We start from the raw sequence: 142,235 nt of genomic DNA on the forward strand, positions 1-142,235 counted from the left end.
GTGCCCTCTCTTACTTGATTTGCCTCCTGCTCACTATTAGAATCAGGTGTGCAGATTACATGAGCATCTCCCAACCATCTCCCCGAGTTCCTGGTTTAAAGCTCTTTTAATCACTTGTGCCAACCTCCATCCCAGAAGTCTATTTCCCTCCCTACTCAGGGGGAGTCCATCCCCAGGGAACAGTTCTCTGTCGTGAATGCCTCCCTGTAGTCAAACATCCCAAAACCCTCCTGATAGCACCACTGCCTGAGCCATCTGTTGATCATCACAATCTTGTCTTGCCTTCATTAGCCTCCTCCAGGGACAGGTAAAATCCTACTGACGATCACCTGAGCCTCCATTTCTTTAAGCATCTTCCCCAGCCTGGCACAGTCTCCCTTGATGCCTTCCAGCGAGAATCTAGCCGTATCGTTTGTTCCCACGTGAAGGACAATCCGTGGATTCTTTCTGGTTCCCATTAGGATTCTCTTCAGCCTCAGGTTCACATCCCATATCTTAGCTCTTGTCAGACAGCACAGTCCTCTGTTCTCCGGATCAGCTCTGGTGACAGGCCTGTCCATTCTTCTTAGGAGAGAGTCCTCAGTCACATAGACCTGCCTCTTCCTGGTGGTGGTGCAATTCTCCAGCCTTCCTCCTGTTGTTCTGGCTGCAAGTCTTCTTGTCCTTTGTTCTCCCTTGCCATCTTCTGTGAGTCATCCTCTATTCTCATGGGGCTCCGAACTGTGGCTATCTCCATTGACTCTTCCCCTCTTCTTACAGGACTAGCCACTCTTCTCTTCTTCTTGGCCCTCACACCTTCAGTTACAGCCTGCTATGCCTTTTCCTCATTCTCCAAATCAGCAAACCTGTTCCTGAGCTCTATTTCTCCTTCACTCACAGGTCTTGTCCTCTGCCTGGTTCTCGTAGTCACATGCTTCCGCTGGCCACTTTCTTCGCCCAGCAATCTACCTCACAGTTCTCCAGTCCAGCTTGTAACTACAAGTCTTGACTTTTCCCTTCTGCCTCCTCTCACCTTCTCTCCATCATCCGCTCAAATCCCCTTTGAAATTCAACCTAATTTCTATCTGCATCTCCAACCTCGGAACTTCTGTTCCATCAGCTCTAGCAGGTGGCACTTCATACAAACGAAGCTCTTTTCGGGTACCCACCCTAGGATCATGTACATCTCGTAGCTTCCACATCTGGTCATCTTCCTTGTCTTTTCCATTCCTTGGGTCACTACCACTGCTGCCTCTGTATCTGTCATAACCTTCCCACCTAAGCTCCTGTCAGGAAAAACACAGGCTCACACAAAACAAAAACAGAACACCACACCCTTTCCTCCATGGTGGTCATTAGACTTCAGAGTTAACAAGCCATCAAGTTGAATGGGGGTTGTCAATCAGTCTCAGAGAGAGACTGTCCCCTCTAGCTCTCCGGATAGTGAAGTCCTCAGTGGGAGTTGCGACAAAGATGTACCTGTGACTGGATTTACGGTAAGACCAGCACTTCTCTGAAATGAATGGGAGTCTTTCCATTGGCTTCAATGGGTTTTAGATCAGGTCCTATTGACGTCAATGGATAGAATCCCATTTGTTTCACTGAGCCCAGGATCAGTCCCTTTGTTTCTGATGGGTGAATAACTTACAGCGAGATGGTGTATTTATAGCAGCCAACCCATGAGTTTTTAATTAAAATTCCATTTTCTTGTGCTCCAGATGTCATGAATAATGCTGCTCTCGGTGTTCTGTTTGCTTTTTAAAGAAGCACTAAATGTTCTGGGTGATTTTTTTTTTCCCTGCACAACAGGTCGACTCTCTTTATGTGAGTGAGGCATGCGGTGAGTTTTGTTTGGAAAGGAAGAACCCGGAATGTGGCTCTGTTCATTACTGACCCCTGGCCCCGTTGAGACAACAGCGTGTTCTCACAGGTGTCGGTCATCCAATCCGAAGAGGAGGAGCACGACGATTTCAGAGCAGGAAATCAGATCAGGAAACCATGCCATTTCCCAGAGCTAAATCGAGTTGGCTGGAGAGGGCATTGAATTACAGGGCCCGATGGTGGCCAAAAATAACCAACAGCGGCTGCCGCCTGCATGCTGAGTTGGGACATGGGTTGAAGTTTGCACAGAGCCTAGGGAATGCTGGGATTGTGGGGGTGGCAGGAAAGAGGAATTCTGAGATGGTGGGGGTCACTCACTACTTTATTTATTCCTACTGCTATCCCTTGCTTTAGCCTTCTGCTTTGCTCTGTCCAGCTCAGTGGCTCTCAACCTTTCCCAAAACCATGGACCTGGGATCTCGCCAGCACCTCCCTCCAATTTAGCAATAGACAGGAACATGGGCATTGCCCCAAAGTCCAGCTAGTCCAGTGTCCTGTCTCCGATGCTGGCCAGAAGCTAGTGTTTAGTTATAACCTCACTGGATACTCCTGTCTTCCCACCCAGCCAGTTCCACTCAGGTACATCCAGACTACCTCGAACGCGCTCCCATCGACTCCGGAACTCCACCGGAGTGAGCGGCGGTAGGGGAGTCGATGGGGGAGCCGCGGCCGTCGATCCCGCACCATGAGGACGGGAGGTAAGTCGAAATAAGATACGTTGACTTCAGCTACGCTATTCCCATAGCTGAAGTTGCGTATCTTACATCGACACCCCGCCCCCCCGCAGTGTAGCCCAGCCCTCAGTCCCACTCATCATTAGCGTTCGCTTGGGATCCGTCAGCCCGCTTGCTGACAAGCCAATTTGAATGCATCTTTCCCGGGGGGGTTCCAAGATGCTTCCTCTAACACTTCTCTGAAATCCAGATCAGCTGCTATCCCTTCATCCACGAACGGCGCAGAATCTCTGCCGGGAAATGATCAGGCTTGCCTGGCAGGCTTTGTTCATTATAAACTCAGCCCCTGGGACCATTCCCCGCTGGAAGGGCTCTTTCGGGTTGATCCCCGCTTTGCAACCAGCCCCTGAGGCCTCGCCCATGCTCACGTCGGTTTAGCTAACGCTGTTGTAAAACGGATTTAGCTAAACTCGGAGGTACAGGGTGTGGGAGGTAATACCTGTTATTGGACCAGCTTCTGTGGGTGAAAGAGACGAGCCTTGGCGCTTACACAGAGCTCTTCTTCCGGGCTGTGTGGCCCAAAGACTTGTCTATTTCACCCCAAGAAGCTGGTCCAATACCTGACCCACCTTGTCTCTGTAATATCCTGGGACCAGCACAGCTACAACGATGGGTCACTTACTGGAGGATTCTCTGCACCTTGAGGTCTTTAAACCACGATCTGAGGACTTCAGTAACTCAGACGTAGGTCAGGGGTTTGTTACAGGAGTGGGTGGGGGAGATTCTGTGGCCTGCGTTGTGCAGGAGGTCAGACTAGACGATCATAATGGTCCCTTCTGACCTTACAGTCTATGAGTCTATGATTCGATGAACAACACTTCAAACATCAATTAGTTAAACTCATGCAGGTCTGTGCTGGATGTTTAGTCCCCTGGTATCTCAGCCCAGACGGACAGTATCTGAGGACCAGGACATGGGGGTTACTTCTTTTGCAGAATGTGCTACAGGAACATCCCTTTGGATCGTCTCTGAATGACTCTGCTGTGTAACTCTTGCCAAGCAATGCCTCACTGGGGCAGCGTTAAGGACCAGTCCTCATTGGCGGACTTCGTCGATGATCTGCTAACAGAGAAGCAAGAGCGCTACCGACCCAGTCAAAGGAACTCATGGATGGCTTCGAGATTACACCTGAGGCCGTGATGGATAATTCAGCCCTGTGGTTACGGCACCAGACTGGGACTCAGAAAATCTCTTTTTCGCTTTCTCTTAGGGCTTTAGACTGCTGCCCATCCCCATAGCATCTGGGCAACGTCCATGTAAAATGACTAGCAACAGCAAAGTCCTGAGTGGACTTTGTGGGGTCTCTGGCTCATCTGCCCCGCCCCAACTGTCCCTTTAAGGAAAGAGGAACTGGGCTGGATGGGGTCCCAGTTATTCCCTTCCAAGTTGCCCCAACCATACAAAAACTCTGGGATAGCAGGGGCAGATTCAGAGAGAGAAGAAGTGGTCCTGGGTTAGAAATGAGTCTCAGCAAGAAGAGGTGACCGTTGCTTTAAGACCCCCGGGGCAAGGAACTTTCTAGTGAAGTGTGTGGGGGGTGGGCAGGGGCTCCCCTCCAGTCAATCCCCCACCCAGTCAGACCAAACCCCTGGAGGACGACCAGCATATGTAAGCCCCCCTACTCTCACTGAGATGGAAAGGGACGAGTTGGGTTCTCCTGTCCAGGCTGGGAGGCGGAGTCAGAGGCCACCCCACCCAGGAGGAACACGGGACGGCGGAAGGACCTTTGATATTCACATAAGAATATAACATAAGAACATAAGAATGGCCATATTGGGTCAGACCAAAGGTCCATTCAACCCAGTATCCTGTCTACCGACAGTGGCCAATACCAAGTGACCCAGAGGGAATGAACCTAACAGGTAATGATCAAGTGATCTCTCTCCTGCCATCCATCTCCACCCTCAGACAGGCTAGGGACACCATTCCTTACCCATCCTGGCTAATAGCCATTAATGGACTTAACCACCATGAATTTATCTAGTTCTCTTTTAAACCCTGTTATAGTCCTAGCCTTCACAACCTCCTCAGGCAAGGAGTTCCACAGGTTGGCTGTGAACTGTGTGAAGAAGAACTTCCTTTTATTTGTTTTAAACTTGCTGCCCATTCATTTCATTTGGTGGCCTCTAGTTTTTATATTATGGAAACAAGTAAATAACTTTTCCTTATTCACTTTCTCCACACCACTCACAATTTTATATGCCTCTATCATATCCCCCCTTAGTCTCCTCTTTTCCAAGCTGAAGAGTCCTAGCCTCTTTAATCTCTCCTCATATGGGACCCGTTCCAAACCCCTAATCATTTTAGTTGCCCTTCTCTGAACCTTTTCTAGTGCCAGTATATCTTTTTTGAGATGAGGAGACCACATCTGTACACAGGATTCAAGATGTGGGCGTACCATGGATTTATAGAAGGGCAATAAGATATTCTCCGTCTTATTCTTTATCCCTTTTTTAATGATTCCTAACATCCTGTTTGCTTTTCTGACTGCCACTGCACAGTGTGTAGAGGTCTTCAGAGAACTATCCACGATGACTCCAAGATCTCTTTCCTGATTAGTTGTAGCTAAATTAGCCCCCATCATATTGTATGTATACTTGGGGTAATTTTTTCCAATATTCTAGGTTTGAGTTTCAAGTCATTTTTGATCTGGAAAGGCTGGCAGCCAAGACAGGTGGAGCTGGGGCCAGGAAATTGAAAGGGCCCACCAGGAAATAGAGTGGGTCCGGGCGGTAAGCCCATCATCGGGGCCAAAACTCTGCAGGGGGTAGGGCGGTGGGTTAGGAGTATTTTAGATTCCACCCATTTTCTTATGGTCTTGGTTGGGATTTTTGAGGAGAAGGGGGGTGCTCAAGCTTGGGAGGGTCCCAGGGGGAAGGCTTGTCAAAGAGAGAGGAGTTTTGCAGGGTTTCCTAAGTATGGCCGCACTTGGGATGTGCCCTATTTCTGGAAGTCCATTCCACAGCCTGAACCCCTCGACGGAGGACGCTTTGTCCCCAGCTGTCCCGTGCTTCGTCCTAGACTCTGTGGCCTGCAGAGTCCCAGAGGAGTGCAGCTGTCACAGTGCTTCATCGAGCAACTTTTGGGGGGGTTTAGCCATTAGTTGCTTTGAAGATTAGGACCAAAGAATTTAACATGCATTGGAAGCTAGGAGCTAAGGGAGGGACTTGAGCACAGGCCTAACATGCTCTCAGCAGCCTGAGGCAGGAAGAAGGCGGTCAGCCATGTACTGGCTGGACCCTTTGCATCTTCTTCACATTCAGCGTCAGAGCCAGTGAATTACAATGGTCCAGCCTGGATGGGACACATGCATGGATTGCTGTGGCCAGGACCTTCTCCAGAAGGAAGGGACAAAGTTTCCTAGAGATCTGGAGGTGAAAGGAGGCATTTTGGAGACTGACATTCCCTGGTCATCCAAGGATAGTGAGGAGTCAAATAGGAACCCAAAGATTTGCATGACAGTGGCCTAAGCACCTCTTTATGCCAACAGGCAAGGGGGTGCTGGGATCTCCTGAGTCTGACGTGTACATTCTGGTGCACCAAGGAATGCCATGTGACACCTCTAATGAAAGCCGGTGTCACACTGGTCATCGATACTATTTTGAAATATATGCACAGATGCTATGTAAGGAGTTGAGGACGTATATCGAAAATATTATTGAAGTCTGCATCAAAGTCACCAGCAAAGGTGACAAACAGGTTTTCTGTCACATGGGAGATGTCCATCCATCTACCTGTTTGCATGTAAATGGACTATTGTCTGGTTCGCCATGGGGCCCCTTATCACCAGCTTGAACTGACTGCAAATGAAAGAGCGTGAGGACTTCAGAAAGAAATTAACCGGATGGGAAAAGCAGATAGGGGGGAAGCCCTACGTGGAGAGTAATCAACGGTTTGCTCGAGTATATTTGGGGGAACGAAAGGGAGACCCAGGCAGCCTTCACCGAGGAAGTAAAAGGGCAGTGATTTTGCTTAATGAAAAAGGGCTCTCAGCCAGGAGAACTTTGGGTGAGATAAGCTTCTTTAGACCAGAGTGTGACTTGTTAGTTAAGTCTGGTGTCTAGAAAGCATGGTCGGATTTTGTTTCACATGTAGCCATTTGTTTCCAATATCCTTATTCACTATCCCTCGGATCTCCAGTCTTTAAAAATAAACCTGTTCTTCTTTCCACTATCAATCTATCTCAGTGCTGTGGTGTGAGGCAAAGTGCTGACTTGGATCTTAGAAGCTGGTGAGTCCTGGTCTGTGGGGATCAGCAGGCCTGGCAGTTCCGTGAGTGTCCAGTGGAGAAGGACTTGGGGCCTGGTGGGTGCCTGTTGCTACCCATACAGAGGACAAGGCCTGGAGGGCAGTGCTTATGCTGCCAGAGGCTCTGGTTTCAGGGAGATGGTCCACACACAGCAGGCACAGACAAGCCTGCTTCATGTTAAGGGAGGTGACCCCTGGGGAGTGTCACAACCACTTTAACCAATGGGGACTGTGTGCCTTCAGTAGAAGGTGGAGCCAGCTCTGCCCAGCTTTTCCCCTCTCCAACCAGCATCACTTCGGTCTTGCCTGGCTGCTGCTTGAGCAATCTGCACTTCAGCCACGAGCCAATCTCCCCTAGGCAGTCTGACATTTGAGGAGCGGCAGAAAATGAGCCGTCGAGTTGAGTGCCATCAGCATCCTGTTGGCAGGTAAGCCCTTGGCCTCTCAGGATCCAATCTCATAGACGTTGAAGAGAAGCAGGATAGCATGGAGCCATGTGGGGCCTGGAGGAGCAGATACCCATCGTCACGCATTGAGTTCTGCTAGAGGGGCACGATTGGAGCCCCCGTAACGCTGGCCCACCTACTCCTGCTGTGCCATGTAGGTGGGTTAGCTGGGCCTTGTCATGTACTGTCAATGGCTGCAGAGAGGCCCAGCAGTGGTATCATGGAGATCTCACCTGTGTCCCTGGCTGTAAGGAGTTCAGGTTTTAGTGCCACTAGGGTGGTCTCTGTGCTGTGCCCTGGTCTGGACCCTGGTTGTGAGGCAGGATGTTGGCTGTTGTCACATGTTATTGGCACTTAGTGGTTGCTACTTTCTCAATTATTTTGCACAGGAGTAAGAGGTTTGGGATGGGCCAGTAGTCGGAGACGGCTTCGGGGAGACCTGGGTTTGATTCCTGGCTCTGCCACAGACTTCCCGGGTGACCTTGGGCGAGTCACTTAATCTCTCTGGGCCTCAATTCCCGGTCTGTAATACAGTGATAATGCTTCCCTACCTCCCAGCAGTGGTGCGAGTTGCTCAGATACTAAGGGGACTGGGGCCATGCAGGTACCTAGAGAGGAGGCCCGAGCTGGGAGAGAAAACACTTTCTCTATCTTGCCACTCAGATTTCTCTCCAGGGGTCTTGCCACTCAGTTACTGCTGATGGTGCCAGCTGTGCCCAGGTAGAACCGTGCCACTCTGGAGCCAGCTGTGCCACAGAGATTGCACCTGCTCAGATGCTGACAGCACCAGATCACACACGCTGGGCTGCCCGTTGCACCAGGGACAACCGCATACGCTGGGCGTGCTGTGCTGCCACAGGTGCTGGGTGCCCGCAGACAGAAAACCCCAGGGCTGCGGCCAGCATATCCCCATTAACACCCCATCGGTTCCAGCCCCTTCATCTTCCGACCCATGGGGAATGCAAAGCCCATGGTTGCGCTGCTGACCTGGTGCAGACACAGAACTCCGCCTCCGTAATTCCGGGACGAAAGGTCCGTTCTGAGCACTATTCCGCCTAAACGCCACCACGGCCGCCCCCTTTCCAAAGTGGCCTTGTTCTCTTTGCTGGGCCCGCCTCCCGTTTGCAGAGAAACACACGCCTGGCCTGGTGATCCTTGCAGCTTGCTGGCAGGCGCTCTGTGCTCAGCTGTTCCCGGAAAAGACAGCGATGTAAATAGCCCATCCAGGGAGTGTGCCAACTACCTGGGCATAAAATAACCACCTGCTCTTTTGATTTTCCCTGCTCTAGCCAATGCTCATAAGCTAAGCAGGGTCGAGCTGGTTCAGAACATGGATGGGAGACCTCTTGGGGCTGCTGGAAAAGGGGGAGCCGGCCCTCCAAGGGAATGCCCCAGTGTGGAGTTAGGGGGTGCGGTGCTATAGGAGGGAAGTCTTTCAAATGCGACCACCTCTGGTCATTAAGGTCCAGATCCTTATGGGTACCTAACTCCTGTTGGAGTCACTGGGTGTTAGGTGCACAGTGGTTCTTAACCTTTACTGCAGCCTGCACCCCTTTGGGTCTCAAAAAATACGTTCTCGCAGCCCTTGTCAAAAATGGTTGACGTAGGTCAGTTCTTTAAACCTAGCTATATCATAACTATAGAATGGAAGAGAGAGATTTATATATTTATTTTAATTTCGCAGTTAAAATGTAACGCCGTGATCATTAAAACATGTATAATGTTAATAAATACATAGGTTTGATGAAACAAAGCAGTTGTACTTACGTGCCTGTGCTTAATTTGTGTTTTCGATGATTTAGCATCTAAAAAAATCTGGCATTTCTCGCACCCCCAGAAAGGGCATCTCGCACCCCCAAGGAGGGCGTGATTCCCAGGTTAAGAACCACCTCCTTAGAAGATTTGGGCCTATGCCCTTTTAATTGGGATAGGGGTGTTAAATGTGGGGTGCTGGCCACGTTCCAGCTCAGAGAATGACATTCTGCCGCTTTCCATACCCCCTGCCGTTTTAACTCCACACCTCCTGTCCGGCGGCGTTGCTGTGCGCCGTGCGACAGCCGCTGTGTCCCACCCCAGCCGCGGTGGCTGCATCTCGGAGGCGGCTGAGCCGACCGGGCCGGGTAGTTTGTTGAGCTCGTCTGGCGTTGTGAGGTCCTGTGGGCTGAGAAGCACAGGATTGCCCATCTGCAACATGGCTATAATGGGGAGATCGTCCTGGTTCACCCCCAATTCAGGCCCCTCTGGATTTCCCAGCCCACTCTCTGGCTCTAGCATGAGTGTCGGGTCCTCAGGGCTGGGCTGCTTTGAACTGTGTTTCCTTGGCGTCTCGCTCGACTCCCCTCCTGCACCTGCCATCATCACATGGGAGACTCCCCGACCTGCTCTCCCCTGCAGACCCCTCTCCCTCTGGCCTGACCCCCCACCTGGCCTGTCTCCCTGCCGTCTCTGCCAGCCTGGCCCACACTGAACTCCTCCACTTCCCTTCCTGGCTGGGCACTCTGGGGGGGAGGGATAGCTCAGTGGTTTGAGCATTGGCCTGCTGAACTCAGGGTTGTGAGTTCAATCCTTGAGGGGGCCATTTAGTGATCTGGGGCAAAAATCTGTTGGGGGATTAGTCCTTCTTTGAGCAGGGGGTTGGACTAGATACCTTCTAACCCTGATATTCTATAATATCTCTTTAAAAAAAAATCCTTGCCTCCACCCTCTTGTGTGCCCCCCCCAAACCAGACCAAATGCTGCCCTGTCTTCCTTTGTGACGATGCTACGATCTGCTCTGTTCCATACCCATTGTTATCCCATCCTCATCAATGTGGTGTCTTGGTGCCTTCCTGAGTGACATGATGACACTTGTCCTGGGTGGTCCTCTATTGCCCCCCCTCCATCCCCAAGCTGCTGAGAAACAGGGCAGAACCACCCCAAAACTGGTGGGTATTCTTCTATAAGATATACCCAACCAGCAACAAAAGTAAACGTCTGTCCCCGCACTGGCTAACGAGAAGTCAGAAATGCAGCCTCCTTAGGTATTCCAGTCCTGAATTCAGCACCCAGCCACTAGACTTGATGATGAGCAGTTATTGAAACCAATTTCATCAACCAAAGGGTTCTTCTGATCCCAAAGGCCCAGCCACAAAGCCAGGTCAATATATAACTCAGATCTTACCCAATAATCACGCTGTTGCCAATCCCTTAGTATCTAATAGCTAAAGGTTTATTTATAAAAAGAAAGAAAGAAAGGTTAGAGTTTAAATTGGTTAAAAGAATCAAATACACACAATTACTTGCAAAGTTCTTGGATCAGGCTTGAAGCAGTGATGAAATAAACTACTGGCTTGTTAAGTCTCTGGTTGCTTCCAAATGATCTGGAAGATCTTCAGGCCCTTGGTTAGATGCTCCCATTAGTAAAAATCCATAATCCAGAGATCAGAGCAGGAAAGGGGCAAAATGGACATTTTTCCAGGGCCTTTTACATCATCTACCCTATGGAGGGAAACCCATTGTTCTAGCTTGTGGAAAATTACAGGTAACAAGATGGAGTTGGGGGTCACATGGACTAGTCACATGCCCTTGCATGCTTCGCTGGGTCATAGCCATATTCTAGCTAGAATGTCCACAGCTCATCAGGTGTGGATAGGCGTCTTCCGTGGCCCATTGTGAGTGATGTGTTCTTTGATGGGCCAAGCAGCTTGACTAATCCCTTCACAACATGCTGGCTAAATACCTCGCGGGTGTTACCCAGAAGCAAACACATTTGAAATACAGGTATAGAGCCAATCTCCATAACTTTAGATAAAAATGATGCACGCATACCAATAGGATAATCATATTCAGCAAATCATAACTTTCCCATTGACACCTTACTTGACACACGTTGAACAAGACTTGGTGCGAGGGTATAACCGTGGTAGCAACAAAGATCCGCATGGTCATATTTTAACCATATAAAGTCACAGGGGGTTCTTTGGAACTCTTGCATTTTGTCTTGTTTTTCCGGCTGCTGCGCTCTGTGCGATGGACGGCGCCTGGGGCTCGGAGCGGAAGGTGGGGAGGTCAGGATGGTCCTTCATTCCTGGGGAAGTTCGTTCCACAGGCTCGGACCAGCCCCCGAGGAAGTTGTGCCCAAATGAACTTTCCCGAGTCGGCAGAAAGCTCCCTGAGGCCTGAGAAGTGGAACTGTTGCCCACAGCCGCCTCTGGACGCTCCGGTCTCTTTTCGGTACCCTGAGCATCATCAGAGCCGTCTGCACTCTTATCCCTAACCGCGCTGCCCACCATGTCTGCTCCTCCCTCCGCGCTGCCCCTGGGGCACGGAGCACCACGCCTGTCCTTCGGCCAGTCCCTTGAGGTGATGGCTGCCTTGCAATCGCTGCTCAGCAAAGGCTTGGAAAAGGGGCGTGCATCAAAGAGGTGACGTTGCCCAGTGGCCGGGGCCCTGGACTGGGGTTCAGGAGCACTGGGTTCTGTTCCTGCCCCTGCCATGATCTCTTACGTGACCTCGGGCAGTCGCCTCCCCTCTCAGTGCCCGTTTTCCCTCCCGCCCTTTCTCTGTGTCGACCGTGAGTTCCCCAGGACAGCGAGTGTCTCTCAGGATGCGTTTGGGCAGCACCCAGAACAATGGGGGCCCACGACTGGACTACACATAACAATAAAAGGGGCCCAACCTGAGACACCTGGGGTTTGATTTTTCCCAGGTGCCCAGAGCCAGCGATTTCAAACCAAGTCAGTGGGCGTTACGGATGCTCAGAAATCCCAAGGCGAGTACTGAGAGGTCCAAAATCCACAGAGCCTTTAAAAGCACCAGGGCTCCGATCCTCTACAAGATATCGACACCGAACTCCCTTTGAACAATGTGCCTTAGCGCCCTGTGTCTGAAGTGTGATTTGGATGACACGAGATGGATTCATTGTGGCCAGTCCTTTTAGACTTCCATGTTCCTGCAGCTGCCTGGTAACATGTACCAACTCCCTCTCTTGAGCAAAATCTAGGGTACCTAGGGGGCCATCTGATATAGTCCAAGAGTCATGGGCTACTTTACTTCTGCCAACTTGCTTAAGCCCATGTCTTGCAGGATACAGGCCTGCAGGTTCCTTCTGTTACTGCTAAGAACAATAAAAGGTGAAGCTAGTTCTATGGGCTACAAGTCACCCCTCTACCCATCCCCCCACTCCTTGGCCTAGAAATCGCACGAGCAGCTCACAACTGGAGTCCGTGTGGGTGTGTTAAAAATGGCACCAACTAACCCGGGCATTCCCGCTGTACGCTCTGCTTGCATTTCTGCACACGTCCTGGTGCCTCAGGGACTGTTACTCTAAACACCTGCTCCCCACTTGCGAGGTGTAAGGCCGAGATCTTCACCACTTGTGCTCATTAAAAACCTCATGCCCCATTTCCTCAGAGCAGTGGTGCGTTAACCCCAGTGTCTTGGCTTAATTCCACTGTGACCAATTGCATTCTGCCGCCCTACGCTGCACCAGCAGTTTCAGCTGGACCCAGGAGCCTTCTTCACTTCCATTCCTGAACTGTTCCTGCGTGCCGTGAAACAGCTGCCGTGTTTCTCCCCAGAGGTGGCTGCATTTCCAGGGGCGGGCAAACTGATTTCTGCCTGTCTGTGGCGAAAAGCGCTTTGGCATCTGTCGGGAAGCAACGGAAGCGGATAAGCATCATTAATGAGTCTTGCACGTTGCAAATCAGCGTGGCCCTCAGTCATGAGAATGGCATTGCCTATTCGTGTCCAGTGTGAATTGTGATTCATGGATTGAAACTGCCTTACGCTGGCGCAGCTCACCTGGGATAAAGAGCTTGAAGAAGCAGTGCAGTAGAGTGGGAGGAAGAGGAACATTTTTGGGGGAATAAGTGGCCTTGCTTGAGTGCAAATACATTGGTGGCTTTCAAGCTGCAGCCGTACCTGGATCGGGATTGGGAGCACCGTGCTGGCTGGCACCGCATTCGGAGGGCTCCCACACATCAGTCACGCACGTCTGGGCTGGGACAGGCATGCGTTCTGAGCAGGAATGACGGGACGGGGAGACGCTGCAAAGCGATAAGAGCTGTGTAAAATACTGGGGGGGAACGATGTTTGCAATCATAGCAGATCAAACGCACTTTGTTCCATGGGGGTGGGGCAGGCAGACTAGGGACTGGGAGAGGAGCTGGTGGCTGGGATGGGGGGTGGACGTAGGCGATGGAGGGGGGAAGCTTTCTGAGCAGATCCCTCGCTTGCATCCTTCCGCCTGAGTGAACCCCTCCAACCCTGAGCCTGCATGAGCACCTCAGTGGCTGAACGAGCCCCCATCTCTTCTCTCCCACCCGTTTGGAGCAGCAGCAGATCAGGGAACAGCACCTGGCGCAAACGCCGGCAGGAGATTTTGCTGAGTCAATGCCCCTGCTCCTTGCTCCCCCTTAACCCAAAATGCTGACGCACCGGAGCTCCATGCCCTGCTCTCTGATGACGGGCCCATGGACACGGACGGGCATTTTGCCCGAGCAAGGACTGAGCGGGGAGCTATAGCGAGGCCCCGGGAGGTAGGTTTTAGAGCTGGGTAAACTGAGGCCCAAGATGGTTGAGCCACACAGCGACTCAGTGGCAGAGTCGGACTGGTGCAGCCCCTGGCTCGACCCCATGCAGGTGTCTGGCGGAGAGGCACGTGCTGGAATTCCTGTCTCCGTTCCCTTCGAGGGCTGCCGGGGGGTCGGCGTTTCCCCCTTGCTCTGCCCTGGACTGCAGCCTCCTCTTAGACAGCAACAGGAGCAGGGACCCTCCAGCCCTGCAAGGAGTAAACCAGATCAGCTGCCACCCACCCCGTTACTGCTCCAATCTCTCCACAGCTGGGCCCCCTGATTGCACTGAGTCCTAAGGCCTCAGCCAGTCCCACCAGGCAGGAAAGGGGAGGCGTTGGCAGAGCTGTAGGGGGTGGGGGAAGCCCAGGACTGGGAGAGCAGGGGGCTGTGGGTCGGGATTGGGGGGCATCGGCAGAGCTGTAGGGGGCAGTGGAAGCCCAGGACTGGGATAGCAGGGGGCTGTGGGTCGGGATTGGGGGGCATCGGCAGAGCTGTAGGGGGTGGGGGAAGCCCAGGACTGGGAGAGCAGGGGACTGTGGGTCGGCATTGGGGGGCATCGGCAGAGCTGTAGGGGGCAGCGGAAGCCCAGGACTGGGATAGCAGGGGGCTGTGGGTCGGGATTGAGGGGCATCGGCAGAGCTGTGGGGTGGGGGAAGCCCAGGACTGGGATAACAGGGGGCTGTGGGTCGGGATTGGGGGGCATCGGCAGAGCTGTAGGGGGCAGCGGAAGCCCAGGACTGGGAGAGCAGGGGGCTGTGGGTCGGGATTGGGGGGCATCGGCAGAGCTGTAGGGGGCAGCGGAAGCCCAGGACTGGGAGAGCAGGGGGCTGTGGGTCGGGATTGGGGGGCATCGGCAGAGCTGTAGGGGGCAGCGGAAGCCCAGGACTGGGAGAGCAGGGGGCTGTGGGTCGGGATTGGGGGGCATCGGCAGAGCTGTAGGGGGTGGGGGAAGCCCAGGACTGGGAGAGCAGGGGGCTGTGGGTCGGGATTGGGGGGCATCGGCAGAGCTGTAGGGGGTGGGGGAAGCCCAGGACTGGGAGAGCAGGGGGCTGTGGGTCGGGATTGGGGGGCATCGGCAGAGCTGTAGGGGGCGGGGGAAGCCCAGGACTGGGAGAGCAGGGGGCTGTGGGTTGGGATTGGGGGGCATCGGCAGAGCTGTAGGGGGTGGGGGAAGCCCAGGACTGGGAGAGCAGGGGGCTGTGGGTCGGGATTGGGGGGCATCGGCAGAGCTGTAGGAGGCAGCGGAAGCCCAGGACTGGGAGAGCAGGGGGCTGTGGGTCGGGATTGGGGGGCATCGGCAGAGCTGTAGGGGGTGGGGGAAGCCCAGGACTGGGAGAGCAGGGGGCTGTGGGTCAGGATTGGGGGGCATCGGCAGAGCTGTAGGGGGTGGGGGAAGCCCAGGACTGGGAGAGCAGGGGGCTGTGGGTCGGGATTGGGGGGCATCGGCAGAGCTGTAGGGGGTGGGGGAAGCCCAGGACTGGGAGAGCAGGGGGCTGTGGGTCGGGATTGGGGGGCATCGGCAGAGCTGTGGGGGGGGGGAAGCCCAGGACTGGGAGAGCAGGGGGCTGTGGGTCGGGATTGGGGGGCATCGGCAGAGCTGTAGGAGGCAGCGGAAGCCCAGGACTGGGAGAGCAGGGGGCTGTGGGTCGGGATTGGGGGGCATCGGCAGAGCTGTAGGGGGTGGGGGAAGCCCAGGACTGGGAGAGCAGGGGGCTGTGGGTCAGGATTGGGGGGCATCGGCAGAGCTGTAGGGGGTGGGGGAAGCCCAGGACTGGGAGAGCAGGGGGCTGTGGGTCGGCATTGGGGGGCATCGGCAGAGCTGTAGGGGGCAGCGGAAGCCCAGGACTGGGAGAGCAGGGGGCTGTGGGTCGGGATTGGGGGGCATCGGCAGAGCTGTAGGGGGTGGGGGAAGCCCAGGACTGGGAGAGCAGGGGGCTGTGGGTCAGGATTGGGGGGCATCGGCAGAGCTGTAGGGGGTGGGGGAAGCCCAGGACTGGGAGAGCAGGGGGCTGTGGGTCGGGATTGGGGGGCATCGGCAGAGCTGTAGGGGGCAGCGGAAGCCCAGGACTGGGATAGCAGGGGGCTGTGGGTCGGGATTGGGGGGCATCGGCAGAGCTGTAGGGGGTGGGAGAAGCCCAGGACTGGGAGAGCAGGGGGCTGTGGGTCGGGATTGGGGGCATCGGCAGAGCTGTGGGGGAAGGGGGGGGGGGGAGGGGGGGGGAAGCCCAGGACTGGGAGAGCAGGGGGCTGTGGGTCGGGATTGGGGGGCATCGGCAGAGCTGTAGGGGGCAGCGGAAGCCCAGGACTGGGAGAGCAGGGGGCTGTGGGTCGGGATTGGGGGGCATCGGCAGAGCTGTGGGGGGGGAAGCCCAGGACTGGGAGAGCAGGGGGCTGTGGGTCGGGATTGGGGGGCCTCGGCAGAGCTGTAGAGGGTGGGGAAAGCCCAGGACTGGGATAGCAGGGGGCTGCAGGTTAGATCTGAGTTGTGTCATCATGCAGAAGCCTGGCTTGGTGGCGTCAAAGCCCCATCAGGTTTTGATTTAGCTTATGAAGAGACTATTTGCCACAAACACACGAAGCTGGACTTCCTCAGCTCACTGGGCTGAGACTTCCCAGCCGGGGCCTTGTACGGGCCATTCATTACATGGGTGCCGGAGTAACAGAACACAGCAGAGCCTGAGGTCGGCCTGCCCAGCACCATAACTCTGCCGGTGGGGTTGCGCTGCCTTGTGCCGGATGGAGCAGGATCCTAAACACCTGCACCCTTACCCACCTTGACGCTGGGCCCTCTGTCGGAGGAAGCATCGGAAGAAACATACCTAGATGGAGAGAGAAATCGATTAAATGCAGGCAGTGTCTGTTCAAAATATCAGACCTGGTTCTGACCTTTGGGATAGTTCATTTCCGTGTTTCATGGCAGCAGCTACATCTACGAAATTATTTCAGTCTGAGAGCGCGAGACCAAGGCAGCAGGTATTTAGGTGACTAACTCGTAGCATCTACATACTTTTGAGAACCTGGGCCAGACTGGCTCCTGGTGATAATGCTTAGCTTCTAATCAGAACTGCACCACAGCTGACAATAAGCATCTCTCCAAGATCTAGCCGTCTATACAATCAGATACAGAACAGTGTCTGTAACAGCATTGCCTTGTGACTCCCAGTAATGTTACATCACTGTGCTCAGAAGATAAGAAATTACCATCAGCTCCAGCTGTTCACTCAGTGTTAGCGCCCTGCGATAAGAATAGGAGCTTACATGCTTATGTTTATGAGTACCGTCTATCCCAAAGGAACTCCAGACGTGGACTCAGGAGACCTGGGTTCTATCCCTGACTCAGCCACTGGCCTGCTGGGTGAGCTCAGGCAAGTCATGTCGCCACTCTGTGCCTCAGTTTCCCCATCTGCAAAATGGGGATAATGATTCTGACCTCCTTTGTAGAGTGCTTTGAGCTCTATGGATGTACAGTGCTAGATGTTATTCATGTAGCTCAAACTCAAATGAGCAGTCTTAGCTGCTAGATTAACCCTGTGGAGAAGTGGGAATTTTGGGTAATAGTTTTATGAGGCCTATGTGTGCCTCAGTTTCCCCTATATGCTGCATTGTTACCCAGTGGGGTGGGAAAGGACTGTTTGCTTTCAGGGCAGGCTAAGACAGATGTGAATGGCACGTAGCTGTCGGGGACTAAGTGGGTCATTGGAAAAGGACAGTTGAGGACGGCCCCATAGCAATGGAGAATCCATGAAGATGAGGGCAAATCCAATCACCTAGCAACCAATGGCCATAGATTGCTCCACCTCTCTGCAGGAAGCTGAGCAGCGTGTCCCCAGCTGGAGAACAAAGGACTGGGAAGGCGGGAGGTGGGGGAGAAGCGTTGGCTGCTGGAAGGAGTCAGGGCTCCCACCTGGCATGTGGTCAGGAGGTCAGACGGACGGAGAGATGGAGCTCGAACCAAGGGGTTCCCTGCAGCTTGGCTGGGTTTTGGGTCACTAGAACAGACAAGATTTTAGCCGTCAGTTCTCTGACTACCCAAAGCACTGCCTGGGCTGTGTGCCAGTTAACGAACAGTCCCTGAGGAGCAGACATGGCTCCATCAGGTCTCTGCATCAGTGGGACATGTACAGTGGAGCTCACGGGGGAAACAGGGGTGCTGAAGGCCCAGAGGTCCCATCTCAGGAGGCAGTGAAGCCGTGTGGCTTAGCCTGGAGGAAGAAAGAGCCCCTGGAGTCTGGCAGGCTGGAGACGTTCCTCCTCTGAGCCTTCAGCTCCCCTGCGTCCCCGCGTGGGTTCCACTCGGCGGGTCCAACTGAGACAGACCCTGATGGAGACTTGGCCGCTCTGCAGGGACTAATGCACCTCGCCCAGCATTTGCAGTGACCCTCACACAGCATTGTCAAAGCAGCCAGATTTATTCGTTACGGGGAACAGCCGCTTGGCTTCCTGCAGAGAGGTGGCTGGGGCGTGCCAGGGAGCTGGGGAGTGGGTTTGGGCAGCCTGATCGCTGGGTGCGGAGGCGGCAAGCGGAGGTGGCCTTAGCTGTTGGTTTCCTTGGCCCAGTTCTGCTCTCACTTGCCGCGGTGTAAATCAGTCGCGATTCCCTCCAAGGCGGTGGCTAACTCCAGATGCACCGTGCTGTGGCTCGGAGCCGAATCTGGCCTCTTGGGTTTTCGTGACTGTGCTGGTGACATTGAGCGGCTGAGGCTGGGGCCTTTACCTCACTGCCGTAACACCCATTGTGAGCCCCAAAGTCCTCACCTGTTTCCTGCTTTGGCAAAACCATCACGGCGTGAATGAAGTTTTGCCCAGGTGAGGACTGAGTGAAAGCCGTGGCGGGAGAGGGAGTGGTGTGCCAGGCCGAGAGTGGGCCCCGGGTCTGGGAGAATAACCAATTGCTCCCCGGGTCAGGGTGTGGGGATGATCTCGGGCCGGGAGGCTGGGTCCCCAGCAAGGTGGTTAAGCGTCTCATTGCTGTTCACTCAGGAGCTCGGCTCAGAGCAGGTTTTGGCCCCACGCAGCTCTGTTTTTGCTTACCACAAACACCTTGCTGTTTGCCAGACGGTGCCGGGCAGTGTTTCAGAACAGAATGCATCACCATCTGTCCCTGCCAGCTTCCACCGCCCCCGGTGCCGCGGCTCTGGGGCTGGTTTAGGAACAAGCAGCCAGGAGCCCAAGCCGCAGCCTGGGGTCCTCTGCTCAGCAGAACGCTCATTGAGTTCAGCGGGAGTCTCTGCTAGGGAAATACGTGGCCTGACACGCCGTTACCCTGCTCCTATGCTGGCAACAGGGGCAGGCTGGGTGGAGGCTTTAAGCCATCTGGAGGCAATGTGGCCTAGTGGATAGTGGATTATCTACAAATCTAGGGGGAAAATCCAGGGACAGAGGAAACCGTTTCCCCCATAGAGTTGTAAATAATAAAGCCAGAAGGGACCACTTTGATCATTTAGTCTGAACCAGGGCCATAGGGCTGCCCTGGAATTAATTCCAGTTTGAACCAGAGCAGATCTTGTAGAAAAAACATCCCGTCTTTATTTGAAAAGTTTCGGGGATGGAGGATCCACCATGTCTCTTGGTAAATTGCTCCAATGGTTAATGATCCTCCCTGTTAAATATTTGCCCCTTATTTTAAGAGCGGCCAGACTGGGTCAGATCAAGGGTGCATCTACCCCAGGATCCTGTCTTCCAACAGTGGCTGGTGTCAGGTGCTTCAGAGGGAATGAACAGAACAGGGAATGATCAAGTGACCCGTCCCCTGTCGCTTATTCCCAGCTTGGTGTCTAGGTCTTTCCCCGGCTTCTGGGTTGCGGCTCGAACCAGCGTGCTTGCAACATTTAAGGGGATCCCCTAGAGATTTGAACCCCACCCTTGCTGCTGCCAACTGCACTGGGCAGAAGGGCTAAGTGCATATAGACCTGGGGGCCACCTCCCAGCTCCTGCGGGCTAAGGCAGAGGACCCTGTGCCAGGCCGGGGTTAGGGGCACGTGGGGGGACACACTTCCCGGCCAGCTGAGCCTGCCAGGGAGAGAGGGATCAGGCCGCTCCCGTGCGATCGTCATCGGCCCTGTAACAGCATTAAACCCACTCCCGGCCCGGCCTTAAGCTCCTCGCTGCCCATCTGTCACGGCCCCTCCAGGAGCAGGCTGTCTGTCTGCGCAGAGCAGAGCGGGCTGGGGTGGTGCCAATGGCAGAGACACCTGGCCAGGAGCGCGGCCTGTCCCAGGGAGCCGATGGAGGGGCTGGTAGTGGCTCCATAGCAACAGGTGCCCTCGAAGCACCTCCAAAAATCCCGGTTTCTCGCTTTAAGGATTGAATTTCCCCTCCCCACACCCTGCTGGGTCCAGCAAGTCGGGGACAGGGGCTTTGAGCCGCCTCAGTGCGCTTCTGCCGGCAGCCTGGGACCGATACTGCCACATGGTGCAAATCAGGGTCGCCTGCAGGTGGCTCTGCCTTGTGCCAAGCTGCCCGAGGGGAGGCTGGGAGGAGCCGGGCAGGGCATGACGGGGAATGGGGGTTCGTGGCCACTTGCATTTTCTGCCATGTGTTTTTCCCCTCCCTAGCTGTGTCAGAGAAACCATTGAAAGAGGAGACCCTGGGCAGCCAGTGTGGGGACTGGGCAGTGGGGAGAGGGGGTCTGTGTGGGGTCACTGGGAACAGATACACAGACACAGACAGTCCTTTTCCCAACGCATTCACCATCCGGCTAGAAGAGGCCCAGAAACTCACCTGAGGTTAGTGCTGGAGCCGGGATTCGAACCCACTGGTTCAATGGGCCGCCCTTGATAACAAAAGCAACTTGCCCAGAGCGGTACATTTACATGGGCTTGTTCAGGTGCGGGGCTCAGGCTCACATTCATCCACTTGGCCATCGGCTCGACCGGCTAGATCCTTAGCTTGTCGCGCTTGCAGAGCTCCTAGTGTGACTCAGAGCAGCCCCAAGGCCCATCCCGTTCCCGTTCCCCAGCCCCCGGAGCTGGGTTCAGGGCCGACAAGGAGGGGGGGAAGTCGGTACAAATTACTGGGGCCCGGCAGTCCGGAAGGGGGCCCGGCTTCATCAGCCCTGTTTAGCCGATCTGCCCTTGATGGGGGGCCCGAAAAAAAATTTTCACCAGGGCCCGAACCCGCTCTCGGCGGCCCTGGCTGGGTTTGTATCACTGCAGTGTGACGTGAGGAGTCACAGCCGAAGGACCAGATTCAGAGGGGAGGCTAAATTGGGGGCAACATACATCTGCTTCCTCAGCCAGCAACCTCCAGCCCCACGGCGCCTCAGACCCCTTATGCAGGCTCTAGCTCTCCCCCTTCCACGGCCCAACCCATTTTGGCCCACTGACTCTGAGCCGGTGTGACTCACTCGTGTGAATGGAGGGGGGCGGAGGAAAGGTCCTAACCGGAGGGCGTGGGAAGGCGAGCGTTAAATCTGGGCATGCCCCGCGGGAGCCTGCCCCGGCTCACACACCCGCCTCTTGCCCTTGGCGCGTGAGTTATGCCCACAAACGTCCTCAGATGGACAGTGCTGCCCGCCCCAGGCCGGCCTGGCGACCCACGGGGCAGCGCTCTGAGGTGCCAGCAGGGGGGGCTGTCTTTGCTGTTTGATGGGAGCGTGGCAATGATGGGATCACCCGGCGCCGTTGCTAAGCAGGGTGGGAAGAGGTGGAGTGGATGCAGGGTATCACCTCCCAAAAGGCACAGATGCCCTGACTGGGCCTCAGATATGTCAGTTCAGAGGTTCCCAGCCTTGGCCAGGGCTGCATACCCCTCAAGCCAGCCCTGGCCATCATCTAGGACTAGCCTAGGAGAATGCTGTCTTCTGCCCTGCCTGAGACTTGGAAGCCCAGGGATACCGAGGGTCCCAGCAGGCATGCGGAGGGCAGGACAAGGTGCCCCCCAGCTGGCAGGGCTGGGAGCAAAGCATGGGACCTGCTAGGGAGAGCAGGCAACCCCCAACCAGCCATTTCCCCTGCTGCAAAGCACCTTCGTTCCTCTGATCCTGCTGATCGAGGTGCTCGCTGCATGGTTAGGGGAAGGGGCGCAGCCCCACCGTCTCCCTGGGGACACAATGGGCTGCGCCCCGACAAATCCGTTTGGAGCATTTGAGCAGACAGAGGCCAGCGGTTTGCTGTGAGCTGCCCTTCATCCATTCTGCCTCGCGCTGCTTGTAACCACTTTGCAAACAGCCGGCTGCCCCGGCAGGGGGCAAGTATCTTGCAGGGGCGCAGATCAGGTTAGAATGGGGCCCCCCAGTCACTGGTTTCTGCAGGCAGGAACATTCAACGTCATGTTATTGCAGCCGGTCGGCTGTTGTCCTGGGGTGTAACTAACCCCTTGCTCACCGGAGCTCCGTGTGCATCACACAGGCCCAGACTGAGTCCTCAAAATAGGGTGGTCAACGGACTTAGGCTCTCACTGCAGTTTAGCTCATTGGGCTTGGAGCCTGGCCATGAAACCCGGCGAAGGGGGAGGGTCTCGGACCCCGAATGTCGACACTGCCAGTTTAGCCCTGCGGCATGAGCAGTGAGTCGACCCGGGCTCTGAGACTCACTGCCATGGGGGGCTTGTTTGCTGTGTAGATGTGCCCTTTGTTAAGCTAGCAGGGGTCGGCAACCTTTCAGAAGTGGTGTGCCGAGTCTTCATTTATTCACTCGGATTTAAGGTTTCGCGTGCCAGTCATACATTTTAACCTTTTTAGAAGGTCTCTTTCTATAAGTCGATAATATAGAACTAAACTATTGTTGTATGTAAAGGAAATAAGGTTTTTAAAATGTTTAAGAAGCTTCATTTCAAATTAAATTAAAATGCAGAGACCCCCCGGACCGGTGGCCGGGACCCGGGCAGTGTGAGTGCCACTGAAAATCAGCTCGCGTGCCGCCTTTGGCACCCGTACCATAGGTTGCCGACCCCTCAGCTAAAGATTCAGCTCCTTGAGTCTGTCACGACCAGGCAGGTTTCTAATCATTCTCCTGGCTCTTCTCTGGCCCCTCTCCAATTTATCGACATCCTTCTTGAACGGTGGGCACCAGCACTGGTCACCGGATTCCAGCAGCGGTCGCACCAGTGCCAAATAGCGAGGTCAAATAGCCTCTCTGCTCCTACTCCAGATTCCCCTGTTTATACATCCCAGGGTCCCATTAGCCCACGGGGAGCTCATCTTCAGCTGATTATCCACAGTCCCGGCTGCCCAGGATCCAGCCCCCCACCCTGTAAGTGCGGCCTGCAGTCTTTGTTCCCAGGTGCACACGTTTACATTTAGCCATATTGAAATGTCTGATGCTTTGGGCTCGTGACGAACCCTCTCTACAGGGGCAAATTTCAACTCGGCTAGACACAGCGCAGCCAGGCACCTCTAGTGCAGCCCTGATAGTAACAGGCCTCTTCTGCTGCCCCCCAGAGTCAGCAGCTGGATGGCCAGGGAGCTCACTGAGATAGCTAGAAGCTGGGGAGTGGCCGAGAAGAGAATCCCTTTCTGTTACATTCCGATTTATTCCATTTATTAAGTATTAATAGTCAATTATTGCTGCATTTCACAGTTTCAATACGTCCCTCAGGTACATCTGCAGCTCACTTCCTAGAGTATGCATAGCCCTCATTAGTGCTAACGAAGGCTGGCTTCCTTGATCCATTGATGTTAGGAGTCTGGCAGCCATGCAGAAGTGCCATAATTGCTCACCTGTGTGTCATAGCTCCTGTACTGGCAGCAGCCTAGGGGAGAGTCTCCTGTCGGGCAAGCGGGTGGCAGCAGCGTGCGCTTTTGGAGCAAGAGGACCTGGATCCTATCCCCGCTGGCGACGGGGAAGCCCTGAGCGATTGCAGTGTGTAGCGTGGCGACGGCTCAGAACTCCTGGGTCCCTGCAGTAATGTGTTCCCTTGGCGTTTCCGTAGCAAGAGCAGGCTATTGATAATCCTCGGTGGCTGGCAGCCACAGCCAGATGAATGAAGGTGGGGAATAAGGTGCGAATGTTTAACTATGAGGGCGATTAACCTTTGGAACAGCTCAGTATTTGGGGGCGGTGGTGGGGGTGGGGGTACATTCTCCATCACTGGCCCTGTCAGCTCACAGTTGAAGGGCGTGCTAAAAGAAATGCTCTAGATTGCAGTGGGATGGCGTGGAAGCAAACCAGGGTGGCGTGTCGGTCCAGGACTCCAGATGTCTGGGGATGGATCTGGCTTCCTCCGGACATGGGAGGAGTTTGGTAAGTCTCCAGCCTGGATTTCTGTCCATCTCAGAACGCGGTGACCCTGAGGCAGCGCTGAGGGTGACGCTGCCTACGGGGCATTAGCAGAGCGGCCGTCCTGTGCAGCGCTGGCCCATGCTGTGTGCCAGTCACCCCCCTGGCACCGAGTGGGGGCAAATCCCACCCATGGGGCATTCGCCTTGGTCCATGCTGGGCATCTCTGCATGCCCCTGTGCCAGGCTGCTCAGCTGTGCGCTGTTGAGACAGGCAGGCTCAGCGGAGGTGCCATGGCTGACAGCCCCTAGACATCAGTACCAGGAGGCTCAGGGGCCCCTCAGCTAGGCTCTGATCTCACTCACGTGGGGGTCAGTGACATTGCGCCATATTTACACCAGCGTCCATGAGATCAGGATCAGGCCCTAGGGGGCAGCGAGGTGGCTGGCAGCCGGGGAGCTCTGCGGCTGTTTCAGGGTGGGGAATCCATTTGGGTTCATTTGGTTCCGGTGCCGCCTAACACGTTTCATTCTTTACCCGAGGCCAGATCCCCAACTGGGGTAAATCAGCAGCGCTCCGTCGGCACCCAGTGCTGCTACGCCGCTCTGTGCCGGCTGGGGAGCCGGCCAGGCGTGCCTGCATCATGTCAGACGCGTGGATTTCACATGTCCAAAAAGAAATATATTTTTAAAAGTGAGATGTAAAAGCCAATTGTTCCTTCTGCGGGCCAGGGAAGCTCCCCGAGGAGGGACAGCTCCCGGTTAATTTACTGTGACCGGGTAGCCTACCCGTTGGTGCCCTGTTGTGGTCCAGGAGCGAGTGTGGCATTAAATCGTTCTCCTGCTTTCCCATCCCCATGAGCCCTGGTCGCATCTGTTCAGGAGCATTCACGCTCGGCATTATTTGCATTCAAACCATGTTCAAGCAATGTTTAAATGTGGTTTAAAAGGGAGCTGCTTGTCTGGCTGTGGAGTTGTCTGGTGAGTGGAGCAGAACCTTAAGAGCCAGGACGCCTGGGTTCTATTCCCAATATTTCCACACTCTGGGGGTGATAATGCTAGTCTGAGTTATGTATGTTCAGGTATTTAAAGTATTGCTATATACGTGCTGTACAATTGTCATTAATTTCTGGTGTTAGCAGCTGATTGCCTATGTGCTTAGGCCCAATATTTATAATTTATCCTTTTCTTTGTTCACGATGTTTGGCTGTTAATAAAATTCCTTCCAGTTTGAACAATGAATGTTTTAATTTCCGATCATGCGATGTTGTCGAGAATACCAATCCGCTCGTCTGTATTATGATGAAGAGACACCGACACCGTAGCTGTCTTAGACCTGGCTATTTATATATAGAAATGACACACAAAAACCCCAACAGTAAGAGAACGTTCAGGTTGCAAAGTCAAGCACTCAAAAGTTGGGAAAGGCCAGAATTAAGGTCATCGTCCCCTCACTGATCTGATCTCAGTTTCCTTCACTACCAACTGATTCCTGGTCCCCTCCCCAGCTTCCAGTCTTAGCCTCCATCCCTAACCCCAGTCTCCTTGCCCTACGAGTTCCAGTCTCCACCCCAAACCCTGGCTCACTGGCCCAGTTTACCTTTTCCTTCCCCCATTCCACTCTCACCAGGCCCCTGGTCCCAATCTATTCTTTTCCCTCCCACCCCTAGGCCGGCTCTTTTCCTCTCTGTATTCAGCTCAGGTGACTTCCGCCTCCACACTGCCTGGACACCGAGGAGTGGAGCGGGGCGGGGACCTGGGAGCACTGGAGAGAGCGCTCCTGGCCTGGATCACGCTCAGCCACCCTACGAGGATGGCACATGCACAGTGTCCTCAACACTAGGGCTGGGAGAGGATGGAGCTCCGTGAAAACAGAATCGTCAGAGATGTTAGCGGTGAAATTCTAAGAAGTCTCTGCCGAGCAGGTGTGAACTTGCGATTTTTGGAAGGCTTCTATTGCTCTGATTGTAATGGATTTTCACAGGGATGGCAAAAGGCACGTTCCTGACACAAAGGCCAAATGTCAAGTCCCTGCTCCAAAGGAGGAGGGTGCTACAGCATGTTAAAGACAAGGTGGCCAGGACATTTTTTGAAAAGGCACAAAGGCATGTTGTGTTGCTGCCCTTGTTCTCAAAAGCAACTGATCTATTTTGGCTGAAAAATTCCAGAAAAATTCAGCCCAAGGCAGGCACCCAGCCTGGCAAATTTCAGCCCAGCGAAAGTTTGGCAAAATTACAGTATAAGCAACACAAGGTGTTAAGCTGGGAAGAGTTGAACAACCGTAACTATAGGTAGTGCTACCAGATCCTCCTCTAATAACCAGAGTTTTTTCAGCCTAGCTCTGGAGCTACATTGGTTTACACCACCGGGGAATTAGGGTCAGATCTGTTAGTGTAATCCCAACAATGTCTATTTTTTTCTTCAGAGAAGGCTGTCCTATACCAATAACTCAGATCGCACTCTGGGAGATTTCAGCTCCTGATCTGGTTCTGGACTTTGCAAGATGTGCCCATTTCCAGTCTAAACAGGCCTAAATGATTGTGGTTTGCTTGCCAGTGACAATGGGTGTGATGCTGTACACGGAACAGCTCTGAAAGACAAGTAGAGTCCCAAAGAATGTACCATCCGTAGCCTGGTCTGTGCTAGGAGAATGATGCACTGCCGAGGACGGGGGCTGACTGCAAGAGGAGAGAGCCAGACTGATCTGCACCAGTTCAGGACCTGTGTGCAACATGAGGGAGTGTGAAAAGAGCCCAGCCCAGCAGCCCTCGCTCTTACACAAATCCCATTTAAGTCAGTGGGAGCTGAGCGTGAGAGAGGACTGGGGACCGGCTTTTGCTCTCACGTAAGCTGCTGTAAAACGATATGATTCCAGTTTTCTATCCATGTAGGTGCTTGCCTGGCCCCTTACCGCAGTATCTGAGCCCCCTACTGTCTTTAATGTATGTATCCTGACAACACCCCTGCAAGGCAGGGCACCACTGTTATCACCATTCTACAGATGGGAAACTGAGGCACTCTCTGTGGCTGAGCCAGAAACAGAGCCCAGATCCCCAAGCCAGTGCCCTGGGCGCTAGCCCCTTCCTCCCACCCCTGCTGCTTTGGTGAATCTGACCCAAAGCTTCCCGGCCAGAGCCCAGGAACCAAACTGCTTCCAAACCAAATCTGTGCTGGCAGCCAGTCTTCCAAAGCGCCAGCTCCTCCTGCCGGGCTCCCTGCCAGGCCCCTCCCCGGAGCAGCTCCCGCTGCCCTCACCCGCTTCTCTGCCCTGCCCGCTTTCCGCCCCCAGCCTGCTGGCTGCGCTGGGACTGGAGTCACACTCCCCTGGGGGGCTCTGCACCCAGTGACAGCCAGGGCCCCACACCGCACCCAGGCCAGAGGCAGTGTGTGTGTGTGTGTGGGGGGGGGTGTTAGATGCATGTAATAGACACTTAACTCCCATGGCATCCCCCTCTACCCCCCACTCCCGTGTGTGTGTCCTTGTGTGCGATCTCCCCATCTCTGTGTGTGTCTTTGTGTGTGTGATTGCCCCCTCATGTGTGATCTCCCCCCTGGTGTGTGTCCTTGTGTGTGTGTGATCTCCCCCCCACGTGTGATCTCCCCCTCCCTGTGTGTGTGATCTCCCCCTCCCTGTGTGTGTGTGATCTCCCCCCTCTGTGTGTGTGTGTCTGTGTGTCTGTGTGTGTGTGATCTCCATGCTCTGTGTGTGCATCTGTGTGTGTCTCTGTGTGTGTGTGTCTCCCCACTCTGTATGTGTCTGTGTGTGATCTCCCTGCTGTGTGTGTGTGTCTCCCAGTGTGTGTTCACTCCCCACTCTTTGAGTGTGATCTGCCTGCTCTGTGTGTGTGTGTGTGTGTATGTTCTCTCCTCACTCTGTATGTGTGTATCTCTCCCCACTCCCTCTGTGTGTGTCTCTCCCTGCTCTGTGTGTGTGTCTGTATGTGTGTCTCTCTCCGCTTCTGTGTGTGTGTGTTCTTGCCTCTCTCTCTGTGTCTCTCCCTGCTCAGTGTGTATGTGTGTGTGTGTGTATGTGCCTCTCCCCGCTCTCTCTGTGTGTCTGTGTGTGTGTCTCTCCCCATTGTGTGTGCGTGTGTCTGTGTGTGTGTTCTCTCCCTGCTCTGTCTGTGTGTGTTCTCTCCCCGCTCTGTGTGTGTGTGTCTGTGTGTCTGTGTGTCTGTGTGTGTGTCTCTCCCCACTCAGTGTGTGTGTGTGACTCTCCCTGCTTGGTGTGTGTGTGTGTCTCTCCCCGCTCGGTGTGTGTGTGTGTGTGTCCCCGCTCGGTGTGTGTGTGTGTGTGTGTGTGTCTCCCTGCTCGGTGTGTGTGTGTGACTCTCCCTGCTCGGTGTGTGTGTGGCTGTATGTGTGTGTGTGTGTCTCCCCGCTCGGCGTGTCTGTGTGTGTGTGTCTCCCCGCTTGGTGTGTGTGTGTATCCCGGCTCGGTGTGTGTGTGTGTGTGTGTGTGTGTCTCTCCCCGCTCGCTGTGTGTGTGTCTCCCCACTCGGTGTGTGTGTGTCTGTGTGTGTGTGTGTCTCCCCACTTGGTGTGTGTGTGTGTGTCTCCCTGCTTGGTGTGTGTGTGTCTCTCCCTGCTCGGTGTGTGTGTGTCTCCCCGCTTGCTGAGTGTGTGTGTGTGTGTGTCTCCTCACTCGGTGTGTGTGTGTCTCCCAGCTCGGTGTGTCTGTGTGTGTGTGTATGTCTCTCCCCGCTCGCTGTGTCTGTGTGTGTGTGTCTCCCCACTCGGTGTGTGTGTGTCTGTGTGTGTGTTTCTTCCCGCTCTGTGTGTGTGTGTCTGTGTGTCTCTCCCCGCCCGCTGTGTCTGTGTGTCTCTCCCCGCTCACTGTGTGTGTCCCCGCTCGCTGTGTGTGTCCCCGCTCGCTGTGTGTGTGTGCCTCCCCGCTCGGTGTGTGTGTCTGTGTGTGTCTCCCTGCTCGCTGTGTGTGTGTCTCCCTGCTCGCTGTGTGTGTGTGTGTGTCTCTGTGTGTGTGTGTCTCCCCGCTCGCTGTGTGTGTGTGTGTCTCTCTCCTCGCTCACTGTGTGTGTGTCTGTGTGTGTGTGTCTCTCCCCGCTCGCTGTGTGTGTGTGTCTGTGTGTGTGTGTGTCTCCCTGCTTGGTGTGTGTGTGTCTCCCCGCTCGGTGTGTGTGTATGTCTGTGTGTGTGTCTCTCCCCGCTCGCTGTGTGTGTGTGTCTCCCCGATCGGTGTGTGTGTGTGGGTCTGTGTGTGTGTGTGTGTGTCCTTGCTCGCTGCGTGTGTCCTCGCTCACTGTGTGTGTGTCTGTGTGTGTGTCTCTCCCCGCTCGGTGTGTGTGTGTGTCTGTGTGTGTGTGTCTCTCTCTCCCCGCTCGCTGCGTGTGTCCTCGCTCGCTGTGTGTCTCCCCGCGTGGCCCTGCCCTTATATGGCCGGCCGGGGAGCCGCGGCGGGCTCCCCCGGGGGTGGTGCTGAAGGAACAGCTCCCCGCGGCTCCCGCCCACCCCGCGCCAGTCGGCGGCGAGCTCAGCCCGGGCCCCCAGCGCCGCGGCTCGGGGGGGGTCTCGGCGCAGCCATGACCCAGGCCAGCTCCGCTCCAGCCGCCGCCGCCGCCGGATCGCGCTGCGCCCGGGGACCCCCGCCGGCCGCCCGCCGCGCCCCCGCCGCACCATGAAGCGGCAAAACGTGCGGACCTTGGCCCTCATCATCTGCACCTTCACCTACCTGCTGGTGGGCGCCGCCGTCTTCGACGCGCTGGAGTCGGAGGAGGAGACCTCGGAGCGGCGGCGGCTGGAGGAGAAGCGGCTGGAGCTGAAGAGCAAATACAACCTGAGCAGCGCCAGCTACAAGGAGCTGGAGTGGGTGGTGCTCAAGCTGAAGCCCCACAAGGCCGGCGTGCAGTGGAAATTCGCCGGCTCCTTCTACTTCGCCATCACCGTCATCACCACCATCGGTAAGGCCGCCGCGCCCATCCCCGTGGCGGCCGGGCGGCGGGCGGGCGCGGGTCCCCCCCTCCCCGGCTTTTATGGAGTGGGGGGTGAGGGCATTCGCTGGAGAAAGGAGGCTGCTACCGCTCCTTCGTGGTGGGACCCCCTGTGACACCCCGCTCCCCATCCCCTTTTAAATTCGCTTGGCACCGGGGGGTGGGGAATGATGGGACCACTCCGGAGTCAGTCCCAATCCTGGGCTACTTCCGAATGCCCGGGCGTCTGCCCCACACGCCCCCTTGGCTGGCCCGGAGCAGGAGTGAAAGCGAGTTGATTGCAGGGAAGGCGCCGCGGGGTTTGGTTGATCTGGGTAATGAAAGGGGGTCGGGGGTGCTTAGCGGGGAAGAATTGGGGAGCCGGACTGTCCGCTGGTGGGGTGTGCTGAGGGCATGGGGCAGGCGCTGGCTGGAGCGCCCGAGCCAGACTTGGAGGGTAACGGAATTGTCCTCCCCAAGAAGCGGTCGGGGCTCGGGGACCCCCTGGGAAACTCCACGCTGTGTTTTGCCCTGGGGCTGTTTGTTCTGCACCGTGACAACACACACACACACACATATATACACATATACACACACGCACATACACACACACGCAGATACACACACACACACGCTGATACACACACGCACATACACACACACGCACATACACACACACACACGCACACACACGCAGATACACACACACACACACGCTCATACACACACACATACACACACACACATACACACAGACACGCACTTGCGAATCATTGTTCGTGCAATTTGCAAGCGTGCAAAAAAAAGGGGGGGGGCGGATTGTTTGCAAATCGGGCACTTGTTTTGCAATTCACCAAGGCATGAAAACAAAGCGGGGGGGTCCCACTCCCCGGGGCTTTGCTTTTGTTGTTGTTGCTGGGGCTGCGGAGGGTTCCTCCCTCGTGGGTATTTTTAAAAGGTGTCATGTGGAAGCAGAAGCGATTCCCAAAGTGAGCCCTCGCGCCCTCCCCCACCCGGGCATGGCTCTTTCCAGCCGGCGAAGTTAGCAGGCAAGACCCCCAAGCCCGCTCAGCACTAATTTGACCCCGTTGCTGCCGGACGGGTTTGAATCTGATCTCACGCCTGTTTTAGGCGTCTGTAGCGCCTTTTGACTCCGGTGCAGTTGCTCCTGATGTACCGCAGCATCAGTCAGAACAGAATCAGGTGCAGGACCGCTTCTGAACCAGATGCAAATGGGTGCAGTTTGATGCAGCGAGGAAGGGCCAATTTCAGCGTCCTGATTCATTTCCGACCCCCATTTTTACACCGGCGTGACTCCAGTCGAGCCACTCCTGATTTACACCGCTGCAAAAACTGGAGTAGAATCAGGTGCAAGGTGCCTGGGGTGTTAGTGAGCAAACCGGATTCAGAGCAGTTAGCAAGTCCGGCTCTGGATTCCAAATTCGGTTGCTGCATCCCCTGGCTAGTGTAGTGTAAACAGCTCCATTGACAGCTCTTTGTGATTTCCTGTGTGGAAGCAAATCTCCCTGTTGCGGGGCTTAGGACATTCCTATGGCCGAGGACGCTTTGTCTGCCCCGGGAGTCTTGGTCGCAGAACCTCATTAAGCACCATCTGAAAATGACCTCACATTTTCTGCATTTGCCTTGTTCCGCCGTGGGGGTAATATCTGCAAACGGCTCCAAGGAGTTTGAATAACGCCACCTTGGCTGTCACTCGCACAATGGTCTTGTTTCACTACCCAGCCCCGTAAAAAAAAAACAACAACAACCCACTTCTGATGTTTTCCCTCCTACTGAGGTGGCCTTTGATCTTCCTTTGGTCCCAGGAAAGGGAGGGATTCGTGGCAGACACAGTGGCCCCGTCCGCACTAGGGAAGTTGCCTGAGCGTTCCCCACTTTGGCTACCCCCACCGAACTCCACCAGCATTAGCAGCCCCTGGTGTAGACAGGAGGCTGGTGTTTCCAAGCCTCTGTCATGGAATCCGGCTCAGAGCAGGATTCATGGGTGTGGTGTTAAACCCCCCGGAGGTGGCTGGTGGCTCCTAGCTCTGCTGACACCCGAGGAGGGGGGCTGGCAGGAAGCCACAGTGCAGACAGGGACAGTGAGGTCAGACGGGGGCAGGCCTCAATCAGGAGCTGGAATAGCACCTGCTCTGGCTTGAAAACAACCCTTAGCTGCAGCGCCCCCTGCTGGCCCAGTGCCAGCCCTCTGCGCCAATGCCCTGCAGTCCTGACCCGCAGCCCCCCACTGTTCCAGTCCTGTACCCCTCCAGGCACATGCCCTGCCGATGCCTCTTAGCCCTGCCAAAGCCTGCTTAGCGGGCAGCCAGTTGTCCCGAATCCGGCTAAGCTCTGTGGCGTTCTCCTCTGGAGCGTGAGCAGATGGGGATGGGCTCACACCAATTACCAGCCCCGCGTCTGGACTCCACGCTGCGGCTGCCTGAGCTGGTTCTTACCTTCTCCCACTCCCCCCTTTCCCCCTGCCAGCCCCTTCCCTGCCCTCTGCTTCCCTCTCCTCATTCACCCCTCTCCACTAACACACATGCCCTCTGGGGGGCCTTTCGGTCCTGGCTGTGCAGGGCTGGGGGCGGGGGGGGCAGGGCAGGTGGAGAGCCAGGCTGGCTGATCTGTGGCTCAGCAGATAGACTGGCCCCACCACGCTGAAGTGCAGCAGCCGTGGGGCGGCTGGTGGCTTAGGGTGCCAGAGTGGCTGTGTTCCGATCCAGGCGGTGGGGGCAGGATCCCTCCTGTAGCAAGCCTGGCTATTCAGGGCTGGGTTCCATGTCTACGCTACAAAAACAATAAAGAGTCTGGTGGCACCTTAAAGACTAACAGATTTATTTGGGCATAAGCTTTCGTGAGTAAAAACCTCACTTCTTCGGATGCATCCGAAGAAGTGAGGTTTTTACTCACGAAAGCTTATGCCCAAATAAATCTGTTAGTCTTTAAGGTGCCACCAGACTCTTTATTGTTTTTGTAGATACAGACTAACACGGCTACCCCCTGATACATGTCTACGCTAGACACCTTTCCCCCTAGCGGTTTCCATCGTTACAGTATCTGGGGCACCCCAAGTCAAGGACTTCAATGCACAGACCCCGCAGGGCCATGACTTCCATCCATGCACTTGCTCCTGCCCTCCGGAGGGCAACGGGAACCAGGGCACCAGCATTGTGCAGGGAGCACTGGCCGCTTGCAGCAAGGGGCCTGTCATTTGCATTAAACAGAGCAGGTGGCCTCCTCTTGGATACGTAGGTGCAGGCCGCAGCATGCACAGCGTCGCCTGGATCCAAGTGGCCAGGCACGTCTCGGCTCCCGCTGGAGCATTGCGTGCTGGGAACCGTAGTCCTCGCCGGCTGCACATCTGTGTTGTTCATCTGTGTGGTTAACACCCAGGGGCTGTGTTTAGCTGCCCGTTGGCCTCCTCCTCTCCAGCCCAACCTGGAGATCTGGTGTCCTGCCATCCTCTCCCCGCACCCTCGGGACAGTGTCTACACTGAGGTTTGACAAACCTGCCCATCTTCCCCCCACGACAGTCCTCGACTGTTTCCGCTTTCCTCTTTGGCCAGCTGGGAATACGCTCCAGCAGCCTTTGACTGTTAGCAGGAGTCATCCGTGCAGCTGGGCGCTGTATACGTTTCCCTCCTCCTCTAATTACCCTTTTCAATTGCTTATGTTTATTACCGTTACTGATCTTGCAATCCGTTTCTCCCTACCAGGGACACTTTCCATAAACCCTCTGCTGACAGCGTCTGTTCCTTCCTATAGCAGATTTCTTTTGCCTGACACATTTCTCTCCGGACCAGCATTTCGTGTCCCTTGAAAATCAGCTTCCTGAAAGACTCAGCAGTAACTTGTGCGGCTTTGATAGGAACCGTCAGAAGGGAGCAGATCCCAGGTCCCTCAGCAATGGGTTGTTGGGGAGTAACCACTGGGAAAGTTTCTTCCTGACACACAATAGTGAGAGGTCCCAGCTTATGCCCTGAAGCAGGGAGGTTGATAACTAACCCTTCCAAATTCTTGGTTGTGTCTGAATTCTTCTTCTAACTCTAGATGTTCTCAGTACCTCTATAAATGCCCAATCCCTTGTTTAAATCCTGCTCCGCATTTGGCCTTAATGCTCTCCTGTGGCAGTGGGTTCCACAGGCCAGCTCAGTGTTGTGCAGAAGTGTTTCCTTTGTTCTCTGTTGAATGTGCCACATTTTGGTTACTTTGAGAGGCCCTTGTTTTTGTGTTATGAGCCAAGGCACCTGGCAGTATTCATTCACTTCTCCTGTCCCATTCATTATTTGGTATATATCATGTCTCCTCTTGTTCATCTCGGGTAAGATTTATGCTCACCCGCCACTGAAATGCAGCCACCTCTGGGGTGGGGCGCAGCAGCTGTTCAACAGTCACACAGCTGTGCTGCACAGAGATCACTTGCCACCACTGAAATGCAGTCACCTCAGGTGGAGCACAGCCGTTTTTTTAAAGGGCTAAAACCGTTCATGTGGCCCAGTGGGTCTGACACCAGACTGGGAGTCTGGAGAACAGAGCGTTGCTTGGCTCTGCCACTGACTCACGGTGTGTCCTTCAGCAAGTCACGTTCCCCTTTCCGTGCCTCAGTTTCCCCTCTTGTAACATGGGGGTAGTGACACTGAATAGAGCTTGTTGGAGGACAGGCGTTCTGCCATTTTGAAATTTGTTTTCTTTCCAAATTGGAACAAAACCAAAACATTTCAAAATTTCCCACAAAATGGAATTTTCAGAAAAAGAATTCATGTCGGGATAACTGACACATTCTGTTCTGTAAAAATCAAACAGCTTTGGTCTGATTACGACATTTAAAAATTGTATTATAATGTATAAACTAAAATCAAGTTTTAAATAAAAACCAGGGGCGAAGTTCCATTCTGATCAGCTTGAAACAGCACTGAAACATGCTTTTTCCATTTTTTTTTTTTTTTCAAAATGAAACTGACCCATTCCCCTGGAAACTTTTGGCTGTGACGAAATGGCATTTCCTGATGGAAAAACTTCAGCTCCAACACTTACCCTTCTTTGAAAAACACTTTGAGATCGAGGGATGAAAACTGTGCAGACGCTAAGTTCTAGCCAAGTGCCGTCCATTTACAATGTCCTCAAAGAGTTAAGTGTTGCATACTGGGACTTGTAGTCTCAGACCTTTAAGACTCATCATCGCCGTCAATGACCTTTGCAGCGGAAAATTCTCATGAAGTTTGGAACTAGCCAGCTGGTGCTTTTGAGTTACGTCCTTTTTCAGAATGAGGAGTTTTCAGTTGTTGAGGGATCTCGTTGCCACGTGTTTTGTGCTGTGCTGATTACAGAACAAATTCTGACCTTCTTTAGTACGTGTTCTTTCGGTCCTGCAGGGAAAGAATGTTTGGCCTTGATTAACGAAATCTGGCTTTCAAAGAACACATTTTTTTTTAAATACCTCATATGCTGCTCATGCCTAGGCTGAGATGATTTAACATGGCTCGGTGGTGCGATGCTTATACTGGACCACATGGGGTGTCCTATGCTTCAGGATTGGCTCTGGTTTTTGCCAGTGTAGCTATCTGACTGTAACCTCTGGAGATGGATGAAACATGGCAGCGTTCCAGTCCTAGAGATCTGGATTTGTCTTACCACCCAATTCTAGCCCCTTTAAGGAACCGGTGCCTGTTCGAAGAGAGCACTACCCAACACCCCTTCTCCGGAAGCAATACCCCTCCTTGCCTTGTCTTTTGCCCTGTAGCATTGGAAAACGGAAGATCTAGCAAAATCTAGCAGAAGGGGAATCATTCCCTCCTGGGGCAGACCGAATACCACCTTCCTAGTAGGTTGCAATTGACGAAGCAGTCGGTAGATAAGTATCAGTGACCGTGAAAAAGATTTGGGGGACGTGGTGGATAATCAACTGAACCTCGGCTCCCCGTGTGATGCTGTGGCCAAAAATGTGAATGTGATCAGGGGATGCCTAAGCCGGGGAGTCTCAAGTAGGAGCAGAGAGGTTATTTGACCTCTGTATTTGGCACTGGTGCGACCGCGGCTGGAATCCGGTGTCCAGTGCTGGGGCCCACAATTCAAGAAGGATGTTGAGAAATTGGAGACAGTTCAGAGAAGAGCCATAAGAATGATTAAAAGATTAGCAAACATACCGGATAGTGACAGACTCAAGGAGCTCATTCTATTTAGCTTAACAAGGAGAAGGTGAAGGGGTGACCTGATCACAGTTTTTAGGTATCTACATGGGGAACAAATATTTAATCATGGGCTCTTCAGTCTAGCAGAGAAAGGTCTAACAGGATCCAATGGCTAGAAGTTGAAGCTAGACAGATTCAGGAAATAAGGCGTCCACTTTTAACAGTGAGAGCAATTACCCATTGGAACAATTCACCAAGGGCCGTGGTGGATTCTCCGGCACTGACGATGTTTAACTCAGGACTGGCTGTTTATCTGAAAGCTCTGCTCTAGGAATTGCTGTGTGGGAGGTCGCTGGCCTGTGTTCTACAGCAGGTCAGACTAGATGATCACCATGGTCCCTTCCAGCCTTGGAGTCTATTAACCTATTGCAAACTACTGCGCTAGTTCCTCATGCCTCTGCTGTTTTAAAACAACGCCATGCTGAGCCAGGTCAGCATTTGGTTGGAAGACTCCAATGGTAAAGGAATAATTAGGATCAGTCCTTTGTGCATCGGGCTCTTACAGACAAAGCTGGCATCTCCTGGGGCAGGCGAGGGTCGGCTGCTGGTGTTGGATAGTGAGGGCTCTCGTTCAATGAATGCTTTGTTGAGATGATGGAATTGGGACCCCCATCACGTTGACGCTTTGGGCTTTGCAGCTTGTGCAATACTCCACTCCTGCCAACAGAGGTGGCTGGGACAACACTTGTATTTTCAGTGGGTTATGGTTTGTAGTTGTCTCAAACCATTGCTCACTGGGGTGAGTTTTAGCCGTTTGGTCTACAGAGGTGCCATTTTCCTGGTGGCTTTCATTCAAGAATATGGAGGGGAGGCAAAATGTAAATGAAACACAAGAGGTTATGAAGACTTAGAACATAAAAACATAGGAATGGCCGTACTGGGTCAGACCCATGGTCCACCTAGCCCAGCATCCTGTCTACCGACGGTGGCCAATGCCAGGTGCCCCAGAGGAAGTGAACAAAACAGGGCAATTTATCAAGTGATCCAACCCCTGTCCTCCACTCCCAGGCTCTGGCAATAAGAGGTTTAGGGACACCAAGAGGGTGAGGTTGCATCCCTGCCCATCCTGGCTAATAGCCATTGATGGACCCGTCCTCCATGAACGGCTCTAGTTTGTTTTTGAATCCAGTTATACTTTCACAACATCCCTTGGCAACAAGTTTCATGGGTTGACTGTGCGTTGTGTGAAGAAATAATCCCTTCTGTTTGTTTTCAACCTGCTGTCTATTCATTTCCCTGTGTGACCCCTGGTGCTTGTGTTCTGTGAAGGGGTAATAGCATTTCCTTATTCCCTTTCTCCCCACCAGTCATGATTTTACAGACCTCTATCCTATCCCCTCTTCGTCGTCTCTTTTCCAAGCAGAATCATAGAATCATAGAATCATAGATTATAGGACTGGAAGGGACCTCGAGAGGTCATCGAGTCCAGTCCCCTGCCCGCATGGCAGGACCAAATACTGTCTAGACCATCCCTGATAGACATTTATCTAACCTACTCTTAAATATCTCCAGAGACGGAGATTCCACAACCTCCCTAGGCAATTTATTCCAGTGTTTAACCACCCTGACAGTTAGGAACTTTTTCCTAATGTCCAACCTAGACCTCCCTTGCTGCAGTTTAAACCCATTGTTTCTGGTTCTATCCTTAGAGGCTAAGGTGAACAAGTTCTCTCCCTCCTCCTCATGACACCCTTTTAGATACCTGTAAACTGCTATCATGTCCCCTCTCAGTCTTCTCTTCTCCAAACTAAACAAACCCAGTTCTTTCAGCCTTCCTTCATAGGTCATGTTCTCAAGACCTTTAATCATTCTTGTTGCTCTTCTTTGGACCCTTTCCAATTTCTCCACATCTTTTTTAAAATGCAGCGCCCAGAACTGGACACAATACTCCAGCTGAGGCCTAACCAGAGCAGAATAGAGCGGAAGAATGACTTCTCGTGTCTTGCTCACAACACACCTGTTAATGCATCCCAGAATCATGTTTGCTTTTTTTGCAACAGCATCACACTGTTGACTCATATTTAGCTTGTGGTCCACTATAACCCCTAGATCCCTTTCTGCCGTACTCCTTCCTAGACAGTCTTTTCCCATTCTGTATGTGTGAAATTGATTTTTCCTTCCTAAGTGGAGCACTTTGCATTTGTCTTTGTTAAACTTCATCCTGTTTAACTCAGACCATTTCTCCAATTTGTCCAGATCATTTTGAATTATGACCCTGTCCTCCAAAGTAGTTGCAATCCCTCCCAGTTTGGTATCATCCGCAAACTTAATAAGCGTACTTTCTATGCCAATATCTAAGTCGTTGATGAAGATATTGAACAGAGCCGGTCCCAAAACAGACCCCTGCGGAACCCCACTCGTTACGCCTTTCCAGCAGGATTGGGAACCATTAATAACAACTCTCTGAGTACGGTTATCCAGCCAGTTATGCACCCACCTTATAGTAGCCCCATCTAATTTGTATTTGCCTAGTTTATCGATAAGAATATCATGCGAGACCGTATCAAATGCCTTACTAAAGTCTAGGTATACCACATCCACCGCTTCACCCTTATCCACAAGGCTCGTTATTCTATCAAAGAAAGCTATCAGATTGGTTTGACATGATTTGTTCTTCACAAATCCATGCTGGCTGTTCCCTATCACCTTACCACCTTCCAAGTGTTTGCAGATGATTTCCTTAATTACTTGCTCCATTATCTTCCCTGGCACAGAAGTTAAACTAACTGGTCTGTAGTTACCTGGGTTGTTTTTATTTCCCTTTTTATAGATGGGCACTATATTTGCCCTTTTCCAGTCTTCTGGAATCTCTCCCGTCTCCCATGACTTTCCAAAGATAATAGCTAGAGGCTCAGATACCTCCTCTATTAGCTCCTTGAGTATTCTAGGATGCATTTCATCAGGCCCGGGTGACTTGCAGGCATCTAACTTTTCTAAGTGATTTTTAACTTGTTCTTTTTTTATTTTATCCGCTAAACCTACCCCCTTCCCATTAGCATTCACTATGTTAGGCATTGCTTCAGACTTCTCGGTGAAGACCGAAACAAAGAAGTCATTAAGCATCTCTGCCATTTCCAAGTTTCCTGTTACTGTTTCTCCCTCTTCACTAAGCAGTGGGCCTACCCTGTCTTTGGTCTTCCTCTTGGTTCTAATGTATTGATAAAAAGTCTTCTTGTTTCCTTTTATTCCCGTTGCTAGTTTGAGCTCATTTTGGGCCTTTGCCTTTCTAATCTTGCCCCTGCATTCCTGTGTTGTTTGCCTATATTCCTCCTTTGTAATCTGTCCTAGTTTCCATTTTTTATATGACTCCTTTTTATTTTTTAGATCGTGCAAGATCTCATGGTTAAGCCAAGGTGGTCTTTTGCCACATTTTCTATCTTTCCTAACCAGCGGAATAGCTTGCTTTTGGGCCCTTAATAGTGTCCCTTTGAAAAACTGCCAACTCTCCTCAGTTGTTTTTCCCCTCAGTCTTGATTCCCATGGGACCTTACCTATCAGCTCTCTGAGCTTCCCAAAATCTGCCTTCCTGAAATCCATTGTCTCTATTTTGCTGTTCTCCCTTCTACCCTTCGTTAGAATTGCAAACTCTATGATTTCATGATCACTTTCACCCAGGCTGCCTTCTACTTTCACATTCTCAACGAGTTCCTCCCTATTTGTTAAAATCAAGTCTAGAACAGCTTCCCCCCTAGTAGCTTTTTCAACCTTCTGAAATAAAAAGTGGTCTCCAATGCAGTCCAGGAATTTGTTGGATAGTCTGTGCCCCGCTGTGTTATTTTCCCAACATATATCCGGATAGTTGAAGTCCCCCATCACCACCAAATCTTGGGCTTTGGATGATTTTGTTAGTTGCTTGAAAAAAGCCTCATCCACCTCTTCCCCCTGGTTAGGTGGCCTGTAGTAGACTCCTAGCATGACATCTCCCTTGTTTTTTGCCCCTTTAAGCCTAACCCAGAGACTCTCAACACTTCCGTCTCCTATGTCCATCTCTACCTCAGTCCAAGTGTGTACATTTTTAATATATAAGGCAACACCTCCTCCCTTTTTCCCCTGTCTATCCTTCCTGAGCAAGCTGTACCCATCCACACCAACATTCCAATCATGTGTATTATCCCACCAAGTTTCAGTGATGCCAACAATGTCATAGTTGTATTTATTTATTAGCACTTCCAGTTCTTCCTGCTTATTCCCCATACTTCTCGCATTTGTATATAGGCATCTAAGATACTGGTTTGATCTTTCCTCCCAGTTTTGTCCTGACTCTCCTTTCTCTCTGCCAGTATAGCCCACACTCCCTCTCGTTTCTGACCCATCTCCCCGGTCTCCATATTCCCCACTTCCCTGTGGGCTTTGCTCACCTGTCCCCGTCGAACCTAGTTTAAAGCCCTCCTCACTAGGTTAGCCAGTCTGTGGCCGAATAGGGTCTTTCCTCTCCTCGAAAGGTGAATGCCATCTCTGCCTAGCAGTCCTTCCTCAAATAGCATCCCGTGGTCTAGGAAGCCAAAGCCCTCCTGGCGACACCATCTTCGCAGCCAGGCATAGTCCCAGTCTTCTTAACCTCTCCTCATACGGAAGCCGTTCCATGCCCTGATCATTTTCGTTGCCCTTTTCTGAACCTTTTCCAATTCCAATATATCTTTTTAGAGACATGGCAACAAGAACTGCACGCAGTATTCAAGATGTGGGCGTACCATGGATTTACATAGAGACAATATGATATTTTCTGTCTTATTATCTATCCCTTTCCTAATGATTCCCAACATTTTGTTTGCTTTTTGGACTGCCGCTGCACATTGAGTGGATGTTTGCAAAGAACTGTCCACAATGACTCCAAGATCTCTCTCTTGAGTGGTAACAGCTAATTTAGACCCCATCATTTTATATGTATAGTTGGGATTATGTTTTCCAATGTTCATTCCTTTGCATTTGTCAACACTGAATTTCATCTGCCATTTTGTTGCCCAGTCACCCAGTTTTGTGAGATCCCTTTGTAACTCTTCGCAGTCTGCTTTGGACCTAACTAACTTGAGTAATTCTTTACCATCTGCAAACCTGTTTACCCCTTTTTCCAGATCATTTATGAATCTGTTGTACATTACTGGGCCCAGTACAGATCCCTGGGAAACTCCACTGTGAAAACTGATCATTTATTCCTATTCTGCGTTTCCTGTCTTTTCACCAGTAACTGATCCATGAGAGGACCTTCCCTCTTGTCCCAGGATGAGAGTTGAGAGGGGATCAGGTGGGTTGCATAAATGGGATGAACCGCAGTAAACCCGGATTGGGCCAGCCAGCATGGAAAAAGCTTTCACATTGATCTGACAACCTGGACTCTAAAGTCCCTGATCATCCTGCCATTAGCACAGCCAATCCGGGAGGCAGAAAAAATTGCGAAAGAAGGGTTAAAAACATACCTTGTCTTAGAAAGGAAGTGAAAGCAGCTATAAATATATATAACAAATGGAAAGAAGAAGAAGTTGGTAGCAGTTGTCCCGGACTGACAGGACACGCGCTCTCTTCTGGCTCTGTACGGTCCCTGGGAGGAACCCCCTTCAGTGCGACAGCCCTTCTTGGGGATCCACTCTGTCTCGGGGGTTAAGCCGTAGGCCCCTCCGCCTCTCTGAGCCTTCAGCACGCCTGTCTCTAGCCGTGGGCCCTCGCTCTGAACCCCCGGGGCCTCCACGCCCAGAGGGAATAATGCAACCCTGATCTCTAGCCTGGAGCAACTCTCATCCAGCGTACACAGGAGGTTTATTGAGCGTCTGAACCCAGCACAGGAAACTCTCAGGGCCTCAGGCCTGGCCTCCCTCAGCCCAGCCCATCTAAGTCTCCCCAGCCTCCAGGCAGGCTCTGGCTGCTCCCCCCACCAGCCCAGAACTCCCTCCTTCTAGCTGGGCATCTGATATCACTGTCCCCCAAGCCCCGCCTCTGTCCTTTGTCTTCTGTCCCAGGTAAACAGGCCACCTGGGCCTCCACTCCTCTGTTTTCTCTCTGGCTAGAATGGGCTGGTCAGGTCATGGGGTCCTCTCTCCACAGCCCATTGTCCTCCCACTGGCCAGAACCATCTGTGACTCCCGAGCTGGGCCTCCCAGTCACCAGAGCACCAGTCGCTGGGGTATCCATTCTCCAGGCCATTCGCTGGCCCTCTGTAACAACAAACTCCCTCTCCCACCACCTCGTTAAACCAGTAACACACAGGGAAACTGAGTCCCACGCCCTCTGCATGCAAACGGTTGAAAACAACAAGAAAGCCCCCTGCTTCGTCACAGCAATGAATACGCATTAGAAGCTAGGAACTGCAGAAAATTGATCAGGGAAGCAAAAAGACACAATGAGAAATTAATGGCCACCAGAGTCAAGGACGACAAGGAGTTTTTTAAAGTATATTAGGAATAAAAGAAATCCCAACAATGGTATTAGTTCATTACTAGAAGGAAATGGTAGAATTGTCGCTAATAATGCAGAAGAGGCAGAAGTGTTCACTAAATATTTTTGTCTGTATTTGGGGAAAAAGGACGGTGTATTCAGAACAAATGATGATGAAATATTTTCCATTACAACAGTAATTCAGGAGGGTGTTAAAAAGCAGCTATTACAGTTCGACATTTTTTAATCATCAGCTCCAGACAACTTATACTGGAGAGTTTTAAAAGAGCTGGAGATCTCTGGGCAGTTAATGTTGATTTTCAATCAGTCTTGGAGCACCGGGGAAGTTTCAGAAGACTGGAAGAAATCTAATGTCGTGCTAATGTTTTAAAAGAGTATATGGGATGGCCCAGGTAATTATAGGCTTGTCAGCTTGATGTCAATCCTGGGCAAAACACTGATACAGGACTCAATAAAGAATTAAAATAGGGGACTATAGTGAATGCCAATCAACACGGGTTTATAGAAAATAGATCTTGTCAAGCTAACTTGATATCTCTTGGATGAGATGACAAGTTTGGTTGCTAAAGTTAGTAGTGCTGGTGTAATACACTTAGACTTCTGTAAGGCATTTGACTTGGTACCACCCGACATTTTGATTAAGAAGCTAGAACAATGCACAGTCAACATGGTACATATTAAATGGATTAAAAGGTGCCTGACCGACAGGTCTCAAAATATAACTGTAAACTGGGAATCATCGTCGAATGGGTGTGTTTCTAGTGCGGTCCCGCGTGGGTCAGTTCTTGGCCTTAGGCTATTTAACATTTTTATCAAAAATCATCACTGATAAAGTTTGCAGATGACCCAAAGGGTTGGGGGATGGTAAATAATGACGAGGACAGGTCACGGATACAGAGCAATCTGGGGGCAAGCAAACCACATGTGTTTGAAGATGGCCAAATGTAGAGTCCTGCAGCTCGGAACAAAGCCCGGAGCTGTGCTCACAGGATGGGGGACTATCATGAGCTCCCCACTGCGACGCTGCAGTCAAGGGGGTTAATGCCATCCTGGGATGAACAGAAGAATATTGAGCGGGAGTAGAGAGGTTATCGTAACAGGGCAGCCTGCCCCTTTAATTCTCCATTGGCCCTCTCGATCACTACCGAATTTAAAACCAATAGCACGGCTCTTCTGAGAGCATTGCCTGGGGCCTGGGGCTGCCCGCGTACTGCCAGCTCCATCCCGAGTGTCACCACGCTGGCTTCAGCGGAGTTGCACCGCAAGTTCACTCGGCCACAGACGCCATCGCTCTACCTGTCGCACTCATCTCAAGTGCTGTGAGCTCTGAGCCCGAATGGCGAAATACCTGGTCCAATGTCTTTGCTCTTTCGCTGCTGGGCCTTTTAGCAGAACCTTTTGGCTGCCCTGGGATGGCAGCTGGAGCTGGGTAAAATATCACTGCTCCGTCCTTTCCCGGATCCAGCCACTGCTCCAAACTCTGCTCAGATGGGGGCTTAAGTTAACTGTATGGGGCCAGATCCCCAGCTGGTGCTAGGTGACTTCCCTTCAGTGATGTTGATTTAGGCCAGCTGAGGATCTGGCCGGTAAAGTCCAAGAAAGTTGAACAGAGCAGAAGTGCTCGAACGTCATCTCCCAAGCGCTGGCTGGTCTGCTGATTCTCTCTCTCTCCTGCGCGCACTTGGAGGCGGGATTGGCTTCACGCTCTGTTTTCTCTGTCTACACGACATGGGCCTGATGCTGCTCTCAGGCTGGTTTTAGGCAGGTGGTACTGCACTCACGTGCATTGACGCCCGCGCTGAGTCCGCCCCAGGGGGTTTGGGGCATGGATCTGGGTTACCGTCACTTGTTCACACACCTCTGCGCCTTTGCCCAGCACCAGTCGCATCTGTGGCCCTGCACGTCAGGGGGCTTGGTGAAGCCAAGCTGCACTAGCAGCTATTTGTCTGACCGCGCTGCGGGGCCGGGGGGGAAGGTTTGCACAGCATTGGGTGCGTCCGCACTGCCAGGTGCTGAGTCTCTGGTGCGTTGCAGGTCCATACAGCTTCAGTGCCCTGTACAGAATGTACGGCATTCCCGGTATCCCTGCGCCTGGCATTAGCAGAGCAGCTCTTCTCACTGCTGGCAATTACCCCGATCAAAGTCCTGGCTTTCCCGCAGGGCCACTCTTATCTCTGGAACCGCTTCCTAATCTACTTCTCCGGTGGCCCTGGAGATCTCTGTAATAGCTTCTAATGGGCACCTTATTACCCGGCTCGTGTTTGCTCCGAGCCCTGTCTGAACTGCCAGCGAACACGGAGATGTTTATTTTCGAAGCAGGAGGCATCGGTCCTGTGACAATGGCTCTGTCCCAAGGACTTTGTTTCCTGTCCCACCACAGGGCTCCTGGAAATTCAGCCATCCGACCTGGTGGCTTCATGCCCCCGCTCAAGTGACAGGATCTCGGATTTCCTCATTTGGATTGGTGCAGAGCGCAGTCTTGCTGGGTGTTGTCCTGCCAATCAGAGGAAGGCTGTTGATCTTAAAGGCAGTGTTACCTAGTGATCAGAACGGGGGTGGGGGGGCGGGGATTCAGGACTCCTGGATTCTGTGCTGACTTTTCTGTGCCTCGGTTTCCCCATTTATAAAACAGGGATAATAACGGAGGAATTACCATTATTACTGGGCCAGCGGGGCTTAGGGAGAGCAAAGGGCTCCACTTGGAAAGCTCTTTGAATGGGGAAAAGGGCTAAAAACAATGGAAGACGAGGCCCTTTGCTGCATTTTAAAAGGCCCCCCCCCAGGGGATTATTCGGACATTCCCAATCTGCTGGTGAATAGCCGTCCAGTTGTGCCTCTCCCCACCGTGAAACCGATTCTTTGCCCACGATCACCGGCGCTCTTCCAAATCAGCGTAACGTGACGCTTCTCAGGTGAGTCGGTTGTGGGATGAGCCGCAGCGTCCCCGCCTGCGATGAATTTTAAAACCGAGATTCAATCTAGTTTCTCCCGAGTCCTGCATCTGAACATGGGTCTGCCGGAATGGCCTTGAATTTGGGCATGACTTTCTCTGCTGGCAACAAGCCCTGGGTGCAAAATGGCTTCGTTTGGGCGGTTCACAGACGGGCTTATAATGAAAATCAAGGGCCTGAGCCGTTACTGCATCACTGCACCTGAATACCAGGGCAACGGTGCTGAAATCAGTGGAAGGACCCCAGCGTACGACTGGTCTGATGCAGGGATGAATCCAGGCCCAGTTCTTGACCTTCCCCAGCAGATGGGGCTTGCGGAATGTTCCCATGATTGCCAAGCCCAGGTATTCAAAAATCACGAGTCAGACCCTCCCCCCGCCCCCCCCCCCCAAAACCCCCCGGTGAGATCGGCTTTAAAAAATCATCCTGTTAAAAATAACACACCACAGGTTCGGCGTATTGATCTTCCGGCCTGGTACAACTCAGGAGTCAGATACTCAAACTGAGATTTTCACATACTCCGGAGCTGGGACTTTAAGGAAAACGGCGAAGAGCATGAGCTGTGCGATAACACAGAGAGATCTGGCAGCGCTGAGCCGCGTCACAGCCTGGCCACCACCAATGGTGTCCGTGTAGCTGGCAGTCAGTAGAACAGGGAGTTTTGGAAGAGGGAATCTCTTCCTTCAGCCGCTTATTATTCAAGTGCTTTCGCAGCCAGGCTTCTTGCTGTCCAGATAACGGTTTGTTTTCAATGTATTTATTACATTGAACTTTGCTCCGTTATTAAGGGGCATGTGACCGCCGCCCTTGTTCCAGCTGGGCAGGAAATCAGACGTGTGCACGGTGTATCCAGTGGAAGGGGATTTGATTCACGGGCTGGCTGTTTGAAATGCTTGCAGTGGGTTTTCCTGGGCTCTGCAAGGACTGACTTCCAGTTGGAATGGGGAGAGGGGGGTAAATGAGCAGCAGAGAGGGGCGATGGGGCTGACATATATTTAGTATTCCCCCCCCCCCCCCCCCCCCGTGCTGCGCACGCTCACGGGCAAAGAGATTTGCAAGGTGCGCCTGGACAGTTTTCGCTGCCATTGCACCTGGTGAAAGCGGGACTGGGTTACCCGTTCAGGTGTAGTTCACATTGAACCGGATTCTGGTCTCATTTAATCTGGTGTCAGCCCAGAGCAAGCTTGTGAAAGTCCACGGAGCTGGGCAAGCCACTTGTGGCTGCCGCTGAGCGTCCCTGCATGGAAAAGGAAGAATGGCCAAGTGGTTAGAGCGCTAGGCTGGGCGAAGGGAGACCTGGGCTCAGCTCCCAGCTCTGCCTCAGACTGATGCTGGGCAAGTCACTTAGCCTCTCCGTGCCTCAGTTTCCCCTCCTGTGCAATGGGGCTGGCAGCCAGGATAAATACAGTAAAGCCTGCGAGGTGCTCAGGCGCGACGGCAGTGGGGACAGGTGATGCAGAAGGGTCCCCGAGCAGCCTTGGGAGGGAGGGCTGACCCCTCGCTCTGCGAAGTCTAAGATAGAACCGAGGCTGGTTATTGCCCCGCAGCTTGCAGTGGTGGAGAGGGGCTTTGCCTGCTAATAGCTCTGGGCTCCAGCCCTGAGAGAAGGGGAGCTTCTTGCCTCTGCCACCTTCCCCCCACAACTGCACCCTCCCCCCTGCCCATCTTCTCTGCTGCACAGAGGCAGAATCGACCCTTGTCCCAGCTCTGGTTCTCCACAGGGCCTAGCGTGCTACAGAGCTGGGATCCTCCCCGCTCCTGGACCAGATCTACGGGGTCCACGTCCCCTCTTCCCCTGAATGCACAGAGGCAGCAGAGCCCCTAGCCCTTGGAGGCAGGGAGCCACCAGTGGCTGTCTGCCAGGTGCTGGGTGCCCCGTGGAGCTGGAGCAGCCGGAAGGCACGGGCTGAATCAGACAGACGGGGCAGGGCTGAGCGCTTAGGGAGAAATTGGCTTGGCGGGAGACTGTCCCAAGAACCCCCGAGTGGGGGGAAATCCTCACCCACCCCTAGCCAGGAGGGGCGAGGGAGGCAGCTCCGCCATGGGCAGGTTATTCATGAATTACTGAGAGGCTGTCGCACCTTGTGCCTCTGAAGCAGCTGATGACGGGCCACTGGGCTGCACAGGCCCCTGCTCCCATCCCGCCTGGCAGCCCCCTGTGAGCTCAGGCTTGGGCTCGCGGTGCTGCAAACCGCTCCCAGCGTCTGACAGTCTCACTGCCGTGCTCTTCTTTGGGGCAGGCGGCGGGTGGCTCCCGGCCTGTGGCAGGAGCAGGCAGTGGGTACTAACGGCAGCGTCACCTTCCCCAGCCAGTGGGTTCCTTACTGCCCTGGGTATTGCTTGCAAGGGGCCCGGGCTGCCTCTTCCACCAATCCTGGGCCACGGGGCTGCGTTCTGAGCAAAGGAATTAACTCCCTGTGTTCCAGGCTGTGGGAGGGATAGCTCAGTGGTTTGAGCGCTGGCCTGCTAAACCCAGGGTTGTGAGTTCAATCCTTGAGGGGGCCATTTAGGGATCTGGGGCAAAAAAAAATTGGATGATTTAGTTGGGTATTGGTCAGCCCTGCTTTGAGCAGGGGGTTGCCCTGATATTCTATGCTGTCTTGTGGTTTGATCTGGGTCATGGCTAAGAGAAGGTGTTTTCTGAGACCTCTATGGGCCAGACCCCAATGGGTAATGGCCCTGCTATGTGGCACGGCTGCCCCTTTGCTAATTACAAAGCTCTGCCTCAGGCCCCTGCGTCTCCAGGAGGTGTGCATGCATGGCGGGGGCATGTGCATATACAGAGGGGTTGCGTGCACTCGAGGGCGCCATCTCCCTGCATGTGCATGCGTGTGAGTTTATAGGTGCACATGCCAGGGCATGAATGCACGACAAGTGTGTGCAAAGCAGACGTGCCTGGGGCATGACAGCATGGCAGGGTCTGAACCCGGCACTGACTGCATGGCCACGTCCCACGTCTGTGCAGCCCCCTGTGAAGGGGGCGTGAGGTGTGATGGTGCTGCTCCAGGAGAGTGCCTGCGTTTCCTGCTGGGGGCGCGCGCCCGGGGGCACAGCCTTAGTGAGCACAGCACCCGCCCACCATGGACTCCCTGTGGCTGGCTCCGGGCACGCGGGGTGACAAGCCTGTTCTCGGGCTGGCAGCCCCTCATGCTGCTGCAGCTGGAAGATGATGGGTGGGGTGGGGTGGGGGGGAAGAGCAGGGAATCCAGCTGCAGACAGAACAACCACAAAGGGCATGAGATCCTCTTCTGTGGGTGGATCCCTCCCAGCCCCTGCAGTGCATGTTCCCCTCCCGGGAGGCTCCTTCACACAGGAGATCCCTTTGCCTCTGGGCACTTCGTGTGACGTGCCCCCACCCCATCCATACTCTGCCCCCTCTTGCCACACCTCCAAAATGGCCCACCCCAGCTCCATCCTCCCCCACTCCAGGTGGCTCTCCTGCTGCACCCCCTTCTCCTGCGTAGCTCACTCAGAGATGAGGGGGGTCTCCTGGCTCCGCGCACTGTTTGGGAGTGGCCAGGTCCCTGCCCCAAGGCGCTTGCAGTTGGACCCGTTGGTGCCCGGGGGGGAGATGCAGAGACCTGGGAATCGGCCGTTGTGTGGGTGGGAGGCCGCCCGGGACCCAGCCGTGGGTCGCTCACTGCCCTGGCTGGCCATCGGCCCATCGGGGGAAGCCGGGCCCGGCTCTTTCTCTCTGCCTGGTTCTCCGCAGACATTCTGGAGCCGGGAGGATGCGGGCCCCGGGTGCAAACCTGGCTTGTGGGGATCTGGCCCGGAAGAGCCAGGCTGGACGGAAGCCGAGTCCCTGCGAGACGGCCCTGCCGAGTAACCTCTGCTGAAGGGGATTTGGGAGCAGCTGTCCTCTCTGCAGCACGCCAGTGTTTATCATTCCAGGCCTGCTATTTGAGCTGGGCCACATGCCTGGATCTCGCTGGCCGAGCGTCATCAGTCCTTAATATCCCCAGCCTTGGGTCGTCTCCGGCCAGAGCCACGTGTTCCTCTTTCTCGATTGCTTCTGAGCCCTGAGGGGCCAGCAGCTCCCTGGCATCTCCCCTGGGTCACCCGCCCCCTTGTCTACCTCTCGGGGCAGCTCCTCAGCCAGCAGCTACCCTGGTTTACACCCGCTGGGGATCCGGCCCCTTATCCGACCCGCAAAGCCTGCAGCGAGATCGCAACTCTTGGGAGGCTGCAGAGCTGAGGTGTCGGTTCCAGCCCGTCGTTAATGGCTTCGCTTGCAAAGCACACGGCACGACACCCGTAGCACCCGAAGGATAGCACCTGGTTGGGGTGAGGCCCTGGGGCGCCGGCCCTGCCCCAGCTGAGCAGCTCCGGCTCCGGCCCCAGGGCACCGGCCCCGTTTCCAGCCGAGCACCCCGGCCCGGCCCCGCGACCCCAGCCCAAGCACGCCCGGCCCGAGCGGCTCTGGCTCCGGCCCGGCTCCGGCCCCGGGGCACTGGCCCCAGTTCCGCCCAAGCACCCCTGGCCCAGCCCCTGGCTCCGGCCCCAGCTGGAGCACCTCCGGCCCTGACTCCGGCGGCTCTGGCTCAGGCCCTGGGGCGCCATCCCAGTCCCCGGCCGAGCGACTCCGGCCGAGCACCCCCAGACCTGACCCCAGTGGCTCCGGCCCGCACCCAAACCCCACGACCCCGGCCGGAGCATGGCCTGATTGGCAAGTCCCGCCCCCAGGAATCAGGCCCCACTCGCTAAGGCCAGCCCTGCCTACAGATTGGAGATGGAAAGCAGCCATGGTTCATCTCCATGGCCATGCCCCTCCCCAGGCATCTGGGCAGCACTGTTCCCTACCTACTGTTCCCCAAGGATGTGGCCAATCCGTGGAGCTGTAAGGGAGAGGGGTCAGGTGAGGGCCGCATGGCGCAGGGAGATCACTGGATGGCGTGTGTCTAGAGTCTCTTCGCCTGAGCGGGGGGTCAAGGGGGAAGGGTGTGGAGGAGTCTCCGTCTCACGTCCAGAGCATCTGTCATGTTGTGTAGTGTTGTGTAAAACCAGCGCCCCTGCGGCTCTGAGCGCCGTCTGCCCCCCAGAGGGACTTGCTGGCTGAGGGGAGCCTCCCACACTCAGCTGGCAGTCCGAACGCCCCTCTCCTCTGCTTCGCCGAATTTCCCTTTGCCAGGTTTGCTCCTGGCTTGACAGGCTTGTCACTCAAACTGGGCTTCCACCAGCCCGCCCACCCCCGCCCCCCAGCTCCAGTCCAGCCCCCTAGTCGCATTCCCTGCTCCACGGGGCAAAGTAATGACACCACAAGCAAAGGATTTATCGTCCTAGTGCAATGGCATGCACACATGTGCACTGCACTATTTGTGTTTGTTTCCTGCATGGCTCTGCTGTGTTTCATAGTCTCTATACTGAGCAAAGCTGATGGGGATTCTCCTTTCACTCAGCTGGCAGGAGCCTGTGCTGTTTGCAACAGGAGGAGTTAAATTCCATCCCTGCTGCAGTATAACGGCAGCTGCAATGTCCTAGGTAATAATATCGTTCTGGCACTGTTCATGTGGGACCCATCACGGTGGTATCTGGTCACGCTTCATACAGATCAGAGCAGTGCCAAGCAATGGGAGTTGTGACTTCATGTCCCTAAGGGGCAAAGGCCAAAAAGGGGGGGAGAGATCTAGAGCAGTCTGGGGAAGGGGGTGTTAGCGACTCTGCCACTGACTCGCCGTGTGGCTTTGGACAAGTCCCTTCTCTGGATACTTCTCGCACAGGGACACTGGCGGTTGCTGAACAGTAAAGCACTTGGCCAGCCTTCGAGGCGAGGAGCTAGCAGAGGGCAGCGTTTCACTGGGGCATCCAAGGGTCGGGAAATAAAAACGTGCAAAGGCGTTTTCTGCCTGTGATCTGTTGCATGGGGGAAGAGTCACCCAGGTGTAGGGTGGGAACCCCACCACTTGGGACTGGCCATCCCCCTGGAGAAGGCAGCGTAGGGAAGAGTGCTGCCCTGATGCCCGGCTGAGGGGCTTGGGCAAGGAGATGAACAATAGCTCCTTTCCATCTCTAGGCATCTAAGAACATCAGACCCAACCGGCTGCCCTGAGACACACACCCCCCCCCTCCAGGGGCTCCTGCTTCTTTCACCAGCCTCTTCCCTCTCTCAGTATCCCGGGTCCCAGAGCGAGAGGGAGGATGTTGCAGTGGGTAAGGCCAAGGCTCAGTGTGGCTGCAGCTGACTTGCTGTATGACCTCGGGGCACGGCTGTCCCACCTGGGTGCCTCCAGACAGGCCCCTACATTCACATTCAGGCTCCTAAACAAAGGACCTGATGTCCAGAGGTGCTGCTGGCTCCCCCAGTGTGACCTTGGGTGAGTGCCTGTGCCTCAGTTTCCCCATCTGTGGGAAGGGGCTCACAGTGCTCCCTAGGAGCCGTGAGGCTGAATTCCCGACTGTCTCTAACAGGCTTTGAACGTGGTGGGTGGTAGGGTCTAGGTTAGTTGCTAATTATGGAGGGCAGGGGGATCCAAGCGGGTCTAACTGGGGGCCAGGAGATTGGAGCTGAGAAGTGTGAGGCCGTGGAACTGTGTCCCAAGGGACCAGGCTAAAACCCTATCGCCTGGGCCGGTTTAAAGCCGCCTGGGCTAACAGACTGGAGGGAATGATCCCGCACTGGCCCCGGGGGCTGGACGAGATGGGACCCGGCAGAACTTTCTGGTTATTCTGATGCTCCCGGCCGGTTGGGCCGAGGTTCATGTTCAAGGCTGCGTCCCACATAGGCAGCAGTGAGGCTGAGAAATCCAACACAGCCAGAGAGCCCAGCCAAACACAGGTCTCCGTCCTGATTCCTGGCTGGCGCTCAGTGATTGAGCCTTAGCAAGCAGCCGAGAGGCAGCCGAGCTGTGCAAGGAAAGGCGGCTGTTATGGGTTTTGGCTCGTCTCCACCAGGCGGGGCAGGAACGGCCTTGCCTTGCCGAGGGAGAGAAGGGGCTGAACCGACCCCCGGCCCAGCCTGGGTAACAATCCCCCGACCTCAGTGCAGGTTCTAAACCTGGAGCCGCACTTCCCAGCCGGTACCTGCCCCACTTGGAGAGCTCCCTGAGCAGCGATCGTCAGGACCTTTGAAATCAAGCCCTCGGCATGAGCAGGGGCCTTCCTCTTCGCAGCTGGGAGGGGCTGTAAGGGAGGCAGGTTGTACCCCACCCCAAGAGACAGCAATGGCAGAACCAGCGCCGTTCAGATGTGCCTTCTGCCAGCTGTGCACATTCACACACAGAGCCATTCACACGCATCCCACGTGTGCACACACACATTCACCCAGCTGTGATCGTACCCCCATATATACCTGGGCTGCACGTGTCCCCTTCCCTCCATACCCATGTGCCCTGCGGCAAACTGACCCTAACTCCAGCTACTCCCCAGTGCAACAGAGCAGGAATTCTGGGACAGACTCAGGTAATTGGAAAAGCTGGAGGGGTTTTTATTAAGTTAAATAAAATGAATAATACACTCGGCACAGCTCTCCTTGCACGATTCATTTGACCCCTCAATTTCATTTATTTTACCCCTGCTCCTGCATTTTTCATCTGCCACTGACTTTTGTGTGGACCGCACAGAGCTGCATTGTAGCAGCTGTCAGGGGAGCAAGCCGGTGCATTCTGGTAGCTTTGTTAAGGGGCAATGGGGCCAAGCAGCCTCAGATGGTGAGATAAAAGTGGAGGCTGGCTGCTTCCGCTAAAATGTTCAGCGGTGAAAGAGTGAACACTGGTTCCATTTAGCAGGACATCATTAGGTTTCAGAGTCAACGCCCTCCTGAGATGAACATGGCAATTCGGACCTTTCCGGGCGACTGTTCCAGCCTGGCTGCAGACTCAGTAATTTACATTTGGTGCGTGGCTTTTAGGAGATTCTTCCTGCCCTTAGGGGCTGAAAACAGCCTTTATATTTGTGAAATTAAAGCTTGGATGCTGGAGCTAATTCTGTGGCCAAGGCCCCAGAAACAGACTTGTGGTATGCACCGCGTCCTGGGCCGTTAGGTGTGGGAGCAGCCCTCTGAGTCTGTTATAGGCTAAGCAGGGACTGTGTGAGGTCAGCCCTTGGATGGGAGACCTTGGCTGGCGCTTCAGGAATTGGTAGAAATGACTCCCTAGGTTGTGCTCTCCTTGGGAAGTCAGGCCTGAACCAGTGTCAGAGGAGCTGTTTTCCACTCGGCTGTGAGACCGGAGGTCTGATTTCCTGGCGTCACTGAAATCCTGTTGCACGAAGAGGGTTCAGGTCACGTCTGACTGGTGGTAATTGCCTTGTGCCTCCCCACAATTCCCCTTGCCAGAGGGCCTTTCACTTCCAGTGGCTGGCCATTGCTGTGCACTGTTCAGCAGCTGCCATGCTCACCCCAGAGGTGGCTGCATTTCAGAGGCAGGTCAGACGACCCTTACGTTTCCCTGTGTGCTTTGGGCTCCTTCGCGAGGAACGGAACCATGGAAAAGTACAGCGTTATTATTTACACAGCAATGCCTAGCGGCCTCGCCGGAGATCGGGGCCCCATTGTGCTAGGCGCTGTCCCTGCAAGCTAAAGAGACAAAGGAAGCCCCATTATGCCCACGTTCCAGAGGGGGGCCTGAGGCACCGAGAGATTAAGTGGTTTGCCCCGTGGTTACGCTGTGAGTCTGTGACGGGACAGGGACCAGCGCGCAGTGGTCCTGTGGCCCGGCCCAGCCCGCGATCCGCCAGGCCAGCCTCCCGGCTTGGTGCTGCTAAGCCGGGTATTAAACAAGAGCACTTTCGGCTGCCATAGGATCCCAAGCAGTGCAATGCCCCACTGGCCGCCTCTCTGCCTGCAGCTCTGCGCAGACGCACACGGATGCAGACTGGACCACGCACACACATGCCATAACGCACACGGATGCAGACTGAACCATGCACACACATGTTGGAATGCACATGGATGCAGACTGGACCACACACACACATGCCGGAACGTACATGGATGCAGACTGGACAGCACACACATGCCGTAACGCACACGGATGCAGACTGAACCATGCACACGCATGCCGGAACGCACACGGATGCAGACTGGACCATGCACACACATGCTGGAACGCACACGGATGCAGCCTGAACCATGCACACACATGTTGGAATGCACACGCATGTAGACTGGATCATGCACACACATGCCGGAACACACACAGATGCTCCCTCACTGCCTCTACCCGCTGCTGCAAACAGCTTGTCCCGCCCCCCTTAGCCATGCCAGACAGCTGGCGCTCTTAATCCCCCCAGCCCCAAGTGCTGATCTCCCGCCATGGTGGCAGCGTCTCCTGGCGAGCACAGCTCCTGGCCTTGCCCCAGCACTATTCCAGGTGTCCAGCAGCAGCCTCCGGTGAGGGGAAGACTCCTGCCCTCCCTCCCCAGGGCGGACGGTGTGGCAGGTCCCCGTCCCGTGCCATCCCCAGCGGGCACATTCCCTGGCCTCGGGGTACATCTGCACCCGTCAGCCAGAACCAGGGCTGGAATCGCAGGGATCGGGTCTCTCGCTCCCCCGCTGTCCAGGCGTGGGACGTTTTCTCTCCAGGCTCTTGAACAGTTTTTTTTTCTCCAGCTCACGTCAAGCCCTTGGGGGGCTGCCCAGGGCAGGAGAAAGGTGGCCCACAAATCTGAGGATGGCCCAGGAAAGCTGCGGGGGAGGAGGGGTGTCATCCCTGAGATATCCCATCACAAGCCTCTCCTGCAGAGCCGGGCTCTGGGAAACACTCCGAGGGCAGCCTGGCCCTGATCCACGCCCTAGCAGGGGAGAAACTGGCCTGTGTCACAGGCCCCTGGAGACGGGACTTCAGGGGAGCGGGTACCAGTGGAGGCTGCAGAGGGAGTGGGCAGGGACATAGAGGAGATGGGCACAGACGTGCAGGCCTGGATTGCGGGCAGGGAGCTCTACCTGGACAAACCTTTGCTTTGTTCGGGGCTTAGCTCCCAGCTGCAGGGCTCGCAATCCCTCTGAATTTGGGGCAACGGGGTTTCAGATCTGCCTTTGGCGTGAAGCTGTGATGGTGCTGCCCGTGGGAGCCCACTGAGGTCACTCAATCGGGGTGAACTGCAAATAGAACGGGGCAAACAAACCCCAAACACTGGTGGTTATTCCAATACTTAGATTTACCAACCAGCCCAAAACAGCCTCTGTATTACCTCCCTGGTTACTCAGAAGTCCAAACAACGCAGTTCCCTTAAAGTGCCCAGCCTCAGACCTCCGTCCAGACACACACGTCAGATATGATGATATTACTGAAAATCTGATCTCATCACATAAAAGAAAAGGTTCTTCCAACCCCAAAGGATCAGCCACACACCCAGGTCCAATTATAACTTAGATCTTACCCAAATACACACTTATAGCCAATTCTTATTAACTAAACTAAAATGTATTAAAAAAGAAAAGAGAGAGTGTTGGTTAAAAGATCAATCTACAGACAGACTTGAATTCAATTCTTGAGGTTCAGGTACAGAGCAGAGATGAGCATGTAGTTGCCAAAAGTCCTTTTAGAAATAGTCCATAGGTTATAGTCCAATGTCCATATTCAGGGTGGCTCCAGTCAGTGACTGGGGATCTCAATCCTTATGGCTTAAGGTTTCCCCCTCTTGAAACCCAAAGCAGATCTGAGATGCAGCAGGATCGTGTCCCAGGGTTCTTATACATTTCCAGCAGCCTTTCGGCCTGAGAAAACAATAGACTTAACTCTCCTTCTCCCAAACATCCTGGCAATTAGCACAGGGTCATTTATCCATTAAACAGTTCAGATCCAGGTTACCATAACCTTCAAAGAGACCTAGAGACAATAATACTATTTCCCTCAAGTGTCTTCCTAAATGTTAATATTCCTTTTTTGATCTTTGAATCAAAGTCATAGCAATAGACAAGACTTGTTTGCCTACATCACAAGACCTGAGCAAACAGCTCCCCTTCTACCTCTAACAATGCAGACTTGCATTTCAAAGCTCTGTTCATTTACAGATCTTCCTAACCCATTTCTAAAGTTCGGCCATGGGTCAGGTCAGTCCGGGAGTTAATTAACTCTTTCTGGCCCTGTCACTTTTCAATGAGATCTTATATTACACTCATAACGTCACAGAAGCCTGCACTCCCCTTCCCCCCCCCACATGCCCCCTTGTGCCATGATCCTGGCTATTGCTGGCCTGCAGGCTGGGGAAGTCATTTTTGTCTCAAGGAGGTGAAGGAGAAAGCCTGTCTGTGGCCGGGCTCCCTGCACCAGGCTGGGCCCTGGATCCACGCTCCAATGCAGCCCCACCCCCATACAGCCAGTGTGGATGCACCCCTGGGGTGCATGCGCGGGGGACAGGCAATGGGGACCGAAGACAGAAAAGGGGAGAGGGAGAGACATGAGGGGAACGAAGGCAAATGCCAGAGACGGACGATGAAACCTAGAGAGAAACGGTCTCGAGACACTATGGAGGAGGTTGATGGCGAGGAAAGACAGTCCAGTGGTTAGAGGCTTCGGAGTCAGGTCCCTGCTCCGCTATAGACTCCATGTGAATAACTCACACCCCTGAGAGATGTTGTGAGCCCCACTATAGACAGTGCTGGGTCTTTTTCACACCCCGGAGCGACATAGCTGCAACAAGTTTAGACCATACCTCAGACAGCCGGCTCACCCCGCTAGCCTGGTCTAGATCACGGCCCCCTTGGTGACAAGGATGTTAACAGGAACTTCCCCACACCCCAAATGTTCCACTCTTTGGTTCTGGAGCATTTCCCGGGCGAACGGCTTTGCCTGGTGTTCAGTTTTCTCGCTGTAACCTGCCAAACCTGGCCTGCGTTAAAAGGACCTTCTGGGAGCTGGTGTTTTGTTGCAAAGGTTTAGCTAGAAACAAGGATCCTGTTTGTGCAACCCTGCCAGATTTTACAGGTTGGGTCACCAGAGTTTGGCGAAATCAAAACGAAAGGTGCGAAACCCAGCTGGCGAGAGAGTCCCGTGTCCCTGATCTCCTGCAGTGAGATGTGCAAAACACGGGCCAGGCCCTCCGTTAGCACCGCATTGCAGATCACAGTCTGCAAATGGGAAGTGGGAAACATGAGGCCCCATTGGAAGCCGAAATAGGAACGGCGCCAATTAATGAGAGGCAGTGTTGGCCTAATGGATAGAGAGCTGGCGTGAGACTCAGGAGAACTGGTGTCTATTCCTGGATCGGCCACTAACCTGGTGGGTGACTTTGGGCAAGTCAATGCTGCGTGCCTCAGTTTCCCCCTCCCGACTTTGTCTAAACTCTTTGGGACAGGGACTGTGTCTATCAGCACTGAGAGGCCCCGACTGAGCTCAAGGCCCTGCTGTGTTAGGTGCTGTACAAACCCCACCCAGCTACTGATGTAATCCAGCCTGTCCGGCCTGCCACCAGATCAGAAATAGACCGTGATGGAGAGATGCGCTGCATCAGAGCCCGTTACTCTGCAGAAAGGCGTGTGAAGGTTGGGCTCCCTTGCCGTTCCTCTGAAGTTAGTGAAGCTGCATGTCTGGGGGGTGGAGGGGGAGGCGGCAGGGCATGCAACGCTCTCACCACCTCTGTCAACGGCAGCCTCTGCAGGGCAAAGGAGACCCGGAAAGTTTCAGGGGCACGATTCGGGCAGTTTTTGTTTGGCCGAGGGAGCTGGGGATCTGTGACCCTGGCCAGCAGGGAGGAATTACTAATGGTAAAAAACTGACAGGATCAGAGCGAGCTGCCCCCTGCATTAAGTGACAGGGCCGTGTCCCATCCTCCAGGGAACCCAGCTATACTTTTGCCTTCACAACATCCCCCGGCAACCTGTTCCACAGGTTGACTGTGTGTTGTGTGAAAAAATACTTCCTTATGCTTGTTTGAAACCAGCTGCCTATTCATTTCATTAGGTGGCCCCTAGTTCTTGTGTTAGGAGGAGTAAATAACACTTCCTTCTTCACTTTCTCCACACCAGTCATGATTTTACAGATCTCTGTCACATCCTTCCTTAGTCGTCTCTTTTCCAAGCTAAACAGTCCCAGACTTTTTAATCTCTCCTCATATGGAAGCCGTTCCGTGCCCCCGATCATTTTTGATGCCCTTCTCTGTACCTTTGCCAATTCCAATATATCTTGTTTGAGATGTGGCGACCAGATCAGCACGCAGTATTCGAGATGTGGGCGTGTGACGAACTGGGACTGTTCTTAATGTGGTCTTTGAATGCTGAGTGGGGAGTGTTGGCCTGGGAAGGCAGGGGAGTGTGGCTAGGATGGTCTGCGTTGGCGATGGTAGACTGGCCTTGAGAGAGAATACCTGAGCATGTAACGTGAAAACCCAGGAAGGGGTTAGAGGTCAGGTGACACCTTTGCTCGGGAAACTGAACAAAGGCTGGGGGAGGAGACACTGGGGGAGAGAGTTTTTCAGGAGCTGGCTGGTAATGGAGGGAGCCCAGACGGGGCTCTGCCCTCCCTCCCCCCATGGGGCTGTGGTGCCCATGGGACCCCAAGATGGACCTACCTGGGGGGGGGGTCCTGTTGTCTGTACCTGCAAGACCTGTCTTGGACTGTGTTCCTGTCCTCTAAATAAACCTTCTGCTTTACTGGCTGGCTGAGAGTCATGGTGAATCGCAGGAAGCCGGGGGTGCAGGGCCTTGCGTCCCCCCCACACTCCGTGGCAGGGCATACCATGGATTTATATAGAGGCAACATGATATTTTCTGATCTATTATCTATCACTTTCCTAATGGCCCCTAATATTCTGTTTGCTTTTTGGACTGCCGCTGCACATTGAGTGGATGTGTTCAGAGAACTATCCACAATGACGCCAAGTTCTGTTTCTTGAGTGGGAACAGCTAGTTTAAACGCCATCATTGGGTATGTATAGTTAGATTCTGTTTTCCAATGTGCATCACCTTGCATTTGTCCACATTGAATTTCATCTGCCGTTTCACCTTCCCTAAAAGGATGAAGCTCCTGGTGTCTATCGCTGTAATGCAGGTTTTCGAATCCTTTAATCATTCTCGTGGCTCTTCTCTGAACTCCATCTATGACGCTGGCAGACCAGATGCCCACTCATGCCAAGGCCCCTCGGCTTCACTGAACTCTGACAAATGCAGAGCTGGAAACCAGTCTGGCTCGCTGGTGTGTTAGCATTGTTAAAACAGCTGTTAAGTTGGTCAGAATGGGTTGCTGAAATGCTTGTATGGTGCTGCATGTATTGATCTCACTTCTAATATCGGTAGCCCGTGGTATAAAGTTATAATGAGGGTTTGCATTGGAAACCTCTGTAATTGTGTAGCTCACCAAAAAGGAAAGAAGCGGTAATTCATGGACAGTGCTTGGCCTGCCCCAAGAACTGCAGGGCCCCTGCACAGCGACCTGGCTATTGGGGTGTTTTTATTAGGTTAAAAGCAACAGAGGGTCCTGTGGCACCTTTGAGACTAACAGAAGTATTGGGAGCATAAGCTTTCGTGGGTAAGAACCTCACTTCTTCAGATGCAAGAGAGGTTGTGAGGTTCAAGAGAAGTGAGGTTCTTACCCATGAAAGCTTATGCTCCCAATACTTCTGTTAGTGTTAAAGGTGCCACAGGACCCTCTGTTGCTTTTTACAGATTCAGACTAACACGGCTACCCCTCTGATACTTTATTAGGTTAAATAACCAGGGTAGCGGGGAAAACAAGCAGGAAAAGGAGATAATGGCTCAAGACAAGCCCCTGTGTGGTGATTACTTAAGGGCCATTACGGACAATGGCAGAGTCACTGGCTCAGGAGTCTGGCTCGATCGCCTGTGGAGCCGGCCGAATTGGTCTGGACTAGCAGGGCTGGAGCCTGGGAACAGACAGGGACAAAGGCCCTTTGGCTGGATGGAGAGACCCTCTCTCTCCAGAGGGGAGGGGTCAGGAGTGAGGACGTCCCGCTGCACCTGGCCAGTCTTTGGGCAGCCGGTGAGCTCAGCAGGGCTGCCCGAGGGACTGGGCGGGTGTCAGCCAGCGTGATCGGGAGCCCATCGATAGCAACTGAGCTCTGGCTGCTCACGGTTCACACCCACAGCTGGGCTTGGTCCTGGGCCTGTCCTGCTCAGACCCTCCTCCAGCTCCGTCCCTACCCTGCTCCTGCCTTTCTCCAGCCCTGCTCGCTACCCTGCTCCACCCCTGCTCCTGCCTTTCTCCAGACTGACAGGCGGTGACCGTCCTCTGCCCTGGTGCAGCGTCTTCAGCCCAAAGCTCCCAAAGCAGTTTAGAAACATTCAAGCCTCATAAACCTCCTGAGAGGGTCAGGCTACAGATGGGGAAACTGAGGCATGGGGGATGCAAAGTGACTTGCCCAAGGTCATCCACCAGGTCAGTGTCAGAGCTGGGAAGTCTCGTGATGCCTCCAACCACTAAGCCATGCTACCGCCGTATTGTTCCAAGCGGATGGCTTGTAGATCTCACTAACGAAAGGGAGGGGGAGGGGCTAACGGGGGTCCCCAGGAGCAAAGGCAGCCTCCATGCCAGGGGAGCAGAGGAGGGGTTGGCGCGGCTCATGAATAATGAAAAGAGCGCGGCTATACAGGAGGAAGACCAGGAGCACAGTGTGTGTGCGTGTGTCTGGCTCTGTCTGGGGGTCTAGATCTCGGTGTGTACGTAATCCCTCCAGGGATCTGTCTGAGTCTCCCAGAGCTTCTGTGCGCCTCCGCCCTGCAGTATCGGGGAGCCTGCCTCTCTCCTTCTAGCCGATCCCTCTCTCCTCCGTGCGGGCCTTTATCCCATTCTCCCCACCACGGTGTTTGCGCCCCCTACAGAAATAGGCAGACGCTCCCAGTAGCCTCATAGCAGCTGATACGTGCGCCTTCAATCCTCCTGCAGGTTGCATCACTCCGGGAGCTCGATGGGGGCTTCTTGTCACTTCTGCTCCCGGGGTCCCATGAACTTCATGCCCCCCACAGCCAGAGCCCCGACCAGCTGGTGAGCCGCACCCACCCCACAGCAGAGGTGTTCAGGGTCTGAAGGGTTTGCCGTGGGCCCTGCCTGCTCCCCCTGGTGGCGACTTCCAGCCCACACCTCAGCTGGTGACTTCCACCAGCACCCACAGCCCCGGAAAGGACGCGTTGCTGGGCCGTGACTGGTCACGCAGCTCACCCAAGGCTACCCCACCCCCTTGCCCTCTCTCAGTGCCTGGCGTGCGCCTCGTTAGCGGCTCCGTCAGGGTGACTGGTTCCGAGCAGGCCCAGGGCTGTTTGCTAGCCCTGTGCTATGCAGGAGATCAGATTAGATGATCACATTGGTCCCTTCCTCCGGAGCATCTTTGCCACATCTCTGTGCCTCCTCTAGCTCCAAACCTCCTCTCGTGACACAGCCCTGGCTGGGATCCGCGTTGCAGGAAAAACCCTTCCCGAAACAAAAGCCTCTAGGATTCGCTTTGAAACCTATCAGCGTTCCGGGCTTGTCCTGCCTGGGCTATAAAATTTCTCCTCCTCTGTGTCCCAAAGAGATAACACCCATTAATAACAACAGAGACTCCAGCCTCCCACCCGCCTTGGCTTTCCATGCCTTTGCCTCATTAAACTCGCCAGGGAAAGACGGACTAAGTGCAACACATAAACAGCACATGCCCAGGGAACAGAAACGCCGAGGGGGTGTGATTTATTCGCTGATGTCAACTAAAAAAACAAGGGTCACTACGGATTCAGAGGGCTCTCGCGGCCAGGGCTGGCAGTGGAAACGCCCGGCACATTCCGGCGTGGCGATCGCTCCCCACTCCTCCCGCGCCCTGATTTATGCGGACGATTAAATATTTATCAAGCGCCTTTCATGCTGAGGTGACGGCAGCTCACTGGATTTATAGCGGGCGCTGGCTCCGCGAATAAATCCCTGTGCGCCTCATGGGAAGTTTAATGGCACAAACGGCAGATGAGAGCGTTCATTTTGTTTCCTGGGTTTGAATAAAAATTGGGCTTGGAGCGGGGGGAGGAGAGGAGTCTGTCGTGAAGGAAAAAAAGAAGAACACGGCCCATCTTGCTGACCAATATTGTTTCCTTGTCCTTGCCCCCCTGTCTGTCGCTATCCGTCGTTTCTTGTCTTATGCTTCAGTTCTCAGCTCTTCGGTGTCTTTTTGCGCTGTGTTTGTACAGCACCTAGCATGCCGGAGGCCTGATCCAGCCCTGGGCCTCTGGGGGCCGCAGTGATACAAAGCACAACAACAATAATGATAGACAAAGACACAATTGCCACCAAAGTATTCGTAACCACTGAGATCAGAGTGTGTTTGTGTTAGGTACTGTGGAGAAGGCAAATCCTAAGAGACGGTCCATACCCTTGACAACTCAGCATCTACATAGATAGCACAAGCCCAGGGTGGGAGAAAGAAAGGGTTATTATTCCCATTTCACAGATGGTGAAACTGAGGCAATCAAAAAAAATGTAAGGGGCAGATTCACAAAGGCACCCATGGGAGCGACCCCCTTTGAAAATCTCTGCCCTGTGTCCCTGGCCCATGGCGCAGCCAAGAACTGATTCCCAGTTCTCCTGCGTCCCAGCCTTCCTAAAAGAGACCGACAAAGGGAGAGGTGTGAGCAGGGCTGCCGATCCTAGACCTGGGAGATGGAACGCCTGCGTTCGCTCCCTGGCTTTGCTGTGGGACCTCAGGCAGGTCATTTCCACTCTGTGCCTAAGGCTACGTCCGCGCTGGAAACAGAGCAGCACTATAGTGCTTACTGGAGACCCGTGCTCTGATTTGGGGATCATGATAACCACCATCTATAAAGTGCCTTGGGCCCTATTGGACCATGGTAGCCTCTGTGTAAGTCCCAGAAAATATTCTCCGTTTATTTAGCAGCAGTAAAATACAGGTTGGCAAGAGTCACTTACCCGGCTCTCGGGGAATAAATTAATTAATGAGGGATGTAAAACAATTAGAAACGCTGCGGATTGTTATTTTCTCTTCCCTTCTGTAACAGGAGTGATCATTCAGACCTGGTTGACCTACGTGTCTTGTACAGTGACTTACAGAGTTCAATCTATTTATCTATCAAAGAGAAGGTTGGGGCGGGGGGGGGGGGGCAATTTGCTCTGGGTTTATAAGTACCCACGTGGAGGAGAGGGCTCTTCAGTCCAGCAGACAAAGGCGGAGCAAGAGCCAATGGCTGGAAAATGAAATGAGACAATTTCAGACTGGAAATAAGGTGCCATTTGTTATCAGGGTAATTAACCGTTGGCACAGCTCAGCGTGAAGTCTTTAAATCAAGACTGGCTGCCTTACTAAAAGGTGCCCGCTAGTTCAGCCAGCTGTTACTGGGATAGGTATAGGAATAAATGAAATTTCATGCCCAGTGTTATGCTGGAGGTCACACTAGATGATTGTAAAGGTCCCTCTCTCTGGCCTTAAGCCCTAGGGATAATATATGACAGGGGATGTTTGAAGTTCTTAATCTGAGGGCTGTGGCAGGCTTGTGCTCCTGGGATACAAACCGGAAATTAAAAAGTAACCAATTCATAAATGATAAATGAGATTCATGTAGTACGTTAACCTGTGGAACTCATTGCTACATGATATAACTTAGCAATATTTTCTTAAAGGGTTGGGTCATTTGGCTGAATGAGAGCAGACTCTCCCGAGGATCAAACTGCAAAGGCTGGAAATCCTTATTCTTCAGGGCACAAACAGGTCACCAACTGGGGTCAGGAAGTAAATTGATCTTATTGGTGCTGCATGATGGGGGTGTCACACTTCCCTCTGATGCAGCTGACATGGGTGACTCTTGGGGATAAGCTTTGAGACTACGGGTTTGTTCTGGAACTGGAAGGGTGATTGTCCGGTCTTCAGTTATTATTTCAGTTGCAGTAGCACGCAGAACTCCCAACCAGAGCTGGGTGCATAACGGATTGTTCCATTCTCTGGCAATGCCAAAAAAATGGGGAGGGGGGTGGGAATCATTTCAGGTTGAACCAAAACCAAAATGTTCCAAAATGTTCCATGAATTGAAATGTAATATATATATACATATTGGGTTGGACAAAACATTTTGTTCAGCGCAAAATGAAACATTTCCTTTTGATTTTGAGCATTGTTGAGCGATTTTTAAAAATCAAACTGAAATGGAAATTTGTTCTGAACCGAAAAATCCAACCGTTTTGACTTTACGCTCAATCGAGACCAGTGTGCTCGCTGCTGTACGAACACATCCATCCAGCCCTACAGTCTAACTAGAGAAGATAGACACGGAGCAGAAGGGGAAACAGTGTCACAGAGCAAAGCGATGACTTCACTGAGGTCGTACAGCAGAGCCAGCAAGAGAACTCAGGTGTCCTGAATCCCGGGGGAGTGTCCTTGGCACCAGACTACGCTACCTGCCTGGAAAGGCAATGAAATAACCAGCCCGCTGATAGAGTCTGTGTCATTGTATCAGCGGGGCCATATGCTCCCCTGGCATGGCTGTTCTCCCCTGAAACGCCCAGGTCTCCATCACTGGCTGGAAGTCCGTAATGGGCTTGTAAAAGGCAAGTGCTAATCACTGTGGCTTTATTACCATTCTAGCCTGGCTTCAGAGCAGGAGAGAGAGCTGCGCAGAGCAGACAATAAATGTGTCAATCCGCGCTCCGGGAATGTAAACAGACACCCAGCTCCGGGGGAGCGTGGGGTGAGAAGGGCCAGGAACGTAATGGGGGCAGGGAGGGGAGCACAGAGCAGAGGAGACTGATCAGAGACCCAACCTGTGCGGTTACGTAACATCCCTCTCCTTGCCCTGAATCCGCCATCAATTAAAGCTCTCCAGCCGTCTGGAGGTTCTTCTCGGGGCTTCCGAGACTCCTGGGATGACAGTTAATAGACCAGCACCTTCCATCCCTGCAGCCTGGCGCTGGGGGAACAATCGAAAAACGGGATTTCTGCCCTGCGGGAGTTTCCCATATTTCGACCTGAAATCTTGAAACCTCTTGCGGAACGAAAACATCTGAAAAATTGTGATCGTTTCGCTTTGACGTGAATCTCTGAATCCCGCTGAGCCTCCGTGGTGCCTCATGGGAGTTGTATTTCTGGGTTCCTCATGACCCCATTCTCTTCTAGGGGCTCAGTTCCCTGGCCGGACTACATCTTCCAGGAGGCACCGTGGTTTCTCCCTGCCCCGGGATGTCCAGCCCTGACTAATGCAGATGCAGAAATTCATGTCAACCTGAAACGGAATGCTTTGCATCACTTGTCCGGCGGAATGTTTCGTTTTTGACCAAATCTTGGGGAAACGTTTCATTCAGAGTGTTTCTACTGGTCCTAGAGAAATCAGAAGTGAACTCACTCTAAATATATAGGTGCTAGCAGCTGGGCCATTTGCAACCAAAGAGATAACAGAGAGGAAAGAGAGATATAGAAATTGCTACGGGGCATCACACATGGGGCCCATCTAGCCCGGTATCCCATCTCTGACAGTGGCCAGCTTCAGAGGAAGGTACAAAAACCCTTGCCTCGGGCAAGTCTGGAATAGTCTGGCTATAGAGAAATTTCTTCCAGACCCCCTCTGACCCACTCCCCATTTTTAGAGGTTAGTTGTGCCCTGACACAGGAGGATTTATAACCCTTCCTGTGTGTTTTCTATCTCATGGATCTGTAACTGTTCTCACTAGTCATGTAATGTCCAATCCTTTGTTATCACCTGCTAAGCACCAGGCCTCCATGGTATCTTGTGGCAATGAGTTCCACAGGCTCATTTGCAGTCAGCTCTCCAGTTCAGCATATCCTCCATTGGATTGTGTTACCCCAAAGAGCTGGGCATAAACTCCTTCTTGATTAGGAGGGGTCTACAGGAGGGGTCTACGTTCATGAAGGTCCTTTGAAAGATGGTCTCGGATTTGACCTCTGGCCTTGTCACTCTCCTAAACGAGCTGTGGTGAGTCACAGCCTTTAGAATCAGGTTGTGTTCAGGGCCTGGCCTCCTACGCTGGGGTGCATCCCGAGTGCGCCATTGTTTAGTTTGCAGTTAGGCCCTGATTCTGTCTGCCCTGGCTTCCGCAAGGAGCCCTGACCCGGGAGAAGAAGCCCATGAATTTCCATGGGACCGTCAGGCTCTGCCTGGCTTCACAGTCTGGTTTTTAAAGCCCGCACTGGTTTACTGGATCTGCTTTGAGACCCAAGCCGCTTTAGCATTTACAAAGGCCTTTCCGGACCCCAGTTACTGTCAACGGGAGTCACGCAGGCATGACAGATTGGGGAACGAACCCCCAACCCTCTCAGCCCTAGGCAGCATGGCAGGCTCTGTGCTCTGCTAATTCAGTATAAATCTAAGGGGGACTGACGTCAGAATCTGACCCGTGCCCCCATGCTCCAAGCTGGTACCACATAGACATAGGCAGAGCAGATGATCAAGAGAGATTTCAGATCTGCGAGACCATGGAGTCATTCCGCAAGGGCCGGGGGCTACTACCCAGCGTAGGGTGGGGGGTGAGGGGCCAGTCAGACCAGCCCCACGCAGCCCCATGGCTGATGAACTGTTAGGATCCAGGTGCTGGTTGTCAGAGGACACAAGTGTTTGTCACCCAATGATTTATTTGCTGAGAGGTGACAGTGTGGGACTGCTGGTGAGCGCGACCAAGAGACAACTAATTAAGTTTCTTTCTTTCGCTCTTTCTGTTTCTCTCATCCATCCACCCATCTCCTTCTCTTTCTCGTTCGCTCTCTCTCAGTCATCCATCTAGTTTTTCTTTCTTCTTTCTCTCTGTCTCTTTCTTTCTTTATCTGTCTCTCAGGGATGACTGAGCTCACACTTGGTCATGCAACCCCCATCCTTTCATCTATTTATACCTGCTCCTGTATTTCTCATCCACATAATTGTCGGGGCATTTGATGCACTGGGTGAGGTACACCACATGTTGGGATAGGCATGTGTAGGACCCATGGATCTTGAAAGGTGTGTGTGTGGGAAGGGGTGTTGATCATTGTAGCAATGGAGATGTGTCTGCACGTTTGCAGCTGTTCTGCCAGGGTTTGGTGCTGCTTTGAGTTGATGCGTCCTGGACTATGGGGAGCTTGCTTTGGACAACGAGCGTGGTGAGGGTTGGGGGTTGTCTGAAGGCCAGAAGAGAGGGTTCAGGAAAGATTTCTTTCAAGATGTGTTCCCTATCAAGTATGGGTTGTAATTGTTTGCTGACTCCCCATATGGGCTCCGGTGTGGGGTAGTAGGTGTGAGCTAGGGTTGTGTGGTTGCTGGGATTTTTTTTACAGTGTTGAAGCAGGTTCTCTTAGGCTCCCTGATCTGATCTACTTCTCTGGTGGAGGATTCTACATTAGCGAAGACAGTTCTAAGTGAGTTAAAGTGCATTTCCCTGATTTGCTCCTCGGATCATATTCTGTGGTATCTGAGCACCTCGTTGTAGATAACAGATTTCTTGGTGTGTTTGGGGTTGTTACTGGATCTATGAAGGTAGGTGTGATGATCCATGGGCTTCTTGTATATGGTAGAGTTCCATTGTTGAAGCTGATCGTGGGGTCCAGGAAGTTGATTCTGGTGTGGGAGTGTTCCAGAGAGAGTTTGATGGGTGGGTGGTTGTTGTTGAAGTTGTGGAAATCTACGAGGGAGTTTAGGTTGTCTGTCCAGAGGATGAAAATACCATTGATGTATCTCAGGTATTTCACTGGTTTTATGGCGCATTTGTCCAGAAATTCTTCCTCAAGGTGGCCCATGAAGAGGTTGGTATATTGGGGAGCCATTTGTAATACCCATGGCTGGTCCCATGGTTTGGACAAACTGCTTGTTAAATGTAAAGTTGTGGTGGGTGAGGATGGAATGGATGAGTCTGGTGTTGTATTTGAGATGGATTTCCGAGCGTTGTCCATTATCTTATCACGGAATCATAGAAATACGAGACTGGAAGGGACCTCAATAGGTCATCTAGTCCAGTCCCCTGCACTCAAGGCTGAACTACGTAATAACTAGACCATCCCCAACAGGTGTTTGTCCGACCTGTTCTTAAAAACCTCCAATGATGGAGATTCCACAACCTCCCTAGGCAATTTATTCCAGTGCTTACCCACCCGGCCAGTTAGGAAGTTTTTCCTAATGTCCAATCTAAACCTCCCGTGCTGCAATTTAAGCCCATTGCTTCTTGTCCTATCCTCAGAGATTAAGAAGAACAATTTTTCTTCCTCTTCCTTGTAACAACCTTTTATGTACTTGAAAACTGTTATCATATCCCCGGTTCAGTGTTCTCTTCTCCCGACTTGTAGATATTGGAGGCAGGCAGCGATGTTGTCATGGTGAGGGATGTTGGTGTATAGGGAGGTGACGTCCATGGTGGTGAGGATGGTGTTCCGAGGGAGGTTGTTAATGTTTTAGAGTTTCTGGAGGAAGTCAGTTGTGTCCTGGAGGAAACTGGCCCTTTGTGTGGTGAGTGATTTGAGGATGGTTTCTCCGAGTCCTGATATTCCTTCAGTAAGAGTGCAATGGTCAGATAGGATGGGTCTGTCTGGGTTCCTTCGCTTGTGTCTCTTGGGAGCATGTAGAAGATCCATGGGGTGAGTTTGTGGGGGATGAGGTTGTAGAGTTTCTTGGGGAGTTCTTTGTTGCAATCCTTAAATTCCTATGTGGATTGTGGCACGGGGTCTTCTTTGTGTTCTGTAGAATAGGTGTTGTCGGAGAGTTGTCAGTTGGCCTAATTGATGTAGTTACTACAGTTGAGGTTCTCCTTTTGTCTACTGATTTGATCACTCTGTGGAGGTTGGATTTCAGGGACTGTATGGTTGTCCTTTTGCTGGTGGAGAGATTGAGTGGATGTGACATTTGTTAAGGATTTCCAAGTCAATATTTTTCCTGAAGCAATCTATGTAACGGTCAAGTCGGTGGTTCCGGCTGCTGTGGGGTGTCCAGTCAGATGGTTCTCTTTTCTTACAACTGTTGGTGGGGACGGGATAGTTGTGGGTGGTGTCATCTTCATTCTGAACAAATTCTTTGAGAAAGAGTCAGCGAAAGAATTCTTCTAATTCTCCAGCTGTTAGCACGGGATCGTGTTCTGTGGTGGAGCAGACGTTCCGTCCCTTGGAGAGGACAGATAATTCAGTCCAGTGAGGGATACTCTTGACAGGTTGATGACGTTGGAGTGTTGTGCAGTGTCCATGTGGTGGGTCCGGGTGCCCTGGTTTCTCCTGGAGGTGGTGCTCTGTGGCGTTCTTATAGCTGGTTCCACTTTTTGTCTTTGTGTTGGATGGGTGTCATCAGGTTTTTTTGATCCTTGTTTTGGGTTTCTTGCATCATCTCCAGGTAGGGTGGCCAGATAGCAAGTGTGAAAAATCGGGACCCTTTTTTGGGGGGGGCGGGGGAGGGGCGGGGGGAAATAGTAGCGTATATAAAACAAAGCCCCTAATATCAGGATGGTACCGATAATATCGTGACATCTGGTCACCCTATCTCCACGTTGGTTTCCTGATTTTTTTTCCCCTTACAGTGGGTGGGAGCATATGATGATTTCTTGTTTGAAGTCATTATCTAATCTAATCTATCTATCTGCCTGTGTGTCTATCTATCCCTATACACCCCCTCTATCTATCTATCTATCTATCTATCTATCTATCTATCTATCTATCTATCTATCTATCTTCATACACCACCACCACCACCCCCTCTCTCTGTGTCTGTCTGTCTGTCTACCCACACTCCTTAGGGAATGGGGACAGCCCTGGGTAGGCGTGTGAATTGAGCCAGCCTACAGCCCCGTATTTCAGGGTGGGATATGCAGGGGGAGGGGGCAGGGGGCGGTCTCCCGGTGGCCATGGGGAGGGAGTTCCCATGGAAGGAGGCATGAAGACGAGAGCGGGAGGAGACGGGGAGCAGCTGCCTGGGTGCGCGGTGTTCGTGACCAGGTCCCAAGGTACAGCCCTGACTCCTGGCCTGCAGGGTGCCTGGGGGTGAGCAGAAAGTTGTGTGCCCAGGTGTGAAGGCAGAATAATAAAGAGCAGCTACCAGCCCTGCTCAGGCCGCACGGCTCTGCCCAGGTCCCTGACTCAGTAGCTCAGAAACAGGAGACGATCAGGCAGCGGAAGGTAGTTTGTGGGGCTGAGGCCATTTAGACGCTCTTGTGTCTTGAGGAGGAGTTTGGATTGCTGTTACCGTACCCAGAACAGGCCAGACTCTGGGAAGGAGCGTGCCAGGCCCCCAGGGCTGAAATGGGGCAATTTGGGGCCCTCGGCACAACTCTCATCCCCATGCTATGCCTCGCCCCTTTTTGGGGTGGTGGCAAGTTTCAGGATCACTACAAATGGGGCCACTCACACGGCTCAGAGCTCTTGTTTCAGGCTCTCTGCAGACTCAGGCAGACATGGGTTACCCTTGTGAAGTTTCCAAGCTTTTCTTTGCATCCATGAAGGCTAGAAACAGAATCTTTTAAAAGGGAAGTTAAGATTCTGACCTTGTCTCACTCCAGGAGCTGGTACCCAAGGTGTGGGGCTGGGACCCCTTTGTTTTACTCCAGCCCTGTGTGCCACCTATTTGGATCATCTGCATCCAGCTTCCAAGATCCAGAGAGCCCATCTCTGAGGTGAGGGCGTGTCTCTGAGATGCTGCTGGATACTGGAAGAGCTAGGAGGCATCACAGTGCACTGGGAGAGTGACAGAAGGAGACCTGGGTTCTCTCTTTAGGTTCACCACTGAGCTGCTTGCTCAAGTCAGGTTCCCGTTCTGTGCCTCAGTTTCCCCATCTGTAAAACGGGGGTCATGCCGTGCTCGGGGATGTCTGGCTGGAAAGGGCACTCTCACTGTTGATGGGAGGCAGGCTGGGCTGGTGCGGTACCTGCGTAGCTGGAGGAGAAGGATCGCTTGGCTCCCCCATCCCAGGGGGTGTAGAACCCCAGGAGACACTCTTAGAGAAAAACACCCGTGTCCTCGGTGTGATGTCCCAGCACACTGAGTATGACGCCAGCTCCCTTTCAGCCATCCTGGAACTGAGCCGCAGAGCGAGCTGTGTCGCCACCTGTGAACCAGCCTGGCCCGGGGATTAACAAGGAAACGCCTGGCTCCCAGACCTGAGACGCACTCTCCTGCCCTGGCCCAGGAACGAACCACGCCCTTCCATGCCTTCGTCAGCGCTCCCCCGGCAGGCTGGCACAGCCTGGTTAATTAGCAGATAATTAGGTTGCTCACCAACTGCTCGTGTAAATAAGCAGCAGGAGGTCTATGACGAATGGCAGTTTCCTCCAGTCGCTCGGGTGAGAAAGCGGCATATTGGGCCCCAATTCTGCACTCACCTCCCCAAGGAGAACTGCCCTCCGGGCGAGGGGAAAAGCCACTGCCAGCAACCAAACCTGGGACTCCCAGAGCTAAGAGCCGGAACCACTTGTGCTAAAGGCCTGGTCCTCCTGCCTGGCCACTGTCCCAGACCAGGGACGTGACACGCGCTGAGCGGTGAGCTACCCGGCTCGTGGCCCAGAGCGTTTCCAATGGGGATGCTGCACGTCAGGTGACAGGGGCCACTTTCACAAAAGCACTGGGGGCTCCCGGTCCAACGCCATCCCTGTTTCAGCGGGGTAGGCTCTTCTGTTCTCGGCCCTAAGCTGTTGCGTGTGCGGGTAAACAGCTGCCTCGTTGCAGCTCAGAGGTGGCGGCATGTCGGTGAGGGGTGAGTTTGCACCGGCTGCGGTTTGCTTGCTCCCCTCTCGGGATGAGAGGGGCTGTGTGATGGACTGTTGGCTGCCGAGGCGCCCACCACTCCCTGCCTTGCAAAGCTGCTTTCAATCCCTCGGGGGGGTCGCCTGGATTTTCCCCATCCCCAGAGCTCTTCTCCAGGGTCAGGACCAGAGACACCGCCCGGCCCCCGTGTCAGCCAGAGGGGCCGGGCGGTGATGATCTGCTTTCCTGATCATTCCACAAGGAGCTGCCACCAGGCGCCCACCCGGACGGGGGGGAGAGGGCCCCTGAGGGTGTGAAGGGATGGATAACCAAGGGGCAGAGAGGGGATGATGCCAGGAGGGCTGGGGGGTGGGGGACCGACTCAGAGGCGATGTAGGGAGCGGGAGATGCAGCTCAGGGTGCTGATGCGGGGGTTTCTGGGGACACGCTACCCACAAAACTCCTGGAATTTGGGGGCTGGGGGTGTCTCCTGGCATTATTGGGCCAGGGGCATGGAGACAGGTGTGGCCCCAGGGTCAGGGGCCTGGAGTGAGGGGAGCCTGTTTTGGGAATGGGGGGGTTCAGCCACAGCTGGGGTTGTCTTTAAATTGGGGGGGGGCTGCAGGAGGGCCAGCAGGTTCTATCCATCACAAGGTGACCACTCCCAGCAGCACAGCACCCCCACTGGCCGGGCAAGGGGAGAGCATGCACCCACTTCCCGCAGCACCCAGGGGTGTCACTGGTCTCCCACCCAAGCACTCTCCCTGCTTTGCTCCTTTCTGGGCCCCCAGCACTCTCTAGCTCGGTCTCCCCTGCGTGAGCACCCCCTAGCTTTACTGGCCTTCCAGCTCTGGCCCCTTTGGCCGGGCCATGACGTCGGCTGCTGGCCAGAAGCCCTTTCGGCCAGCGACCGCAGGCCAGAGCTGGCCTGAGCACAAGTGTCTTCAGCCGCTGGGTCAGTCATTATCTCCGGCTGTGGCTTAGCGGAGCCACGCAGGCAGTCACCCAATCCTGTCGAAATCCTCCCGGGGGGGGTGAGGCGGGGGCAGATTGTCACGGTTTCTATTATGTAACCTGCTGTCCCTGTCAGCTGGGGGGGGCGTGGCTGGTGGCAGGTTCGGGGCAAATGGCTGCGCACCCAGACGTGGGCACCCGCACCTGTGCAAATGCACGTACGTGCAAACCTGGGAGGGGGGGCGCGTAGGGCTGAACAGCCTCCAGGATCCCTTCTGGGCAGGGCTTAAATTCTTAAAGATTATTCCCCAGAGGCCCCCCATCCAATTCAGGGCTCTGGGCTTTAGCAGGGGAAGGGGGCTTGGGAATTTAGCCCCACGTCGGGGAAGGGGGCTTGGGGCTCTGAGCTTCAGCCCTGTGACACGTGCTGGGACTCGGGACTGAAGTCTCATAGCAAGTGCCGGGGCTGAATCCCCGAGTCCCGGCGTCTCCCGTGGGGATGAAGTCCCGAGTCCCAGCACCTCCCTCGAATCCCATGCTTCAGGGTTTCAGCTCATTACTGGCAGGGGTCAGGAAGGACTCTCTGCCCCGCTCCCCCAAGCATTGTGTCTGTTCGTTTTTCTCCTTCTGAAGCATCAGGGATGTCCCTGGCTGGAGATGGGACATTGGCCGGGGTGGGCCAGGGCTGGGAGGTGGCACGGAGCATTCTCTCTCTCAGGGGCTCAGTTGGCTGGTTCTTGCTCACAGGCTCAGGGTCCCCGTATGTGGAGTCAGGAAGGAATTTCCCCCCAGCTCAGATGGGCAGCAACCTTGGGGTGTTTTCAGCTTCCTCTGCAGCGTGAAGTGCGGGTTGCTTGCTGGGATCAGCTGGGTGGATCTCACGCCATTTCCCTGCTATCGCGGGGCCTCGGGCACTGCTGCGCCCTCCTGTTCTCCCCCCGGGGCACGTCACGGTCGAGTCTCTGGTGGCCTCGGGCAGCGGGGCCAGCTCGGGCCCCCCGTTCTCTGCCTGTGGCCCTGAATCTCCTGAGCACTGACCTGCTTTGGTCTCCCTGGCATCTTTGGGTTCCAGTGAGGGGCATCTGCCCGTGCTAGCCCGGAGGTCAGGCTGGGGGGGTCTCACGGCATCTTCTAGCATTAAACTCTGTGGACAGATGTTCTAACCCTGAAGGGGGAGGGAAGAATGGCAGAGCCTTTTGGGGGGTGCAGGGGGGGGAGGAGTAAAAGCCATCCTGGGTCTGGGAGACAGGCAGCTGGATGTGGGGGTTCGAGGCCGCTGACTCACCGCCCTTTTCTCATTTCATTGGGTGCATTTCCAATGTGCCCAGCCCCACGGTCTCCAGCCGAGCCCCCATGGCGCTCTCAACCCGGCTCCTCTTTGGAGCTGAAGTCCCCGCCCGGGTTCCTGGTGGCTGCGCAGAGCAAGCTGGCTTGGTGGAGAGCTGTGGTCGCAGTGACCCCGCTGCATTAACAAGAGGGGGAGGCACCCCGCGAGCGAGGGGAGGGGTGTGTGAGGAATGTCTGCCTGGAGCTGGGGGGAAGGGCTTGGAACAAGACCCGCACAGGACAGACCTGGCCAGGCTCCCACACAAAGCGAAAAATTGCCAGTTTCTGTCGGCACAAACACTCCCCTTGGCTGCCGCTGGGATTTTCCATGACACCGGCCGCTCCCGTGTTTGCCTGGCTGGCCCCCAGCTCGCCGAGGGCTCCATCCCCCTAGCACCATGGGAGTGGGGGCTTGGAGCGGCCAGACGATGGCTCCGAGCTGACAGCGGGCACGGGGCTGCAGGACAGACCCTGGAGGAACAGGGCGGGCGGACAAGAGAAGGAGGAGGAGGATGGGCAGGAGCGTCCCTGTGGACATGCACGCAGCCTGGTGCTGAGGGCGAGGCTGGGCCCAGGGAACCGATCCACCCACCCACATGTGAGACAAGGATCTGCCCGCGCACCTCTGAGGCTGCCTGGCTCGCTGTCCACAGATCCCACCAGACGCCCGCACCGGGCCGTCCACGCAGCTCCCGGCGGCCGGTTGGTTCCCTTCCTACCCGGTCTGGCTGTCTCGCTCGCCAGACCCCTGGCTACGCGGGAAGCAGGTGGTGCTGGGCACTGGCCACGGGGGGCGTTCCAAGCAATTGAAATGGAAAGTGCCAGTCCACGCCTGCGTTCCCATCGACCCTTCCCAAGGCCATTGAATAACACTGAGTTCCTGTATCTAAAGAGCCTCCTTTCGTGTAGGACAGGCGGGATTTTAGGGCTTCCACTTTTCTGAGGGCTGGGATCTCGCCAAATCTCCAAAGCGAAGCATGGTCAGGCCTGGCAGTGGTTGGCTAGGAGAGACGCAGGGTGGTGCAGTGAGTGGGCAGGAGCTACAGGGGGCGCTCTCCAGTGCTTAATTTGTAATGAAAGAGGTGCCGGGGCTCAAGCAATTTTTTTACTTTCATAACTGATGTGGCAAACCCAGCGGTGCCGGGGCTCTGAACCGCCAGGCCCAGAGGTGCCGGGGCTAGGAACTGCCAGGCCCAGAGGTGCCGAGGCTAGGAACCGCCAGGCCCGGAGGTGCCGGGCTCTGAACCGCCAGGCCCGGAGGTGCCGGGGCTAGGAACCGCCAGGCCCGGAGGTGCCAGGCTCTGAACCGCCAGGCCCGGAGGTGCCAGGGCTCTGAACCGCCAGGCCCGGAGGTGCCGGGGCTCTGAACCGCCAGGCCCGGAGGTGCTGGGCTCTGAACAGGCAAATGAAGCACTGGCAGTCTCCCCGGACAGTCAGCGCTGCCCCTAATGCGGCACCAATGGGCCTGGTGTTTCAGGGCGTACGGTGGGTGACTGGATAGGATGTGCTCTTCCAGTGCAGTCAGTGTGGACTCGCGTGCTTCGGCACCACGCTAAGCGGTGCTGTGCTGCCGACGGGTCACGCCGTCGGGGGCGCTCTCCCCTCGGAGCCTGATGCCCCCTAGGGGGTGCTGGGCTGCGGAGTGGAATCTTTCCAGCAAGGTGGAAAAATGAGTCCCTGACCATTTGTGGCCCTAGGGTGACCAGACAGCAAATGTGAAAAATCGGGACAGGGGGTGGGGGGTAATAGCAGCCTATATAAGAAAAAGACCCAAAAATCAGGACTGTCCCTATAAAATCGGGACATCTGGTCACCCTATGTGGCCCTCTCCCGAGAGTCAGCGCGTTAGACCCCAGCGTCTCGGGCAAATTCCTACAAGGAGAATTACCTCCTGCCTGACAAGGGCTCCTGTCCTTCCTGTCCTACACCATTGTGCTAGGTCGCCATCGTGCTCCACCCCAGAGGTGGCTGCCTTTTCTGTGGCCAGTCTGTGGAGCCCTCTGGGGCGGGAGACCTCGTCCAAATATCAGCTCATTATCGTTGCTATACCGAGCTCCGTGCGTTGCGAGTGGGGCAGCTCCCGGGGTCCTGGGAGGCGGGAGCAGAGGGCAGAATGGGGAAAGGCAGATGGCTGCTGGATAGCTCTCCAGGGGCTAGGTGGCAATGTCTCTGCCTCCGAAGCTCCCCCTCTTCCCCCGCCCCATGTGTTATGAACTCAGCCCTCAGGCATGCGCTGAGACCAGCTGCTGGCCACGGCGTGGGCCTGTGTGAAGGAGAGCCTGGAGCACCCCCAAAGCCCTCCAATGAGAACCCTGGCGTCCTGCCAGCACCTCGCAGGGAAATGGGGGGATTTCCAGGGAATCAGGCGTTCCAGGACTGGAGGATTACGAACGTTTCCAATTCCCCAGCCGCCCGTTGGGCCTCGGCAGCCCCCGCTTTCCCTCGCTCTGAACCAACACCTCAGCCCCTGCCCCCCAAGCCCCAGGCTCAGCTGCTCCAGCCCTGCAACACGGCTTGTGCTGGGGGAAGCTGTCTGCCCTGTCCTCACCCCCCCCCCACTCCCCAAGCTGTGTACCAGCCCCTACATCGCCCCCCCTTGGGGGAGGGGGAGGAGTCACAGCCGGCCGCCAAATCCATAGCACAGACCCTCACTCCCGGGCACCTTCAGGGAGCGGAGGGTGAAGTTACAGTGGGGGCTTTCATTCCCAGGTAGGGGGTTCCCCATTTTTTGTGGTGGGGAGAGGGTCAGGTCTCATACCCATATGCCCTGATGTAAGGGGTGTTATGCCAGGTACCCGCAGCAGCCAGCACGGCATTACATTAGGTTCCCACCCGCCAGGGACCATGCAGACCCCTGCCCTCCCCCCTCCTTGCCAGTGTCCCCCACCCCCAGCATCTGAGCCAGCCGTGCGTCCCTCACCAAGTGGTGCCGCTGGCCTGGACACAGACAGGCCGCTGAGCACTGGTGGTCATGGGCCATGGGACCTTGGTCTAGGTCAGCGTGTTAGCCCAGGCGTGCCAGCTCCCCTCGCTTGCAGCTCTGGAACACCTGGGGGCTAAAGCCCATCATTATAATGATACTGCCAAGAATGACCTTGAGCGGGTCACTGCAGACTACGTGGCTCTGGGAAGAAGGATAAAGGAGTTTCAGGTGCAATTCGTGTTCTCGTCCATCCTCCCTGTTGAAGAGAAAGGCCCTGGTATGGACCATCGAATTGTGGAGGTAAATGTGTGATTGCGCAGGTGGTGTCAGGGAGATGGCTTTGGATTCTTCAACCATGGGATGGTGTTCCAGGAAGAAGGATTGCTAGGAAGAGATGGGATCCACCTAACGAAGAGAGGGAAGAGTATCTTCGCAGGCAGGCTTGCTAACCTAGTGAGGAGAGCTTTAAACTAGGTTCGCCAGGGGACGGTGACCTAAGCCCGGAGATAAGTGCAGAAGTGGGATACTGGAAGGAAACACAAGGAGGAGGATACAAGACGGGAAGCCTCCTGATTCATCCTGAGAAAGCAGGGCAATCGGCTCTCTTAGGTGCCTGCACACGAACGGAAGAAGCCTGGGAAACAAGCAGGAAGAATTGAAGTCCTGGCACAGTCGAGGAATTATGATGTCATTGGAATAACAGAGACTTGGTGGGGTAACTCACATGACTGGAGCACTGTCCTGGATGGGTATAATTGGTTCAGGAAGGACAGGCGGGGGAGAAAAGGTGGAGGAGTTGCACTGTATGTAAGGGAGCAGTATGATTGCTCAGAGCTCCAGTATGAAACTGGAGAATAGCCTGTTGAGAGTCTCTGGGTTAAGTTTAGAGGCGAGAGCAACAAGGGTGATGTTGTGGTGGGCGACTGCTATAGACCACCAGACCAGGAGGATGAGGTAGACGAGGCTTTCTTCGGACAACTAACAAAAGTTTCCAGATGACAGACCCTGGTTCTCATGGGAGACTTCAATCACCCTAACATCTGCTGGGAGAGCAATACAGGAGTGCACAGACAATCCAGGAAGGTTTTGGGGAGCGTTGGGGACAACTTCCTGGTACAAGTGCTGGAGGAACCAACTAGGGGCTGTGCTCCTCTTGACCTGCTGCTCACAAACAGGGAAGAATTGGTAGGGGAAGTAGAAGTAGGGGGCAACAAGGGCAGCAGTGACCATGAGATGGTCGAGTTCAGGATCCTGACATAAGGAAGAAAGGAGAGCAGCAGAATATGGACCCTGGACTTCAGAAAAGCAAACTTTGACTCCCCCAGGGAACTGATGGGCAGGATCCCCTGGGAGGCTAATATGTGGGGGAAAGTTGTCCAGGAGAGCTGGCTGTACTTTAAAGAAGCTTTATTGAGGGCGCAGGAACAAACCATCCCGATGTGCAGAAAGAATAGCAAATATGGCAGGCGACCAGCTTGGCTTAACAGTGAAATCTTCGGTGAGCTTAAACACAAAAAGGAAACTTACAAGAAGTGGAAATTTGGACAGATGACTAGGGAGGAGTATAAAAATATTGCTCGAGCATGCAGGGGTGTAATCAGGAGGGCCAAGGCATGAGTGGAGTTGCAGCTAGCAATGGATGTGAAAGGTAACAAGAAGGGTTTCTACAGGTATGTTAGCAAGAAGAAGGTCAGGGAAAGTGTGGGACCCTTACTGAATGGGGGAGGCAACATAGTGACAGATGATGTGGAAAAAACTGAAGTACTCAATGCTTTTTTTGCCTTGCTCTTCACACACAGGGTCAGCTCCCAGACTGCTGCACTGGGCAACACCGTATGGGGAGGAGGTGAGCAGCCCTCAGTGGTGAAAGAACAGGTTAAGGACTATTTAGGAAAGCTGGACATGCACAAGTCCATGGGTCCAGATCTAATGCATCCGAGGGGGCTGAGGGAGTTGGCTGATGTGATAGCAGAGCCATTGGCCATTATCTCTGAAAACTCGTGATGATCGGGGGAGGTCCCCGACGATTGGAAAAAGGCTAATGTAGTGCCCATCTTTAAAAAAGGGAAGAACGAGAACCCGGGGAACTACAGGCCAGTCAGCCTCATCTCAGTCCCAGGAAAACTCATGGAATAGGTCCTTAATAAATCCATTTTGAAGCACTTAGAGGAGAGGAAGGTGATCAGAAACAGTCGGCATGGATTCACCAAGGGCAAGTCATGCCTGACCAACCTGATTGGCTTCTATGATGAGATAACTGGCTCTGTGGATGAGGGGAAAACAGTGGACATGATATATCTTGACTTTAGCAAAGCTTTTGATATGGTCTCCCACAGCATTCTTGTCAGCAAGTTAAAGAAGTATGGATTGGATGCATGGACTATAAGGTGGATAGAAAGCTGGCTAGATCATTGGGCTCAATGGGTAGTGATCAACGGTTCGATGTCTAGCTGGCAGCTGGTATCAAGCAGAGTGCCCCAGGGGTCAGTCCTGGGGCTGGTTTTGTTCAACATCTTCATTAGTGATCTGGATGATGGGATGGATTGCACCCTCAGCAAGCTCGTGGGTGACAGGAAGCTGTGGGGAGAGGTAGATAAGCTGCAGGGTAGGGATAGGGTCCAGAGTGACCTAGACAAATTGGAGGATTGGGCCAAAAGAAATCTGATGAGGTTCAACAAGGACAAGTGCAGAGTCCTGCATTTAGGACGGAAGAATCCCATGCACTGCTACAGGCTGGGGACTGACTGGCTAAGCAGCAGTTCTGCATAAAAGGATCTGGGGATTACAGTGGACAAGAAGCTGGATATGAGTCAGCAGTGTGCCCTTGTTGCCAAGAAAACTAACAGCATATTGGGCTGCATTAGTAGGAGCATTGCCAACAGATCGAGGGACGTGATTATGTCCCTCTATTCGGCACTGCTGAGGCCACATCTGGAGTATTGTGTCCAGTTTTGGGCCCCACACTACAGAAGGGATGTGGACAAATTGGAGAGCGTCCAGTGGAGAGCAACGAAAATGATTAGGGGGCTGGAGCACATGACTTACAAGGAGAAGCTGAGGGAACTGGTCTCATTTAGTCTGCAGAAGAGAGGAGTGAGGGGGGATTTGATAGCAGCCTTCAACTACCTGAAGGGGGGTTCCAAAGAGGATGGAGCTCGGCTGTTCTCATTGGTGGCAGATGACAGAACAAGGAGTAATGGTCTCAAGTTGCAGTGGGGGAGGTCCAGGTTGGATATTAGGAAAAACTTTTTCACTAGGAGGGTGGTGAAGCACTGGAATGGGTTCCCTAGGGAGGTGGTGGAATCTCCTTCCTTGGAGGTTTTTAAGGCCCGGCTTGACAAAGCCCTGGCTGGGATGATTTAGTTGGTGTTGGTCCTGCTTTGAGCAGGGGGTTGGACTAGATACCTCCTGAGGTCTCTTCCAACCCTAATCTTCTATGGTTCTATGATAAGAACATAAGAGCATGATGGCTTCTAGCCTGCATGCTCCTGCCCGTCAGGGGGTTGGGTCCAGGGAGAGGACTGGCGGCAGGGAGGTTTATAGAGGGAAAGTCAGGGCAAAGGCATTAGCGTTATAGGGGAGCAATGGGACTGACCTATCCGCCAGGAGCCAGCATCGCAGCCCTGGGGGCTGAATGCCCCTGTGCCCAGAGCAGCAGGGCATGCGTCTTTACCCGGGGGGAGGGGAGCTCTGCCAGCCTTTGGCCTCTCCGCTGAGGCCACCCACAAGAGGGGGCTCATGACAGCCGAGGGGGAGTCGGTCTGATGAGGTGCACCCTTGTCCCACTGGGAACTGGGCTGAGACCTCCCTCCCTGCCTCATTTCACCCAGGCCACCAAACAAAAGCGAATACGTCTGGGCGCTGCTGACCTGGGCTGGAGCTGGGCCCGCAGACAGGTCTCTATGGGCCCCATTCCCTCTTTGCCCCAGGCCCAGCTCAGCTAGCTGCAAAGAGCACCCGAGTCACTGGCCATGCTGCAGCGATTAGCTGTCTAGCATTAGGTCTATCGCAGCAGCCTCGGCCCAGATTGGGCCTTGGTTGCGCCGGGCGCTGTACAAATGCTGAGAAGGCCGCTGCCCCAAGAGGCACTTCAGTAGCCTGCATTTGCAGCTGGGGAACAGTGAGGCGAAGGGATTGGCCCAAGGCCAGCCAGGGAGTTGGTGGCGGAGCTGAGGGCAGAACGCAGCCCTCCAGGATGGGCTGTCTGTCACCAGCCCAGCACCCATTACGTGCAGTGGGCAACCAGCCCCTGCATCCTCTCCGCCTCGAGCCCCGCTCAGCACATAGGACGCAGAGGAGACAAACTCCCTTGACCGCGCGTCTGCTCTCCAGAGGGCAGATCAATCGGAGTTTGATCTTCGTTTCCGCAGATAAACGGCTGCGTCTCAGTTCAGAGGGAGCTTCTTCCTTTCATCTCGGGTCCCACCGCGCCTTCGAGTGCATTCAGTCTCGTAAAGGACGTTGTTTGTATGAAAGAGACAGAAATCTGGCAGGAGCCGGGCCGGTTCCTCATGAGTTCGTCCCGAAGACGTGTGCTGCATGACGTTCAGAGCTTAACCCTCCGAGCGTCTAATCGGGGCTCTGCAGGGAGCCAGCTGGCACCGTGGGGCTCAGCGCTGCTAACATATCTCCCCCAATCCCTTCTTTCCCCCCGTCTTAGATCCTCACCCCAGACAGACTTCTCCTCCCAGCCTCACCCCAGAGCCTCCTTCCACTCCTGAGTCATTCATCTCCCCTTCCAAGCCCGGGTTAGGTCTAGCTAGAGCAGTGTCGGAAGTGGCAGATGGCTTGGTGCTGGCTAGGGTTGGCGCTAGAGATAGGTGGATGCATGGGATTAAATGAGCTAATTGGCATTTTTAATGCTCGATAAATGATTCTCCTCCCTCCCTTCCCTGGCCAGCCGCTCAGAGCGGTGATTAAAGTGACCCTAGCTGGATGCTGCCTGTGTCCCAGCACCCTGACCACAGCAGTGCCTGCTGGGTCCCTCTGCATGCAGGGCTGTCCCGCGGGTGCGTAGGCTGGGAGGGGGGGAGGCGCTCAGCTGTACCGACTCAGAAATGCCAAGCTCAGCCCGGCGAACGTGCCGGCACAGAAGGAATCTCAAGGTTACTCTGCAAGGCTTGGGCTTATTTTAGCCTTTGGGTTTTTGCCGGGGCCCAGCTGCGCTTCACAGCTGGCTGCAGATCCGGAGGCCGTCCTTGCCTCCCCTCAGGGTGCCTCGCTGGGCCAGCACAAGAGGACTTCGTTAGCCCAGCACCCTAGGCCGCTGGAGCAGAGTTGGCCCCAGATGGCCGTGGCATGAGGGGTGAGATGGGACAGCAGAGTCATTGGACCAAAAGGGCCGTTATATGAAGTGGTTGGACATGCTCACCTGGCTACTGTGTTTGTTCTGCTTGCTCGCCTTGCTTCAGACAGGAGATTGCAGAAACAGGCGTGGTTTAGAGATGGGCAACAAGATGGAGTCGAGACCTGAAGCACCCTCCGTCCCATGGAAAGAGACTGAAAAGCCCTGGTCGGTTCGGTTCAGAGAAGAGGCGAATAACAAGGGACGGGACAGAGTGACACACAACAGTGAACGGTGGAGAGAAGGCCCAGGGGCTGCTGCTGTTTGCACTCTCATCATCACTAAGCCAGGGGTTCGCCAATGGAACACTGCAAGTGGTAAAAGGAAAGGCTTTTTTTACTCAGTGCATAAGGAACCTGTGGAACTCATTGCCAGAAGATCGCGTTGGGACTAAGAGCTTAGCAGGATTCCAAAAAGGACAGGACATTGATAGAGAGAACATCCAGAGTTCTGTTAGAGGAATAGACCTGCATGCTTTTAGCTATGGTCTGTATCTGGCCCCCAGCACTGAAGTAGCTTGTGAGACCCTGTTGGACAGATGGGGAACTGAAGCACATCAAGTCTAAGTAACTTGCCCAAGGTCACGAAGAACATCTGTAGCAGAGCAGGAAATGAAGCCCACATCTCCTGAGTCCAAGGTGAGTGCTGTAGCCACTGGACCATCTTGCTGCCACTTCAGGGTATTGACCAACCTCTACCTGGTAGGGGTTAGAAGGAAATATTCCCTTGGTGCAGGTTATGCCGTCACTGCAGGGTTCTTTCGCTTTCCTCTGCAAAGGCAGGGGGCTTGGCTAGATGGCCCCTGGCCTGGCGATTCCTAGGGTTGCTGTTATTTTCTTTAGTAAAGCAGAGCAGAGTTTGACGTGGGTCACGTTGCCGTTTCTCAAAAGACCCCCCCCTCCCCCAACCGTTCATTTTTAGAATCACTCATTCCAACAAGCTGTTTTTCCTCTCTATTTAGTGTCAAGTGACACCAAAACCTGACAACTTAGAGGGGGAAAAATAGCCCAGATGCTATTAATAGTCAGCCGAGGAAATGTACCATGTGTTAAAGATACAACTGAACAGAATCTGGTTATGTATTATTCAGCAGAGGCAGAATTTATAACCCAGAGCGGCATTTAATTCTCCTTCGCTGCCTGGCACGAGACGTTCATGCTTCTGCTGGGTTGGTTGGTTGGTTTTAATTTTTGCACTGAAGATCAATGCCGCTAAATGGGCAGCTCACTGAAATAGCAGCTGGTTGGGTCAAAATGCATCCTGCAGGCCAGAGACAGCCCACGCCGCTGGTCTCACCTTTCACTAGGCGCCTGCAGACCCTGCAGAGCCGAGCGTGCAATGCACCAGCTTCCCATAAGGAATCAACGCCCCCTATTCAGAGGGAGAATTCCTGCAGCTGCCCTTAGGACAGTTCTCACCGCATTGGGCTTTTCCCGGGCACAGCTCCCACAGCTGCCTGAATTGCAGATCCCGCACTCCCTGTTAGTGCCGCGGGCTTGTTGTGTGCCGTGCCTGGCACGTTTCACGAAGAGGCCTGCCGCGCTGAACGGGGCAGCCCGCGAGAGCGGGGCTGGGACGGATCAGCCCCAGCACGTTGTGCCCATCTTTGGTGGCAGTGCCCAAAGCCGGCAGCGGCTGCCCTTGGCAGAAGGACACCCCCGCCCATGCTGCTGATGCGGGTTGGATTAGCACCCATTAGCGCTGCAGCTCTGTCAATTTCAGGCCGAAGGTCGCTGGGACATAATGCCACCGCCATATGATATGAAGCCTTTTGGCTACAAGGCTAAACCGGCTCCTAATTCCCCGCTGGCCGCCGAGCTCGCTGCACGAACCCTCACTAGCCCGAATCAGCATCTTGCGCCGGCCTCCCCTTGCGAAATGTGCTGTGGTAGGATTCCAGCTGGAACACAGGGGTTTCTACTCACCCTGCCCCATAGACAGCCTGGTCTCAGACTGGGCACGGCCTCTAACACCTCTGGAGCACCCAACCCACCTCCCAGCCGACCCACTGCCACCGAGAGTCTGTCTTCTCCATCCCCCCGGGTCGGCCCGAGTCAGGATCCCCAGCATGGCTCACTGCACTGCCAAGATTCAGTGGGGAATTACCAACAGGATGAGAGATGGAAGAGACCTATTTAGTCACTGGGACATCAACCCTACCGTCTATTTTCCAGGCCTTTCCCCAGCCTGGCTTATTAACAGCTCAAGCAATGGGGTTTCCACCATGTCTGCCAGGAGAATGACACAGGCAACAGATTCTCCGGTCAATAGTGTCACAGGGAGTTGGGTTGCAGAATCCCAGAGGTCCTTTCTAACCTGACAGCCTAGGAGTTATTCTAGGACATTAGCCAAATCAATGTTAGCCACCAGCTCCCAGAGAACAACGAGCCAATTTCTAAGCAGGTCCCAAAAAGGAGACAAGCCCAATGCCCCATTTAGCTTCTGGGGTATGTAGCTATGTAGTCTGTATATGCTTGCTTTGTGTTCTGCCCCTTTACATTTCTCGGGGTGCACGCAGACAGCTGCCATGTTGTGAGGCAGAGCATGTGAAAGAGGAGATGCGCACACTGTGCTCTCGCCCAGTGACTTTACTTTTGTTCTTTCTTGCTTTGCTGTTTTCCTGTGACCCTATAAGAAAGCCCCCGGTTGCTCTGAATAGGAAGTGTGCATCCAACGTGCCGAGCTGCCGGCAAAGTTAGCCCCACGTGTGAGCCTGGGCGGCCTCTGGCCTTCATGCCACACCCGGAGCGGCAAGCACTTGGGGAGGGAGCTGGAGAGGAAGGATGACAGAGCAGCTAGAGAACAGGCTGGGGGTAACGCAGAGCATGCTGGGAAGTTAGCTCAGCATGGCTGAAGCGTAGCCGTGGGAACAGGGCCGGCTCCAGGCACCAGCGTACCAAGCAGGTGCTTGGGGCGGCCACTCCGGAGAGGGGCAGCACGTCCAGCTGTTCGGCGGTAATTCGGCAGACGGTCCCTCACTCCCGCTCGGAGCGAAGGACCTCCCGCCGAATTGCCGCCGCAGATCGCGATCGCGGCTTTTTTTGGTTTTGTTTTTTGTTTGGCTGCTTGCGGCAGCCAAATTCCTAGAGCCGGCCCTGCGTGGGAAGTAGGCAGAGTGGAGAAACGCGTGGAGGTCAGGGGTCTCTGGGCAGCGAGCGTGTTCCGGGCTCTGCACACAGAACGAGAGCCCTGTCGTAAAAAGGGAAAACGCCGGCCAAAGAGTCTGACCTGAGGAATGCAACCTGGCCAAGGCAACTGTGAATCTATCAGGGGGATTCAGCTATAAATCAGGCCACGGATGAAGCAAAGCCGTTCGTTTGGCTTGGCAGGGGAGGCGGCTTTCTCACATTCCTAGTAACTTCCCAGAAGCATGGAGGGGCCACGCAGAATGCGGCCAGCCTCTCCGTCACATCCCCAAAGCCATGTCAACTTTTTGAGAGTGGCTGGCTCTCCCCCTCCTCCAGCCCATAATAACCTCTGGGCCTTGGATGCAAACACACTTCGGGACAGCTGCACACAGCCGGGCTGTGCCAGGCCCACTCACTCCCGCAGGGACTTCTATTCTGAGACGACACTCGGACGTCACGCCGGGCCTGCCCCTGGTGCTAGCAACAGTCTCTTGTCGCACTCCTTGTGGTGCAGGAGAGACAGGACTGGGCTGCATTGAATCTAAAAGGAATTCTGGAGGGAGGCTGCCAGACACAGATCGACCCTGTGGTTCTCTCGAGCTCCCGAGCTGATTAACCCACCTGGAGGGGGCGGCGCGGTGCGGCGCTCCGGCTCTGGCCGCCGGGGAGAGTGGAGCCCCGGCCGGGCACTCCGCCTTCCTCCCAGGGCTCCGGCCGCCCTTCCCCTCCCCCCCCCCCCCGCACCCTCCCCTGCCGCGCTGGGGGTGGGGGGGCGGCTGGAGGCTTTTTTGCCTGGGGCAGCAAAAAAGCCAGAGCCAGCCCTGGCTGCTTTCAACTACCTGAAGGGGGGTTCCAAAGAGGATGGCTCTAGACTGTTCTCAGTGGTAGCAGATGACAGAACAAGGAGTAATGGTCTCAAGTTGCAGTGGGGGAGGTTTCGGTTGGATATTAGGAAACACTATTTCACTAGGAGGGTGGTGAAGCACTGGAATGGGTTCCCTAGGGAGGTGGTGGAATCTCCATCCTTAGAGGTTTTTAAGGCCCGGCTTGACAAAGCCCTGGCTGGGATGATTTAGTTGGGGATTGGTCCTGCTTTGAGCAGGGGGTTGGACTAGATACCTCCTGAGGTCCCTTCCAACCCTGAGAGTCTATGATTCTATGAAAGGTGGCACCGAGCTAGGGACCGACTTGGGCCACTTCCTGCAGGCCCCTGGATTTTCCCCTCCAGGAGCTGACTGCCCCACCACTGCTCTACTAGTGCAATCACCGCGGCTGGTAGCTGCTCAGCTGTTCCCACAGCAGCGCTGGATCTGGCTTGGCGTTAAGGAAAGCTGTCAGCTCCCGTCTCACTGCCCAGAGGAGCTCCGTGCACAGGAGTGGACAGCGCAGCCCTGACGTTGTCCTGCCCAGCTGGGGCCAGGCTAGGGTGACCAGACAGCAAGTGTGAAAAATCGGGACGGGGGATGGGGGGTAATAGGAGTCTATATAAGAAAAAGACCCAAAAATCGGGACTGTCCCTATAAAATCGGGACATCTGGTCACCCTAGGCCAGGCAGGCAGACTGTGCCTTGGGGATGCACCATGGGCCACCGAGCAGTGCGCTGTTACATTGATCATTCACCCAGTAGCAGGGAGTCAGTCCAGTCCGGTACCGCTGCACGTAGCCTGCTGGCTTTAGCCTGGTGTTCCACCCCACCCCATCTCTCCAGGCCATCTATCAGATAACATCAGTGCTGCTGGTGCATTGGACTGTCAGTTGCTTGACCACACTTTGGTTCGTTCTGACGTATGCTCAAGAGACCAACTAGTCAATAACACGATGGTGCAGAAAACCGGTTCTGTCCGATACCATCTGTGGGAAGCAAGCCCGTGCAGCGTTGTTACGTGCACCGTACACTGCCGGTGTGCTCCCAGTGTCACCCGTCGGCTAGGAGGAGTGACAGGATGATTTCACAAGCTACACAACTCTTCGCACATCAAATCCAACCCATCAGTTCGTCCCAGTTTCTTAACTTGTTGTTCTATGCCTTGTTTGGGCTACTGTACTAGCATTTCGGGGACTGGTCCGGGAAGGTCCCTCCCTAGCTTGTACTAAGACACAGAACGAATGGATCTTGGTTTTGACAAGTTTCCTATCGGCTTGTGCCGGCTGCCGAGTTGTAGAATCGCAGGGTATTGTGGGATGGCGTTTAGCAGGAGTGAACAGCATTCTGGGAAACACCTAGGCCAGTTCGATTCTTATCGCGGCCAGGCATTGGTAGAACGCGGTCTGTACTAGCCGAACTTATCTGTTGGCAAACAATGAACGCACTTTACATCGTGTGCTTATGTAAGCGGGGGAATGGTCCCGCTATTGTGGGGAACTTTCCTGGCTTCTGCACTACCCCGGTGAAGTGGGCTAGCGAAAGGATCTGAGTCCTCGCTCCCACTGCCTGTACCCAGAGGCCTCCCTGCCCTTGAGGACTCCCCTTCCACTCTCCTGTCTGGCAGAGTCCTCGTAACCCCAACAAGGCTGGGCCCAGGATTCCTGGGGGGCTCGACCCCCAACCCTGCTGTGGTCACGTAGGACAGGGGCTAGGGTGTCCCCACTCCGGGGTTCTCTCTCTGCACTGGGCACCTTCCTGACCCACGGATCATTTCATACAATTTAAAGCAAATACAAGTTGTTTAATTAACAATTAATCTAAAGAAAAGAACAAGGAAAAATGGGAGAGGTTAAAGGAAAACACATCACCCCGCTCTGTGGCAGGGAACATCACAAACAGTGTCTCTGGAACGTCAGGGCAGTTCACAGTCTGTTCCTTGTAGGTCCCAGATTTCCTTCTCAGGCCCTGGCTGTGCTGCAGGGATGCTGCAGGTTGGACACTTGCAATGGTGGTGGCCACACACCTCCGGGCTTTGAGTGGTGGGACCCTTCTTCCCAGCATCAGCCCCCCGTAGGGTTAAGGTCCCCCTCCCGGTCTGGCCTGCAAGGGCCCTTGTCTGGGGGTGTCTTTCTGTGCTGGGCCCTTTGCCCAGGTCCCCCCTTGGCTGGCCCCACTTGCTCACCACACCTGGCTCTGTGGCTGCAGCTCTGCTCCCAGCACCGGATCTGCTCTCTCTGGGCTGTGCTCTGGCTTTGGGGTGGCAGTTCTGCTCCCCAGCTCAGCTGGGCCCCTGCTCTCTCCTTAGCTCGGCCCCACTCAGTCTGACCCAGGCCATTCCAGTTCACATGGACGGGACCCCCCGGCCTCCTGACTCCCTGATTAGCTGCCCGCCCTGTCAATCAGGCTGATCTGGAGCATTGGCCTCTCACCATTATTCCTGGGGACTGTCAGTCTCAGGGTCCTGATTTCCCATCGACCCCTCCCCTTTTAGTGCTGGGAGCTAGCAATCAAAACACCCCCTTCTAATGTTAGTAAGGGGCAACAGTCCCCTTACACTTAGTACATCGGAGGAACAGAGCAGGGGACAAAGTCCCAGACGCCTGGGTTCTGTCTGTTCTTACATGTGGCAGCGACTTGATGTGTGAGCTTGGTTGAGCCCTTCAGTCCAACCCTGATTTAAAGCCTCCAGGTGATGGAGAAGTTCCAGGGGTTAACTTTCCAAAAGAATTTTGTTGCTTTTCTTTCAAGCCACTTTTTGGCCTTAGCGCCTCTGTGCCTCAGTTTACCCACCTGCCCAGTGGGGATAATGCTCCTTACTCCCCAGGCGACCTATTTGTAGAGTCCTGTTAGGTGGCAGAAGAGGTCCCTAAACTAAATGGGAGATGCCCCAACAGACAGTCCTCGGGGAGAACAGACTGCAGGCAACAACCTGGCATTGGCTGACTGTCAGACCGATGCCCTCGCGGGACTTTTCCACGCGCCTAGGAACTGCAGATGGAAGGAGCAGCCTGTCGGGCTGGCTCTAGTTCTGGTCCCAGCACACAGCGGTACTGGCCCTTTAACAAGCCCGGCTGAACTCAGCAGTAGTAGTTTCCCCACGCGCCGCTTTCCCATAAATAAGCCGGGCAAGCGGGCATCGGGGGAGTTGGCTGGGGGGAGGGGATTAATTTAGACTCCTCGTCTATAAGAAATAAGTTGATTGGGGAGGGGGGGGAGCTGCTTCTTCTTCTGAGCTTCTCCTGTTGGCCTCTGGCTCAGGATTTACGATGCTACAGTGCCCGGGTGCATGAGCAGAGTCTATTAAGAGGCTTAAGAATTCGGGAAGGAAAGCAGTTCCTTGGCTGCAGATTAAAGGCCCCGCCGTGGTCCCAGCTGGGGGCTCGGTGCATTCCAACAGCAGCCGCGTCCCATCCCCAGCTGCCTGACGAGGTTTTGCTGTCAAGGTACTGAGGAGAGCGGGCAGGCCGAGACCAGGAGGCGACTGGCCAGCGTGGCTGCAGAATATTTCAGCCCCAGAGGCCTGGTTCCCTCTCTCCGCCCGGCTGCGAGGGAGCCAGAGAGATCTGTGCAAACTCTAAGCAGCCGGCTCCTGGCCTGATTGCTGCAGCCGGACCCGCTCTGGCCTCCCAGCATGGGTTTAGCATTAAGCCACTGGGCTAGGACTCTGGGGTTGGCTTTGCCCGTTGTGACAAGCCAGTCACTTAGGTCGCAGCTCCTCGAAGGTATTTAGCCTCCTAACTCCCATTGAGTTCAATAGCAGTGAGGCCCCTAACTACCGCTGAGTTTCTGTACCTCAGTTTCCCCATCTATAAAAGAGGGGTAACGACCCTTCCTTTCTCCCAGCCATTGTCCATCCTTCCCCAGCTCCGGCCTCGACACTTGCAAACCGACAGCCCTAGCGAGACAAATGCCCGTGAATGCTAACGAGCCGGATCCACATCAGTTTGGCTCAGACTTGCAGACGCGATTAGTGATTTTTGGGGTGGCTTCGGATCAGGCTGGATGGGTGGGAGGCAGGCTCGGTGGGTGAGGCACCGAACTGGGCCTGGATTCAGGAGAGGATCAGGTGTTCATGGGCACTGTGAGAACACCCACGATGGCGTGAGCAAGGATCAGAATTCAGGAGGGGACTCTTACCTCAGGCCGGGGGCCTACCTCCCAGTGACAGGGGCCAGGGAGAGCTTTCCCCCTGCTACAGCCGCCCACGGCAGGGCTTTTCCACTGTCCTCAGCAGAGCCAGGACAGGGAGTGGATGATGCCCTGCTCTGATGCTCTCTGGCAATGCCCAGGTTCCTCTGCACAAGGCCGGCTGCAGCCGAGTTAGAGATTCAAGGGGCGGGGGGAGGCCATCTGTCCATAGATTCAGGGCTACCTTCGCCAAGAAAAAGGCTGAAGACTTAATTTTAACTGGAAGCTGAGATTTGTCTCCTGGGGGCCCTAGTAACAGGAGGCTCACATGACCCTCCTCTAGTGCCTCAGGGCTTTGGATCAGTCTACGTGGGTAGCAGTTTTGCCTAGTGGTTAGAGCACCGGACAGCCATTTGGCAGATATGAGCTCTATTCCCCACTCTGTGCCTCAGTTTCCCCACTCTGTGCCTCAGTTTCCCCCCTGTACCTCGGTTTCCCCCCTCTGTGCCTCAGTTCCCCCCTCGGTTTCCTACCTGCTCGGGAGGTGGGTTGGAGCCCAGGTCCCGCTGTGACGCAGGTCCAAAGCCAGTCAGTTTGAAGTGTGGACAGACTCAAGCCGGAAGGTCTGCATAGTGCAATGTGGACGCATGAGCACGGCTGTGAGACCTGGGGCCAGCAATTGTAAGCCCAGGTTTACAATGCAGTGTGGACGCTCAAACGTGGGCTTGCACGGGCTCCCGCGGACCCACGTTTACAATGCAGTGTAGACGCATCCGTTGAGGCTGCCGGATTTACAGAGCAAGGGTTATTCAAAGCAGAGAAACGAGCATTGTCCCCTGGGTGTGTCCATTGAGGAAGGAAAGCCTCCGGGTTAAGATGCTAACCTAGGACTTGAGAGATCTGGGCTCAATTTGCTGCTCTGCAACAGAAGGTCCGGATGACCCTGGGCAAGTCACTTAGCCTCTCTGTGCCTCAGTTTCCCATCTGTACAAGGGGCATAATCGCCCTGCCCTGCCCCACAGGGCTGCTAGGAGGATAAACACACTGAAGATTGGGAGGTAGTCAGATACTGCAGCAACGGAGGCCATCCAAGTACCGAAGATAGACTGGCCAGATGGGAAACAGGATCTCTTCCAGGCTGGTTCCCCACACTAGCTACTCACAGAGCAGCTGGGGAGGGGGATCTGATCCCGAGTCAGAATCAATTCCCGGCACTCAGTAAAGACTCTAGTGCACCTCATTCAAACCAAGGCAGGCTGGGCCTTAGGGGTGGGAAGGGCTGGGGCAGGAAGAAGCTCCCCCCTCGAGTGGCCCCTGGGCACATGTAGCCAGCCAAACAGGGGATGTGTTTGTGGGAGCCCCATGCAAGGGCCGGGCAGTCACCTCCGCAAAAAGAGGAGCGGGAAGCCCCTCGCGGCCTACCTCAGTCGCCTGCCTCCCTGGGGTCGGGAGCTCCGCTGCCCCTGGGCGCTGGGGTCTGTGACACCGTCTCGATGGCCGGATGGTTCGTAGCCAGGGATTAGGGGCAGGGAGCAGCTGCTGGAGGGCTCCCGGCGCCAGGGTGTTTTCAAAGGCTGCGTCTGCGAAGCTGTGCGGTTCTCAGTGGAGCTCAGCAGGGCTTCAGAACGGGGACTTGTCAACACGGGCGTAAGCCTCACGCCGCCGCGCGCCGGACGGGCAGGGACAGGGCTGGCAGAGAAGCAGCCACAGCGACGGGGTGAATGGGGCGGGCACAGCGAGCACTGGGGCCCGAGACTGGGGCGGGCACAAGCCAGAAAACTGGCCATGGGCAAGTGGAGATGATTGGCGTGGCCGAGGGGAGGTGGTACCCCTAGGTCCGTGGCACTAGGCCACCTCCTTGCCTGAGGGGGTCGTTCCCATGGCGCAGTACTTGCCAGGCCCGCCTTAGCCTCCCAGCAGAAGGGCTGGAAATTCAGTGCCGCCTGTGGAACAATCTGTCCCCCTCTGGCACAGACTGGCTGGGACCTGGGGGGGATCCGCCCTCTCTTTCTCCCCCGAAATGGCTCCTCCCACCCCCAGAGCTGGCATCACAGCAATCCCCCCAGCCACTGCCTGCGGGCTCAGTGCCAAACCTCTCACCTCGCAGCCCGTCTCTCATTAGAGCGAGGGGGATTAAGGGAGGAGAGAAAGTGACCCCAAGGCAGAGGACCAGCCGGGGGCCGAGCTGCTCCTGGAAGTGCAGCCCCCCCCGGACGGGGCGGAAGGGAGAACACCGGATGGGAGGGGTGCGCCCCTAAAGCAAGCTGGCACCTCCTGCCCCTTCCCCACCCTGCGTCTCCTCCCACCCCCGGCCCAGCAAACAGAGTAGGGCTCACCTCCGAGCACCGTTCGGGTCCCATCTCTACCAGCTCCCCGGGGCTAGTGCAGCAGGGGGCCCTGTTCTCCAGGGCTCTGGCCAGGCTGGGTAGAAACGTCCCTGCATTTCCCCAGCTGAGGAGACTAGTCCACAGCCTCAGAGCTCTCGCTGGCAGGCGGCTTTTTGGGACTCTGTCCCATCCCTCAACCCTGGCTGGCAGGCACCGCCTCCAGGGCAAGATTGGTCTCCAGGGCCCATCCCACCTTTGGCCTGTCTGCTGAGGCCGGCCCATTAGTGCTGGTCCTGGTTGGCCGGGTCACCAGGGGTTAGGTGATGTGGGCACCAGCCCATTAGGAAATGGACAGAGCCCCACCACCACCAAACAGTGCCCAGGACAGTAACAGCTGCTGGTGCTACTCACCTGGGCTAGATTTGCACGGGCCCCCACCCGATTGAATCCGGTGGTGCAAAAGGGTGTACAACAGGCGGTCATGGATTGTGTTATACAGGAGGTCAGACCAGATCTACTGGCCGCTTCTGGCCTTGGTCTCAAGGAATCTACCTGTGACCTTGATAAGTCAGAGAACTTCAGGTTTCCGGGACCCCACAATTCTTACTGAAGCTGGCAGTCCAGGCGGTGCTGTCCCCTTTCCTGAGTGTCTCAAGGGAAGGTTGATTTAATGGCTAAAGCAAGAGACCCGCGGGGCCTATTCCTGGCCCTGCCACCAACTCCCTGTACAACCTTAGACAAGTCACTTACGCCCAGAGTCACCATGATAGTTAGGTGCCTAACTCCCATTGATTTCAGGCACCTTAGGGGATTTAGGTGCCTTAATTGCTCCCTGCCTCAGTTTCCCCATATGCAAAATGGGGATTTCAGCTTGTTTGAGGCGGATTCTTTAACCTTAATGAAGACCTGCAAGATGTGCAGAGTATTGTCAAAACTGGGCAGCCGGGGTGATCGTAGGTTTCTTTTATAGTGCCCGAGAGCGAGCGAGAGTCCAGCTCTTTCGGGGTTAAATAAGATGACACAGTAGGCTGGGCAATATGGAACCCGGATAGACTGGGGTGGGGGAGTTACCTGTGCAGATTACAGTTCAAAATAAAAGAGGCTGCTACATTATCTCAGGGTCCTGGTTTGCAAATAATGATGTCACGTCAAAATGTTCTTCACACGTAGGTGAACGCGACTTCGTCTTTGATTCCGAACATAGTTGTCGAAGTATTTAATAATTGAGCAACTCAGCACTATAAATAAAGTGGCAGGAAGCGCGCCAGACTGCATTCTCCGCTAACAGCTCACACTGGAATGGCCAGAGCCCTGCACAGCTGCAAGCACTCTGGGGAGGGACCGTTCCCCCGGCCAGGCAGCGGGGGAACTGGCCGAGGTGTGGGTGGGTTGGAGAAGAACGCTGCGTTCAATATTGGGCAGACTGGGCATGGCCTAAAGTCAGACAGCTGGTCAGTGGCGGGGATAGAACCCAGGTCGCAGGAAAGCTAATCTGGTGTCTTAGCCACTGGACAATGCTACCCGTTAGTTGCACGGTGTATTATGTATTTTTCCTTGTAGCTCCCAGAGGGTCCAATGGAGATCAGAATCCTGTTGTGCTAGGTGCTGTACATACATAAAATAGGCAATAGTCCCTGCCCCAAAGAATTTACAATCTAATGATCTTAGAGTCCAAGGCCAGAAGGAACCACTGTGATCATCTAGTCTGACCTTTATCGCATAGGCCAGAGACGTGCCCCACAATCATTCTAGAGCAGATCTTGTAGAAAAAGAGCTGATCTTGAATTAAAGGTAGCCAGTGATGGAGAATCCACCACAACCCTTGGTAAATGCAGGTCCCAGGCGGTGATAGTACCACTCTGCTCGGCGCTGGTCAGGCCTCAGCTGAAGAACTGTGTCCAGTTTTGGTCACCAATGTAGAGAAAGGATGGAGAGACACTGGAAAGGATCCAGAGGCGAGCGACAAAGATGATCAAAGGGATGCAATGCACGGCATACGAGCAAAGGCTGAAGGAACTGGGTCTGTTTAGTTTGGAAAAGGGGAGATTAAGGAGGGACATGAGAGCCGTCTTCAGATACCTGGAAAGTTGCCATAAAAAAGATAGAGAAAAATTGTTCTCTCCTGCCACAGAGGGCAGGACAAGAGGCAGTGGGTTCAAACTCCAGCAGAGCAGATTTAAATTAAATCTCAAGAAAAACTTCTTCAGTGTGAGAACAGCAGGACAATGGAGCAGGCGCCTGGGGAGGTTGTGGAAGCGCCTTCACTGGAGGTTTTCAAAAGGAGGCTGGATAGCATCTGCCTTGGACGGTTTAGACGCAACAAATCCTGCGTCTTGGCAGGGGTTAGACTTGCGGTCCCTGCTAACCCGATGATAAATTGTTCTATAGATTAATTACCCTCCCTGTTACAAACCTAGCCCTTGTTTCCAGTCTGAATTTGTCTAGCTGCAACTCGTTGGATCGTGTTAGACCCGTGCTAGATTGAAGAGCCGATTAGCAGATATTTGTTCCCCACATAGGTCCTTAGAGACTGATCAAGTCACCCCTTAAACTTCCCTTTGTTAAACTAAATAGATCGAGCTCCTTGAGTCTATCACCATATGGCAGGTTTTCTAATCCTTTAATCATTCTCACGGCTCTTCTCTGAACCCTCTGCAATTTGTCAACATCCTTCTTGAAAAAGCCAAGGCAGGTTTAGGATTTGAACCAGAACCCCTCACACCCAAAGCAAAAATCAGACCCTGAGAGCCTCCCCCAATGCCAGCTGCTGTGTAGGCTGGAAATAAAACCCAGGTCAGCTGGTTGGAAGGCAGTGATGTGCCCCACTAAGCCATCGCCCCTTTGAGCCACAGGGGTAAGTTCAAACTTGAGGAGCCATACCCACGCTAGCTCTGATCAAGCTACTGTGCTAAAACAAGCCCGCAGCCCCGAGCGGCTAGCCACCCTGAGTGCTCCAGACCCATCGGGAGTGCCAGGTGCACACTCGGGTGGTGAGTCCCCCCGGCCACTCGCACCTCCATGGCTCCGCGTCTGTTGTTAGCACGCTAGCTCGCTGAGTGCCAGTGCCGGCAGTCCACGGCCAGCGTAGGCCTACCCCATGTGACCTGCCCAGCGCCCCATGGGGAGCCAATAGCCGAGCTGGGAAAGGGGCCCAGCTTTCGTGAGTGCGGAGTCTCAGCTCTGAGACCATCCTTCCTCGTCACAGGAGACAGGCTTGTTTCTCCTCTTGAGTGTCCCTCCAACTCAACAGGACAAAGACTGGATTCCTCCTCCCGAAAGCCTCCCGGCCCTCCCATTTCTCTGTCCAGAGCTCCAGCCTCCTCCCCTTCAACTCCTCTCTCCTCCCCACAGATTCGGTCACTAAACCCCGCCCCTCGCTCTCCGGCACCTCCTCTAGGCCTTCACCCCATTGTGCCTCAGTTACGGCCACTTCTTCCTTTCCGGCCTGACCTACCTTCAGCTCCCTCCTCTCCGCCCAGCCAACACACCTCAGCAAACATCTCTACTTCACTTGATGCTGGAGCCACAGCCAGGCCTGCTTAAAACACCTTCGGTGGCTTCCTACCATCTCTGGAATCCCAAAGGAGGACCCTTGCACATCCCTGGCAGTGCCCAAGTGAGGAATGGCTCATGGTGGCGGGAGTCCTACCATGCAAAACGTTACAGACGCAGCAGTTGGATGCCTGTGCCGTGGCGAGCGGTCCTGGACTGAAAACACCAACGGGAAAGAGAAGCAAGGCCTGCAAATGTCCATAGAGATCCACCCTTTGGCTCTGAATTTTCCCCTGGTTGGTGGGTGCCCAGAGCTAGGATGTTGATTTATTCCATTAGAGAGAGAGGCAAACCAAGCCACAGAGCAGTACTTCCCCAGCGCTCGGGTGCAGAACCAGCCAACTCAGTGGTACTGGAGCCCGTGGGAGTCTTTGCATCAGCTTCAACGGACCAGGCCTGTTTGCTAGCACCCAGAAGTCCGGATCAGGCCCCAGTGTGCTGGGTGCTGCACAGACACCTCAATCGAATCACCTTCAGGGCCACCCCGGGAGGGACGGGGAGCGAAAGGGGCAGTTTGACCCTGGCCCCCCTTTTCCAAGTGGCATTGTGACTTGGTTTTCCCCAACTGCCCCTCTGTCACGCCAGGGGGTGGCCAGGCCAGATTGGAGGGAGCCGTGCTGGCCCCCGGAGCAGGAAGCCAGGCCCAGCCCTGCAGTAGAGGGGCCATCCCTGCAGAATGAGCATGGGCCGGGCTCGCTCTCCAAATCATCCCCCTCCCCACGGCGGACATTTTTTTGGAAGCGTGCGGGACTTGAATCAAGACTGGGGGGGCTCTTTCTAAAAGCTACGCTCCGGCTCAGCCAGAACTCCTGGGCGCGGTGCAGGAAGCTCATTCTGCAGGTCAGACTAGATGGGCGTACTGGTCCCTGCTGGCCTGCAGATGTAGGAATAAAAGGCAGCCCTTCCCTTTCGGAGAGCTTCCAGTCTCCCTGGAGACACAACTCAACTGGTGGGTGCAAAAGCACAAGGAGAAGGGGAGGGGACAGGGCGACAAGCAGTGCCAGGAAAAGGGACCCAGGGCTGGAGAGATTAACTTTGTGGATACGTTCCAGGCTGTTTTATTTCAGACCACAAAGAAGTGAAGAATAGACCTTGAGGGACCCATAAGGGGCCCCTCGTGTAGCTGAGTTTGCTGGGGAAGTTAGGAAAGAAGCGAGGCTGTGATTGCCACCTGGTGTAGCAATGGTTTGTTGGAGGTTTAGCGGTGGGGGCGGTTGGGTTGTATCCCAGCTGTGATCCTTGCTGTTCAGTTTCTCAGGGCTTATTTCACACAACACACAGTCAACCTGTGGAACTCTTTGCCAGAGGATGTTGTGAAGGCCAAGACCATAACGGTGTTCAAAAAGAACTAGATACGTTCATGGAGGATAGGTCCATCAATGGCTATTAACCAGAATGGACAGGGATGGTGTCCCTAGCCTCTGTTTGCCAGAAGCTGGGAATGGGTGATGAGATGGATCACTTGATGATTCCCTGCTCTGTTCATTCCCTCTGGGGCACCTGCCATTGGCCACTGTCGGAAGACAGGATACTGGGCTAGATGGACCGCTGGTCTGACCCAGTATGCCTGCCCTAATGTTCTTATGTTAAATGTCACTGAGGTGTTCCCCTAACAACTTTGGGGGTCCGTTGAATGGGTGTTGAGCGCTGTGTAAACTCCAATGCTGTGGTATAGATGACAGGTTACCAGCATTATGCTCATGGGAAAGTGTGGGGGGACGGGGATGGAAGTGCTGTTAACATCTGCAGGGCCCTGAAGAATTTATTTGGCCTCCTATTACACTCCCAAGGCCTGAGTCTGATTTAAGATACTGTTTTGTCCCCATATCCTGGGCCTTGCCTCCCTGTGCCCAACGCTTCGCCTGGTCAGCCACACGCTTCCCAGGAGCAGCCAACCTCAGGCGAAGATCCCGGGGGTGGAATTTCAAGCGAATCGGGTCCATGGTGGGGAAGTTAGTGAAGGGATTGGGGAAAAAAACCAGGGAAACTTTGATCCTAATTGGACTGAGACTAGAGCCGACTGGGAAATCCCCCACGGAAACGGTTTGCTGATGGAAAAGTGCTTTTCGACAGAGTGGCCATTTTGGCCAATAAACCCCCACATGTTTTCCTTGAGTAATTGTTGAGGTTGTGTTGAAAAGCCAAACTCAAAAATTGTCAATTCAGGGGGCTTTGGCCCAAATTTGGGCAAAAGCAAAAAGATTCACCGAAAAAATCCTCCTTTCCCAACCAGTTCTGCGCAGCATCTTCACCTAACTTCGGCTGCAGGGTCGGGCTGGGATGAGGGCAGGGAACGAGGCAGCCCTATGGGGTGCAGGAGATTCCCCTTGCAGAGCGGGGCGCGACCTGCGCGGAGCGAGATGCCAGGCAGGCGTGGGCTGCTGGGGGGCTGCGGAGACCCGACGGGCCGACATGCAAAGTTTGGCTGGTTTTTAACCAGCGTCTCTTTCGGAGACTGATGCGTTCCCTGCTTCTCGGCAGTTAAGCAAACTGACAGAGCTCCCTGCAGCCGGGGGACTAATGAGGACAAGCTGCCTATGGGAGGGGGAGGCGAGCACTGGCATTCGCATCCCTTCCCTCCCCACTGCTTCCCCGCTCGCTCGCTGGCAGGGTGATGCATCAGGACATGGCAGCTGGGAAGGGGGATGGGGAGAGGGGGAGTGCTGTGTGCGTCCGGGCAGTTGGCTTTGCAGAGTCTCCCTCCTGCAGGCCCGAGCCACAAGCGTCTGCCGGGGACCCCGGGCTGCACCGTGGGGACCCTGAGCTGAATCAGACCTCCTGAGAGCTGTGCCGGAGGGGCTGCCTGCAGAGCTCTCCCAGAGCCACGCTGCGGAGAGCTGAGATTTCTAGGGACGGGGGGTGTTCTTGTGTCTAACTCAGGCCTCCCTGGTGGCCTTGGAAGCCACTGACACGGTGCGGGGGCATGCAGTGAGGAGGGCCCCCATCCAGCAGCAGCAGCGGGCCAACGGGTCTGCCCACAGAGTGCTGAGGACGGCAGATGCAGCATCTGTTCCCCACACGCACAAGGCTCCTGCCACCTTCCCGTATAAGGATGGGGCAGGGTGGTGCCACCCACCCTCTGGCCGGCTGCACTGAAGGTGGCCCTCACACTCCGCCAAGAGGTGCAAGGAACAGGATTCAGTCAAAGGAGATTGAGAGGTGACTTGAGCAGTGTAGAAGGGCCTGCATGGGAAGGAAATGCGGGTTATAAAAAGGCTCTTTAGCCTAGCGGAGACAGGCAGAACAGGACCAAAGCTGGACATTAAAGCAGGACATTTGAATTAGAAAGAAGGCACAAATCTTTACCAGTGCAGGCGATTAGCCATGGGAACAATGTACCAAGGGAAGCGGTGGATTCTCATCTCTTGCCGTCTGCAGATCCAGACGGGATACCTTTCTGCATGGGCGGCCAGGCCTACCCCTGGCCATGGCCCCCCCCACGCTGCACCCCGAGGCCCCGCCCTCACTCCCCCGTTCCCCCGAAGCCGGCAGAGGCTCAGCTTGTGCCTGGGGTTCGGGGTGGGTGCTCGGGGCGGTTCAGCCAGGGCTCCTCTGGCCACGGCAGGGGGCGGGAGGGCTCGGGGCTCCAGCGGGCGAGGGGAGGCAGAAGGGGCAGGGTATGGGCAGGACCTCGGGTGGAAGGGGCGGGGCTGGGGGGCTAGCCTCCCCGAAGTGGGGGTTCATGTGCCGCTCTGGAAGACACTTTAGCCAAGCACAATCTGTTGGGCTCGATGAAGGGGTGACATTTGGTGAAATGGAATGGCTTGTGCCGTGCAGGTGATCAGACTAGATGAGCGACTGGTCCTTCCCTGCCTAAGAATCTAGGACCCAATAGACAATGGTGGGATCTGGATTTAGAGCAGAACTTGAAACTTTTGAGGTTCTAGCTCCTTTTGGCTCCAGGGAAATTGGGGCAGTGGGAGCAGTTCAGGGCAGATGCCAGATGCCAGGCTGTCGATGTCGCTTGAGGGCCAACCACTCACAGCAGCTCTGAGGTTGGCTTGGGTTCCACACTGCTGCCGTGGTTGTCCTGAAGCCCTGGCACGAAGGACTGTCAGGCTGGACTCTTCAAGGTTCACAAAGCTCAGGAAAAACAGCTTCTCCATTTGTTTGCCCTCCTGGTTCGCCCATCCTGCTAGAGCTGGGCCCAAGTCTAGAACCTCCCACCCGAACTCCGGAGCTTGGGCTATAAAATGGAGCCCAGCTACAAGCCAGCCCTTGCTTTGGTTCCGCACACCCACATCCCTGTCTGCCCAGATCGGGGGTGGGAAATGTGTCACCGAACGCCGTGGTTTGCTAAGATACAACTTCTTAGACGTTGCACTGAACTGGACAGTCGGCTGCACCCTCCCCATCCCTGATCATTGATAGTCCTGATCCAGAGAGGGGCTGAGCTGCCCACACACCTCGTTCAGGTCAACAGGACCTGTGGGTGCTCAGCCCCTCTCTGGATCAGGCCCCGAGAGCGACTGAATGCTCAGCCATGACAAATCTCCTGCTGATTTCAACGGCAGCAGGATCAGAGCCCCGGGAGCTGCGGAAGCAGGAGGGGGTTAGTTTAGCCCTGGCCTAGATCTGCTGTAATGGATACACAATTCCGTCCCCACACGTGGTGGGTCATTATTCTCACCACCACAAGACCTCGCCAGATGGACAGGGTTTGTGCCCTGACCCATCACTGCCTGTCGTGAGTTTGGTGTGCTTCCACTGCTGGGGGAGAAGGGAAAATGAGTCCCTCCCTTCCCCTCCTGGGCTGCTGCCATGGGGTAGCTGTTGGGATCTGTGGTGACGCATTGCTGGTGGGTGTTCTGAAAGGTTTCCTCACGGAAAGCGAAAGGGAACGGCCTTTTGATCTGGTTATCAAAGCTCCATCTGCAGTTCCCGGCGCTTTGCAATCAACACAACGTTTTGAGGAGAGAAATCAGCGCGAGACAGGGTCTCGCTGCAGGGCTCATGTAGGTTTCATAGCTCCGCTGAAGCCACGGGAGTGACACCCCCTAGATGTCAGCCGAGGTTCCAGGCCTCAAACCAGATCAGACTATCTGCTATCCCGCCCCTTGCAAAACTGCCTCAGATCATTGGCCCAGCCCATCCAGTCTTCTGGCATACTGGATCAGCTGATTGGCCCATCTGAACTGTCACACCAGATCCGATCCTGGTCCCATCTAGTCTGGTATTGGGTCTTTGGTAGTGACGGGGCTACATGGGAGATACCAGTAAGGAGGGCAGCCCTGTCAGAGTGGGGAGAAGTTCTTCCTGATCTGAACTGGTTGCGATCTTATGCCCTGAGGCAGGTGAGCTGTAACCTGCCACCGTCGGACTGTTCCGTTAACGACACTTTAAAGGCACCTAGGGCCTGATTTTCAAACAGGTCCTGATTCCACTTGGAGTCAGTTTCAATGGGAGTTTGGGAGCTCAGCACCTCTGGTAATTCGCCCCATAGAACCTTCCATCTCGACACCACTCCGGAGCTACATATGCACAGCACCACTGAAATGCAGCCAACTCTGGGGTGGGAGACAACCGCTAGCCAACGGTAAACGAGTCCACTCACCGCTAGCCACCCCCTCATGGCCAGGCATGGCATGGCAGCTCTGTCCCTTCTGTAGGGCTGCCCCATGGACGGTTCCTCTGGTGCTGTGACTTCTGGTGACTCAGCCCCCCCAGTTGGGTCACCATCTCATGTCCTCCCCTTCAGGCTCACCCTCTACTCTGGGTCCCTCTACTGAACAGCTAGCTCCACTCCTCCATCCCTTGCGGATGACAGTAAGCTGGGGAGAGAGGTAGATAGGCTGGGGGTAGGGATAGGGTCCAGAGTGACCTAGACAAATTGGAGGCTTGGGCCAAAAGAAATCTGATGAGGTTCAACAAGGACAAGTGCAGAGTCCTGCACTTAGGAAGGAAGAATCCCATTCATGTTACAGACTAGGGACCGACTGGCTAAACAGCAGTTCTGCAGAAAAGGACCTGGGGGTTACAGTGGACGAGAAGCTGGCTATGAGTCAGCAGTGTGCCCTCGTTGCCAAGAAGGCTAACGGCATTTTGGGCTGCAATAGTAGGAGCATTGCCAGCAGATTAAGGAAAGTGATTATTCCCCTCTATTCGGCATTGGTGAAGCCACATCTGGAGTATTGTGTCCAGTTTTGGTCCCCACACTACAGAAAGGATGTGGACAAATCGGAGAGAGTCCAGCAGAGGGCAACGAAAATGATTAGGGGTCTGGAGCACATGACTTATGAGGAGAGGCTGAGGGAACTGGGATTGTTTAGTCTCCAGAAGAGAAGAGTGAGGGGGGATTTGATAGCTGCTTTCAACTACCTGAAGGGGGGTTCCAAAGAGGATGGATCTAGGCTGTTCTCAGTGGTAGCAGATGACAGAACAAGGAGCAATGGTCTCAAGTTGCAGTGGGGGAGGTCGAGGATGGATATTAGGAAACACTATTTCACTAGGAGGGTGGTGAAGCACTGGAATGCGTTACCTAGGGAGGTGGTGGAATCTCCATCCTTAGAGGTTTTTAAGGCCCGGCTTGACAAAGCCCTGGCTGGGATGATTTAGTGGGGATTGGTCCTGCTTTGAGCAGGGGGTTGGACTAGATGACCTCCTGAGGTCCCTTCCAACCCTGATAGTCTATGATTCTATGATTCCTCCATCTGTTCTGCAGTTCGCCCAGGCCCCTTTCTACCCAGACTCTCAGCTTCTTCTTCCTTCTCCTCCTTGCTTAGTCAGGGTCTCTCCCAGGGCTTCTGCCTGGAGACCTTGTCCTCGCTCAGCTTGGAGTCCCCCCGCCTCCACCCCCAGCTCTCATTCTTGGGCTGAGCTTCTGCCTGGATAAGAACCTCCCTCCTGGGCTTCATCACCTCTCCCTCATTACTGCAGCCACCTGCTTCTCTTAATGGCCAAGTGCCCGATTCCCCTCAGGGTGGGGGGCTCATTCTGGACTCAGGTTGGCCTAGCCCCAGGCTGTCCAGCCCATGGGGCAAGCCACCTTGTGGTTCAAACCTGCAGCTCAGACCCTGAGCCGCCCCCTCCGACCTGCCCTTGCTAGCTCTGACGTAATGAGAAAGCCGAAAGGCCCTCAAGGCATGATATGGGCACAGGAAAACCCCTGTTCAGTTGCAGCTCCCTCTCTGTGTGCATGGTGTCCAGGCTGTTTGGGAGCATTATAAACGGGGGAGAGGGGGGGTGCATCATGGGCTTCTGCAGAGACCAATGACCAGGGTACCCAGTCAGGAAGGAGCAGGCTGTTACCAGGTTTCTTTGATCCCTGCCAACTCTGTGAGTCAAGCGCATTTCCCACAGAGGCTCTGCCGAGCCCACAGGCTCCATTAGATATGGATAATCAGGTGGCAGACATAAGGAATAAGGCCTTTTACCAGAATTTGGCACGTGGTTTGTACTGTGCAGAAAACAGATTAATTGAAATCCAGATGGCTCCGGGGCTTTGCTTGAACATTATATCCCTGGGGGCACTGCACGGGTGCCCCTGACTGCTCCAGATTCTCCCTGAGGCAGTGCCTAGGACCCCCAGCCCGGGGCAGAGCTCCCATGCGTTAGAGACTGTGTGGGCAAGTAACAAAGGTGCCAGTCCCTGCTCCAGAGCGCTCCCTGTCAGAGGAATTGGTGGGCAGCTCAAGGGAGCCAGGATGCAGGCAGGAGAAAGGGGGATGGAGAGAGACTGTGCTGGGCTAATGGAGTTTTTCCCCACCCTTGTCTTACCCCTTGGTTAGAGTCAAGGACTCATAGACTTTAAGGTCAGAGGGGACCATCATGATCATCAGAAGTGACCATTGGCTGTCTCCTGCCTTCATCAGTTTAACCTTCTCTCTGGCTTTCCTGCCTGGCCACCCAGCCTGTTGGTGCCTTTCTCACCCTGCTACAACCCTGGACTCTTCGTCTCCAGCTCTTCAGCCTCACCTTGAAGACAGCCCCCCCCCGCGCGCGCGCTCTACGTCACCCATCTCATTTCCTCCCGGTCCTGCCCTTGCTTGGTCTGCACCTTGCCATCCCGTCCTCTCACAAACACTTTCACGCCTTCGCTCATGCCCGGGCGAAGTCTCCCTTTTCCCTTCGCGCTTGCCTTCAAACTCCACCTCCTCTCCTAGCCCTCCTCCCACCTCCTCAGAAACAGGCAACTCGATGGGCCGCTCAGTTCTTGGCTTTGTTCTGCCATGACTTATGGGCGTTGTAAGAATCTGGGGGGGACAGTGGATCATAAGATGAACATGCGCCAACCATGTGAGGCAGGTGTGAAAAAGGCTCCATCTGGGGTGTATTAACAGGAGTGTCGTGTGTTAGACGAGGGCAGTAAGTGTCCTGCCCCACTCAGCACTGGAGAGAGCTCAGCTGGAGCACTGTGTCCAGTTCTGGGTGCTGCACTTTAGGAAAGATGTGGGCAAATTGGAGAGAGTCCAGAGGAGAGCAACAAAACTGATCCAAGGTTTAGCAAACCTGACCTTTGAGGAAAGGTTAAAAACACTGGGCCTGGTTAGTCTTGAGAAAAGAGGATTGGGGGGGACCTGATAACAGTCTTCACATATGTTCTGGGCTGTTCTAGAGAGGATGGCGATCAATTGTTCTCCATGGCCACTGAAGGTAGGGCAAGAAGTACATTAGAACGGCCATATTGGGGCAGACCTATGGCCCCTCTAGACCAGTATCCTGTCTTCTGAAAGTGGCCAATGCCAGATGCTACGGGGGGAATGAACAGAACAGGGTAATTAGCGAGTGATCCATCCCCAGTCATCCGGATGGGCCCTTCTCCAGAATTTGGGGGGACGTTTAGATCCAGGGGTTCAGTTCAGCGTTAGATAAGGGGTGAAATGCCAAGTTCAGACCCAAATCTGGATCCAAGCTCCGGCTCGTCTTCACTAGAGAATGAGGTCATGACCTTCCAAAGTCATGTTACCTAAGAGGTTAAACATGACTTTGTTGTCAGTGTAGACAGGCACCGTGATGTTTAACACTGTGTCAGCTGCTCATGGGTAAAGCCTACTAGAATCATAGAGTTAATCTGACCACCACCCACTGACATGATGTTAAATGCCCTGGCACCCATCCACACTGAGTGCCAGTCGGGTGGGTGAAATTCTGGCCCTACTGAAGTCAGTGGGAGTTCTGCTTTTGACTTCAACCAGGCCAGTGCTTCACCCCAGGTCAGAATCATAGAACCAGAGGGTTAGAAGGGACCACAGTCTAACCCCCTGCCGAGATGCAAGATGTGTTGTGTCTAAAGTTAGTTAACAAGGTTGTGTTCTAAGACAAGCTAGTGTTCAAACAAAGGGTCGGGGACGACGGTGAGCTTCGAGGGTTTGGTCGTGGCCCATGTCTCAGATCAGGGCAACTGATTACTAGCAAGTCTTCTCCTCCAAGCCAGGGGCGACAGTACAATCCCTAGAGGCCAGTGAAACTCTCAGAGCCCAGGTCTTGTGAGCCTCTGCTGGCTTTTTGATCATGTCATAGGCTTTATATGGTCTTTCTTTTCCTTTTTCTTTGTTGAGGTCATGCTATCCTCTTAGTCTGTAAAGCCATCTGTAATTATTCCTTGTAACCGCAGGATGAAGATAAAGCTGATCAGCTGCGGGTTTTTATTGCTGTTGGACGCAGTTGACAAGCAATTTCTAATCATCCCTTGACGAAGCTGCAAGTACCGCAGCAGCAGATGTCCTGGGCGCTGGGCGTTTGTCTTTCCTCCCACCCTTTGTCTTGTCCGTGCAGATTGTAATCTCTTTGGGAGAGGGACTGCCTCTTTCTGTGTATCTGTGCAGTGCCCAGCACAATGGGGTCCTGATCGTGGTTGGGGGTCTCTAGGAGCTATCATAATAAAGATAAATAATAGTAATATCCTGCAGAAAGGATTCATAGAGTCACAGAGTTTAAGTCCAGAAGGGACTGTTAGATCCGCTCGCCTGAGCTGTATATCAAGTCCAGAGAATTTCACCCAGTTACGTCTTCATTGAGCCCAGTAACTTGGGTTTGACTTACAGCCTCTTCCAAAAAGGCAGCCATGAAGGCATCAAGAGATGGAGAATCCACCACTTCCATTGGTAGTTTGCTCCAATGCATTTAGGGGAACCCATTGGTATGGCCCATCTGGACACCCCTGAACAATAGCTAAGGAAGGGAAGATGGGACGAGAGTAGCGTTTGGAGTGTACTAACCAGGCCATGTGCTTTGTATTTATGCTCCGTAGGGTACGGCCATGCGGCCCCAAGCACGGATGGCGGGAAAGTCTTCTGCATGTTCTACGCCCTGCTGGGGATCCCACTCACACTCGTCATGTTCCAGAGCCTGGGGGAGAGGATCAACACCTTTGTCAAATACCTTCTGCACCGCATCAAGAAGTGCCTTGGCATGAGACGGACAGAGGTGTCCATGGCCAACATGGTCACCATTGGGTTCTTCTCCTGCATCAGCACCCTGTGCATTGGGGCCGCGGCGTTTTCCTACTACGAGCACTGGAGCTTCTTCCACGCCTACTACTACTGTTTCATTACCCTCACCACCATCGGCTTTGGGGACTACGTGGCGCTCCAGAAGGATGAGGCACTGCAGACCAAACCCCAGTACGTGGCCTTCAGCTTCGTCTACATCCTGACAGGGCTGACCGTCATCGGGGCCTTCCTCAACCTGGTGGTGCTGCGGTTCATGACCATGAATGCCGAGGATGAGAAGCGGGATGCCGAGCACCGAGCGCTGCTCACCCACAACGGACAGGCCAGCAGCGTGCACACCACAGACACCACCTCGTCTACCACCGCGGTGGGCGGGTGCGGCGGGGGAGGGGGCGGGGGCGGATTCCGCAACGTGTACGCGGAGGTGCTCCACTTCCAGTCCATGTGCTCATGTCTGTGGTACAAGAGCCGGGAGAAGCTGCAGTACTCCATCCCTATGATCATCCCCAGGGACCTGTCCACCTCGGACACGTGCGTGGAGCAGAGCCACTCCTCGCCTAGCCGCTACCCCGACACCCCATCCAACAGATGCTTCTGCAACGCCCAGCGCTCGGCCATCAGCTCCGTCTCCACGGGACTCCACAGCCTCTCGGCCTTGCACGGCTTCATGAAGCGCCGCAGCTCTGTGTAACTCCCCCCACCAATGCACACACAACACTGAGGACCCTTCTTTTTTTAATACAGAGAGGAACCGTATGGAGACCAGCAAAACCAGACGAAGAAAAACCTTCAGATTTTATTCACATTCAACAGACAAATACCAAAAGGGACAGCCCGATAGACTGGGAGTACGTTGGATGCATAAATGTACATGCAGACGAGTATGTCTGTGCGTGGGTATATGGACATATAGAGAGAGAGAGATACAGGGGTGTAAGCTGGTAAAATGTCTCTAATGCTCCTTTCATTGAGAAACTCTTTTGCATCATTTTGCAACAACTCCATGAAATGTGAAACTTGAAGCGAATACACGGATAGCTTTTTCAACAGCCGCCGGAGAGGTGAGCACCTGAAGGGCTCTGGTGCAGGCAGATCCCGTCTCCGTTTGCATCTCTCTATTTATACCTCTCGGGACTGACAGGTGGACTTAGTGTCCTCTTAGCACATCTCCCTGCCCACACCCTGCCCTAGATAAATACATGGGCTGTGCACCCCGCTGCGCTTCTAACCTCCCCCCACACTGTCCTGGTGAGCCAGACGCGCCGGGACATCAGACACATTGGGATTAGCTTTGCAGCTGCAATGGGGGTTAAGAGGCGCTTGTAAGAGTGTGGATGTGCGTGTGTGTTGGTGCGCACTCCCAACTTTGTACCTTCTATGCCGGTCGGTCAGTTACACACACAAAAGATTCCCAGCCAAAGACGCAAGCAGAACTCAAGATATGTCCTCGGGGGCCTTGGACAGGGGTCTTCTTCGTGTTTCCATCTCCTCCTCCCCAGGACCTTCGCTGCGTTTCTCTAAAAGATGCACTTCCAGTTTCCTAGCATCGGCCGCCTACCAGCTCCCAAAGTGGCTACATCGTAATGTCTGCCGCTTAACATCACGCCACGGCGTCAGCGCTTGGCTGCATCGTTGTTACATGTCGTGACGTCAATGGCGTTGTGACATGACGCCCAATGTAATCCTTCTGTAATCCCATGGGCTGGTCTCAAATCCCATGGGATGCAGGACTCTGCTGCAACCTGTGGGGAGGTCTGGCAACATCTGTCTGTGCCGGGGACGAGTCCCTGCTCTTAGGCCAGCTGGAAAGGATTGTATGTTTTCTACTGGTGGATCAAAGCCAGAGGTGATATAAACGCTGGTACCATTGACACATTGATAAGGCAGGGTGGGTCGTAACTTACCCGCCATAGGGGGAGACTTAGCTGATTCTATGTCTCCGACTAGAATGGCTGTTTTTCTCGCTGCCACCCTTCCACCCTATCCCGGGGAAGTTACATCAACTTACTCCCACTTCTTGATGGTTCCCACCTCTGACTTTCGGATCTAAGAGCATTAGTAGCCATGGCCCATCTGCTCATTCCTCCTCCAACATTCGTTCCTGTCCCCTCGACATCATTTGCTAACGTCAGTTCAGAAAAAAAAAAAAGGGGGATTCCAGGGCAGCAAAGCATCCTGGTTAAAAGTCATGGCTGCATCACCAAGCAAATCAGGCTAAGAGGGTCTTAGGCAGAAGCTTTTTCGATTCCTATGCACGTGATCCTGCCACCGTGTCTGAGACAACAAGCTGGGTGTCACGTAGCCAGCGCTCTGATTCTGGCAGGACTGGGATGGAAATCAGATCTGGGCCAGGAGGGGTCCTTTTTTAACTGTTTCTTATGCACCAAACCGCAGGTTTGTGGCTTCGTCTAGATCGCAGCTGAGATCTGTTGAAAGCTACAACAGATCCTTGAAGATGAGGCGATAGGTACCTCCTCTTGCATTTGGGTCAGCACCCCCTAAACCAAACCAGTGTATCCATCCATGCCAGGAAAGCTTAGAGGCCCCCTAGCCAGTGCAAGACCAGCCTGGGAAATAAAAGCGACTGATCCTTCCTGTTTATTATTTAATATAAACCTGTTGTGTTCTGAACAAGGGTGTGTCTGCTCCGTCGCTGACAGTGTCTAAGTCTCTTCCATGGTAAGCAATAATGAAATGGGAGTGGCTGTTGTGAACAAGTTTCTGTATCTAGCCCTTTACTCATGGATGGCCAAGTCTTGGCCACAAAGGGATGTGAATTGCACATCGCTGGGCTGGGGAGAATTCCCTCCTAAGATGCTCCGAAGAAGCGGCTGCCGTGGCCTCCCCTTACATTTGGTTCTGCTCCGAAAAGGGACTGTCCGAAAGCGCTCACTTTGCCAACTGCAGTGGTGCTTTTCCTAATGGGATCCGGGGCGTCTGAGAGGCAAGCTGGGTTCTTTCCTTCCCCCACATTATAGGAACTTCAGTCGTTCGGTTCATGGTGAAAGAACAAACTCCAGCCCCCCTCCTCTACAGCTGTATTAGTTCTGCTGGGCTCATGGGAATAAAACAAACATTATAAGCAGATAGGACTCTGGGCTACCCCGGTGGGGCAAAGCTGATGGGTAAGAAGGGGCTGTTTTTACAGCGCTACGCTCCTTTGCATGACCACAACTGCACTTCCATATGAAATCTGAGCAAGGGATCAGCAGGTAAGATCTGCTGCTACTTTGTGGCTGGCGGGGAAGAGTCAGGACTGGAGTGGATGGGGCTACCGCATTGCACAACCGTCACACAGAGGTGCCACGCCCCCTTTTCTCCTCCCATACCCCCATCGGGGGAGTACCTCCCCAGTGCCTTTTTCGGTACATCACCTCTCGATACGCAACTTGTGTGGGGAAGCGGCTGCTGCTGGGGCAGGCAGGGCGCTGCTAATTGTTTGGGGGCGCCCAATGGCATTGGTGCCTTTCTTCCCCTTTCACCAGAAGAAGAGTTGATTATAAATTCTGTGCCGAGATCATTTCTTCAGTTCAGTTGCCGATCTCCTGTTCAGCTTTCGGCCCCGTTGCTCCATCCGTCGGTGGCAACGTGAGATGTCTGGGTAGGGGGGACAGCAATGGACAAACGCAGCACAGGGCATGGGAGGTGGGAACCAGAGATGGCTCCCAAACACGACCCCCAGATCTGATCCCCCCCAGCGGATGGAAAGCTCCATCCAAGTGGCAAGGAGTGCGATGGTGGGGATGGGCGGGGTGAAGAGGAAGGACTGATTTGGTTACCGCCCATCTTCTGTGGCTAAGGGGTTAATTAAAGATAACCAGGCAGGTTCGCCCACCCTTCCCTCTCCTTTCTGCACTCTGATCTCGAGTGCATCTTCAGCATAACCCAGGAGAGATCTTAGCCTCAGGTGCCGCCCCTGCTGGGCCGGGGAGAGCCCAGAGCATGCTGAGAGGTACCCCGCAGGCGGGGGAAGGGAATCATAATGTTCAGTCCTTACCAGGGACAGGTTCTGGCATGGGATCAAAGCAAGGTGGGGGCTGCGGTGACACCTCGCCCCTCCCCGTGAGCCGAGGGCTTAAAGAGGCAGCAGTAAAGATGGATGGGCCCAAAATTTGACCTGCCTTTCCCCCTTCCCCTTATTTGTTTCTCGCTTGGCACGTTTCTAGCGGCTGAGGATCTCAAAGAGCTTCCCGGACGTTAAGGGGCTGAGCCTGCCGGCACCGCTCCAGGGCGGGGAAGGGTCATTGGCCCCATTTGACAGAAGGGAAACACGAGGGGCAGAGCGAGGTTATGTGGCTTGCCCAGGGCAGCAAGAGAAGTCAAGTAACAATGTGGAAAAATATCCCAGCAGAGCCACCTTCCCTCCGTCCCTGCCTAACCACGGCCCAGCATCCGTCCATGGGCCCTCGGCACACGGCGCGCCCATGAACATCTCTGTGTCAGCAGTGACGCTGGCTCAGGGACGGAGGGAAGGTGGCTCCCACTCTCCCAGGCCTGGGGCAGTTGTGGCCCCCAGTGCAGGCTAGACAGCCCTGAGGGTGTGCTACCCTGTGCCCCTCCCTCAATGGCTCCTATCGCTCACAAAGTACTCACGACATAAGAATCCCCAGGCCAAACCTCCGCTTGCATTTGTCCGCCCCCTGCTGACCTGCTCCTACCCTGGGGCTCCCATGGAGGTGGGGTAGAGATGGTGGAACCGGCTCTGCACTGGGCATGGAGACCACTTGCATGGGGAATTCCCTGGGAGGCAGCTTGCCCCAGGCCTCCAGCCCCTGTATGCCAACCTAGCTGTTGGGCAGGTGTGACTACCGCCTCCAGGGTGCTGAGAACATGCAGGTCCCATGGCGCGTTTTGCCAGATCCGAGGAATTCCTTCTTCCAGTTCCGTCGCTCAGCTTTTCACTCATGAAAACTGTGAAATAGACACGTCAAATCAGAGAAAGCGTCGGCTCCAGATAGGCCATTTCTGATACGTCGCACAAATGAGAAACGTTATTTTCCTCAATAAAAAAATAATAAGGTTCGGCAATACAAACGATCAGCCCCCACCCCCGAGATAGGGATTGCCCATGAGATTCATTTCAAAACGCAACCAAATAATATGTCCCCAAAAGTTCCAGGGTGAAATCCGGACCCTCCTGACATCAGTGGGCCTTTTGCCGTTGATTTCAATGGTGCCACATTGGACCAGTCTTCATCTCTTCTTCTTTCGACACAGCTGCTTCCACTGAGGTTTCATCCCAGCGTGTGACTGTTTGTCCCATGTACTGCAACACAGGAGGCCAAAAGCAAAACAAATTCCCCAAGTTGTATGAAGGGGAGAAAGGCAAAGAGAAATCTGTCTCAGTTCTCTGCCGGGTGCTGCCCCAGTGCATCACAGAGACTCTCTGTCCAGGATGTGCATTAAAAATCTATCAAGCCACGCTTCAGTGCACTTGCCAAACTAAAATTGACAACAAGGAGTCAAGTCCTAGCAACCCTACATCTGCAAACAAGTGTGCCCAGCCCAGCACTCCCGTGCAACGCCAGTCTAAATGAGCGTGCACGGCCCAGTGTTCAGGAGCAGCCTTGCAATAACAATCCCGATGGAGGGAAACAATCCTGCAAGGAAACAGACTTCTGTTTCGTGTTCCCTGTGCCGATGCATTATCCATGCGTCTTGCTGCAGAGAAAAGGCCGGGGGAGATACCAAGTCCACAGCTGGGCCAGAAGTGCCCAGAGTTGAGGGTGGATTTAGACCTGAGGGGTGGTTCAGCCCATTCTAAACTTAGAGTTCAAGCACAAAGGTCAGACCCAGCTCTCAGGGCCGTTAGGATCCCGGGTTTTGGTCCAGCCCGTTAAGCAATGGGGGTGGCCTTTCAGGGTATGTCTATACTGCAATGTAAGCCCAGGCTGGAGCCCCGGCTCCAGGCTAAGCCCCTTTGGGTCTACACTGCAACTGTGCTAACCCAGGGCTCAGACCCAGGGTCCCAGGACTCTGCAGGGCTGGAGGGTCGGAGCTCAAGTCAAGCCAGGACCCAGAGTCCAAACCCTTTTGCTTTGCCCAGCGAGCTGATGGCTGCACTGCTGGGCACGCTCTTCCAGCACAGACAGGGCTTCCACATGCCCGCCCACCTGCCTTCGCCCGCCTAGGCACCAACTCCGTGGAAAAAATAGTGGGTGCTCAGCACCCACCGGCAGTCCTCTCCCCATAGTGCCTCCTGCCCGCCGTGGGCCCTGCCGATCAGCACCTCCCCTTCCCTCCCCGTGCTACCGCCTGCCACAGATCAGCTGTTTCGCGGCGTCTGGAGGCTCTGGGAGGGAGGAGGGGAGGAGCAAGGGCACAGTGTGCTCGGGAGAGGAGGCAGAATTGGGTGGGGAAGGGGCAGGGTGGGAAGAGGCAGGGAAGAGGCGGAGTGGGGTGGGGCCTTGGGGGAAGGGGTGGTGTAGGGGCGGGGCCTGGGCGGGGCCAGGGGTAGCACCACCCGGCAGATTGGAAACTCAGTGCCGGCCCCGCGTGCCTAGGAGCCCTACAGCCCGCCCGGGTGATTTAAAAGGGCCCAGAGCTCCCGCAGCCAGGGACCCCTGGGCCCTTTTAAATCGCCCGAGCCCCTGGGCAATTACCCCGCGTTGGCGGGCCTGGTTAACATACAGTGTAGCTACTCAAGCCCAGGATCCCCTAACATGGGTCAGCTGGCTCGAGTCCCACTCACCCTGGACTTCCATTGCCATGTAGACATGCCCTCGGAGATGGAACATTTCATAGGCGGGGTTTTGGTGGCGCCCATTATAAAGACAGAGGCCAGCCACCCAGGGGTGTTTGAATCCGGTGGGGCCCCGTCTCTAGCAACTGTGGCCAAGGCCGGCTATAAGTCTCCTTTGCATTTCAAGGGCCAATGGCACATCTTTTGCTGATGCAGAGGCAGGAACGCCTGTCTTCTCTGTGTGCGTACTGTGTAGTCTCTCTCAAGAAGGTTGAGTTGGAAGAGGATTGCTTGATCCTCTCCTAGCGAGGGATCCATGGGGAAGCCTCAGGCTGGGTGGCTGGGGGAGGGCTTTGTTGCTCTTGGTGTTTAGAAGTACAACTAGGGTGACCAGATGTCTCGATTGTATAGGGACAGTCCCAATATTTGGGGCTTTTTCTTACATAGGCTCCTATTACCCCTCACCCCCTGTCCTGATTTTTCACACTTGCTGTCTGGTCACCCTAAGTGCAACTTACCCACTGAGTCCCAGGCTCTGTGCATCTGTTTTCTGGGGTGTGTCCTATGGGACGCCTGGTGGAAGGAGGATGTATTGCATTCGCCTGTAGCGCACAGGCAATGTGCGAAAGTGAAGCTGTCGTTATAACCAGATGGATCCAAGCGGCAAAGCCTGGGGCTGGAGTCAGAGCCAACGTCTGGGCAGCTCAGATCCAGGGTTCTTTGGTTTCCTAAATGTTGGAGAGGTTGGATCTCGGGGCCTTTTGCTAACAACAACCTAAATACATTTCCCCACGAGGTTAGCTCATGCACTAACAGCAGAGTGCATGATGGGGGATGTTACAGAACCAGTGCTAGCCAATCACAGTGGACGTGGGCATGGCAGCATCCCAACAAATGCAGGTAGGATCAGCTTGTAGGGAAGAATGTACAGACTGGCCCTGGGATAGCCAGAGATCATCTAGCAATTGTAGGTGCTTCTAAGGCGTTTGTCATCTGTCTTTCTAGCTCAGCTCGGTCTGGGCATTCGTCACAGATTGACAACGTCATAAGAAAAGCCAGGCTGGGCATTTAGCCCAACATCCTGTCTTCCAAGAGTGGCTGGTGCCAGACGCTTCGCAGGAAGTGAACAAAACAGTCGTCCAGACCCAGGTTCTGGCAGTCAGAGGTTTAGGGACACCCAGAGCACGGGGTTGTGTCCCTGACAATCTTGGCTCTAGCCATTGATGGACCCATCCTCCGTGAACTTATCTTGTGTCACTGAAATCTGGTATGCAGCTTGCCCTTAAAAGCAAGATGCAGTCAAACAGGCCGATGGACTGCATAAACCCTGACTCTAGGGGTGCGGTCGGAGGGGGGACAGCAGGCAGAGGTGGAAACCCTCATCGGGAAAGGTGCATATTTATGGAAAAGGTGAAGGAGGGGGAGGGAGATCAGTTGCACTCAGCTTCCTGGGGGAATTGGGGTTTGCCTAAAAAATGGAAACTACCACTTTACACACACACACACACACACACACACACACACACACACGGAGAGCACACACACACACACACACACACACACACACACGGAGAGCACACACAAAGCTCAAATTATGGAGGGGGAAAGGGAAACATTTTGGACACAACTTTTTAACAACAAAAAAAAGAAAAGAAAACTAGACTGGTTTTCACCAAACTAACTGCAAAGCTGCCACTGGGAGAGCCCAGGTTCTGCCCGGATAAGAGGTTCCATGGGCAATGAGACAAGGCAGAAGTAGTTTGTGCCCAGGGCTCCAGCCCCCAGTTGGGCGTACTGTGCGGGTGCACGTAGCGAGCTGTCTGGTTTCATTTTCATGCCAAGTGTTTTGCAAAGCAAAAGCAAAATCTCTCGTCCCTCTCACCTTCCCTGACCCCTTCTTCCCAATTGGTAGACTCCCGAGTTCCATCCCTCCACGGCTCCACGCACACCGACACCAAAGCCATGAGTGGAGATCATCTTCGGCACCTTCTGCACCCAAAGCACAGCGCTCCGTCTCCTTGAGCAAAAGGCGTCACTCTGCTAGCTGCGAATCCATAGCAGGCTCTTATAGGTGTCGGTGCTTCCAGGGGGGGACACGGTAACACACACTAAGCAGTGCATTCTCCACCGAAGTCCACAATGGTGATTTTATAACCCACCCAACCCTTGATGTATTTGGGTTATTGGTGACCAACAATGGAACACAACTGTTCCCAGAGCAGCATTTTCAAAGCACGAGCCAAACCTGTGTCTCACCTTTTAATGAATGAAAACGTGTTTCTAATACTTGATGACATGTACATACTGTTCGATATGAGAAGATATTTATTATAAATGAAGGTATATTCATCATATCTCTATAAATATATCAATTTCGATGGTAAAGGAGCATTTGGGGGGAATTTGGAACAGGGTTTGATGACTCTGGGACGTTTTCTCTTAGCATCTTTCTCATCTTTAGACATGGAGAGAGTTAAACACCGTCAGACAAAGGTTCTCTGTGTCTCATGCCAAAGCATATCTGTACTGCTGTTTTACTTTCATTCTAGAGAGAAATAAAGTCTGATTCAAAGCTCAGAGTTGCCTCCACCTTTTCTTCTCAAGGGACAATCTGGAATATACTCAGATTACTTATGATTCTTTGCACTATTGTCGCAGCCCTAACTGAGATCACAGCCTCTTTGAGCTAGGTCGGGGTGGGCAAACTTTTTGGCCTGAGGGCCACATCTGGGTATGGAAATTGTATGGTGGGCCATGAAGGCTCATTAAATTGGGGGTTGGGGTGCAGGAGGGGGTGAGGGCTCCGGCTGGGGCTGTGGGCTCTGGGGTGGGGCCAGAAATGAGGAGTTCAGTGTGTGGGAGGGGGCTTTGGGTTGGGGCAGGGGTGCGTGGGGTGAGGGCTCCAGCTAGGGGTGCGGGCTCTGGGCTGGGACTGGGGATGAGGGGTTGGGGGTGCAGGAGGTTGCTCCGGGCTGGGACGAATGGATTCGGAGGGCGGGAGGGGGATCAGGGCTTGGGCTGTGGCAAGGGGTTGGGGCACAGGAAGGGGGCAGGGGGGCAGGCTCCGAGCAGCCCTTACCTCAAGCAGCTCCCAGAAGCAACGGCATGTCCCCGCTTCGACTCCTATGCGGAGGTGTGGCCAGACGGCTCTGCATACTGCCCTGTCTGCAGGTGCCGCCCCTGCAGCTCCCATTAGCCACGGTTCCCGGCCAATGGGAGCTTTGGGGGCAGCGCCTGGGGTGGGGGCAGCATGTGGAGCCCCCTGGCTGCCCCTATGTGTAGGAGCTGGAGGGAGGACATACTGCTGCTTCTGAGAGCCATGTGGAGTGGGGCAAGCCCCTGACCCCACTTCCCAGTTGGAGCACCAGAGCAGGGCAAGCCCCAGACCCTGCTCCCCGGCAGGCGCTCAAGGCAGGGCCGGCTCCAGGGTTTTGGCCGCCCCAAGCAGCCAAAAAAAACCCCAAAAAACGCGATCGTGATCTGAGGCAGCAATTTGGCGGAAGGTCCTTCGCTCTGAGCGGGAGTGAGGGACCGTCCGCCGAATTGCCGCCGAATAGCTGGACCTGCCGCCCCTCTCCAGAGTGGCCGCCCCAAGCACCTGCTTGCCGAGCTGGTGCCTGGAGCCGGCCCTGGCTCAGGGGCCAGATTGAAATGTCTGGAGGGCCGGATGTGGCCCCCAGGCCGTAGTTTGCCCACCCCTGTGCTAGGTGCTGTACATGTCATAGCGAGCGATAGCCCTTACCCCAAAGAGCTAAATAGACAAGGAAGAGAGGGGAAGGGACTTGCCCAAGGACCAGTAGACATGGGACAAGAAACCAGTTTCCTTCACTGTGCACATGCTGGCTTGCTGTTGCAGAGTTGCCTGCGAGGGATGGGCTGCACACGCTGCATGGGAGCAGAAACAAGGGCCAGGAGAGATGGGAATTCAGGAGCAGCTGGGTAGAGAAACTGGTGCAAAGAGAACGAATTGGGAGACAACGGGGACCCAGGAGCAACACCACTGGGGAGAGGGGGAGTCGGCAGAGCCGGGGGCCCCTCAGCAGTTAGAGAGAGGTCTGAGAGCAGAGAAAGAACCCTAGAGAAGAGCTGGCGAACGAAGGGGATGGGAGCAGAGGGGACTAAGGGTGTGGGAACGAAGCAAGCAAGGAGTGTGAGGGCCTGGGAACCTAGATCTCGGAGACTAGGGATCTAAACCATCTTTCTGCCAGTAGGCTCCATGGCATCCGCCATTTCTTTGCACTTGTATTTATATTTGCATCTCTGAAATGTGAAGGTTTATTAATTAGAAAAGCATGTTTTCCTGCCTCCTGACATTTCCCATGGAACAAGCTGCAGCCTTGTGTTTTTCCAGGACTTCTGCCTCGTTTGATCAGCCACTGGATCTTCTCAGAAAGTCTCGGGGCTGCTTGTGAAGGCAGAAGCCCTCAGAGTGATTTCCGTCATAGCCTGTCACCACCGTAACACTGCGACACAAGGGGACACGTGACGGCAGGGGCACAGTAGGCCATAGGATGAGGAACGTCATCCAGTCATCACTCTGATCACATCCCTCTAAGGAGCTGAGATCTAGCTAGCTAATGTCGTCTACTGGTGTCCATCAGTGGAGTATGTCAGCACTTATGATCTGATGAGAAATACCAGAATTTGCCAGATAAATTTGATCTCATCTTTCCTCCCCGCCTCTGCTTTGTTTGCAACAGCACTTCCTTCTTATTATTATTTGTCTTACCATAGTGCCTTGGAATCATGAACCAGGACTCCATTGTGTCAGGTGCTGTACAAACAGAACAATAAGGCAATCCGGGTTGGCTCTTATTCTGTGTTAATAGCACAGCCTAGCTATCTATCTTCAGTACCTACACAGCATTTATTACCATCGTTTTTGAGCACCTCACAGTCTTTATCCTGATAACTCTGCTGTGAAGCAGGGCAGTGCTATACTCCCCGTTGTGCAGATGGGAAACTGAGGCACAGGGTGGATTACTGACTTGCCCAGGGTCATGCAGGGGGAAGAACAGGGAACTGAACCCTCGATAGTGCCCTAATCACTCAGCCATCCTTCTCCTCCACCCTGTTCCTGACTTGGGCTTCTGCGTCTGGTTGTAACATGATTATTAATAAAGCACAATAGTATCTATGGGGCTGATGCAAAACCCACTGAAGTCAATGGAACGATACCAAGGACCCACTAAGTTCTCACTCCTGCTTCCTGGCAAAGATGCTGCAAGGTGCAGTGTCAGTGTCCCTGGACCTTCCAGCTACTGAACTCCAGCTCAGATCCCGTCATCTCCAAATCGACCAGAGAAAGCGAAAGACGGGCTGGAGCCCACCAAACAGGGAGTGGACCAACGAAGCTTAGGGCAGTGGCAGGTGCCACTGAGAGCCTCTCTTGGGGACGTGGCTGGCAAAATGGGTCCAAGAGCCTTTTGGGGAGGAGGGGGAATAGCTGGGGACTGGCTGTCCTACAGCACTGCATGTGCTCCTCCACCAGGGCCACCTTCTCCGCCAAGCCGCCAAGTGGGGAATCCCTGCTCCTGCCCTCACTAAACATTGCCTCTTCTGGGCCACGCGGTGCCCCAGTCAGCTGAGTCAACTTAGAGGGGAAAGAGGTGTCCAATTGCAGAGCAAGGCTCTAAGAACTTCCCACCTACCTTCTTCCTGCAGCCGCCCGGGTTGTCACCCCACCCTCCATGTCTGATCAATCCAAATGAACTGATGCAGTAAATCAATAACTTGTTGTATTGATTGGGGCAGTTGGGGGGTGGCTGAGGAACTGAGTGGAAGGCTGTTGTATCAAAGGATCTGTTTGATACAACAGCCTTCCACTCAGTTCCTCAGCCACCCCCCAACTGCCACGAAACCTTCAGAGCCCCAATGTTCCTCCCAACAGTCCCAGGCCCCCAGCTCTCATGGACCCTTTGGGGCCCCTGCATTCCACCAGACAGACCCACAAACAACCTCAGCTGCCAAGAGCCTTGTGGGAAGGTCAGGGGGATCCCAGGCCTGTTGGGGAAGGGGGGGCGAGGACATGTGCCCCTGCCCATGCTGTACCTCTTCTGTGGCTGAAATAGACTGAACTTCTTTCAGAGAAGATTGTGCACAGGACCTCAGCAGGTCCACGCGGGGAGAAGTAAGTGGCAGCAAAGTCTCCTTGCTCCATGCTCTAATAGGCGCAGCTGCTGGATTTTTTGAGCCTACCCTCCGGAATTCATTGTCCAGCATGAAGTAACATTAGGAGATGGATATTTTTGCTTCAGTACCCGATCCCGGCTTAGGCATCCAGCTGTCAACTGGGAAGGTATGGAGGTGGTGCCACCCTGTTTCCAGAGTGGAGAGGGATACACATTAGGGGCAAGAAATCAAACGCATCCCGGGAGTGGGGGTGATTTTAATCTCTGTATTCCAAAGGAGGGGAGGGGAAGGAAAGGAAGGGAATTACCTGAGATGGGATTTGGCCAAGACCCGGAGGCTAACACCTCTGCTTGGAGAGCAAACAGCGCGAGCTCTGTAATGACCGTGTGTGGTCCAGAGCTCAGTTTTACAACGCATCCAAAAGGCAGCACCCCCCGCAGACCCAGCGCAGCACCCCGTGAGTCATGTGCCCTATCGAGTGAACAGCAGCCATGCTTCCTACAGCATCCCGGGAGGTCTCCCACTCCAATACGGACCAAGTCCCATCCTGTTTAACTAGTGAGCCCTGCTGGGCTCCCAGGCCATGGGGCCTGCCCACTGACTCTTGCCTTAGCCAGTTTTCAGAGCGTGCCGAGCCGCACACCAACACACCTGGCAATAATCTTTACAATAATTGCCCTTTTCTGCCAGTTTCTCAACAGCTTTTCTTTTTTTTAAGTGGATAATACGGGCTCAGTTCACACCAAGTCAATAGCAGCCCTGAGACACCATCTAATTTAATAACATTAAACCCTGAAAGGAAGAAAACTGCCTTGGCTTACCGCGAGAGCTGCTTATCTCACGAGACGCCCCATCCCCAGTGCATACAGGAGTAAGGTGCTACCAGGTGCTGGTATCAAAGGGGGAGGGATAGCTCAGTGGTTTGAGCATGGGCCTGCTAAGCCCAGGGTTGTGAGTTCAATCCTTGCAGGAGCCATTTATGGATTTGGGGCAACAATCTGTCTGGGGATTGGTCCTGCTTTGAGCAGGAGGTTGGACTAGATACCTCCTGAGGTCCCTTCCAACCCTGATATCCTATGATCAGACACTCCCTGAAAGTTATATGCCAGCAAAGGATTGTTCTCCCTTGTTACGCTCTGAATTGTAGCAACCCACCATCCACTCTGCCATAAGAATCCCCCCAATACATTCAGAGCGGGACACTGGAGGGCATCTTCAGTGCAGCTGCTGCTCCTTTTGCCCACCGCAGTAGCTCTTTTTGCAACAGAACATTGGATCCCAAGGTCCCAGCTCTCCTCTGAGTTGCCAAAGCCGTAGCGCTCCTGTGACGCTGGCAGACCGGGTGCCAGCTCATGCCAGGGTCTCCGTGGGACACTGACAGATACCTAGCTAGACTCTGTCTAGCGCCCCTGTGTGTTAGTGCTGTTGAAGTGGGTATCAGAGTTATAAAAAGGTGTTTAGTGTTCAGACTTCGTTGAATACTTGGTGAGTTGCTCCATCTCGCTTATTGGCATCCCACCTTGTAAGGGTGTATTGTGAGCCCAGGAGAGAGATGTTAACTAGCGGGAAGGGTTGATCTTCAGCAGAAGGTGTGACGCCCTTCCCAAAAGGAAAGGTCCATTGATACCAAATGAACTATTGTGGATATTGCAACTGGGATTTCTCTACATACCATCAACAAGAGAACAACAGACTTTTGTTGTTGTTATTCTGCTTCCTCCCAGGATGATGCCGCACGCAGGGGACTGCTCCCATCAGCCAGAAGAGAATAAAACTCCTAAGAAGAAGGAATTGCTGAGCTCGCTGCTGCTTGGACTCCATGGGGCAAAGTTTTCTAGGCATAAATAAGAGATCCCTAGACGCTTGGCCTGGGTGAGCCCTAAAGGACATAGAGCGCTTGCTTATTGTAGAAGCTTCTATTACCTTTTAAAACTTAAGGGTATAACTCATTTGTGTGTCTATTTTACCTGCTTTAACCTTGTAAATAACTCCCTGGTTTTTTTTTCAGTCTTTAGATAGTTGATTACAGGATTGGCTACAAGCCTTGGTGTGAGATCTAAAGTGCAATTGACCTGGGATAAGTGACTGGTCCTTTGGGACTGGGAGTAACCTGAATATAGCTGTGATTCTTGGTGTACGGGACCATCTGTCACAAAGGCAGGTTCATCTGGGGGGCGAGACAGGTCGGTGTACCCAAGGGGACTGTCTGGGACTCCGTGTTAGGGCTTTTATAGTGCCTGGGGAGTTTACACTTGACTACTGGTTGGTGAGATCTAAGTGTAGAACTCACAGCCAACGTGGGGTTTGTGCTCTGGTTCCTACCTGTCTGACCTGAGGTAGGCACCCATGCTTTTGGGTCAGCAGTGCCTCTCTTCTATCTCTACAGCATCTTTCCATCCTAGGTCACTTTATAAACTCAATACATTGCAATTAAACATCCACGGCTGGCCCGGGACAACTGACTCAGACGTGTGAGGCTCAGGCTATGGGGCTCTTTGTGATGTAGGTGCGTGGGCTTAGGCTGGGGCCTGGGCTGTAGGGGGAGGGTCCCAGAGCGCAGGCTCCAGCCCGAGTCTGAACGTCTACAATTAAACAGCCCCGTAGCCCAAGTCAGCTGAGACGGGCCAGCCACCAGGGTTCAACTGCGGGGCAGACATACCCTAAGACACTGTTGTGGTGAACGCAGGTCTCGCCCCTCTCCCACTCAGCTTGCTGGCTTCTCCAAAGCCCTTTCTCAGGGCCTGTCTACACTTGGAAAGCTTCACCCGCAGCGCTGCAGCTGTAGCGCTTCAGTGTAGACACTACCTACGCCACGGGGAGGGGCTCTCCTGTAGGCAATCCACCTCCCAAGACACGGTAGCTATGTCGAGAGAAGAATTCCTCTGTCAACCTAGCACTAACACCGGAGGCTAGGTTGGCTTAGCTACCCTGCTCAGGGAGGTGGAGTTTTTATATCCCTGAGTGACGTAGCTTTTGAAGGTAGAGCAGGCCTCCGGCACTGAGCTCTTCCATACAACACAAGGGGATTCCGAACCAACCCAATCCTGTTTTCCGGAGCAAGAGCATTGGTTTCTGATGTTCTTTTCACTCCGACATCACAGCAGGAAATCCAGCACAAGATCTAGGCATCCACTAAGTCCTATTTCAGCCCTATGGGCCGAAGTGGGACTTTAATGCTGCCTACGCATCGTATTCAGTCCCTGGACAGGGATGAATTTCACCCTGCGAGCACTCCAATTTCCTTGTATACCACTGTACAAATATTTACAATCCACTGTAACTATTTAAAATTCTTCCCTGTGATTAGGGAGCACGGCAGACCTTCCTGCGGCGCATTAGCTACCTTATAGGAGAATTAGTGGTTATTTATGCCACTGGCTTAATTTGGGACTAAGATGCAAATGATCCCAAGGAAATAAGTGAGGAGAATTCTTGTCATCCACCTCTCCTGCTGGGGTAATTATCTGGTTGTCATCACAGCTCTCGGTGCACAAGAAAATGCTGCTGAGAAACCTATGCGGCAACGAATCTAGTGGTAATTGTTAACCAGAGACTCACAGCTGCAAGGGCATGTGGCAAAGGGAGGGGGTGAGGAATATGCGTCACCCGCGATGGACTCCTGCAGTGTGATTATGTCTTCATGCATCGTAAACCTGGGCTCAGACTCCAGTTCGAGACCAACGCCCCCCACCATCCCCACACAAATCTGTTTGACTCAGGTCAGCAAGCACTCCGGACCTGGGGCCTAAGCCCCAGCCCAAGTCCTGGTGTGACTCGGAAGTGGGCCGTGGCATTTTGCAGTGTGGACGCAGCTCAAGCCACAGACCCGAGTCAGAAAGGTAGCGCCGTATGGACGTGTTTGCAAGGCTGTGAGGCCCATGTCCAGCAATGTGTAAACCCAGGTTTACAAGGCAGTGTGGACAATCAAGTGCAAGCCCACGAGCCCATTCAAGTCCATAAGCACGGGTCCCAGAGACCCAGGCTTACAATGCAATGACGACATACCCTGTATCGCTAATCTAGTCTAGCTATGGGATTTCCCGAAGATTTGCCACTTGGGAATCTAAGCACTGGCCCTCCATTGAGAGAGAAAAGGTTGTCTAGTGACTACTGCACTGAACTGGGACACGGGAGATCTGTGTTCGGTTCCTGACTTAGCCACAGCCTCCTTGTCTGCCCTTCGGCCACTCACTTCACTGAGCCCCTGTCTGAAAAGGAGAGAACAACCTAACTTTGTATCTCTAGACTGCGAGCTTTTCGGGTCGAGACTATCTCCCACTATGTGTCTGTGCAGCGCCCAGGCGTTCTGCCGCTTCGGCCTCTGGGCATGGGCTTTGGGCAGTGCAACTAGACTGGGTCACTTGCCCTTTCAGTTTTAATGGAGTTGCTCAAAAAAACACCAAATAAGGTTTGTGGGAGATTGGGGGGGGGGGGGGATATTGGTTTATTTTTTAATTTCCTGGGTTGGGGGGGAGCAGGTTTTTTAAAATGAAAAAAACAGACGTGAAAACCAAACATTCAAAGCAATTTCCAGTAAATATTTTAGGGGGTTGGGTTTTTAAAAAAGGCTTTTAATTGAAACCTTGGACCGAAACATTTTTGTTGAAAAAAATGATTTGATGAAAACATTTCTCCCAGTTCTGGTCAATTTCATTGTCGGCTTATCGTGCATTGTTACACTCGGGCGGAAATTCTGATTTCTTAAAACCTACTTTTGTTGGGGGCTGGGGGGTGTTTAACACTCCTGGAAATCATGGAATCCTAGACATGTATGGCTGGAAGGGACCTTAAGAGATCATGTAGTCTGACTCTCTGTGCTGAGATAGGCCCAAGTAAACCTAGACCGTCCCTGACAAGTGTGTTTGTCCAACCTGCTCTTGAAAAACTCCGGTGACCGGAGTCCACAACCTCCCTTCAAAGCCTGTTCCAGAGCTTAACTCCCCTCAGAGTTAACAAGCTTTTCCTCATATCGAATCTAAATCTCCCTTGCTGCAGATTAAACCCATTACTTCTCCTCCTCCCTTCAGCGGACATGGAGAACAACTGATCACCATTCTCTTCATAACAGCCCTTGACACACCTGAAGACTGTTCTCGGGCCCCTCAGGTGTTTTGGTTTTTTTTGTCAAAACTAAACATGCCCAATGTTTCTACTGAGCCTGAGTTTTGTAAAAGCAAAGTCAAATCGCAACTACCTCAGCAACTAGATTTGAACTTGGAAACGTCACCACTACACAACAGACCACTACTATCCAAGCCTAAGGAAAAAGCTCTAATAGGCTGTTGTGTGCTGGTCCTAGGGTGACCAGATATCCCAATTTTATAGGGACAGTCCCGATATTTGGGGCTTTTTTTGTATGAGCTTCTATTACCCCCCCAACCCCGTCCCGATTTTTCACACGTGCTGTCTGGTCACCCTAGTTGGTCCCTTAAAGGGCCAACACATAATACTGCCAAAAACAGTGGCTCTTTCATTAAAACTGTTGAAATGTGCTTGATTGTGGCATAGTCCCTTTAAGAAACATACTGGCGGTACAGATAGACATGTTCTGATCTTGTTCCCTAGGCTGTCTTGTAAGTTCATATTTGGTGAGGAAGATCATTAAAATACTCAAATATCTTTAATTAAGGGAGTTAATTGACTCTAAATCCTTCCACATGGCTGCAGAGAAGCCATGGCAGGAGGGGTAATTGATCAAGTTTGTTTTTAACCGGATGTGTCCATAAGGCTTAGCTAATAAAGAGAGGGTGACGTGAGGCCTGTGTGTTTTGGATGCCGCAGTCTCTCTGCCTGCAAACATTAATCTTTCATGGAGCCTTCGCTTTGCTGCTCTCGGCATAGCTGCTTATATATTGTGACATGTTTTGAAGCACTGCTCCCCTGGTGCACTTTCACAGCCTCTGTATAACAGAAATTCCTTTCAAAGCGCCAATCCCTTCACACTCCTGATCAGATCTTGTCCATTCCTCAATCTCTCTCTCTCTCTCACACACACACACAGAGTCTAAGTCGCACACACACACACAGTCTAGGTCGGAGCTGGTGCTTTCAGTACGTTTTCACCTATTTGTGCACAAACAAGCATGGGAATTTTGCAACTTTAAAAATGGCTGATTATTTAGGGTGCCCCTGTGACGTTAGGAGTGTGATATAATGTCTCATTGGAAGGTGACAGGGCCAGAAAGAGTTAATTAACTCACAGACTGACCTGATCTGACCCATGGGTGAACCTTAAGGACTGGTTAGGAATATGTGTAAATGAATAGAGCTTTGAAATGCAAGTCTGCATTGTTAGAGATCTCAAGGGTAGATGTTTGCTCAGGTCTTGTGATGTAAGCAAACAAGTCTTGTCTATTGCTATAACTTTAATTCAAAGATCAAAAAAGGAATATTAATATTTGTGATGATACTTAAGTGAAATAGTATTATTGTCTATATGTCTCTTTGAAGGTTGTGGTAACCTGTATCTGAACTGTTTAATGGATTGCCAGGATGTTTGAAAGGAGAGTTAAGTCTATTGTTTTTTCGGGCCGAAAGGCTGCTGGAAATGTATAAGAACCCTGGGACACAATCCTGCTTCATCTCAGATCTGCTTTGGGTTTCAAGAGTGGGAAACCTTAAGCCATAAGGACTGAGATCCCCAGTCACTGACTGGAGCCACCCTGAATATGGACATTGGACTATAACCTATGGACTATTTCTAAAGGGACTTTTGGCAACTACAAGCTCATCTCTGCTATGCATCTGAACCTCAAGAATTGAATTCAGATCTGTCTGTAGATTGATCTTTTAACCAACACTCTTTCTCTTTTCTTTTTTTAATACATTTTAGCTTAGTTAATAAGAATTGGCTATTAGCGTGTATTTTGGATAAGATCTAAGTTGTAATTGAACCTGGGTGTGTGGCTGATCCTTTGGGATTGAAAGAACCTTTTCTTTTATATGATGAGATAAGATTTTCAGTAATCATCATCATATCTGACAGGTGTGTCTGGACGGAGGCCTGAGGCTGGGCACTTTAAGGGAACTGCGTTGTTTGAACTCTGAGTAACCAGTGAGGTCCTATAGAAGCTGTTTTGTGCTGGTTGGTAAATCTAAGTTTTGGAATACCCACCAGCGTTTGGGGTTTGTCTGCCCCGGTCTGTTTGCAGTTCACCCTGATTGAGTGACCTCAGCTGGCTCCCACGGGCAGCACCGTCACAGCCCCGTACCACAGGAATCCTGAGGCCAAATGAATTTAAATATTTCCTAAGACTGTCAACCCTGGACCCTGACCTGACCTCTCACTTTTCAGGATGATCGGACTTCGGGAGCAGAATTTAGAGAGGGTGGAAAATTCAGCTTTCCACAGTTTCAGCTTCATCTCTCGAGACGGTACCGTGTCTCCATAATAAAAGCAGCATAATCCTTAAGATGAGAACCTACTCTCAGAGCTGAGGAATGACATGATCTGTTCCCATCTCCCTGTCTTTCTTCCTTCAGTCTGTTTAATTCAGGTCATCTTCCCTTTAGATTGTAAGCTCTGTATGTCTTGTACTTGTTAGCAATATAGGGCTTATGACACACACTACAGAGGTTCTGATTCCAATCACTAGAGTGCAGTGGTGTCTCCCCCCCACTATATACACACACACTCACCCCTAGTTCATTACAATCCCTTGCACTTCTGTAGCGCCTTCCACCCCAGGATCTCAAAGCACTTTACAAGACCAAAGAAATGAGCTTTGCAGTGAGCCTGTGCGCTAGGGCTCATTAGCGTCGGTTTATAGATGAGCAAAGCAAGCGGCTAAGTGATTTCCCCAAAGTCAGACAGGATATCAGCTGCAGAGATGGGAAACGAAACCCCATTTCCTGACACCCTCTCCTGCATCTTAATCACAAAGCCATAATTCTGCCTGCCTGATTTTTCTCCTCCCAGATGAAGGCTTCAGAGACTTCAGGTAAACAGTTTGTGCCAGTGCAAAGTGATCTAGATGTTAGCGTCTGAAGTAGCAGCCTCCCAGTCCCCGTTTCCAAACCACAAATCTCCCATCTCCTTTTGGAGAGTCCTGAGAGCTGTTTGCAAAGCTCTCTGCACGCCGCCAACCCGCGGTGCATCATGCCAGACGCATCAGCTACCGAGATGTCATGGTGATGTGGTCTAATGGCTAACGGTGCTCAGGAAACAGCAGCTTGCCTCCATCCATATTGTCACCCATCCCAGAGAGCATCTATGTCATCGTCTTAGGAGTGAGTCAGGCTCGGGCGTCAGACGCAGGGATCCGTGTGCCGTATGGCGCCGTTTAAGCAGAGGTGATCCTCTGCCAGGCAGATCGGCCTGGGGACTGAATGCGTTTGCACAAGCAGAGTAGACAGCGTAGCTCAGCCTTCCCGGATATGGCAACCGGAGGGTGGGAGCTGTCAGCAGGTGAGAAGCCAGCTTGCAATGTGACACGGCGGCTACAAGAAAAGCGAATGGTCCCGACTCATCCATTGAAGTCAATGGAGATGAATTGGGCCCAGTGCGTTTTGCACTACATAGAGCAGGGAAGTAATCGTCTCTCTACTGCCTTCCAGTGGCTGGAGGCTGAAGCTAGACACATTCAGCCTAGAAGCCAGGCATGGGGGTTTTTTTACACCAAGGGTAATTAATCACTGGCACAATTTACTTAGGGACAGGATGGATTTTCCATCACTTGGAGTCTTTAAATCAAGACTGGGTGTCTCTTTCTAATCGAGTTGCTCTAGGGAACCCACAAGTGCTGGGTTTGATGCAGGAATCACAGGGTGACATCCCCTGGCCTGAGCTAAGCCGGGATCAGGCTTAGTAGCAGAGTGGAGGGGAAACACAGGTAAAGCGTTTACTCCTTGGGGAATATGGCATTTTACCCACCTCTCCTTCAAGGAATACAGCGTTTACTCATTCCCACTCTGCTGTGACAAGCAAATCCGAGCTGCACAACCCCCGCAACTGACGGGCGTGTTACGTGCTGGCTGGTTACACTCAGCCAGAAATCTATTTTAACGGCACGTCTGGTTTTCGCCCCTGATGTCATCCTAGCCTAAACCCAATTCAGCATAAAGGCATCGCTGCACAACTTTCGTGACTACCGTGCCACTGCCCTGAAACACCTAAAAGGTTAGTTTGCCCTCTTCTTTGTTTATCGCTGCAGCCCTGCTCAGACTGGGTGGCCATGACCATCCCTTCTGGGCTTAACACCCATGGATCTGCTGAAGGCTCCAGTGAAACCAATTCTGCAGTCGTACCTGTGTGTTACGGGCAGAGACACACACGGGAGGGAAATCAAAGACAGAGAAGAGAAACAAAAAGGAGGAAGGAGGCGGCAGATAGTTCAGTGAGATGTTCATTGGGCAAAGAAGTCACATGATTTTTTTTTCTATTCACTGATTGGATGAGCAAAGTATGGTTCCAGTGTGATGGTTCTCAGGGTACTACAGACCATGAGTCACCTTGTTACCCCCGGCCTACACCAGGAGAGAATCTGGCTTGAGTTTAGCTAGCTGGCAGCTTCCTAACACCCCCAGCCTGTCAGCCACCCAAGCACTCTCCTCTGGGCTATGCCAGTCCTTACTCCGCCTTGCAGGTTAACAGTAGGTGTACCCCAATCCCGAGTCCCTTTGAAATGTTCAATATCCAGCCCCAACATTGGCTACTCGCAAAACTACCAGGTCTGCTTTTCCCAAAGGAACGGGACACGCCAGCTTGTGAGAGTCAGGTCAGGACCAGCCCTTTGCTGAACACCACAGCACTGAGGTACATTGATAGTGACATGTATTACCAAAGACTAGAGATAAGGGAGATTGTGAGTGAGGATATTGGAAACAAAGGGTTACATAGCGAAAAAAATCACAACACGCTTTCTAGAGACTAAACTTAACTACCAGGTTAACCTCCTCTCTAAAGAAGTTTCTCTCATGCAGCAAGGTTGAGTGAGATCCTGTTGTCACGAATGTAAACACATTGTCTGTTTTCTTCCTAGGTGCAGGATGCAAAGGGTCTTCTTTACCACCTCAATTTCGTTGTCTTTGCTCACAAGCAGGATAACTACCTGTGGCTTGTTTTTCCTGTGTGCTGCTTCCCTGTTGCCGTCACATCTCTTCGTTAACATTTGATTTAGTATATAAAATGGGCATCCATTGTGCTAGCTTATGCTGCTTAATTTACATCCTGACAGATATATACATTTCTTACCTCCTGTCTGACAGAAAACCTGTTCTTCATCTCGGCTGGTGACTAATACCTTATAGAATCATAGAATCATAGAATATCAGGGTTGGAAGGGACCTCAAGAGGTCATCTAGTCCAACCCCCTGCTCAAAGCAGGACCAATTCCCAGCTAAATCATCCCAGCCAGGGCTTTGTCAAGCCGGGCCTTAAAAACCTCCAAGGAAAGAGACTCCACCACCTCCCTAGGTAACGCATTCCAGTGTTTCACCACCCTCCTAGTGAAATAGTTTTTCCTGATATTCAACCTGGACCTCCCCCACTGCAACTTGAGACCATTGCTCCTTGTTCTGTCGTCTGCCACCACTGAGAACAGCCGAGCTCCATCCTCTTTGGAATCTCCCTTCAGGTAGTTGAAGGCTGCTATCAAATCCCCCCTCATTCTTCTCTTCTGGAGACTAAACAATCCCAGTTCCCTCAGCCTCTCCTCATAAGTCATGTGCTCCAGACCCCTAATCATTTTTGTTGCCCTCCGCTGGACTCTTTCCAATTTTTCCACATCCTTCTTGTAGTGTGGGGACCAAAACTGGACACAGTACTCCAGATGAGGCCTCACCAATGTCGAATAAAGGGGAACGATCACGTTCCTCGATCTGCTGGCAATGCCCCTACTTATACAGCCCAAAATGCCGTTAGCCTTCTTGGCAACAAGAGCACACTGTTGACTCATATCCAGCTTCTCGTCCACTGTGACCCCTAGGTCCTTTTCTGCAGAACTGCTACCTAGCCATTCGGTCCCTAGTCTGTAGCAGTGCATGGGATTCTTCCGTCCTAAGTGCAGGACTCTGCACTTGTCCTTGTTGAACCTCATCAGGTTTTTTTCGGCCCAATCCTCTAATTTGTCTAGGTCCCTCTGTATCCAATCCCTACCCTCTAGTGTATCTACCACGCCTCCTAGTTTAGTGTCATCTGCAAACTTGCTGAGAGTGCAGTCCACACCATCCTCCAGATCATTAATAAAGATATTAAACAAAACCGGCCCCAGGACTGACCCTTGGGGCACTCCGCTTGAAACCGGCTGCCAACTAGACATGGAGCCATTGATCACTACCCGTTGAGCCCGACGATCTAGCCAGCTTTCTATCCACCTTACAGTCCATTCATCCAGCCCGTACTTCTTTAACTTGGCGGCAAGAATACTGTGGGAGACCGTATCAAAAGCTTTGCTAAAATCAAGGAATAACACATCCACTGCTTTCCCCTCATCCACAGAGCCAGTTATCTCATCATAGAAGGCAATTAGGTTAGTCAGGCACGACTTCCCCTTCGTGAATCCATGCTGACTGTTCCTGATCACTTTCCTCTCCTCTAAATGTTTCATAATTGATTCCTTGAGGACCTGCTCCATGATTTTTCCAGGGACTGAGGTGAGGCTGACTGGCCTGTAGTTCCCCGGATCCTCCTTCTTCCCTTTTTTAAAGATGGGCACTACATTAGCCTTTTTCCAGTCATCTGGGACCTCCCCCGATCGCCATGAGTTTTCAAAAATAATGGCTAATGGCTCTGCAATCTCACCCGCCAACTCCTTTAGCACCCTCGGATGCAGCGCATCCGGCCCCATGGACTTGTGCACGTCCAGTTTTTCTAAATAGTCCCGAACCACTTCTTTCTCCACAGAGGGCTGGTCACCTTCTCCCCATGCTGTACTGCCCAGTGCAGCAATCTGGGAGCTGACCTTGTGCATGTTTAAAACATATTTCCTGTATATATACACATGACATGAAGGACCAGTGAACCACCACCTTTCATTTGAGCCTCCATATGACATTCTTTCATGAACTAGAATGTACATACCAGAATCAGGCTATTCCTGTAACCCCCCCTTGCCAGTTGGCATTAAGGGGCTCTTGGGTCACATCAAGGTTTGGTGATCGAACCCATGAGCTAAGAGCGTGAGCCTTTCTAGGCTGAGCTAAAGGACAAAAGCTCCTAGCTGGATGCTGTAGCTGACTTGCATCCTCTGTGGAGGAGACACAGAGAGGGGTATGTGAGAGGGCACTTGGAAGGGCAGGTGGCTTAGTAATTAGTGTATCTGTCCTCCAGCCCCTTGGCTCTCTGTCGGGGCAAGGTAGAGGTGCCTGGTTCCTGCCCCTGGATGGAAGTATTTTGGCCCCAACCTGCATCTGGACCTTTGCTCTTGCATAGGGTGTGGTAGAGGGACCCAAAACCTCCCTCTTCACCAGATCCCAGCCAAGGGCCTTGCAGGAAGTAACACCGGCAGGGGTCCTTCCTGCTAGGGTGACCAGATGTTCCGATTTTATAGGGACAATCCCAATATCTGGGGCTTTTTCTTATATAGGCACCTAGTACCCCCCACCCCTTGTCCCGATTTTTCAATCTTGCTATCCGGTCACCCTACTTCCTGCAGAGAGTCTAAGTCTGCCCCACCCTGGGCTACTTCTTACCTGTGTGAACCTTCAGTTACGGTCTAAAACAGCCAATAGTTTAACCAAACAAACAAAGGAGCAGGGCCCTGCAGGGCCTGCTGGTTCTCAAAGCGGGTGGTGGTTGGAGAAGGCTCAGTCACCCACCCACTCTGTGATCCCCTCTTCAAGCTCAACCATCTGTCTGGCTTTCCTGCAGCCTGTCCACCACTTTTGCCTGGGCTTCTGAGCTCCCTTTAGCCTGCTCCTCTAGCTGGAGCCCGCTCCGGAAGACCAGAGGGGCGGGGCTACCTGGGCCCAGTATTGCCCTTTAACCCCTTCAGGCCCAGTGCGGGATCTGTATAGCTCCTACCTCAGACTGTTAACACTTTGAGGCAGGGACTGTCTTTTTGTTCTGAGTTTGTACAGCACCTAGAACAATGTGGCCCTGCTCCATGACTGGGGCGCAAAGACAAGAATATTATAATAATACAAACTGAGCAGATACATATACAAGTACCTCTCACAATCCGTGTCCCCAGTACAAAGGTGAATTTGAATTTCACTTCCCATGAATATTCCCCATTCTTCATTCAGAACCCACCACTTTCCCTGGCTCTCTTGACAGTGAACTCATTCAGCAGAAAGTTTATGGGGAATGAACACAAAAGGGGCAGGGACACAGGCAAAGCAAACTCATTTACAAATTCAAACCGAAGTTTGCAAACCATTTTTTTCTCCAGCTGAGCTGGACTCACACCGCATAGATGGGTTACCTAGGGAGGTGGTGGAGTCTCCTTCCTTGGAGGTTTTTAAGGCCCGGCTTGACAAAGCCCTGGCTGGGATGATTTAGCTGGGAATTGGTCCTGCTTTGAGCAGGGGGTTGGACTAGATGACCTCTTGAGGTCCCTTCCAACTCTGATATTCTATGATTCTATGATTCTATGATTCTATGGGCTGGGTCAAAATGCTAATAGCAATGAGCATACATCAGTCAAGGCTATTATCCCCATTTCACACATGGGGAAACTGAGGCACAGGAAGAGGAAGTGAATTGTGCAAGGTAGCACAGCACATTAATGACAGATCTTGAAATAAACCCCAGGCCTCCTAACCTCTGGGCCCCTGTTCTCTGGACCACACTGTCTCAGATAACACCCCACTAGGAAAGGAATTCATGAAGTGGTGTCTTTATTCCCAGCATGCAACTGACCAATACGCTAGACCCCGGCCCTGATTCTGATCCCACATCAATTTTATCTACCTATCAAGGTTCTTATGTGGCCCTGATCGCTATAGTTAATTAGCACCTCACAAAACACCCCTTTGAGGTAGGGAAGTATTATCAGCCCCGTTTCAGTGTAATACGTTGGTCTAATTTTGGTTGTTGGGTTCCCTGTGCGGGTGATATAGAATCATAGACTCATAGAATATCAGGGTTGGAAGGGACCTCAGGAGGTATCTAGTCCAACCCCCTGCTCAAAGCAGGACCAACCCCCAACTAAATCATCCCAGCCAGGGCTTTGAGTGGTGTTGGTGGCCTGTGATCTACAGGAGATCAGACAAGATGTCCTGATGATCCCTTCTGGCCTTAAACTCCATGACACACACATGGGGACTATGGGACCCAGGATGATTAAATAACTTGCTTAAGGCCACACAAGAAGTGTGTAGCAGAGCTGAGAATTTCCACCAGCTTTCCCAAGTCCCCCTTCCGCCCCATAAAATCAAGCCCATCATCTGTCCAATGGAACCCTACTAATTAGAGTGGAGTTAATCCTGATTCATACTGAGGCATGTGAGTGGACAGTCAAACCGCGGTGCTTTTATGGTCACCTCCCAGAGTCCTTGCTCTCAGAACGTCCCTCCTTGAGACTGCCGGGTTGTCCTGCTTGGAGGGGCTCTGTGGGAATGTCCTACTTCAGAGGCAGTTGTGAGAAAGGAGGGACCTTGCGACGGACAGGGCAATTCCCTGCAATATCCTTGAAACAACCGTATCAAATTACATCTGTGTGTGGCCGGAGTCCACTGTATTCAATGCAATGGTCACGTATGATGGTGGGCCTGGATGGTGAAAGGACTGTATTGACCAATGTGGCGGACAAGAACGGTCTTATGGGAGAACACGTGTGAAGTGGATTTCTTGGGAAATATCTAGTAGGAGAAACAACGAGGAGTCCTTGTGGCACCTTAGAGACTAAGTTAGTCTCTAAGGTGCCACAAGGACTTCTTGTTGTTTTTGCTGATACAGACTAGCACGGCTACCACTCTGAAATCTAGTGGGAGGTGAATGCAAATCCCACTCCCACCACCAGCGATGCAAAACCCCAGCCTTTTGAAGCTATGCCCTCAGGAGGGCACCATTGTCTGCTGATTACCTGTGCCCAGAATCTGCAGATCAAAAGCCCAGGCGGTATAAAGGAAACACTGAGCTATTTTGGGGGGTCCTGAGCTAAGGCTGTTATGGGCTTGTAATGACAGCACAAGCCCCTTGGTGGGATTGGAAGGACCGACTCCTCCTAGAGCCCTTGTTGGAGCTGGGATGCTCTCTGGTAAACCTGTTAGCAGGCAGTGTAGGTTCTTTTATTGTGTTTAAGATGTTTTCTCTTTCATGCTTTCACCTTAAGAATAAATGTGCTTGCTTAGAAAGGACTGGGTGGTAATTGACAACTGCTGGCAAGTGCCGCTGTTCACAGCCTTTGGAGAGAGCAAAGCGCAGACGCTGGCCTGTTTAGGCAGTCTGGCTTGCTGGGGATATCGCAGTGTAGACCAGGAAGTGGGAAGCCTGGGCAAACCCCGGTGAGGCGGGAGAGAGATGTGGGTCTCTACCCAAGAGAGGTGGTGGCAGAGGAGCCTGGGGTGTAGGGACCCTGGGCGGATCATGAGGGGGAAATACAGATGCAGTTACCCTGAGCAGGGACAGACTAGGCCATGCAGGGTCTCTGGGATTGCTCAGCCCTGAGGTACCTATAACACGACCACTGGGACTTGCATGGATCTTCTGTTCTGAAGGACTCTGTAGAAATCTTCTGCCTCCAGATGAGCCGCTGGAAAGCTGGAAAGCAGTCAGGGAATGCACCGCATAAGGGACCCTTGGCCCGGCAGGGAGGCTGTGAATTGAGGGGGCTTGGGGCATTACTCCCCATAGAAGGAACCACTGGGACCTTGTGGGATGTTCTGCTGTGAAGGACCCATGGGAGCGAAGGAAAGCTCCATACAAGGGCCCCATAGGAATTTCAAGAACACACTGAAGTGGGAGGTCCCCAGGGGCCGCCCAGCACCACGGGGACCTGCAGGAAAGCTTTGCAAGTTTGCAGCTGTCTCTGGAGTATAATCAGATGATTTTAAGCAACCGGAATCGAGCCAGTTTTGACATCTGCGGAAAAACCTCCCTTGATCTCCTGCCGCGTTTCTCCTCTCGGGCAGGGCGACAGGATGGATTTGAGTCCATTTGTCAGACGAGGACTCTGGCTTGTCAGGAGAGATAAATGTCTGGCTTGACCCACACGCTGCATACACGGGGAGGAGCCTGGACTGGAAAGGGCCCTGTTATTGCTAAGGCAGCTGTGTAACGTTTCCAAGTAACAGCTGGAATCTGCGCCCGGGCTCTGTATGGCGAAAAGATCGCTAGGAACTGGCACCTATAAAACTCTGGGTGCAAGTCACCCCCGTGCAGAGGGCTGGCAGTGCAGCTTAATCCGTGCCTGGGGTGAATTTCACCCTCTGAGACCCACCGCAATAACAACACATGCTTCATCTACTCCAACCGCAAATCCAGTGGGCTTCACGGCAAACTCCTTCACGGCACCTGCATCCGCCCACGTGCTGCCCTCGCCCTCAGCCGCCCTTGGGCAATGATTGGCAATTAGGACAAACTGGGCCAGGCCGCGCACCCCTCTCATAATGGCAAAACATATGCGGTGTGCGCTGGTTTGTTAGCGTAGGATTGCTCGTAGCACTGGGCTAAGCACACCGGTTAGTTATTACAAGGTTGTTCACTGGAGGTGGGTTGCGTACGTTGGTTTGTTACTGAAGACTTGCTCAGCTGGGACAACCTCCATACAGGGGATTGTTATTGTAGGGTCTGAATGCATGGATTTGTTATAGGTTTGCTTATTTAGAGTGGGCCGAAGTCACCAATTTGTTATTATAGGGTTGCTCGATTAAAGTGGGCTGAGTACATTGGTTTGTTATTGTAGGGTTGCTCAGTTGCGGGGACTACCTACGTTGGTGTGTTATTGTAGGGCTGCCTGTGAACTCTGGCCTGCCTGCACATGAGTTCTATTGGTGTGATTTCTTTTCTTGTCTTTTTTTAAGAAATAAGCACTGATGCATTAAAGGAATTGGAATCAAAGAAATTTGCAAACAGACCGAAAATATGGAGGTGATATTCTGAGCCTTCCAACCTTGACTAAGGTCCTGGACCTTTAATTTACTACTTGTTTTGCTGCTTCAGACAAGAACCAGAAAATGCTGGCTTCGTTCTCCCTGGTTCTCCATCACCCAGCACAACTAGCAACTTTTAATTCACGCCGAGTGTCTTGGGGTGAGCCTGTGCAGAGCCGCAGGCTAAGGAAAAGCTCCAGCACCAAATGATCATGGAAACACCAGATTCTTTACCTCGTCTCCTCCCCCGTGGGTAGCAATGACAAAGCTGCCATTCATACAATGCCCATTTACAGGCAAACAGCTGCACATGCAGCCACCTCTGGGGTGGAACACAGCAGTGTAGAGCAGCATGTAGAACGATTCTCTCTCCAGCGGACAATGTGAAGGGAATTGTAGATAGGCAGTGTTATTACCCAAATGTGACTCTGGCCAGGACTCAGGAGATCTTTCAGCAGACCAACGGGGTCAGGACTTTGGTTTTAGTTGCCCTATGGGCATTGCCCGCTAGCACCATCCTAGGGTTTGAGTTCATTGCGGACCCAGATTGGTTCACGGCTCACTCCCTGCAGCAGTCTGCTGCGTTCCCCGTAGCAGTCTCTCATCCACACACTAATCCAACCTGACCCTGCTTTGCTTGTAAGATCTAAACCGATCCACATGACAGACGAGGACGCTGTAGCCTGACGTGGTCAGAGGCAGACCATTGCACTCTGGTGACCCTGCGGCGGTTAGACAGGCAGCTTTCAGACTCTGCTGCTGCCCCGTGCCCCGGCTCAGAGCTGCCCTTCCAGGCGTGAGACCAACGTTTCACTTTCTAGCTGATCAGGTCCAGGGAAGACCGGCCGTTGGCGTCCTCGAAAGAGATGCTGACGGGCAAACAACCGAGCGATTCTGAAGAGGGAGCCTGATGCATTTATGACCAGCATTCTGTGCCTGCAATAGCAGGGGACTGGGTCTGATGACCTAGGAGGTGCCGTCTGGTGCAATGCTCATGGTCCCCGGCTGATCCCCTTCCCTTTCACGAAGCCAACATGCTTTCCAAGCTGGGAGCTGGACTTTTCAGCCCCATCCATGTATGGGTTCAGATGTTTGTAGGTTGGAGTCTGCCCCACTGTGACCATGCAGCTCTGCCCCCGTGCCCTGTGTCCATCTCAGGGTCAAATCAACTGACCCCACAGACCAAAACAAGAGCTCACTACCTTCTAGGCCTGCTGGCCCTGCACAGCTCGGGGAGAACAAGCCGGATTTCACTCTGGCCCGTGCATCAGCAACAGATTCCCTGGCCGAACTGCAAACGCAGAGCCAGATGGTGCCCTCGGCTACACCGGTGTGATTGAAACCCAGGGGATTGCCCAGGTATCATGGAAACCAATGGCTTCCCAGGGCAGCACTGGACCTGAAAAATCTCTATGACTGGGATGAGGCCTGAGAAGGAAAAAACCCAGCTTGACTCTCAGCCAGATCCTCAGCTGAGGCTGCAGCGTCTCATAGACTCATAGACTTTAAGGTCAGAAGGGACCATTATGATCATCTGGTCTGCCCCGCTGCATGCTGCAGGCCATAAAACCGTCCCTACCCCTTCCCTGGACTCTGCTGTTGAAGTCCCCAATCCTGTGGTTTAGTGACTTCAATCGGCAGAGACCCTCCTGCTAGAGATCCCTGCCCCATGCTGCGGAGGAAGGCGAAAAACCTCCAGAGGCTCAGCCAATCTACCCTGGAGGAAAATTCCTTCCCGACCCCAAATATGGCGATCAGTAAGACCCCGAGCATATAGGCAAGAGTCTCTAGCCTGACCCCTGTTAGCCATTATATTATTTACCTACCATTGCTTGGTTTTCCTTGACTACTATGTTTTACCATTAAACCATTCCCTCCATAAACTTATCTAACTTAATCTTAAAGCCAGACAGGTCCGTCGCCCCCACCGTTTCCCTCAGAAGGCCGTTCCAATATTTCACCCCTCTGACAGTCAGAAACCTTCGTCTAATTTCAAGCCTAAACTTCCCCACGGCCAGTTTATATCCATTCGTTCTCGTGTCCACATTAGTACTAAGCTGGAATAATTCCTCTCCCTCCCTTGTATTTATCCCTCTGATATATTTAAAGAGAGCAATCATATCCCCCCTCAGCCTTCGCTTTGTCAGACTAAACAACCCAAGCTCCTCTAGTCTCCTTTCATACGACAGGTTTTCCATTCCATTCCTCTGATCATCCTAGTCGCCCTTCTCTGCACCCGTTCCAGTTTGAGTTCATCTTTTTTAAACATGGGAGACCAGAACTGCACACAGTACTCCAAATGAGGTCTCACCAGCGCCTTATACAACGGAAGCAGCACCTCCTTATCCCTACTAGATATACCTCGCCTAATGCATCCCAAGACCGCATTGGCTTTTTTCACCGCCACGTCACATTGTCGACTCATAGTCATCCTGCGGTCTACAAGAACCCCTAGGTCCTTCTCCTCTTCCGTTACTTCTAACCAATGCGTCCCCAGCTTGTAACTAAAATTGTTATTAGTCATCCCCAAATGCATCACCTTACACTTTTCACTATTAAATTTCATCCTATTTCTGATACTCCAATTCACAAGCTCATTCAAGTCTCCCTGCAGAATATCCCTATCCTCCTCCGAATTGGAAACGCCTCCCACCTTCGTATCATCCGCAAACTTTATCAGTCCACTCCTGCAATCGGTTCCGAGGTCAGTTATAAATAGATTAAATAAAATGGGTCCCAAAACTGAACCTTGAGGCACTCCACTAGTAACCTCCCTCCAACCTGACAGTTCACCCTTTAATACGACCCGCTGCATTCTCCCCATTAACCAATTCCTTATCCACCTCTGGATTTTCATATCGATCCCCATGTTTTCCAATTTAACCAATAATTCCTCATGGAGTACAGTATCAAACGCTTTACTGAAATCCAGGTATATTAGGTCCACCGCATTTCCCTTATCTAATAAGTCTCCCTCTCCTCCCCGTCCTTTTACTGGTAAACCAAGCGAATTTGCTGTGGAGTCACTGACAGAACTAGGGGCGATTGGGAGTCCATTGAGGAGATCTGCTCTGCCCAGCCAGAGCTCAGCCCCCTCGCGCAGCCACTCAGCGTCAGAGAGGGCCTGAGTCTGGGGGAGAGGAGGACACCTGTTATCTGCCCCCCCCCCCCCCCCCCCCCCCCCGTCCATTGCCCATTCCCCTAGCCCCCAGAACATCCATGGCCAGCATCACACCTTGGCCTGCTGGATGGGCCTTGCCTTTGAAGGCCTCTCCTACAGAAGACTGGGGCTCCCACCCGCCCACTGAGGGCTGTGCACGTTGTGTTAGCACCACCACTTGGGGTGGGACGTGGGAATCTCCGGCCTGGCAAGGCACAGCACTGCCCCCCACGTCACTGTCCTGCCCACTGTCCTGCTTCTGAGCCTCTTCTCCCTCCTTGGGCCCATTTGTCTCCTCTTGGGATCACAGGGTAACTCCATCAGCTGACCAGCTCTTCAGCTCCAAACCTATGGGCAGGGCTTCATTTGTGCCAGGACTTGCCAGGGCTGAGCCCCGGCACCTCTGGGCCTGGCAGTTCAGAGCCCTGGCACCTCCGGGCCTGGCAGTTCAGAGCCCGACACCTCCAGGCCTGGCAGTTCATAGTCCCGGCACCTCTAGGCCTGGCAGTTCAGAGCCCCGGCACCTCCAGGCCTGGCAGTTCAGAGCCTGACACCTCCAGGCCTGGCAGTTCAGAGCCCCGGCACCTCCAGGCCTGGCAGTTCATAGTCCCGGCACCTCCAGGCCTGGCAGTTCAGAGCCCCGGCACCTCCAGGCCTGGCCGTTCATAGCCCCAGCACCTCCAGGCCTGGCAGTTCAGAGCCCGACACCTCCAGGCCTGGCCGTTCATAGCCCCAGCACCTCCGGGCCTGGCGGTTCTGAGCCCCGGCACCTCCGGGCCTGGCAGTTCATAGTCCCGGCACCTCCGGGCCTGGCAGTTCAGAGCCCTGGCACCTCCGAGCCTGGCGGTTCATAGCCCCGGCACCTGTGATGCTGGCACTTCAGAGCCCCGGCACCTCCGGGCCTGGCAGTTCAGAGCCCCGGCACCTCTGGGCCTGGCAGTTCAGACCCCGGCACCTCCAGGCCTGGCAGTTCAGAGCCCGGCACCTCCGGGCCTGGCAGTTCAGAGCCCGGCACCTCTGGATTTTCCCCATTAGTTATGAAATTAAATAAAATTGCTTGTGCCCTGGCATCTCTTTCATGACAAATCAAGCCCTGCCTATGGGAAAGGGGGAGCCGACTCTCAGCAAGCTACTGGCAGCTGGGGTACACCAAGAAGGGGGTTGGGGGCAGGTAGAGGCAGTTCCCACTCCTCAGTGCCTTACAAGAGGTGAGGTGGCCCTTGGAAATCAGCAGAGCCGTGGCGTTGAGGGATATGTGATCAAGGTGCTGGAGATCCAGTAGGGGGCACTCTCCCTTCTGAGTCAACACCCCGGCATCATGCTGTCTTAGGAATGAGATGTGAAACAGAAGCCCTGTTCACTTGTGCTCGATAAAGAGTCCTCAGTGCTTTACAGGTGAGTAGAGGGGTTAACCTGGGTACTCAAAGTGAAATTTCAACTCTAGCACATCCATTCCGCAGCTCGACATGATCCCTGAAGTGTCAGTGTGACATGTTCTTCTTCACTTCCTGCCCTGAACTGTTGTGTGGTGTTGCTGTGAGCTGTTAAACAGGTGCTGCATCTCACCCCAGAGGTGGCTGCATTTCAGCCATGGCAAAGCGTTTCCTCTACAGGTGTGGTTTCCAGTCTGCGGAGCCTGGATCACAGTGGGGGTCTGCAGAGGTGGGGTCCACAGAGAGCTGGCTGGTCACATGGGGCTGGCACCTGCTTGTATCCAGCTGCCAATCACATGCAAAGAAGCAGAAAATACTAGCATCACTTTTCCATGCCAGCAGCCACTGTGGTAACCCCAGGATGTCATAGAATCAGGAACTCATGGGGAAGGTGGGTCCAGGGGAGAATCTCTCCATGGACAGGAGGTCAGCCCTAGGCAAAGGTTTGGGAAGCCCTGCTCTGGAGAGTAGCTTGCAACAAAATTTAGCATTTCTGTAATGTTTTTCATCCCTAGATCTCAGAATATGTTAGAAAGGGAAAAACAGGATAATTATTCCTTAGTCACAGATAGGGAAACTGAGGCATGGGGAGGTTATGACCCAAATTTCCAAAAGTGGCCACTGATTTTTGGGTGCCTAACTTGAGACACAGCCCATATTTCTACTCATACACCCCAGAACAGGGGATTCATCAGGGCTGATGTGCTGAGCTCCTCTGACTCCAACTGCAGCAGCAGATGTGTGGCCTTCTGCAGATCAGACCCTACCAGAGAGAACAGGAGGAGAAAGGCTGGCAAATTGCACCAACAGCAAGACTAGCCAGGCCTACGTGACTGAGGACTCCATATTAAGAAGAACAGACGGGCCTGTCACCAGAGCTGACCCAGAGAACAGAAGGCTGTGCTGTCATAGATTCATAGATTCATAGATTCTAGGACTGGAAGGGACCTCGAGAGGTCATCGAGTCCAGTCC

At 53.6% G+C, this 142,235-nt stretch overlaps 1 protein-coding gene across 1 annotated transcript; it reads left to right on the plus strand.

The window, feature by feature from the left end:
* The first annotated feature begins 29,435 nt into the window (after positions 1-29,435).
* KCNK3 (potassium two pore domain channel subfamily K member 3) lies at positions 29,436-109,512 on the plus strand. The gene is made up of 2 exons (XM_005284108.4): positions 29,436-29,916; positions 106,680-109,512. The coding sequence occupies exons 1-2, from the start codon at positions 29,634-29,636 to the stop codon at positions 107,570-107,572; spliced, it is 1,176 nt and encodes a 391-aa protein (XP_005284165.1). The 5' UTR covers positions 29,436-29,633; the 3' UTR covers positions 107,573-109,512.
* The last annotated feature ends 32,723 nt before the right edge of the window (positions 109,513-142,235 follow it).

This window comes from Chrysemys picta, chromosome 3, assembly GCF_011386835.1.
Source record: "Chrysemys picta bellii isolate R12L10 chromosome 3, ASM1138683v2, whole genome shotgun sequence".
Lineage (NCBI taxonomy): Eukaryota > Metazoa > Chordata > Testudines > Emydidae > Chrysemys > Chrysemys picta.

Excerpts from the sequence above, each read along its gene's own strand:
- KCNK3 (XM_005284108.4), top strand. The coding sequence starts at position 29,634 with ATGAAGCGGCAAAACGTGCGGACCTTGGCCCTCATCATCTGCACCTTC. Across the intron at positions 29,917-106,679 it reads CACCGTCATCACCACCATCG|GGTACGGCCATGCGGCCCCA; the intron begins GTAAGGCCGCCG and ends TATGCTCCGTAG.